The sequence below is a fragment of the Cibotium barometz genome, chromosome 43 (genome assembly GCF_041138505.1).
Source record: "Cibotium barometz isolate CiBa-2024 chromosome 43, ASM4113850v1, whole genome shotgun sequence".
Lineage (NCBI taxonomy): Eukaryota > Viridiplantae > Streptophyta > Polypodiopsida > Cyatheales > Cibotiaceae > Cibotium > Cibotium barometz.
In genome coordinates this window covers 15,429,112-15,573,290 of record NC_141088.1, presented here as the reverse complement: position 1 = coordinate 15,573,290, position 144,179 = coordinate 15,429,112, and the positions used below count along the sequence as shown (strand labels likewise).

The following is a 144,179-nucleotide window of genomic DNA, read 5'->3' as shown; positions in this document are numbered from 1 at the left end:
CATGTCAGTAAACTGAAGAAATCAGTTCACGGGTTAGAGAACGCAGTTTCTTCAGAGATTTTGGTGGACTTGATAGAGCCACCAAAGATACCACATGAACCTGAAAGGATTCTACAGTATCGTGATAGAGAGACCCGACATAAAGTGTACCAGGAGGTACTTGTTAAATGGACAGATAGGGATGAGGAGGTAGCTACCTGGGAACGCCGTAGTGCAATTTCCAAAAGGTTTCCCCAGTTTGTTTTCGAGGATGAAAACTCTTCTTAAGGGGGGGTAATGTCACGTAGGCTGTAATGCCTGTGGTGACCGACGACAGACCGGATGGCCATGTCCGGGGTTCAGTGGGAGAGGACGCCCATGCGGAGTCATGGGCGGCCAGGCTAGTGTGGACGGCAGGCCACACACTATATAGCCTGGGGGATGAGGGACAATCCTCATTCTTCCTCTATGGCTGGGTGGTGAGCCAGAGGCCGTCCCCTCTCGTGGTAACGCCCGTAGTGGCGTTACGGATATCTAACACATATGAACCACATTCTTGTTTGGACATTCAACGATTCGATGCGGTCCACCATAGCCAAAACATTGTAGTGGTCCTCTCCTCATATTTGCGTTTATGTCCTTTCCCTTCCACTGCACCATGGTTTGAAACACATGTACTGGCGTGTTATTATGTAATACATAGAATTCTGGTGCAATCTCCACAGCTTCCTCATAATACTCACTAGTGATTCCTACTTCATGCACCATATCCATATCTTCTGATGGCTCTTCAATTAATACTTGGTTGATTCTAGCCTGTGGTGGTAGAACAGATGGAGGCAGAGTTGAAGTGTCTTACCCAAAACATCCCCCTAGGTAAGTAGGAAGGGAGTGGCTATCCTATAGCTGCAGTGATTTGCACAGGTGGTTCTGGTAAGGCCAATGGAGCTCTAGGTGCCGGCAATTGTGCTACGGTTTAGAACCTTAGATATCTGCACATGGAGGTGTCATGCATGATTCCCTAATTTTACATAGTGCGCACAATAGAGTAATGGCCTTGCTCTTAACTGTGGGCATTCGGGTGGTAGTGTGATTCAATCTTCACTACGGGGATAAATATGGGTATGCCCTTGCCCAAATGCTTCTCTTCCATCCTTTACCTTTCAATTTTTCCAATATTGCATTACTGAGTTCATCCACAGTCATGTTCCCGACTTGCTAGCTCCGAGTTCCAATCTCTTGGTGACTTGAAACTCGCAAAGTCATTGCTATCAAAGATATTTTGACATCTTCTGGTTGTGGCAATCCTAGCATATTGTCTTCATATTCAATTGCTAGTTTTCAACATGCATCCAAAGTAGCCGGTCGGGGCTAATACTAGATAATCATGCATCTTGTGGTCTCGGACTCCTCTCTGGAAGCAAGGTAATAACTGATCATCGTTTAGCCTCTCTCGTAGTTTGCACCTTGAATTCAAATGCTTTAGCCAGAGACACATAGTCTCGCATCGACTGCATTTCTTTTGTTTGATGTTGTGCTGCTATGCCACCACAGGACTCCATCTGTCCACTTTTGGCGAAGCTTAGCACAAACACATTCTTGAGCCGCGTGAAATTAATTTTTTCTTTGGGTTTGAGGGTTCAGAACCATTGATGCACTTTTCCTTCGAGGGTCAATGAGAAAGCATAAATCATGGTTACATCACGCAGGTTTTGCATGTGGACTCAAAGATCTCTACATGTTGAATTATAGGATCTCCATCCCCAAAGAATTTTTGTATGAGCTTTGAAATGATGTGTGGCTTCATTTGGGAGGGTCTGGATTCTAGGGCAATGCCTAGTTCCTTAACCCTCGGCCCATTTCCATAGCCATATTCAACAAATCCATCCTTGTGGCCGTATTAAGATCTATGGTTAGATCCACCCTTGGTCTTTGAGAAGCTACTCCCCCCTACCTAGACCTCATCCTCTTCCAACATTGGCCTTTCTAGGAATTTCCGATCTATAGGATGGTCCGACCACTTCATTTTAGAATGGCTCATCATTAGTCGCCTCCATACGCCTTTATAGAATTAAGAGCTCCATGTCTTGTAAGAATGTGGGATGATTGATCATCTGCTTGATGTCCTTCTTGGTGTACAAGCGGTCTTCCACTTCACCCGTTTCCCTTAGTAGATTATCCCCTTCATCTAGGGTTACAAACCCTTCCTCCGCTCTTGGCTCTTCTCTAAGTTTGGAATTTCTCCCTCACTCCTACCCATGACTATTTTCGGCTCTTTGCCACGTGATTGAAGTAAGTTCACACTTTCCATCTCTTTTTATTCAGCCCTAGCCCTTCCAGTATCGAGCTCTTATTTCTTTAAGCTCAATTCTCGTAAGCTGCCATTCTTCTTCAATCCTTTTCAGACCTAATTCTACTTCCTTTGAGGTTGGGAAGAGTACTTGACATGTCCCGGTTGCACTTTCCATGTCTCTTCTCATTCGAGGGGTGCCAGTGTTTGACAACCTAGAATTTGAAGGTTGGACATGTAATTCTTGCATTATTGGACCAAGTCCAATGCTAGTTGCTAGTTGATGGACCCCTGCCCGGAGATTGCGCCTCTTCATTGTTGCTAGTTTGGAGACCAAAAATCCTCGAGCTATATCAATGATACCGTTGGATATGGTAGGGGAGAGTGGTTTCTCCTCTCAAACCCAAAGTATTGCAGCCCTTTCTCCATGGATTCTTTACTACTAGTCTCGATGGTGGTTAGATTCCTTAAGACACTCAATTGAGTGCTTTGTACTAAGTGGCCTGAACCAACACTCTTTTAATATACGAAGATCCTGGGTGATTTGATGCACTATCATCACATGAGTGAGGTCGTCTCCGATGAGCTTTCCAGACCTCAAGTGCATGTGAATATGATTTGATAAGCTATTTTGCTACCCCAATTAAATTCTGGTAAGATACTATCCACTTGTTCTCCGAGGCCATGAGATTGCAGAGAACAATTCACGACGTGAAAAGTCAGAAAACCGTTCACGTCATGAACAATTTTTTGCACTTTCACATCTTCAAAATTTTTTCTTCGGACTCTGAAATTCACATTACCTTGTTATAATTTTTACTGGTCTCAAGAACTTCCTTAACCTTAATTTGACAATACCAAGTTTGTAAGCTAGCTCTAGTTAAGGCATGAAACTACAGAAATAGTTCACATCATGAAGTGGAAATAGTTCACGCCGTGAAATGCAATCGGTTCACATCGTGAAATGTAATCGATTCACGTCATAAAATGCAATCGGTTCACATCATAAAATGCAATTGGTTCACATCGTGTAAGGCTCTAAATCTGTTCACATCGTGAAGTGTAAATCGTTCACGTCGTGAAACGTTTTCTGCTAGTTCACGGTTCTTAATTTTGTCATACCCATGGTATCAGAGGTGCCAGGATAAGGCTACCTATTCTTAGCAAGGTAATCCCGTGAATTGCAGCGCTGATTGCAATGATGATGTCGAGAGCATTTCACGGCGTGAGATTGTAGAGAGTAGTTCACATTAGGAACTGGTCTCCTACAGTTTCACATGGAAAATTCCCGCATTTCAAACTGAGATGAGTTTGGGTGCATGAGTTTGGGTGCAAAATACATATCCAGATGCTTCCAAATTGATTGTGCCACGCATAAAGAATGTAATACGAGTTCAAGACACAATCAATGGCTCCTTATTTTTACAAATTTTCTAAATTTTTACGATTTTTATAAATTTTTGCAAGGAAAGAAAAATAGAATATCACCCTGCTCATTCACGTTAACGATTTTGGTGATACAAACATCAAAATTGACTAGAAAAAACACTAGAGCTTTCTTCCAAAGCCACTCCACTACACAAGCATACCACAAAAACAACCGATTTAACACAATTTTTCACTTCCACTCAAATCTTATCCATTCATTCCATACATAATGCACTACTAGAATGCAAAGGCAATGATGAAACTTATGTAATGGGAGCTAAAACTCAAAGAGGATGGAAGAAACAAAGCTGTTTCCCCAACAGTGGTGCCAAAAATGTTATGGGCTACCACACCTCCATCACCGTAGGAAAGAGCAATAGAACACAACTATCGAGGGCACTTACCAATGCTTCGAACTTGTGTCCCTTGAGGTCTCCAAGTTATAAGCTCCAATCCTCCAAGCTCCACCTCCATGCTGTCACCGTAGAGTCGATCACACCACCACACAAGGTAATCACTCTCTCTCACTCCTCAATACAATCATACAACATACAAGTATAGAGTAGGCACAAGTGCTAGAATGATCTCTCTCAAGTCAAAAGCAAGAACTCTCATAGCACAAAGGGAGATTGTGCCCATTCATTATAAGAAAATTCCTTATATACAATTGGCCCTTATTCACACTTGGGTGCCCAAAACTTACTTAATTAAGGCCTTGGGTGGCCAATATCTCATAATGTACAACTTTTATAGTGCCTTTGCATGACTTTTATTAATGTCCTCAAATGGAAGAGCATATTTGTTATTCTAAAATGGGATTAACACTGGAAGGGACTCCTCCTTCTCTTCAGCAATGTACCCGTAACTATGCCAAGTGCTGATAGCGTTTCCAATCTTCATATTCTAGACATATAAATCTCCGGGATCGATAGGTTCATATGTTAACATCTTGCGCCAAAGACTATGGCCTTTGTCTCATGATTCTCATATGTTCTTTTGCATCTCCACCTGACTTCGTGCACAAATCTTTGCAAACCCTATCAAGGGTATCCTTGAGAGTATAGTTGCTACCATTAGAAGAAGACATAATGAGTTCAACAAAGATTAGTGCATGATGGTGAGGGTTGTTAAGGTAGAGAATCATGGTAAGAGAGAGAAATACAATAAGAGGAAGAGAAAGGCAATAAGATTTGGAAGTGAGGATTAGAGTAAGAGCCAAGGATTATATTTATAGATATATCATACTAAAAGCAAAAAAAAAAGATTTTACACGGATATTCCCTAAATTTAGAAAAGTAAATGCATGGATAAGTGCTTTGTGTTAAAAAAAGGTAATTGCATGGAAAATCAATATAGACATCAACATTGAGAAGACCTTAAAATAATAAATGAAGATATTCCAGCCATATTGACATACAACCATATTGATTGTCCTCCTCAAACATTAAAAAAACGAAAAGTAAATAGACCTTAGACAGTTGATAGAACCATGATACAAAAGACATTTTACTATCGTAAAATGAAGGATCTTTTCAAAACTACAATACAATGTCATCAACAGTACAAAGTTCTTTTCAGATTGTTCTCCTGATGGCTACTAAACATTCTCATTAGGTTCTCCCTTTTTAGAGTGGGTTGATGTATAAACATATTATGCTTCGCATCTAACCCAAAAATACATAAATATACAAAATAAAGGTGCTTGCATGCACAATATGGTCTACCAGTCTGTACTCTGATTTAAAAATTGGGATGTGTGCATGATGGATTCTTTCCCATAGTCACTCGATATTTTTTTTTGTGTAGTAGGGATTCCTCGGTCTCAATTACAAACACTTCCATCTATCCAGCCTTAATGACCAAATGCTCAAAGACCATAGTTGTGTTTGAAATTTCCAAATCTATTCTCTTGGCTGCCATATCCAATATGCCACTTCTGTACTTTTTTGAACGATGGGCTACGTCATTTGCTTCTTAGCGTAGTCTGTTTTGCAACACAAATCTACCAGCCTCCAATGCTCGAACTTCATCCAACGTAAGGTTCGTACCTCGTCCAACTGGCCATACAACTAGGGGTCTGGTATTATATGCTCTCTAAGTATGATCCACGCTGTTGTTGCAAAACCACATGAACTAACGCCTCTGCCTCTTTGACCACTCTCTCAAATCTATTCTCTTGGCTACCATATCGGGAATTGAAAAAGAAGGCGAGAATTAAGACTACTTTATGGTGGTGACACATGCAACCCGTTTGCAACTAGAACTCCTTTAGGATAGTCTAAACAGAGTAAAGGTAATTGTTATCCACTTTTTACCAAATCTTGCATAAGGTATTTTTATGACTACCAAACACAACCTATGTGTGTACATTGCAAGTGAAGAAATCCACTCCTTTGCCACCTATTCCCTTGTGCAGACATGTGCCTAACCCCTCTATATGCAGAGTGAAGTTTAGATACAAGAAGCTGGCAAGGGAATTCTATACAAATAGCTATGTTGTCGATTGATGCAAGTTCATTTGCTCTATCTCCTCATCCCATAATCCTAGTAAAGAAGTAATGCAAGATGATGTTGGTGCATGGGATTATATATGGAAAATGAAAAACAAGGAATTCGAGAATGTGATCAAAGTCACGAAATGGGAATTTATGACCAATAAGATGTTTTATGTGTGGGACGGCAATCATCGCATTGTGGCATGGATGGAGAAGATTAGTAAATATGAGTCATCTTAAATTGCTATTTTTTTTAATGTGGTGTTAAGTTTTTTAAAATAGTTTTAGGACTAATCAGATTTTCACTAATTGTAGCATTCAAGAATATGGTATCAAGACATCCATGTTTTTCCTTATATTGAATTCAATGATGATAGTGAGGGGGAGGTCCTCACAGTCATAGCTCATTTAAACTGACAAGGGAATGTACACATTATGAGAATATATATCTTAAGTCTCTTTGACATGGGAAGGTCCAAGTGCAGTATGTTTTATCTTTCCTCATAACTCATAATTTATTTGCCATAGGATGAATGAAGTGGGCTAAGTTTCTTCGTCTCTTGTGGACAAAGTGTGTCTCATTAGGGCTCTCGGACTAGCAAATAAAGAAACAATCAATTATGAAGCACATAAGAGCGATGAACAAGGCATGGATGGAGAGAGGAAGAGAGGGAGGGGGTGGCCGTGGGAAACTCATGCCTAAGGTCTGTATTAATTAAATGCCACTTCAGACAATACAAATATTTGTCTGATACACATATATAAATATTTATATATATATATATATTTATCTGAATATATATTTAGATAAATATATTAATATATATATATATTTGTCTAAATATACATATACAATATATATTTGCTCCTATTCGAGGAAGCAATTTTCTTAAGAATTAGTAAAGTTTAACCTTAGTATCCATACATGTGATTGTTTTTTATCCTTTTTTCATCAAAACTATGTAATTTTTTTATTTTTTTTATAATGAGAGATTTTTATTTGTACCAAGCACTGTCCTTACGGATGAGAGCTGCTTCACCAATTACTCTACTGCACTGCCCAAATATATTTATTCAGTTGTAGCGGTACGCTGCTTCTGGAAAGAGACTCTTCGCTTCAGACGTCGTTCTGTTTTGACACTCGGAAACCCTAACCCTAACCCTGATCGAGGCACGCGTTTCAGGGCCTGAAGGCATCGCTTATCACCCTAATTGTTGCAGAAATTCTACCCTCACCCCCTCATCGTTGCAGAAGAAACCATAATTTTAATCCAACCTGCAACCATGATATATCAGCAGCAGAACCCGATTCCTGGGCGTTCTATTCCTGCATCTATAATAAATTCGCAGCGAAATGCTTCTGCCAGACCTTCCATGCCTGTGTTTATGATGCATCGGCAAAACATGGCTGCCAGACCTTCTATGCCGGTGTTTATGATGCATCGGCAAAACATGGCTGCCAGACCATCTATGCCTGTGTCAATGATGCCACAGCAGCAAAACATGGTTGCCGGTCCTTCTATGCCTATATCTGCTGGCTCTCTGCAGGACGGAAACAATCCCTTGCAGAATCCTGTATGTACAAGCATTGATCTCGAAGGCACCAACACAGTTGATCTTGAGAACAATCCCTTGATGTGTACAAACATGGATCTCGAAGGCACCCACACCGTAGATCTTGAGAAGCATCCTTCCGGGATCGTACCAACCATCCAGTAAGTTGATTCTACACTATGCCTTGTATGTGGGCAAATAGTGTGGATGATAATATGATATATAGGGATGGTTAACCATAGGCTTAACCTTTCATATATAGAAGGGATCAACAATATGCTCAATGGTTGGACATATGAAGACTTTGATTAGCATGAAAGATTAGGGTATGGCAACCCCCAGAAACCTAGCATGGATGTCTTGCCGTTTACATGAAAAGAAGATTGATTAGAGGTCAGAAGTAAAGAGGGCAATAAGGTTTTGCTAATAAGGTTTGTTAGATGAAAGGGAAGATTATCAAACAGAGGATAATAGAATCCTGTTAATGCTTGTGCAACTCTAACAGCAGCCAGGGAGGAGGATGGCCATCCAGGTACAGATAAGGCTCTCCTACGACCATCACCTTCAAAGCTTTTGCTAGAACTGCTGATATCCAGTTCTTGCTGCTGCAAAAGCACTCTTCTCAACAAACCTTTGTGGAGGTTTCCTTCCGAATCCAATAATACTTTGACACTGGTCAACAATCTAGGCATCAGGTAAATCAAGACCCTCAAAACCAGTGTTAGATACATGTCATCATGCAACCACTTCTCTGGAGACTTTGCCCAGGGATAAGGATAATTGACCTTGCTTTGGACCACCCCTTTGTGGAAAGCTTAAATTTCACACTATGGCCTAAACAGCTAACAAAACAGTTACAGAAACACAAGATGAAGAGAAAAAAAAACTGAAGTTACAGAAAGTGATCTTTATAAACAGACCTGTGATGTCCTTGTAAAATCCACCAATTACTTCTGCTGTAACAGGACCATGGTTATCATACTTCCACGGTATCGTTGTTTGTAAATAGGACAGGAAAACTTTGAACACCATATTGAGAAGGGCACTCTGCTATTATAGACACCAGGGCTTTGCTCAACATGACGTGGTGGTTATGGTAGTGGGTTGTGGGGGAGGATGGGGGGAGGTCATATTATACCTAGCACCTACAAATTACAATTACTGCATGTCAAGGGGCTTGAATTTCCACAAGAAAGGGGTAATTAGGGGTCTAATCTGCATTGACCCCTGCCTTGTATCCAATTAACACAAGGATCAAGGGGTTGGTCACCAAGGAGACCCCATTAGCCTCTGTAAACGTCCTTCCAATAAGTCTCTCCTAAAAAAGGTCCTTAAAAGATTTATTCGTCTTGTTTTCACAAGGTAGCAGTCTTAACATATTCAGGTGCCCTAAGCAGCATCCTCTTTATTAGTGCAAGGTTGGCTGTACCTCGATTAATCATGTAAGATTGCTAAGATTTGTTTGTCCAAGTCAAATCTAGACTTTCAGCTAAAGTTATGCATTAATTTGAGAGCTACTTGACCCAATCAAAGTTCCAAACTGAGTTGTATAATTGCGTTAGAAAGGTTCCCTCCAAAGGCTAGAATCTATTAGTGGAATGACATCTCCTTGTCTGTCTGCTATCATGGCATGGGGCCTTTAAAGATTGGTCAAGGTAGCAGCAAGGTGGAAGGTTAAGCTCCAAATTTGTTGCATCTCATGGGGGATTGGATGTAGATCAAGCAAATAAATAGATATATGCTAACCATTTGCTTGGCGTTCCAGGAATATCGTTTCCACCGTCAATATGGGTTGCAAGCTAGAGTTGAAGAAAATCGCTTTGCATGCAAGGAACGCTGAGTACAACCCAAAGGTGGGTTTGCAGTTGATATCTTTTGGAAAAATTGCCATTGGCCAATCATTCCAAATGTATTTGCAAATTGTATGTTGATGTTACACTGATGGCCTCCTGTATTTGACGCAGCGTTTTGCAGCTGTTATCATGAGAATCAGACAACCAAAGACCACAGCTCTGATATTTGGAACTGGGAAAATGGTATTGTAAGCTCTACACTGAGTGTTTGATAAGCTCTTAGGTTTGCTATAAATCTACAATAGGATTTCTTCAGGTTTCCTTTTACAACCAATCTCTCTCTCTCTCTCTCTCTCTCTCTCTCTCTCTCTCCATATATATAATGTTTTCTATTTCAATAGGTGTGCACAGGAGCTAAGAGTGAAGAGCAATCAAAGACTGCAGCAAGAAAGGTATATAACATAATGGTTGACTACAGAGGATTGCATTAATTGTGCACATTAATTGAGAGAGAAAGAGAGAAACTAATCTTGCTTCTTACCTGCAGTTTGCACGCATAGTGCAGAAGCTTGGTTTTCCAGCTGAGTTTAAAGTAAGCAAGAGGGCAGCGTATGTGATTATGTACAGAGTCTGCAGACACTCTTCTGTAAGGTAACCAGTGTCAACCTTTTTGCAGGACTTCAAAATCCAGAACATTGTGGCATCATGTGATGTGAAGTTCATCCTCGCACTGGAACTTATTGCTCATGCGCATGGTGTCTTCATAAATGTAAGGGAATATATTATTCAGTACCACAGAGAGCACTGCTTTCTACATTTGCATTTGTGCACTGTAACTGAGCTTTTGCTTTGCAGTTTGAGCCAGAGTTATTTCCTGGACTGATATACAGGATGAAGCAACCCAAAATTGTGCTGCTTGTATTCGTTTCCGGGAAGGTTGTTCTCACTGGTGCAAAGGTACAAGCTGCACCTCAATTATTGTTAATCATCATCAGTGGAACTAATTGTTAATAATCATCATCATTGCTTTGTGTTTTGCAGGTCAGAGATGAGATCTATGAGGCATTTGAGAACATATACCCTGTCTTGAACTGTTTTAGGAAAAAAGTTTAATGCACATTAGCATTAAAGCCCCATGTGCAAGTTGCAACCCAGCAATTTTTTATCATGTGAATGGCAGAGCGATCTAATCATGATGCAATGGACGGATAATCACCTTGTAGCTAAGAACATTGATGGAGCAGATTTTGCCAAGTCTTAGATTGCATTTTGCAAGAGTGCTAATGACATATGGACCACATATGTCATTACGCTTGATACACACGTCTGCTTGTCTGTGTATCTCAACAGAGGTTTAATCTCAAAACTGGGTTTTTCAATGTACTAGTGGGTAACCTGTGCTTCACACATTTTTTGAGACTCCAAATTCAAATTCTACCCAAACCTCCTCCAGAACATGCAAATTATTGGCACGTGACAGCTTTGTGAAACTCTTCCTCAAGATCACATATAAAGATATAGAGATGATTCAGCTGTTAAAAGGTTATGTAACTATTGAACCTGAAAACAAGTTTTTGTAATGTTTCTGAACAAGACTACTTTAAAAGCCTTGCTTTGAGCCCAACATTTAGTGCAGAACATGTGTTTGTTTTCCCCTTTGAGTAGATCCCTTTGTAGTCAAAATTCAATACTGAACCGATAGGCAGCTTCATTTAGGACACATGAGTGCTAGATCTTAAGTTAAAAGGGCAGCATGAGACACTACAAGATCCATTGGCAAGGAACCCACAGGAACAATTATACATGAAATAACTAAACTATGGAAGACAGACCTTGGAATAATGGAGTGGACTGCTATGAAATAAGGTCAATTAGTGAAGCAGCAATTAAAAGAGCTTCATAGAGTGTTGGAAAACAGACCTTGGAATAACAAAAGGATGGATGGACTTATAGTAGGTGGACACTAAGGAACGTTAAGGTTATCATTGTGAGGAAACTTCATCATTTTAGAGTAGTCAGGGTGGTGTACAAGGCAATGAAAATTGGTGAAAATGGGACTAGAGAGCAAGGACAGAAAATGTAATTTCATTTTATGGACATGTGTTTGGGCAAAGGTTAATTCCACCAAGGGTTGCCAACTAGGGAGCTTGTAGATAGTATCAGGCGGGCTGTAACCACGCGTATTGAGTTAAGATATTACAATTTTAAAAGTTGAACCTTATGTCGAGTCATCAAGAAGCTTCATTTTCTAATCATAATCTTTAGTAGAATGAAGATTGCTTTTGAGTTGAAGCACATTAAAGCGGACCTAAAAGCATAACGATGTCCAGGACGTGTGTTCTGTATAGCACAAAAAGCAAAGTTTTTTTTTTTTAATTACAAGGGGATAATGTAGTTTAAGCTAATTTGTAACTAACGCTACCACCAAATAGTTTTAAGCGGTAACTCTATAAAATTAACTGAGAGTACTAGGTAGTGTGGCCAGTTGGATTTTAATTACTCCTCTGCTACGGCCATGACAGCCGAAAATACTTTTGTTTATCCTTTTCTAAGGCCTCTTTTGATCTATTCTCGTGTCTCAAGCCTTTGTCTCCTCTTTGTGCTCGGTACTTCTTTGCTAAGCAACCATTATTGTGTTACTTCTAGCAGCAATTTGGCCTATCTTGCTACTTACTAAAGTGAGATGTCATTAATTGCCCATAGACATCCAAAGGGAGATAATTAAAAGGCCTTGTTGTTACATTTGGACTGAGCAAACTTGTGTGCCATTTACAAGAAAGATATGTATCATCAAAGAAAGGGAAGGAAGTAGTACCTAGCACACCCTCAGCATTTTGTACTACTTATTGTGAAAGAAATGGAAGAAAGAGTACTTAGCACACCCTCGGCATTTATTATGAAAGAAATGGAAGGAAGTAGTACTTAGCACACCATCGGCATTTTGTAATACTTTCTTCCATTTATTATGAAATAAATGTAAGGAAGTAGTACTTAGCAGTGTGTACTACTTCCTTTCATTTATAGTGAAAGAAATGGAAGGAAGTACTAGTACTTAGCACACCCTCAAAATTTTGTACTGCTTCCTTGAAATGGAAGGAAGTGGTACTTAGAACACTATCTCAGACTGTTATATAGCAGACTAGTATAAAGCAGACATAGCCAACTTGTGGTGGTTTCTTGCCAAGCCAACTGGTTGGTTTTATGTCCCAACTAATAAGCATGTTGAATGATTCTTCTCGTCCAATATCCTAGCCAACATCTTCCCATGCGTAATGTCCTAGCCAACAACTTCTGTGTAAGAAAACCAGCCCGGTGGCATCTTAAATTAGCCCTGTGTGACAGTCTTAAAAAAGTCCCAAACAGCGTGTGCTTTTAAAAAATGTCAGCTTTGTGTATTTTTTCAACTAAAAATATGAAAAGACGATTAAGATTTTTTTGTAGTCCTTATAGTTTAGTTAATAATGGAACTATCGAAACAAAAAAAAAAACCGGTAGATTGAGGAGTTGTCCTTAGTTTGATTGGCTAAAATAAATGACTATTTTTTTTCTATAAGCACTGTCACGGAGCGGTGATCTTGGGTCGCGTTCTGGGCGCGAGTTCCCACTCGGGACTAGAAAATCCAGTACAAAAGTGAAAACAGAGAGTACTTGCTGAATGTTTCACCCCAAGACCTATAGCTCGTCTCGAAGAGGACGATGAGCCGATCGTTTTGAGTACTGGGACTCTGAAAACGGAGTTTGTATGAAGGAGTTATGACCAAAAATGTACAACCGACAATGGAAAACGGTGTCACCCAAATGCGGGCTTCCAACCCAAAACTTATATTGATAAAATGCTGACACGCGACGAGATTACAATGGGATCACAAGAGTGATGAGAGAAAATAACTTGCGGGTATCCGAGGCACGGGATCCCTTTCCTACAAGCCGTCTTGTATCTAAACGAAGGTAGGAGAGGTCGGGCTAGGCCACATTACTCCACCTCAAGGTACTCCCATATAGATGCAAAGAATTCGGGGCGTCCAAGCATGTTGGAATTAGGGTTGCAGGAAAGCACACAAAGCTTGGAGAAGAAAAAGCAAGAATGCACACAACACAAAGTGTATTAGATTGTGTCAATGTACAAAAGATAAGTTAGCCCTAGAATGATGGGCGTATATACAAGCCGGGGGAAAAAACCTCCTAAAGAGGGAAAAAGTGCCCTGGCGGTCCTAAGTGTGTTCACACACATCACTGCCTATATATATGGCAACAAATCTCCCCTGGGAGTGATGGTGTGAACGAGAGCTGGCACTTATGTATAGGGAAGTGCCATGCCCGAAGTAGATCAGTCCACAAAGGGGAGCAAGCCCAAAGCTTTGCGGAAAGCTTCGAACTTCTCACGAGGAAGTGCCTTTGTGAAAAGATCGGCGAGGTTGTCCTGTGTTGGCACATAGGCCAAGTTGATCTCTCCTGCTGAGAGTCTCTCCGTGACATAGTGATAATGCACCTCAATGTGCTTTGTACGAGCATGAAAAACTGGGTTTCTCGCAACTGCCAATGCGCTCTGACTGTCAGTGTAGATAGAGGTGGCAGACCAACACCCAAGTCAGCCACCATAAGCCGTCTGAGCCACACACACTCAACTGTAGCTGTGAAAGCTGCCCTGTACTCAGCTTCACAACTAGAAGTGGCCACAGTAGGTTGCTTCTTGCTCAACCAAGATATGCATGAGCTACCGAGCATGAAACAAAAACCACTTGTGGACACTCTTGTGTCATAGCAACCAGCCCAATCTGAGTCCGAAAAAGCATGTAAACTGGCGGCAACGATCCCCCCTTGGGATAAAACAACCCAAGATGTATGGTGCCACTCAAGTAGCAAAAGATGCGTTTAACTGCCTTCTAATGTTGAGACCCTGGGCTATGCATAAACCTGCTCACCTGTGAGACTGCAAACTGAATGTCTGGCCTCGTAATGCATACATAAATGAGGCAACCAACAGCTGTCTGATAGAGTGTGACATCAAAGTGATCTCCAGCATCATGAAGACTCAACTTCAAACCTGTCTCCATTGGAGTAGCAATAGGCTTGCAGTCTTCAAGGCCAAATCTCTACAACAATGTCTCAATATACTTTGTCTGACACAAAGCAATACCTCCATCACACTGCTTAAATTGTATCTCCAAATAATGATGCAAATGTCCCAAATCTGACATCTCAAAAGAGGCATTCAAATCAGCCTTAAAATCAGCAATATGACTCTCATTTGGTCCTGTGAGCAGCATGTCATCGACATAGAGAGTAATGATTAGATGTACATCATCCACACGTTTAACATACAAAGTGCTTTCTGTTGGACTATTCTGAAAACCATGTGCAATCAAATATGCATGTATCTTTTCATACCAAGCTCGTGGAGCTTGCTTTAAACCATATAAAGCCTTTTTCAACCTCCACACTTTGTTTTCCTGCCCTCTTTGAACAAAACCACAAGGTTGCGATACATACACCTCCTCATGCAAATCTCCATTCAAGAATGCAGTCTTTATGTCCAACTGATGTACATTCCAACCATTATGAGCTGCCAATGCACAAATGCTACGAATGGTAGTCATACGACAAGTGGGAGCAAAGGTCTCATCAAAATCAATGCCCTTTTCTTGAGCATAATCCTTTGCAACAAGTCTAGCCTTATAGCGACCAACACTGCCATCTGGCTTTTGTTTCAACTTAAAAACCCACTTACATCCAATGACCTTTTTACCAATAGGCAAATCACACAAAGACCATGTACCATTCTTCATTATAGCATCATATTCACTTTGCATTGCAGCCAATTAATTTTTTTATTTTTGTGCCTCATCAAATGAAAGAGGTTCTTTCTCTTCACACATACTAGACACAGCCAAAGCATAACAATCTGCTGAAAACCTGAACGACTACGACTAGACATAGGTGCATCAATTTTACTATCACGCAAGGTTTGCACCAGCCATTTAGGCATACCTCTAGCCTGCTCATTTTCAGCCCTATCCTCATAAATTACATCCTGTAAATCTGCATCAGAAATAGGCTAATCTATGATGTCATTTAAAATCTGCATAGGCTGAATATTTGCCTCATTAGGACTTACATTTGAATTCCCACCTGTAAACAGAGGCAAAAACGTATCAAATACATCCCGTGAGCTCACACCTGTCTCTTTGGTACATGATAACAAAGGCTGCACAGCATCTTCCACAAAAATAACATCTCGACTAATCAAGATACGCTTTGACTGTGGATGATACAATCTGTAACCCTTGCTCTCAGCACTGTAACCAACAAAAATGCATTTGACAGCCTTATCATCCAATTTTCTACGTTGTTACACAGGCACTAAAGCATAGGCCAAGCAACCAAAGACACGCAAGTGACCAATAGAAGGCTTCCTGCCATGCCAAGCTTCGTATGGAGTAATAGACTGCAAGGCCTTAGTGGGACACCTGTTGAGTACATATGCATCACACATGACAGCCTCAAGCCAAAACGCATGTGGCAAAGCTTGGCTCTTGACCATACATTGTGCCATCTCCATAAGTGACATGTTTTTCCTCTCAGCATCGTGTTTTTCCTCTCAGCAACACCATTTTGCTGAGGGGTATATGGCACTGTACATTGGTGTTTTATCCCACGACTAGCCAGAAATGCATCAAACTCTTTAGACATGTACTCCCCCCCTCGATCAGAACGGAGGGTGCCCACAGGACAATTGGATACATTTCCAATCATAAGCAAAAATTGTTTGAAGCACAAAAACACTTCGAACTTTGCCTTCAGTGGATATACCTATGCATGCCTTGAGTAATCATCAATGAAAGTCACGAAGTACAAGTGTTTACCAAATGACGGAGTTTGCATAGGCCCACATACATCACTATGTACAAGTTGCAATTTGCGAGTGGCCCGCACAAAACCATCCTTTGGAAACGCAGAACGCTGCATTTTGCCCAAAATACAGCCTTCACAAATATGTTTCAATGGTTCCTCAAGAGGGGGCAATAAAGCAACCATATCAAATTTCTGCAAACGCAGCAAACTAGCAAAGTTCAGATGACCAAAACGAGCATGCCATAGTTTTACATCTGAAACTGCCTTTTCATCAAAAACTGCATTTGTTGAATCTTCCACACACTTGTCATAAGAATTGAGCCTATACAGCCCACGAAACAAGGTGCCAGATACAATAATCGTATCACCAGAAGTCAAATCATGAACAGTACATCTGTCATCCACAAATTTGACTACAAGTCCAAGTCTAGCAAGCGCAGAGACAGACAATAGATTCTTCTTTATCCCTGGCACATACAAAGCATCTGAAAGTATGAAAACGATGCCATTTGCAGCAGTAAGCATAATTTTACCAACGCCCTTCACTGGGTAAGAAGCATTATTGGCACATGTGACAGTATTCCCATTAGCGACAGCCTCAAGACAAGTGAATATATCACGATGCGAGGTAATGTGCTTTGTAGCACCACTGTCAAAATACCATACATCAGAGTCAACAGAAACTGCCAAACATGCATCATGTACAGATGGGTCATACTGGCAATACACGCTAAATGCCCATTCTGTATCCTGCACAACATTTGCAGAATCTGCATTTGTAGAAGCATCCGCTATTGTGGCTGCATTTGACTCTTTCTTCTTTACCTCTTTAGTCTTTAGCTTAGGGCAATTCTTAATGACATGATCAGTTGCTTTACAATAGTTGCCATCTTTTTCTTGCCTTTATCAAGAGCCTTCTCAGACCTATTGTTGCTACCTGTGGAAGGAGAAGAAGTTGCAGACCGGAGAAGAAACAGTGGAAGGGGCTGCCTTACCACTTCTTCTCTGCTGGGGCAGCAACAAATGCCTAATCAATTGCACGCTGCCTAGCCCTGTTTTGCCTGGACTGCGCTTCTTATAAGAGCATGTTGACTAAAGTATCGTACTTGACAACATCAGGTCTGTCCTCAGTAAAACAAGTCTCCACTTGGAAGCAAAAGTCTAATATGACTCAGGTAAAGCATCAAGAACAGTCTGCACAAGAGAATGATCAGGAATAATCTCACTTGCAGAAATCAATTGTTCCTTGAGATCTTTAATCTCAGCAAGAAAAACATTCATGTCATCATCTTCCTACATAATCTTTGATTCTGGCTCTTTGCGTAGGTAAGAGATTTTGCCTCGTTACGACCTGCATACAAACCAGCTAGAATATCCCAAGCCTGTTTTGCTGTTTTACTAAACGAATATGTGGAGTGATGTTACGTTTGACATAAAGTGCAATCAAGGCATGAGCCTGCGCATCTTTACAATCCCATCGAGCTTGTTCAGCAGTGGGTAAAATAGCAGCAACAGTAGAGCTGCTAGAACCTGCAACATCCTCAACAGATCCTACATCCACAGAACCTGGACATACATCCATACCCTGCACAATGTTCCACACTCCTTTTGCAACCAAAACATGATGCATTATGTATGCCCAAAGTGGGTAGTTGCTGTCTCTATCCAGTTTGTCATCAGCAGTCAACATGCGAAATACATCATTGTTGTTATCAGCCATGGCCACTGACTGAAACTGATGCAAAAGCTACCTATAATGAAGCAAAAACTGAACAGAAAACAACTCGTGCTATGTAGCATGGTCCACATTAGAATACATATGCCTGTTTTACAGAAAACTGCACTGTTGAAATTTCTGCAGCAGCAGCAGAAAATGACGAAAACACCTGTGCAGAACTTGAAATGCAAAAACGAAGCCTGAAACGGCCTCAGATGCAATTTCTGAGAACGCAAAGCCCTATGGGATTATTTGCAGAGTATAGGGACCTCCACAAGCACTCGTGAAAGCTCACCTCAATTGGAGAACATGAGTCAGAGGGTGCTGGCGGCATAGCCCTGGGAGCCGAAACCTGCTCTGATACCAATTGTTGAAATTAGGGTTGCAGGAAAGCACACAAAGCTTGGAGAAGAAGAAGCAAGAATGCACACAACACAAAGTGTATTAGATTGTGTCAATGCACAAAAGATAAGTTAGCCCTAGAATGATGGGCGTATATACAAGCCGTGGGAAAAAACCTCCTAAAGAGGGAAAAAGTGCCCCGACGGTCCTAAGTGTGTTCACACACATCACTGCCTATATATATAGCAACAAAGCATACCTCAAGAGCAGCATGTGAGGCCGGATAGAAATCCCAAAAATCCCATGCCACATACGCCCCCCTTTTGAAGAGCTTGAAGTCCCTTTCAAGCCATTATTCTGGCGGTACATTATCCTCCACGGGCACTATGTTGTAAAACTGCAGAACCCACGGACGTGCCATTTCAATCATTTTTCCTTGTGGTACCCATGTGCAATTTGTCATGGGTCGATATTTCCATTTCACATAGAATTCTGGCGTTCCCCACCGGAATCGTGATTTCAATATCAGTTCTGGTTCAAAAGGCGTAACGGCGGATGTGGCACCATCTGCTAGCATCGGTACATGGCGACCAAAATGGGTATCGGGGACAAACCTTTTGAGAAGGCTTATATGAAATGCATTATGTATGTGTATTGTTGTTGGCAAATCTATTTTGTAGGTGACTCCATTGTAAGATTTGAGCACTTTGTATGGGCCATAGAAGCGGTGAATGGCCACGGACTTGCACAATGGTACCTCAGCCGTGGGTTTATTTGAATTCAAAGATGGAATATTCTACGCCCACCAAAAGGTGTATGTGCCCAATGACCCGGACCTCAAAGCCATGCTACTTTGGGAAACCCACGACTGTAAGCTAGCCGGGCATAGTGGGCAGAAGCGCTCGCTCGAGCAGCTTTGACGTCATTTCGTCTGGCCATGCATGACTGAGGATGTCATCGAATATGTTTGTACATGCCCAACTTGTCAACTCGTGAAGGCACAGCGAGTCAAACCAGCTGGTTTACTGAAAACCATGCCCGTCCCGTCAAGGCCATGGGACATTGTAAGTATGGATTTTATTGTGGATCTCCCGGAGTCCCACGGATTCAACACCATATTTGTGGTAGTGGATTATTTTTCGAAGCAAGCACACTTCATTCCATCAAAACCACCTCTCACAGCATATTAGACTGCAACGCTATATTTTGTTAATGGACACACAATTACGCATGTCTTCAGCATATCACCCACAAACAGATGGTCAAATGGAGCGAATCAATCAAGGCATAGAAGACTACATTCACAATTATGTTTGTGCCGATCAGAAGGATTGGGCGAATTATCTAGAAATTTTAGAGTTCCATTATAACAACTCCGTGCACACAGTGCTACCAGGTACACGCCGTTTGAATTGGCCACCGCGGTAAGGAAGTCATTACACCTCTCGCCATTGCCACCGGTGATGTACATGCCGAAGATGCAGATGCAGAGGAGTTTTTGCAGCAGCGGGGTAGAAATGAATGCGAGTTCACAGCAGCATCTAGAACATAGCAAAGTCAGATATGTAAAACATGCCAACAAGAAAAGGCGTGATGATGAGTTTCATGAGGGAGACTTGGTCCTGGTTAGTGCACAAAACATTGCACTAATGATTGCTGCATCTAATTTCTGAGCATCTCTAATTTTGTCTAATAGTGCCCCATTTGCCACACTCACTGCATTCAATTACGGCATACGACTCAGAGTATCTGGCATCAAGTTCTGCTTTCTCGGCTTGTGAATAATGTCAATGTCAAATTTTGCGATGAAATCCTACCATATGCCTTGTTTTGGTAATAACTTGGGTTGCATCTGAAAGTACTTGAGGGATATGTTATCTGTAAGAACTTTTGTGTGTTTGTCTTGCACATAATGACGCCATTTCCTAAGGCAATGAACCACTGCTTGCATTTCCTTTCATGTGTGGTCCATCGGCGTTCTACATCGCTGAACTTGCGAGATTCATATGCGACAGGGTGCCCGTCTTGTAATAAAACTCCTCCAAGGGCCCCATCCGCCGATGCGTCTGTGTGGATCTCAAACTCTTTGTTGATGAACTCTGGTTGAACTCTCGAAGCTTAAGCACTGGGGTACTGCACATGGCGACTTTCATTTGTTCGAAAGCATCCTTTTCTATATCCGTCCATTCGAAAGGCTTGATGGCTTTAGTTATATCAGTGAGTGGGGTGGCGATTTTGCTAAAATCTTTGATAAACTTTCTACAGAATTGTGTGAAGCCTACGAACTCGCAAACTTCAGGCATAGTTCGGGGTGCATTCCATGTCACCACGGCCTCGATCTTCTTGGGGTCTACCTGCACCCCTTTTTGATTGACTACGAAGCCCAGAAATTCCACTTCGGTGACTGCAAATTCACATTTTTTGGGCTTAGCATACAGTTTGTGATGCCGTAATATTTGAAAAACCTTGCTTAGGTGTTCTTTATGCTCACTCAAAGTCTTTCTGTATATGAGTAGATCATCTATATAAATGATCAAAAATTCATCTAGATACTCTTTGAAAATATCATTCATCATCATGCAAAAGGTGGCCGAGGCGTTGGTTAGCCCAAACGGCAATATCAGCCATTCGTAGCTTTCATACCTTATGCGAAATGCCGTTTTTTCAATGTCATCTTCGGCGATTCGTATCTGATGATATCCGGATCGTAGGTCGATCCGACTGAAGTACTTTGCTCCCACCATACTTTGCTCCCACCACCAGTTGATCTAAGAGTTCCTCCATTACGGGGTAACGATTCTTGATGGAGAGCTCTGTAATCGGTGCATAACCTGGCTAACCCATCCTTCTTTGTGTGACAAACAGCACAGGTGCACCATACGGTGACTTGCTGGAGCGCACCATTCCATTTTCGGCCAGTTCGTTTAACTGTACCTTGAGCTCCTTGAGCTTAGTAGCATCCATCCTATAAGGAGCTTTAGCTGGAGGACTATGTCCTGGCAAGAGGTCTATTTTGTGATCCACTGATCGTAACCTGGTTGGTAATTTTTCGGGCAAGACATCTTGGAACTCCCTTTTAGCACTTCTTGTATCTCTGCTTCGCCAATTTTGCATCTTGTCTGATGTGCATCCTTTACCTTCATTATGCATAAGTGTATTTGGCACCCTTGCTTGGCTGCCCTCTTTGCCTGCTTGGCACTGCACCATTCCGGCACCTTGCCACGGCAATTTGTTTACTGTGCGAGCATGACTTGCCCCCTGCTGCATACATTGGAGTGCTTTGGATTTTGCTTCCAATGTTCTTGTTGACTGTTTTATCCCCCGAGTGAGGACGGATACATGGCACACTGACTCCTGCACCCTGCATATCCAGTATCATGTTATTTACACCTTTTCCCATAAAGGCGATGTGATATTTGTCGACCCAGGTGAGCCCGACAATCACTTCGATAGTATCCATTGGCACAACTATAAAATCTAGCCGCGCTTTCCATGCGCCTGCCTGCACCTGCACATTGTATGCCATCTTTACATTGTCATCATGTCCCTGTGCAAACGACACTGACATCTTAGTGGAGTCGCACACCTTCACTCCCAGCTTCCTAGCGCATGTTGGGGTGATGAAATTATGGGTGGCTCCCATATCCAACATGATGTTTTGCTCCAGGCCATTCACAGTGGCCTCAAAATAAACATTTTGCACTGACGCTAACTGTGCTACCATGCATTTTGGTACTGCCTGCACTGCGCCTACCCTTGGTGGGCTATCGCCTCATCGAGATGAGGTTTCTGCATCCTCAATCTCTCAGTGATCCTTAGTCGATCAGTCCGTTCATAATTATCTTCTTGCCCTTGGGCCTGAACGGTGGTAACCCGACTTTGTGCGGGTCATCGAGGGCATTCACTGTCATAATGATTGCCTCTGCAACTTCTGCATGGGCGTGTTGGGGGAGATAGAGGACGCCTTGCGGTATTGGTAAATCCCCTGTATTGGTCGATTGGGATGTCCCCCTCCCCGGCACAAAGTTTCTATTCCCAGAGTTGCTCCCATAGGTTCGGGGTACAACAGATCCACTCGACCTAGTCCCGCTTGTACTTGTCCCAGAGTTTTCTCCCCGGGTTTCATTAGAGGAGTTATCATTCCTGTTTTGAGGTTTGGCACCATTCCATCCCCCTATGCCCGTTGCATTGCTTTTACTTTGCCACTTTCTGCTCTCAATGTGTCGGACAGTCGTTCCGCCATTGTGAGTGCCGCCTCATAATTTTCAGGCTCCTGCTTTTCAATCTCTCCGCGGGTCCAGTCACGCAGCCCAAACAGGAACCCATGTAGTCTATCTGTAGCATGCATATCCATAATCTACAGCATAAGTTGTCTATATTTGTTGATATAATCTCGCAGTTTTCCATCTGCGTGTTTGAGATTACGCCATTCATCCCGTACGCTGAAGACTTCATTTCGTGGTATGAAATACTCGGCCATGTCCTTGGTAAAGTCATCCCACCTTGTCCACAGCCTCTTTGCCTCACCTGCCAGAAACCAAGTGTATGCATCCCCTGATAGCAGTCGCGATGCCACACGGATCCAGTGTTTATGAGATACTTTGTTCATGGTGAGATAATCCTCCGTTTCACGGATCTAAACGGTTTGTACTTCCCGTATCCCTCATCCGCCGATGACTCTGAGTCCCTCCTGTCATTCCATCTTCTGTGTTGACGTCTGGGGGGAGACCTCGACCTCATCTGTCTTGGCGACGAAGGTCAGCTGCCACCCTTCTTGTGTAGTTAATCGACTAAGGAGGCCAACATGCCTTCTAGCCTGTCCAGTCTATCATTTTGGTGATCCTGCCAGCTCGGCCCTAGATCCCTTGGGTCATCCATTTGGTGTTCTCGAGTATCTATTGCCCTTGCCTCGAGACGTCTTATGTGCCTCTCATGTCGAATCCAAGCTATTACTTCGGCGTCAAGTTCTGCCTGTCTTTCTTGCCTTGCTTCCTCCTTAATCCTCGCGGCTTCTTCCGCGTCCAGATATCCACCTTCTGTGGTCTTCCCCTTTGGCATAAGTCGACCAAACTCACCGCGACGCGACGTTTCCTGCTTTGATACCAAGTGTCACAGAGCGGTGATCTCAGGTCGCATTCTGGGTGCGAGTTCTAGCCAACATCTTCCCATGCGCAATGTCCTAGCCAACAACTACTCTATTGGACACAGAGCGGTGATCTCGGGTCGCATTCGGGTCAGCATTTTGTACTGCTTATTGTGAAAGAAATGGAAGAAAGTAGTACTTAGCACACCCTCGGCATTTATTATGAAAGAAATGGAAGGAAGTAGTACTTAGCACACCGTCGGCATTTTGTAATACTTTCTTCCATTTATTATGAAATAAATGTAAGGAAGTAGTACTTAGCAGTGTGTACTACTTCCTTTCATTTATAGTGAAAGAAATGGAAGGAAGTGGTACTAGTACTTTCTTCCATTTATTATGAAATAAATGTAAGGAAGTAGTACTTAGCAGTGTGTACTACTTCCTTTCATTTATAGTGAAAGAAATGGAAGGAAGTACTAGTACTTAGCACACCCTCAAAATTTTGTACTGCTTCCTTGAAATGGAAGGAAGTGGTACTTAGAACACCCTCGACATTTTGTAGATGAGCTCGTGTATATACTTATCTACCAAGCATTCTTCATTATCGTGGCTTTAGTCTTTACCTTATACCAATGTAATATATGGCACTCCGAGGTAGTGCTATGTTGAATTGCCTATGCTTCTTATCACTTATATAGCATTATGATAGAGCATTACATAGCACTGTCTCTACCTTATACCAATGTACCATCTGAGGCAGACTTGCTATGTTATATTGCCTATGCTTCATATCAATTATATAGCATTATGATGGAGCATTACAAAGAACTATCTCAGACTGTTATAAAGCAGACTAGTATAAAGCAGACATAGCCAACTTGTGGTGGTTTCTTGCCAAGCCAACTGGTTGGTTTTATGTCCCAACTAATAAGCATGTTGAATGATTCTTCTTGTCCAATATCCTAGCCAACATCTTCCCATGCCCAATGTCCTAGCCAACAACTTTTGTGTAAGTAAACCAACCCGGTGGCATCTTAAATTAGCCCTGTGTGACAGTCTTAAAAAAGTCCCAAACAGCGTGTGCTTTAAAAAAATGTCAGCTTTGTGTATTTTTTCAACTAAAAATATGAAAAGATGATTAAGATTTTTTTGTAGTCCTTATAGTTTAGTTAATAATGAAACTATCGAAACAAAAAAAAACATGTAGATTGAGGAGTTGTCCTTAGTTTGATTGGCTAAAATAAATGACTATTTTTTTTCTATAAGCAACGGTGATCTCGGGTCGCGTTCTGGGCACGAGTTCCTGCTTGGGACTAAAAAATCCAGTACAAAAGTGAAAACAAAGAGTACTTGCTGAATCTTTCACCCCAAGACCTATAGCTCGTCTCGAAGAGGACGACGAGCCGGTCGTTTTGAGTACTAGAACTCTGAAAACGGAGTTTGTATGAAGGAGTTATGACCAAAAACGTACAACCGGCAATGGAACATGGTGTCACCCAAATGCGGGCTTCCAACCCAAAACTTATATTGAGATAAAATGCCGACAAGCGACAAGATTACAATGGGATCACAAGAGTGATGAGAGAAAATAACTTGCGGGTATCCGCCGAGGCACGGGATCTCTTGCCCACAAGCCGTCTTGTATCTAAACGAAGGTAGGAGAGGTCGGGCTAGGCCACATTACTCCACCTCAAGGTACTCCTATATAGATGCAAAGAATTCAGGGCATCCAAGCATACCTCGAGAGAACCATGTGAGGCTGGATAGAAATCCTAAAAATCCCACGCCTCACAAGCACCACCGATGGTGGAAATTCAAACAACACCATTTCGACTCTAACCAATCCCTTAGCCTTGTTTACATATGATTACTTTTTAGTATGATAACTTTCCACGTAGGGCCCCAATGTCCGACTAGCACAATGGATACACGTAGTGGTTTTGTCAGTCCTAACCTAGGCTGATAGAGTTGGACTAGATCACCTTTCATAAACTCCCTTTATTTCATAGCCATTGCTCAAATAAGGAGAGGAGAATTGCAGAGAAAATAAATTTAGAGAGAACCCACAAGGCAATGCACAACAATGGACAGCAGCTTAACGTAAATTGGTTTGTGATGTGCCCCTCACATTACATTTTAGGTGAAGCCACTTTCGTGCAAAATTTATAAATACTATTACATTTTTTCGATTCCCTTTTTCATCTTAAGCATAGAATTGTTTTAGATGATGCATTTATTTTCTAGATGCACAAGCTAAGCGCTCACCAACAAAAGAAGAATATAGTTATCATCAATATAATGATAAAGAAACATAGCAATGGCTTCTTAAAAAGGGGGCAATAGTTCAAGATCCTATTAGCTCCTATTGAGGTGAATTTAATATTCTTTCATATTGTCTTCTATAGTTTCTAAATAACATTATAGTTCTCTATGTAATTTCTTTCTTTTCTATTTTGTATAGGATGATGATGAGCTTGAGGATGAGCTTGAGGATGAAGATGAATGTCACTTTAGCACAAGGCACTTTTGTTCATTCTCTATATAGTAAAAAAAAACCATTCACTATATAATTTCCTAGATATAAATGAGCATATCTAGGAAAAGTGCAAACTAGAGAAAATGAAACACTTTCCTAGATAGCTAACCTAGGAAATACAATGCATGGATTTTTCTATACAGGAAAATTTATCTATATAGTAAAAATTTTCTATATAACAAATTTTCCTACAAAGGAAAAAATCTCCTATGTAGTAAGATTTTCTCTATATAGAAAAATTTGCTTACATAGGAAAATTTTTCCTATATATGTAAATTTATCTATTTAGAGAAATCCATGCATTGTATTTTCTAGGTAGCCTATCTAGGAAACTGTTACATTTTCCCTAGTTTGCACTTTTCCTAGATATCCTTATTTGTATCTAGAAAATTATATAGTGAATCCATTGTATCTCTATATAGAGAATGCTTAGTAGCTTATCCTCTAGATAGGTTATGCGAGTGAATGAAAGAAGGGGTGCCCAATTAAGTGAGGTTTTCTTAATGAAGGTGGAAGCAACCATGCTAACATGATTTAAATGTTCATTCATAGCTGCTACTACATGTTAAACTTTGTAAGACATCAATGGTAATGAGCTTTCATGACTGTGGTCATGTTGTGCCGAATGTGAAGAAAGTTATCAACACTCTTGTCATACTGGAGGCTAAGGGCATTTAGCATCCATCATGCCACATAGCTTGATTAAGTTATCCACACAATGGCTTATAGTCTATAGGTAGACAAAAATGTATCCAAAACAATGTAGGGGACAGACTCCATCTTTCAATGTGTCAAAAAACAAGGCAGAAAAGATGGCAGGTGTAAGCTTAGAAAAAGACAAGGTAGAAAAGATGGCAGCTGTAAGCTTAGAAAAAGACAAGATAGAAAAGATGGCAGCTGTAAGCTTAGAAAAATGAAATAACATACCTTTCCCCATCCTGTTAAGAATTTTGTCTGCATGTGCAAAGCACGAAAAAACACCACATGAAATTTAGAGGTCAGAAAAAACTCATCAATTAGAGAGGAATTAATAAAAGCATAAGCGAGAATATAACTCAACTTCAATGTCAAGCCAACATGAAAAACCCTTTACTGAATGAGCGAAATGCATGGCAAATCAAACCACATACGAGCTTATGTAGAAGTGAATCAAGTTGCCAAGTTGTAAGCCAAGATGTTGTCTAGGATTAGCAAGTGTCATTATAGTGGGAAGTAATATTTTCTCCAAGCTCAAACATATAGTGCCCATCTTTGTCATCTTCATGACAAAGAGGGGATTGAGCCGCCCTAGACAGCTCTGTTCACATAGGCATTCAGAGGAGCAAGACTGGGCCTTGCTCGAGCAAAAGTGCCCCCTTCGTCATGCCTTTCATGCTCAGTATAATGATGCCCACTGTTGGCAATAGGCTTGGCCTACACAAAGCCATCCAGCATCCATGTTCCACCATCATAAACATACTCCTTTATAATGAGACCCTTAACCATGAACAAATAAATACCAGCATATTTAATGTTGATTAAAACAAGCCATCGAGGGACATGCCTACTATTGATCTACAACAACAAACCAAATCCCACCTTCTTCATCAACATGGGGCATTCAAAGATCTTACTTAAGACCAAAATGGTGCCCAAAAGTACTCATGTGATCAGTATAGCGCAGTCAAAATCCCTTGTCCGTAATTTGCCTCTTCGTTGGGCTTGGCCAATGCGGCTTGTGTTTGTTGGAATGTCAAATGCATTAACATGGCCTGAAGTTGGAGGTTCCCACCTACAATATATCCAATCTAATCAGGAAAATGAATCGTTGAGAATTTCACAAAAAACATTGAAGACTGAAAATTACAAGGTTCAAATACGCACAAAAAGAAGTCACAGTTGTTGGATGAACATCAATAAAAGCATCTCCCATAGTTGCTTTCTTTCTGTGCTATAAGCAAGGAGCATACTTGCTGACAGTGGCACATAACTGAGCCTTTACATACTAATGATTGCATCACAGTTAGACATACTATTAAAAAATTTCAAAGAGAAAAACATTTACTAGAAGCTATTTAAAGGTTGGGAGGGCTTGAAAAACATTTACTATAAGCTATTTAAAGGTTGGGAGGGCTTGAAAAATCTTCCATGATTTTACCTGTTGGATAAGGTGTTAACCTTCGATCTTGATGAGAGGTCCCTTTGTCATGTGCAAGAATTGCCATGGACATTCCCTGGAGCTAGTCCAGAAGGGGCAGCCAGAAAAGGAGAATTAGAACCAGGACTTTGAGCATAGCATGTTGATATGGCATTAGTGGACTAGGAGAAAGCACATGAAGAGGATAAGGATGGCCTATCGGTTGTACCAAAGGGGCTGTCGGCCAGGACGGGTGCTGTTGGCTGCACACAAGGGAGTCGGCTGTACCAGAGGTGTGTCGGTTGAACCAGGTTGGAGGCGGCTGCTCTGCAGGTGCATCATCATATAGGGCATTTATGACCAGCTGGCTCCTATAGGCACAAGTACTCCTTATTGTAACCATTCACTCCCACTTTGGGTGTGGGTCTAGACTAGGAGATTTTGGGTGTGTTCCACCTTTTATGTAAGGCAGCCTATGGATGTAGATTAGGGTACCTTTTTGTACCATATGAATATACTGAATTTCTAGCATATCTCTCTCTCTCTACTCTCTCTATATCTGCGTTTTGCATCAGCATGTTTCCAAGAGTGTTTAGGGCTGAAAGAAGATTCCCAGAGCTTCCGCATGTGACATTGGTATCAGAGCGCCAGCACTCAGCACGATTTCCAGTACTCCAAGAGCAGTCCCAAGAGAACTATTATAATTATTTGTGGTCCTATCTTGGCATCTCCTATGTCAGTGCCTAAGATTCCTAGTTTTTGACAGTGGGTTGGTGATTGGAGAGCATTTTCTATCTACTAAACGACAGGAATTTGTTGCTCTTATTTAAGCAAAATCCAGACCTAACTGTTGTGTCAGTTCCATTGGATGTATGTATCCAGGGCAAGTATGTATGGACATATGCATCTATCTACATGTATGAAAGGGCATATGCATGCATGTATGTATGACTTTGTATGTACTGGCATGTGCGTGCATGCATGCATATAGTATGTATGTTTGTCTATGTATTTACGTATGTGTGCACGCATGCATATCTGTATGTATGTATGCATGCATGCATGCTCTAAGAGCACACAACTGTAAACATTGGAAACAAGCACTTGCTTCACCTAAAGAAGTATCTTACCTGCACGAGAGTCTCGGAGACTGCCATGTGTCATGTACTCATAGACAAGCATTTGATCCCCTTCTAACCAAACTGAGGCAAGATTCTTGTGATGTACACGCGCGAGAGTGTGGTGAGAGTTGCACGTTTCCCATGCGAACTTGTATTACCCTCAGATTCTGGGGCAGTTTTCCAATAAGAAATTGATTGAATCGCACTCAGATCTTTAGCCCATTTCTGCGTGTTCTCTTCCCTAGCCATGCATCACTATGCTAATACCAACAAAAAACAACCATTATTATCAAATCCTGATCATATCTAAGATACATATTAAAAACAAAGTTTACCTTGGGGCATGGTTTGCAGCCTTTTGGTGCAAGGAAAGATGCCACAGAAGGGTAAGGGACAAATCCCAAAAAGGTAAACTTTAATTGATAACCATGCTTATATGTTGCTCTTGCCTACTAAGAACAGAGAAGAACAGTAGTAAAGGGGGCTGTTGTGCTATTCTCATAAACAAAACCACGAGCGAAGGTAATCGAAAGCTCATGATTGATGGGCTCTCGGTGGTACACCTTATAATGCAAGGTCACCATTTTTGAATAGAGGTGAGGATTTAAATCCCGAGAATACTGATAGCCAATCTTTGACTAGTATGTTTGCATCCATCAATTGCCAATCTGTCCTTCATCACATCCATGTTTTTGTGGGGTGCAATGCCCTTGTCGTAAAAATCTAACCGTTCTTCTACTTGCTCACGGAGCTTTTCTCCGAATATATTCGAGCTCACCTCTGCAAAACCCAACCAAAGAAAACTACTAGCATGCAGTTCAACACATACATTATACATTAAGCAGCATGAGCTTCTCTACACCCATTAAGATATGAATTGACCATATGGAAGTGTAGAAGATTCTTCTTAAGAGTTTAAAAAAATTTGAGAAACAATTGATTCAAGAGGCTAATGAGTTGCAAGGGTAACGGGAGATGCGGCATTGTTGCGAGCAGTTGAGTGGAAAATAAGACCATAATTATTTTTAAAAAATTCTTTAGACATTAGTTTTTTAGAGACAAAACCAGAACATATGGAAATATGTGATGAACCTACTCACATGATCTGTGCCTCCTAGCAATATGTAAAATATTGTTAAGACCTCAAAGTGACAACAGTTCAAGTGAAAATCATCAAAGTATCCGTGTAGCAAATTTGGAAGCATTCGGCCTTATTTGACAACACACATGCTCGAGAATAAGAGATATAAACACAGCACAATAGTCGCTAGGTCAAAATACCCCTTGAGAAGCTCTTGGACCCACCATTGTATATCAGGCACCACTCCAATGCCACCCTCACTTTTAACCATCTGATTTGCTTCCACGTGGACATTGTGAAGGAAACTTTACATAAATACGTCAGATACCTTCATTCTTTGATTTTCTCAATGAACACAGCCTTGCACAATCTATCATGACTTTAGTTGAGATAGGTCAATATTGATTGGCCTTATGCTCCAATATCATTAGCATAAGAGCCCCTAAAAAATGCCCGTGTGCCCAAGATCCCTACACAAGCATAATTGTTAAGAAAACCAAGTATCTCCAATCCATGATTGCAAACAACTCCACAATCACTATGAGGACAAAGGTGGGTTTGGCTAGCACTCGCCACCCAAACATAGTCCGCAAACCGGATACAACAGTAAGCTACCCCCAAGCTAGAGACAACAAAACCCTGACCAATCACATCCCAAAAGTATGCATGTCCCATACCATGCACTCCAAGTCACCTAGACTCTTGATGCAACTAGCGAATGGGCTATCCAATCGCTGGTTGGGAGGCCCCTCTCCCAAAGTCTCAGTCTCACGGAGAAACTCAGCCTCAACCCAACTATCTATAACCCAATAACCTGGTTCACACTAGGATTAACTGTTCAGCCTCAATGCTAGCCTTGTTATGACCAAACAATAAGGAGCCTTAACCATACCAGGGTTCTTATTTACGAGCAAGCTCTGATAGATTCTATTTGGACCCTATGATTGGAAGCTCATTTGATCAACCAAATTATCGTGTAGATCCAATAACTACACTTTACATCTACTCAAATGGGTCTTCTCGATTTGGTGAGTCTAATCTGGTGAATGATGAGATTCATGGTGCAAATTTTGATGGTATGAAAGAGCATTCTTTCAAGAAAATGCATTACTTGTAAAAATTGTGCAAAGAGGGGATGTACCTAGCACAACTCTGTTGTATTAACCTACACAAAAGGGGGGCATACCGGCCAACACCACAGAGATGCACAGGAGAGGCCACCACAACGCTCCTTGATGACACCCTTGCTTTGTGTCTTCTTATGCTTGGAGTTTTTGGCTACCTTGGCAGTGGCCGGGGACCCCACATATGAAGTAGTGGGACCCGTTTTGCGAGAGCTCGATGGTGGTCTTCATCATTGTAGCTTGCCAAAGGGCCTGTTCCGTTGCATCAAGCAGGAGTAATCGGCCTTGTAGTCCAAATTCGAGAGGGCAGATCGCTTCCACGCCCAAAAATCCTTTGCAGAGAGCAGGCCCTACCACCACGTCGCAGCCACCCCTACCCTGCTCCAATCCGAGGGCTGATGCCGTCAAGGATGCTATAGTAAGTTGTGCAAGTGATCTCTTCGTGCACACAAAGAGGCACTCGATGCCTTGCTAGCCATGACCCCATATTCATCAAGAACGCCCTTCAGTCCTTCTTCTGCTATGTCCTCTTCCATGGCTTCGAGGATCAATCATTTATGTGCGTTGGCCAGGCTATCCCCCCCTTTGAGAAACCCAAGCTTGCAGTACCTGTAGCTTGAGCATGTCACCAGCAACACTAGCTAGCGTTTCGACAGTGTGATTTTCCTTGGCAAAGTCAGGTATGGATTCACCATAATAGCGATGCTGCATAAATGTTGAAGCTTAATTGTAATTAGCACACATGCGCAAACAACAACAGGCCGAGATCGATGTTACAGCTTCCGCATGATGAAGATGTTCAGACCTTTATGGTCTTTGTATTTGGTTCTTTGGTCTCAAAGGGTCCTTTTTTTGTGTGTTGAATATATGGAAGATGAGTGAATTCGATGATGGCCTTACCTCTAGCCTATGCTAAGAGTGATATTGATACACCACCATATACGTTAGTGGAGGTGTAAAACAAAATAAAGGAGTAAAAAGTGTTGTAATTAAAGATACTAAAATTTAAATATAGCTCGTATTATATAATTCATATAGCTCACAAGATAGATTATCAAATTGATATTGGAGCATACTATTGATCTTTTTGGAAGCTATAAGTATGATAGCTCATAAGAGCTCTATATATAACTAATCTTATGTGAAATCTTCCAATCCCTAAATATTAGATCAAAAGAGGTAATGTTTTAGGTATGATCATACAATATCTTAATATTAATCATCTTAGGCCTTAAATCATGAGCCTAATAGATAATCTTACATTGATATGATTAGAATTCTAGAATATGAATATGTTGATTGTTTGAACCACTCAAATCAAACGACAAATTCAACTTGTGACCATGGCCATCAAAACACTTGGTGATATTTCATTCATGTGGAGTCTATTTAACATTTGCATCAACAGACTCTGCAAACTCAACCCATGCAACCCTATACTTTCCTATGTCAACAGTAGTAAAGGGGGCTGTTGTGCTATTCTCATAAACAAAACCACGAGCGAATGCAATCGAAAGCTCATGATTGATGGGCTCTTGGTGGTACACCTTATAATGCAAGGTCACCATTTTTTAATAGAGGTAAGGATTTAAATCCCGAGAATACTGATAGCCAATCTTTGACTAGTATGTTTGCATCCATCAATTGCCTCGGGTTGGCCCCTTCAAAGCTAAGTCCATGCTCGGTATGAAAATCGTGCTTTGTGTGACAATATCGCCTTAGCATGGGAACCTCAAGAAATGGAGGTACCCAAAATGAGACGAGCCTGTTTTAGATGCCATTGTTGTGATCACCCTCTCCGAGATGACAACCTAGAAGCGCATGAGGGCTCATGTTGCTCTGAAACAAGGCGAGCATGAATGGGTATAGAACATGTAGTGAATCAAACCCTTAGCTAGACCACTAGAAAGTGCCAAAGCCATAGAGAAATATTCACAAGTTCTATCCATATTTGGCAACCATGCCCTAAGTCTTGATTTAAATCAGATAAGGGAGATCCCAAGGAATCATAAGAACAAAGCTTTTAGAAAAAACAATGGAGTGTTTCCAATAGATTAGAAATCGTGAAAGACTATGATAGCAAGATATTAAAGAAGAAACCTAGTCATTTCTAGTGACCTTAGCATTTATCATCTCAAGATTCTATAAGTGAAAGGACCAAGATAAGTTCTATGAGCTCTTCTCAACCCTTATGTGATCTTATGTGCTCGTAGGAAGTCATATGGGTCTTATGATCTCATTCAATCTCGAACAAGATTTTTTGAAATTATATTAGCTCTTACATGAATTATATGAGCTCTTACATAAATTATGAGATCTTACATTAATTATGAGATCTTAAGAAATATTATGAGCTCGTGTATGGTCTTATGAGATCTTGAGAGCTTCTACCATACACTATGTGGTCATAAAAGCTAATCTTAGACATTAAAGGATGATCACATTGATCTAGGAAATTTCATGACCTCATATATGGTCTTATGAGATCTTGAGAGCTTCTACCATACACTATGTGGTCATAAAAGCTAATCTTAGACATTAAAGGATGATCACATTAATCTAGGAAATTTCATGACCTCATATATGGTCTTATGAGATCTTAAGAGCTTCTACCATACACTATGTGGTCATAAAATCCAAGCTTAGACATTATAAGGTGATCACATTAATCTAAATTGTATACATGCAAGCAAAATCATGTTAAAGATTACCACCTCAACATGGAAAGGGAGAAGCATAGTGGCAAATATATATTAAGTTTAAAGAACTCTTATGAGCATAAAGCAACTCTTTTGTTCACTTTTACTTCTCAAACGATTCCTAGTCATGCAAGAAAAATCATGTTTATGACTACTGCCTTAATATGGAAAGGAAGAAGCACAATGGCAAATGTATATTAAGTTTAAAGAACTCTAAGCAACTCTTGTGTCCACTTTTACGTCTAGCAACTATTGTGTCCACTTTTATTTTGAACTATTATAATTATTTATGGGCCAAGCACTCATGGCATGATATCTTTACTTTAAGACTCAAGTCTTTAAATATAATTCTATTTCCTAGCAAGTTCCTTGCTTCTCTAACTTGTCACTTGCATATGTGTTTTTGTAAGGTTTGACTTGGGTAGCATAATAACGTTTTTTTGAATGCTAAAAACTTCTTCTCATCTAAGTGACATGGAGTCACTTACAATTGGGGGCAAAAAAATATCACTATTAGAGCTATAGCTGCACTGGTTTTGGTGGATTAATTTATCATGGCTATAGTTACACTAGTGTAGCGCTAGTGTCTATCTCTTGCTCTCCTATCTTGGCATCTCCTATGTCAATGCCAAAGATTCTTAGTTTTGAGAGTGGGTTGGTGATTGGTTTAGATGACATAAGAAACATTGTATCTCCAACAAAGTAGCAATCTCACGAGTGGGACACTGGCATCACTCTCTCAATGTTGCTCTCACAGCTAGTATACCTAAGACTAGGAGAAAATCTGTTGTGTGGGTACATTCCTAGGGAACTTAGATTTGATCATCTCAAAATGTTATAATCACTAGGACCCCAGGCTAAGTTCGATGAGCCCTTCTCAACCCTTATGTGATCCTATGGACTCATAGAGGAAGTCTTACGGATCTTATGATCTCATTAGATCTCTAAAAAGATTTTATGAAATTATATGAGATCTTAAGAAAGATCATGAACTCATGTATATGGTATTATGAGATCTTAAGAGGTTTTACAGCTACCCTTTGAAAGCTATGTAGGTAAATTTTATCAAAACACTCACTCTTTCTCACCATTCCCATGCAAAATGTTCTTTCCCATTGTTTCGCAATATCAACACAAATCTTTTGTCCTATTTATATATATTTTAACTTAGTGCAAGCTTAATATGGTTTCCCAATTTTGTTTTTAACAATTAATTAATTTGAAGTGGGGAGAGGTAACCTTAGAGATCCTTAGAGATGAAATCTTGACGTGTGGATGACTGGAGGTTCGAAGCTCTAGAGGTTTTTGTATTCTGGAGAGTTCGGAGAGAGGCTTTAAATACGCTATGTGTAGTATTTTCTCGTTGGGCAATGACCTAGTGAAAGAGAGAGAAAGGCTATTGTATACGTTGTTTTTTTTTTAAATTTACATTCTAAGAGACGTTTAACACAGAGTGAGAAAAAGAGATGGACATGAACACACTAAGAGGGGGAGAGAGGGAGATGTTTTAGCTAAGGTGTAAAACCTTACTATAATCATTTATTAGTGCTGTGACACATTAGAGAGAGATAATAATCTATGATTTTGGATTACGTATGAGAGGGAGAGAGAAAGAGAATATCTATCTGTTTGATGAGGAGAGAGAAAACCTTAGTTTCTAAGGTAGATGGCCATTTAGCTTGAATATGGGCATGCTAGTATTGGTAAAATCATTCTCTTACTTTTTGATATAAGATGAGAGGACATACCTACATTTTCACGTATGTTACATTGAGTTTTGTGTGTGTGTGTGTGTGTGTGTGTGTGTGTGAGAGAGAGAGAGAGAGAGAGAGAGAGAGAGAGAGAGAGAGAAAGAGAGGAGAATTTAAGTATGTAATAATATTGATGCTTGAATATTAAGTATAAAAGTTTCAAAGTAACCAATTTTTTCAAAATAACCAAATTTTTTAAATAACCATTTACTCATTTGTGGTTCAATTCTCCACATAGGCAATCCATTCTCTATATAGGAAATTGTATTATCTAGATAATACCCTATATTTCTTATTCATTCTCTATATAGGAAATTGAATTACCTGGATATTGGCCCATATTGTGTATATAGTACATTGAATTACCTAGATATTGGCTCATACTCTCTATATAGGAAATTTAATTACCTAGATATTGGCCCATATTTCCTATATAAGAAATTGAATTACCTAGATATAAGCCCATATTTCCTACATATAGAGGATTGAGTGAATGGGGAATACGATTGTCTAGATATATATAGGAAATTCCCATCAACATAACTAAGAAATCTCTCAAATTTTCCTATATATGGTGAAGTTCACTATATAGGGAACCACCAAAAGTTCCTTGTGTAGGATAGTTTTTTTTTTTGTTCAGTACACATGGTTAAGGATTCGACTCTCTTTTTTTGTATATATCATCAATGTACTTTTGGTAGTTTGGATTCTAAAGGTAATATCCTTCTATGATCTTAAGTTTTATGAGATCTTTATCTATTTAATATGTTCTTGCTCTTAATGATGTGTACTTAAATTTAATTTAGAAAATTTGGGGGGGAGATTAATCTCCCCCATTCTGCCCCAATTTTTGGTTTTTTTTCCATTTTGCAGTTATATAAATGTGGTTATAATGCGGTTATAAATGCGGCTATATAATGTGGCCCACAGTCATGAACCCATAATCTTGTTGTCAATCATCGTGAAAACATGATTTTTTCACTCTCTATATCCTTTAAGGGAAACATGATCCCCATTTCTAACCATCAAGGGAGGGAGAGAGGGAACAATCCCTATATCGAAAAAGAAGAGATAACTTTGTGTTCACCTTGGGAATGGGAGAGATAGATGTGAATATAATGATTGGCTTGCACATAATCAAGGTGGCCATGCACAAAGTTGAGTACCCATAAGGAATGAGGAAATCGGTGATGTTCGGAAAGGTTAGGGATAGGGAAGTTGGCGGGGCAATCATCTCGCTTTTTTTCAATGAAAGGGCTCAAAGAGAAAAGGGTCAATTTGGTCATGATAAGAATGAGAGCTAGTATAGTCGAGGAGATCATCTTGCTTTTTTTCAATGAAAGGGCTCAAAGAGAAAAGGGTCAATTTGGTCATGATAAGAATGAGAGCTAGTATAGTTGAGGAGATCGACAATGGGGAAGTTGGTAGTTGGGAAAGGGTGGGGGACCCATCCACCTATCTATAGTTTGAATCACCCAAATACTGCTAGCGAGCGACTTGTGGTGGTATGATGCCTTCCTATGGGAATGGCTACCATCAAGACGAATGTAGTTATTGGCCACCCCTTTAAAAGTGGCTAACAATTTCTATACTACTTGCATTATGGGGATGGCCTCTTAGCTCCTAAGATGTGTGGTGGTATATCATTAGGCCACCACCTTGGTGATGAGAAAAGTATGTGTAAATCCCTATAAAGAAGCATGCCCCACTTGCAATCGCATCATCCTTTTGACACAATTGAAATCAGCTAATTGAAATAAAATATGATTCTCTCTTGTTAAATTAGCAAAGCATACTACCTATGATTAATGTGTTGAGGTAAGTTGATATTTGATGAGTATTATGCTAAATATTCTTCTAACTAGTCCTAGACCACACTTTATTGGTGGCCATTGTAATTTACCCTTTTTGTTTTTTCCTCCTTTTGAAATTTTGAAATGGGTGCTACAAATGGAAACCCCTTGACTTCCAAAAACTTTACTTTTAATTTGTAGCACAAAATGGTGACATTGACCATGAAAGCACAACTATCATAGAACAATTAAAAAGTTGTCCAAGAGCACCTAGCAAAGTATTTTCATCTACCCTAGGAAAAATTAATAACCGATCTTGATAATGTAGAGCTCAAGGTATTGTTTCCAAGAGGAGCTTTGAAAGCTAGGAACCAAGGGGAAAATGTAATAGATCATCAATGCTATGACATTAGAGTAGTTCCTATTGTTCATTACCACCAGATTTATTTTGAGGAAGGATGTTGCAACCATAGGAGAAACTTCTTTCAAGAGGATGCATCACTAATGCATCCTCTTAAAAGTAGTTTCCAAGAGAACTTTGCCAATGTTATGTTAAACAAATGAAACCAAGAGGGTTCCAAGGGGAAACTTTGATGTAAGAGACATACAAAGATGTGTATAACAACTTAACACATGAGCATTGTCCTGGTGTAAGAAGCATTCTAGCACCATTGGGCATAGCATGCACCATATCTATTTCCAAACTAGATTGTTAATTTCAGTGATGTCTAGTGGGATGAAGCCATCACCAAATAAAAAATGATAACACTAAACACCATGGCGGCAAGAAACTTGGTATACTTAGTACCAACCAATACTTATGTGAAAGAGACTTGGAAGCTCCAATTAGAATGCCAAAATGCATAAGTAGCCAAAGACAGCGCCAAGCACCAAGAAGCTATCTTGGAAACTACAAGAGGTGGTGGAGTTCAAAAGGAAAAGGTAGACTAGGAAAGACCAATTCTGTAAGAGAAAGTGGACCTCATGATAAATTCAAAGATCAACCTAACAAGATGGTGGAAACATTTACAAAAGAATTTATCCATTGATTCTTGCCATTAACATCAAGGAGATCATTATCAAAGACAAGATGGGGTCTTTATGGACAAGCAGTCCTTCATAAAGCTTAAGAGAGAGAGATGAAATATTATCTATTTGAATACCTTTTAGACCCTTTAGAATATATAAAAGGAGGACAAGGTGGGACCTCAAGTAGAGGAGAGGAGGAGGGGATAAAAAGAGAGTCTTACAAGTTCTCTATTTGAATACCCTTTAGACTCTCCAAAATATATAAAAGGAGGACAAGGTAGGACCTCAAGAAAAGGAGAGGGGGAGGGGATAAAAAGAGAGTCTTACAAGTTCTATACTCAAAGACAAGGAGGATGCTAGGATAAAATAGGATGGAGTCTATAGATACCATAAAAAAGCATGAAGGAGAATGAAGCACTTCATATAAGGATATGGAAGACTATGTAGGAGATGGCCTTGGGTGTTCTTGAGTATCATGAAAGGGTAATGGGGTGGAGGCAAAAATGATGATGATGATGAACCTCTAGCAAGCACATATCCAATAGTGAACATAAAATAAGAGGAGAACCCAAAAGCCTATGGGGCAAGAGAAGTAGCAAAGCAAGATGCTAGAGGACAAGAGAAGTTGATAGACATAAAAAGACTAGGACTACTTGGGTCTTTTAACAAGAGGATATCTAGACATCACTAATATAATAAGATATATTAAACCCACTTACTCTAGGATAAGATTCTGGGAGTAGAGAACGTCTAGTAGATTTTGGGAGCAGAGAAAGGAGAAACCAATAAACTCTAAGGGCCAATCTCAACAACAAGGAAGGGAGGGTTCATAGCTAGCCATATTTTTCCTAGATTAAAGTGAGGTGGCTAGTTCACAAAATTTTCCTAGATGCAATAATTGGATTGCCCAGTGATCCACATGTCAGCAAACGAATATACATGCCATACACATTAGGAGCTATGTATAACCATGGGCCTATAGTCATTACCCAAGGCCAAAATCACCTTAGGAGATACACATAAACATAGGTCTACATCACTAGTCAAGGTCAACATACACCAACTCCTACGTACGATGGTGGCAAAGATTTAAATGAAAGTCTCCAAAGTTCAAGAAGTAGTCCAAATCGAGATTCTCTAGCACCAATAAGGGCTTACACAACTCCAAGCATTCCAAGTGGAGATTCTCCAGCACTAACAAGAGCTTACACAACTCTAAGAGCCCACACTAGCTAACACAATTGAGAGGTCTTAACTTATAGCTGTAGCTTAGTGCAAAGCTACTGGAAGAGAAAAATATACTTTACATAGAAGTAATCAATAACCTACTACCATTATATGTATTACAAGTTTTGAATAAAGCAATGCTCCAACTTAACCCAATAATCTACCAAATCAAGAAAGAACAGGTAGATGTGGACAATGAGAGAGTAAGCGCTTGGTATACATCCCAGGCAAGCACTTATACTTCTTGTACTTATAGGTTCTCGGATTAGATTCATTGGCTCATGAGTTCATGCACCATGCAACACTCATCACCACGATGGAATGTTTTTTCAAGTCCTCGGTGAGGTAGAAGATGCAATGTACCTACATAAGGAGATGTTTTTTCGGTGTCACTTTTTGAAATATAGCACCTTGGCCTAGTGAGAAGTTAGAGGCTACAATTAGCTTCAATAACGCTCCAGTAGAGTAGTGCTCAAGTGGGAGTGGGCAAGCAAGGCAAACTATCCCTACCATTGCCAATCCTTACCAAGAAAGTTTGTTGACAAATACTCTAAAAGTTTTACCTATAGCCAATTATAATATGTTTACCCATTGTGAATTAAGAGCCTATTGCATTGGAGAATGTGTACAAAAATAGGACCTAAGAGATGGAGAAACACAAGTAAAAGGAAAATGCCCTTTTCATAGTAAGGGTGAAGCCGTAAGACAACCCAAGGCAGAAGGTTGCCGACTCACCAACGGTGCTAAAAAGCACCATATGCTTGAGTGGCCTTAGGTCATAGAGAGATCAAGAACTTGATTTTGAGAAATGTTATAAAGTTACCTAAATAAAAAAGGCTAGAAAGTTTAATTTGTATATTTCAAGTTCTATTTTGGGCATGAGTCTAGAGATAGACTTTTGCCAAAAGTCTAGAGATAGATGATAGCTATTATGAAAGTCTCATCATCGTCGTAATCCTTGAAGACTTTTTTGCTCCTTCAAAAAGCCCTGTCTTTTTCTATTTCTATATGTAGCTTATGGAATATAATATTGCAGCTATTATAAAAGGCTCATCATCATAATCCTTGAAAAGTTTTGTACTCCTCCAAAAAGCCCTCTCTTTTTGTACTTCTTTATATGGCTTGTGGAATATAATATTGTAGCTATTATAAAAGGCTCATCAACACAATCCTTGAAAACTTTTTTGCTCCTTGAGAAAGCCCTCTCTTTCTGTACCTCTTTATGTAGCTCGTGAAATATAATATTGTGCTCTTTTCTTTCACAAATCTTATAGTTTTCTCATTTTATCGTTATAGATTTATCATGTCTTTTCTTTCTCATTTTGACCAGCTTTTCAGTAGTCACTTGCTCAAACCCTCAAACCATGCAAGTCAAGCACTAATTGGTAGCTGCTTGAGTAAGTATTGTATTCTCCTGGCATTGTAAACGACTTTATGTCCCCAATTTGATTCTAATCACATGACAATGGCATTGTAAATGACTTTATGGCCCCAATTTGATTTTAGTCACATGACAATGGCACAATTTCTTTTCCCCTTTTCCCTTTACAAGTCTAGGACTAACCATTCTTGTTTTGGTAACTTCAAGCTACATGTTGAAATGTTGAGGTCATGAGATTTAGATACATTAGAAATCGGGGCCGGGGGGGGGCATTTTTTTGTGAGCATTTTCTAACAAGCGCTTTTTTTGGAATCGAGCGAGCATATTCCAAAAAGATTCCCTTCATCAAGAAAGAGAGAGAGAGAGAGAGAGAGAGAGAGAGAGAGAGAGAGAGAGACATGTCACCTTTAAGTGAGAGGGAGAGGGAGAGGGAGTGAGAGAGAGAAAAACATGTCAACATTACATCCTCTAAATTGAGGTTATTGCTACCAAGTGGCGACTGAGACCTGGGTCCTGCACACTAGCGATGACGGCTAGGCGAGCGGACGTAGCCGAGAAGCAGCACGGCGCGGCGGTGGCGCTCGCGGGGAAGAAAATGCATTTGATGATGTAGTCGGGCGAGGTTTTAGGTGAAAACGTAGATGGTGTTGAAGATGGTGATGGTTGTAGCAAGGAAAAAGCAAGATGATACTGATAATGGCAATCCAAGCTCTCATACGATGTTGGTATCACAGGATCACACTTGTTAGTCTATAGTATTGAAATAGTATTCAAATGTTTTTGTATTAGTTGGTGGGTTGTTTCTCCATGGCTGGATTTTTTTTCCCTTCTTTGCTCTTGCATCCAATCCATATCAACTATAAACTCCCTATACTCACTTCAAAGTTCATTCAAACATGCTACCATACTTACTTTGAAACTACTCAGCCTCGCTAGGCGGAAACTCTCTCAAGAAGGTAGTCTATCCATCATGGGCAAGATGTCTCCTTGCCTCGTAGCTTGTCAATCCAATCCTCAAGGACTTGAAATATTTGGATGAGAGCAAAAGTGGGAGGATAAGGATGAGGTAAACGTGGAGAGAGAAAGAGACAAAGTGTAGCAAAAAACTTATGAGTATACTAGTGTAGCAAAAAACTTATGAATATACTTTAGCTAAAAGCAAGGCTTACAAGATAACAAAGAACTTATATCATGGTCAACTGAAGTATGACAAGTGAGGAGGTGAGGTAGCTTGCTGATCATCCACGTTTCAAGGTGGATGACAATGTCTTCATAGAGCCTAAACTGCAAGACGAAACCCACCCATACATGTTGGATACGGACGGGAATCCCATTCAATATGTTGCTAAACGTAGTGAGGCCTTTGCAAGCTAAGACTAGAGCTTCGTCTATGGCACTCACTTCATTGCAATTTGTTTCAAGTATTGTAATCGTTCTATATTCATTATCTTTTGTATTGTTGTTCATTCATATACATATGTAAAGAAGCGTGTATGGCAGGTAGTTACTCAGGACGTTCACCGGTCAAGGCGATGTAGTTCTAGATTACTTTGTCGAATATAGGCCCCTCGCTAGAGCATATAAAGGGACTACATCAGCATGGAATCGGCGTGGAGTGGGACAAGGTGTGCTTTAGTTCTTGTATGCGACCTCTTTTGCACATTCTGGAGGATTTAACCTTAATTCAAGGGAGACATTAGTGATTATGCTCAATGGGAGTAGTAGAGGGACGTGGGGACCTCATCCCCCACACATTCAACACCACCCTCCTCCATCCAACCCATGACCCATGAGCCCAATAAGGTCAAGTGCCTCGTCATGGGGCCACCCGCCGATGTTCCATTGGAGGCTCCATATCGGCCTGTTATGCCACATATGTCCCCCATGGTTCCTCTTATGATGTTCTCTTTATGGGCACAACATCCCGAACTTGCGACATTGCTATTCTCACCTGCACTTTTTGGTAGATCTCCCCATATGTAGCCACCTTCCTTCCATCATTAGTTGCCGCCGCGCCCTCTTTTATGTAATCCATCTCTTGTAATGACAATAAATTATTGATTTTCACATTATTTTGATGCGATTTTGTACACTTAAATTGGTGCTATAACATTGTTTGTTGTTGCTGTAACATTTTAGATAATTGACTTAACATTGTTTGTTGTTGCTGTAACATTTTAGATAATTGACTTAACAATAGATAGAGACGGAGCAAGATGGAGAGAGAGAGAGAGAGATTGAGTGAAAGAGAGAAAGTTTGAGTGAGAGGGAGATTGCATTGTTGTCTTTGTATACTGTAACTCACATGCATAGACATTCAATATTTTTATATACTTTCAAAAGTTATTTTTATAATATATTTCTAAGGCCTTATAAATAGAATAGAGATTGTCATGTTCCACTGCTGTTATTTGAGAGATACATTCCACCCCACCCACCCCTTATTTCTTCATATTGTCATAGGTTGGATATAAACTCTATTTTCATGGGTTTATTCACCAATCCCTCTGATAATACAACGTTTATAAGCATCTTAATTAAAGCTCTTGCATCTTTTATGCACCTCAAAGAAAAGGAACCAAGATCGGATGCCATTTTGGAGGCATGGACAACAACGTCCGAAGTGCAGGAGCTCTACAAAAAGCTCACAACAGAGAAGGTGGTAGACTTTGCAAACAAGAACATGCTAGAGGTAAAAGCGACAACAACCATTGGGATGTGGAGAGCCTTTGGCATCATTGAAGAGGCAAAGAGGCTCCTCTTAGAGGAGAAGTTGCGACCTTCATTGAAAATTCAAGGAAGTCAAGGTAGTCCAAGATGATAGTTGAGGTCCCACATAATTTCATTTTGCTCGCAATAGTGCTACAAAATAAACACTGCTATGCTCCCGATGTGTTGTATAAGTGTCTCATCCAAGTCATGGGACCACTTCCACAATGTGGAGAAGCTCTTAAAGAAAATTGATTTATTGTTAACTAGTAAGCTTGCCTCATCAGTGCACACATCCTATGCGAAGACACAAGATAACCTACAGTACGTTTAATACACTTTGTTGACTCGTAATCTTGACTCGTCGCACACATCCTATCCAAAGACATGATATAACCTATAGTCCCTTCAATACACTTTGGGAAAGCATTGCTCTACTATTCTTTATACATTCTTAAGCTGTGAAGTGCTCCATATGAAAACATCGAAGTAGTTCAAGCTGAATTCTAAGAATCTATTAGCATTCAGATAAGCACAACACACCCATTTAACATGTCCATTTGGCTCCTTGCAAGTCTTCATTAGATGTCCATATTTAGGTTTCTATTCTCCATGATAAAATTCCACTATCTTCACGAGCACGTCATTTAGATATAAAATAATGACCACTTTTGCTCACTTAGAAGTAGACTTGGTATATCTTGGTGAAAGTGGCGCAATCTTGTGTTCAACATCTTGTAGGTGTTTGTCATAATATACTGTAGTCTTGTAATTTTGCTTTGGCATATAATGGAAATTTCATCTATCTATGGTGTCTTTGTAATAAAAATGTAGCAATGATATTGTAGTACATTGAGAGAAAATAGAGAGAGAAAGATGATAGCTGAGTCCCAATAGTATTACAAGGTCTCAAATGCTTTCTTGTATTGTTGCTTCTTGTGATTAATATCTCATAGGTGGTGATCATATAATATAAAAGTCTTGGAATATATTGGAAGTTTCATCTTTGTATGGTGTTAAAAAAAAACATGCTATGAAATCGGAGTAAAGAGAGAGAGAGAGAGAGAGAGAGAGAGAGAGAGAGAGAGAGAGAGAGAGAGAGAGAGAGAGAGAGAGAGAGAGAGAGAGAGAGCAAAAGATTAGAGAGAGAAAAAGAGTAAAGAGAATAGAGAGAGAAACTGCTTGGTCGCTAAAAAATGCTCACCAACAAAATACGCCCCAAAAATCACTAGCATAATCAAGGTAGATCTTCTTAAGAAGAGCTCATCTAAATATATTGATACTTCACAAGGCTTAGTGTATTACGGAGCTTGGAGACAAGTTTTGTTTTTGAACATTGGCTTCATTTGTATCTTGCACAAGGATAGTTGAAGAAGGGACTAGTTGAATATATATGTTAGTTATTGTGTACATTGTCTACTAACTAAAATATATAGCCACTTCATCAAATCTAACACCTCATGTGATCATCGACATTTGTTGCAATTGTGACCTTATCATTATGGCTTTACTACATTGTTCCCTTTACACATGCACATGAAAAAACTTTATTTTATAAAATCTCTGCTTTTAAGTGAAGAAGATGGACTACCATTATCAACATGCAAAAAACAATGCCTTACTAACAAAAACTCATGTATCCCTCAATAAGAAAGATAGGGCAAAAATTAATTCATAAGACATCCTATAAACCTTCTTAATGAGCCCTAGGTTTCATATTCCTATTGGAATAAGCACATAGAAATTTCACAAAGCATGGGATGGTTCACCCTTTCTTGTGTCACTCAAGAAGATGACTCAAACCTAAATCTTACAAAAAGGAAGTCATAATCAAAGATGAATCACCCACATTCACATAGATGCCCTAACTCAACTAGTAAATTTCCATGGAAGGGAGCTCAGATACCATATATATGTTGTATGTATATATGCACATATGTGTGTATATACATACACATGTGTGTGTATATATATTATAAATATATACATATGTACATATATATGTGTGTGTACATACATGTGTGTGTATGTGTGTATACACATATATATACAAACACACATAAACACATACACATATATACACACACACACACATATACATACATACATATGTGTGTGTATATACGTATGTATATGTATATGTATGTATGTATATGTATATGTATCTATGTATATATGCATATATGTATGTATGCATGCATATAAATATGTATGTATGTATGTGTGTGTATACATATATGTATGTATGTATGTATGTATGTATAAATGTATATATGTGTGTGTTAGAAAGTAGCAAACGATCCCCATAAGAGAGGAGAACAAAGGCCTCAACAAATGGTTCATTGCTAAACCAAAACCAAAAATAAAAACAAAAAATAAAAGAGTGGAGGACAACAAAGTTTGTGTTCTTTTTTTGTTTTGTAATCAGAGCGGAGAGGTGTCCGGACATACAGCCTTCCATCGAGGGCGGACATATGACCACGCCCGGCCGCTTTTCAGACGTGCGAGGCGCCACATATCACCACCTTCATACTGCATTGGCAGCAGACTGTTTATACACAGCTCCGACTGAGCTTCACTATGGCCATGGCAAACCAGAAAGGGCGTAGCAGGAAGTTGCTGTACAAGGTAAAGTCTTCCACGGCCAGCGATGGAACTGTGGTCTACTCCATCTTCTCCTGCATCGATGACGTTGAGCACCACAGGCATCGCCGGAATCCCTTCGACCCGAAATACATCCAAGCAGCTCTCTCGTCCTTCGAAGAGGTAAGACTGCTTCCGAAATCTATGCCTTTCCTTTCCTTTCTGGGGAAAAAAGCACAAAAATCTTTCACTCATTTGGAAAAGTGGTATGGTACCAAAACCTGTCATTCAGATTAAAAAACCAGGCATTTGTTTTTTCATTCCACAAAGATGAAGGCTAGCAGATCCAGTTATATTTGAGCTTTATTTGCCTGATTGGCCCTCAAGGCCATGGCATCAGCTGTGTGCTTTTGGTTGTTTTTGTTAACTACATTTTCCTTTGCTCACTTCACATGCAAAATTTTCAAGGACTTTTGGTCGGGGGATAATGAAAAACAATAGCAAGCAAAAAAAAAAAAAAAAACAAGAAAGGAATAAAGAAAAAAGGAAGTGCAGTAACAAGCTCTCAGTATGAGAGTTTTCATTGGCGTTGTCTGCATGCATTCTAGATAGTTTCATAAGCTGATTCATGACAGAAAAGTACAGCCTTTTACACCAGTTTCTATAAAGATAAGCATCAGGCACGTTCCAAGGATGTATGCAAGCTTCCACATAAAAGTTCCGACAATTCTAAGAATAGCTGCATGTATGATAGACATGAGTATTCTATAAGCCAATCTTTTGAAAATCTATGTTTAAGTGCTTTTTTTAAAAAAGAAAACACATTGTTCCTTTCAATCGCCATGTTTGAGATCACGTCTGTAATGCCTAGTTGATAAAATGATTAAAATTGATCATTAATCTTGGCTTTTGCAGTTGGGAAGGGATGATTGTGAAACTGTTGCCACACGGGATGAGGTAGAGGCAGCTTCAACCAGTGTACATGTTCGCATGGAGGCAAGTTTGGGTCATTAAGCTTGGTCTTTCTGAACTTTCTATTATGGAAGCCAATGTTTTGACATTAAAAAGAAAGGCAGTTGTACGCCAATGAGATCGAAACCAAGATTTTAGGTTAAAAATTATTTTTGCTTAACAGTCTTTAATGCAACACTACTGTAAGAGAGCTTATCATGTAGTTTTTAAACCCACGATACTTAAGATAAGAAGGGAGTACGGGTAACAGCAAGGAGTTTCTGACATCCTCAAACAGCCCTTCATACAAACTCGGAGGTATGTGAGGAGACATCTTCCACTAAATGGAACGATTTGAAAGATACACCTCTTCAAGTATCCTTAGCTTCTCTTGATCTATCAAAGACTATTTGATTTTGGGATGACTTGGTTTTAGTAGATATATGGGGACCAAATGAAGGTGTATTTAAAAGTATTCTTCCTAGAACTACCTACCAAGTCATATACATGAGATGCACAGAGTAAACTTCATCTAGCACAAGTCAGACTGCCTCCAGCTTTGTTAGAAACCTTTGTGGTGGAGGATTCTTATTTAGGTAGACGCACAAGGCTGGATTACATTTGGAGGCATGTCAAGGATGATGTGACATAATATGACAAAGTGCTTGGATCTTTTGCAACGAGGAGAAAACTTGTTAGTCATTATTTCATGAAAAGATGATTTCTAACAAGTATGAAGAATGTTACCGTAATACGAGTTCGTGTCTCAGTACAGGAGAAGACTCTTGCAAATAATTCACTCATGGCTAAGCCAATCTGGCATGTGGTACTCAAAGCAAACAGGCCATGTGGTGGCAAGAATACAATCGCTAGAGACCAAAGAGAGCTCTATGCTTCTCTATAAAACATTAGTTGTTTCAAATGACTTGAATAAATTATCTGAAGTCTGGGCAAGGTATTTTTTGAGGCAAGTATATATACTTGTAATGGGTAACGCTAAACACGTAGAAAATGCTCATTTTTCTAAGTTTTTTTAATGTTTGGGGTGTAATTAAGTCCATCCACAGCACATGTCATAAGGAAGTGTTTTAAGAATGTCTGTATTGCTGGTAAGATGCTCGTCTGAATGTCTCTTTCCAGTAGGGATTCAAGAGGAGGCAGAAAAACTTTCACCATTTAGTGAAAAATGGTGCGATTTGTGTGTCTCATTTCATTCATATCGAGCCACTATAGGTCTATCGTGCATCAACATTTAGAGTATTCGGTGGAACTGGTGAACCACACATTTACCCGCTGCTGGTTAAATGCGTGGGGCAGAGTGCCCACAGTACCCTCCTCTTTGATCGACCAAAACCCCATGAGCGAGGCCTGGACAAGTTGCTGATAGGCTTTGATGGGGCATCCTCCATATATACAAAACCTCCGCATCACCTATCATGTTTGAAAAGATTTCCAGATCCGTTGCTTCCTGTCTACCTTTTGATGTGAGATTTTATCACACCAATGGGAAGGTTGAAGGTGGGGGCGCACAGGAAGAAGGGGGGTGGGCAGGAGGTGGAAGAAACATGCAGGAAGGGCAGCGTGCAGGAGAAGACGCGGGCGGAAACGAACGTCTATCTCTTCTTCTTTATTGTGTCTTGCTCAGTTTTGGTTAGCGTTAATCTCTCATGTGGTTAGCATTAATCATATGTTTAGTCTTTCCGCTCAGTCATGTGACACTTCAGTATCAATGCCACGTGGGTCGGAAGTTAAGTGGATGAGTATGACAAATGCTTGATAGAGGAGCAGCTGATCCAGCAAGATGCAATCAGTTTTAACAATGGAAGAGGTGTTACAATAAACCTTCAGCTAAGTAGGAAAAAAAGAGATCTTGTGTGGTCCGGAGAAATTATTAACAACCTGAGAATTTAGAGGCTGGAATGCACACTGATGACATAAAACACACCATCAAACACACGTACTGTCAAAAAATGGAATGAGGTCCTCTTTTGAGACTTTCAGGGTCAACCTTTACAACTTGGTGAGCATGTACTCCAGGAATTCCTTTGTGGTGTTGTGTTACAGTGTTAGAAGTTGAGATACTGTCTTTGTTCAAGGAGTCACATCCCTGTAAAAAATAATAATAATCATAAGGCAAGGTTTTCTTAAGGGGAGGATAGGCCAATTAGAATTTAGTAATTTGTGGTCTTTTCAGTTTTTCGTTTGTATGAGAGTGATTTGTAGTTTCGGTTTGGTTCTTTAAAACCCAAACTCATCACTTAATTCTGTGTGACAAATTGCAGCTCATCAAGTCTATGAAAGGTCAGAAGCTATGTCCCTTCAATTCTGTCTTTTTGCCTGATTCATATTTTAAAACTCACTCTCATTTTAACCTCTAGTTATGTGACTTTGCCTCTCTTGTTACCTTCTCTTGTTACACCTGCCCATCGCTACCTGCTATATACACAATCATAATTGTGCATGCGTAAACCTCTCTCTTTGCACCCACGCACACACACGTGTTGTCTTGTCTTCCTTCCATCCTCGAAGATGAGCCTTTATGTTCATATTTTTGGTACTCCCAAATATCACAGCAATATTTACTAGTGTGCTTGCAAGTTTCAACTGACCATTACTGGTGGTTGAAATTTCAGATGGTCTTGTGAAACTCACTGCAGAAGCTGTAAAACATTGCAAAGGGGCAGCAAAGAAAACTCACAAAAAGAAACTGTTTGTGGAGGAAAACCGAGTGCATGTCTTGCAGAAAGGCATGGTTCAAGTATTCCCCTATGAAAATTTTCAGTCCAACTCAAATCTTTCACAACACTCTACTCAGCTTGTTTGCAGCATTTTCTAACCACTTCCAACCTGAGTTCTAAAAGGTTCACCTGGTTTGCAGCCAGTGAGCAACAGGAAGGAAGAAAGCCTGATGCATTTTCTAGTGAAGATGATTATAGAAGGTACCAGAAAAAGTTTGGTCAGAATTTTGAAGCTCTTCAAGTCAAGAAAGGAAGGTCTGGTTTACTTGCACAAAACCAAGACAACTCTGCAGCAGTCAGTAGCATTGACCTTGGTTTAGCTCAAGTGATGAAAGAGCTGGTGTGTACCTTTGTTTAGGTTACAGATTGTATATTCTGCTTTGTGATTTCTGGAAGCTTTTGAAGTTAAAAGAGTACAGTTTCTTGTGCAGAGTTGAGTTTGTGCAATCTCACGCTTTTGTTTATTTTTTCTGAAACAGGAGCTTTGTTTGAATGAAAACACAAATTTCGTATCAGAGGATGAACTCTGTTTCAACCTCAACAAGGAAACAACGGAGACTCTACAAAATGTGCTGCAAAGGTGGGAACTATCCTGTGAGTTTAGACTGTGAGGTTTGAATCATTTCATTGAGTCTGACAGTCAAGACCAAGTATCTTGCGCTACACAATTTCTTTTCTTATAACTACAAATGGATCTGCAAAGTATATTGTTCTTTGATTGATGCACTCAAGGTCTCCTATGGAACCACAGCCCATTTGGATGCTTTTCAATCTCCCTCTTTAGGGCAGCAATCTTCATTTTTTTTTCCAGAAAAGACTTCTATTAATCATACAAGGGAGATCTCAAGCCTAAAGGTAGGGAGATCTTAACCAATCGGGGGCACTACACTCCCATAAAAGCCTCGTAGTTGTTTGATAGATACTTTTAAGTTGTATAGTAGATTCGGGATGCCTAAAATACCATTGCACCATGCTAGTAGTTGGTATCATGGGTGATTCCATTATTAAATACTAACAGGCTAGTGTTATTGGTGTATGCACATTTGGGGGCATGCTAGTGTTATTGGTATTGCGGGTGATTTCGTGTTATATACTGAGCTAGTGTTATTGGTGTTTATGTTTGTGCCTATCATACGGTGTCATGTTGGGATTGATTATGAGGAGTCCAATTACAAATATTCATCCTTTGGGGCGTGGCTACTACCAAGTTGAGTTTGACTCACCAACGGCGTCTGATCTTGTCATGCACTTGAGCCCCATTGCACTGCGTACAACCCAAGCCTTCTTTGCACGGTGGCAGCACGGCTTCGACCCAGCATCCGACCCTCTAGCTGGAGTTTCAGGCTTTCCCGTGACAGTCTACTAAAGTAACTCTACATGATACCGCAAATGATAAATATGTGCTATGCACAAATGTACATCGTCAAATGTAGTGCTCCTCTGTCTTTGCCTCCTGGTAGCATAGCTGACAAATGCGGTCATCCGAGATCTGATGCACATATCGCCCTGTCTCAATCCGCAGCTAGTGTGATGAGGTCTAGATCTGTCCAATGGCACAACGTATCCCATGTGATAGGTGTACATCCATGTACGCCGGGCGGGTGATAAAACCATCTTGTGAGAGGTGCAGAAAATGGCTCTTGTAATGAGCCATTTTCGTGCCTAAGGGCTCAAGGGGACTAGTCCATGTCCTCTCTGTGTCCACTCTGATGATATCCATCGTAATCACGCGATTCTGCTCTAAGCGGGTGAGATCCAAAAACGGACAATCCAAGCTGTACTGAAAGGGTGGGAGTGCCTCTATCCTCAAACCATGTAGGTCAAACCGTGATCTCATCTGAGCATACCAGCAATGAGTATCTCCATCCTCTGCCAATTGTATGGATGAGGTCAATGCCAATCGGGAGTACCTCTGTTGAGGGAGCTCCCATAGACGTAAAAAGGTAACTGCCTGGAATAGGCCCTCGGTCACTACTCTAGTGCGGCACCCAACTGAGCCCGAACAATCTCATGTGGCACCGATGATTTGCTCCGAATCATGCGGGCAATCATCATGGTCTCTCCATATGCCTCCATTCCTCATCCGTCCGTCTCTGAGATCTATGATGTATGCTGGGCCCCCAAATTGGAGCTCCGTATAGGAGGGTTGGTGTGACAAGTGTATCAAATAGCCACAATTTGGTGTGCACACTGCCTCTCAAGTACCCCGAAGGTTGCATGCCCTCGAGCTAATCTAGCTGTTGCTGCCTCCTTTGAATTTTCAAGGCATCACTTTAAATGTACAATACGTGGCGCAAACACCAAACAGGCGCTAATAAGTACACCGACAAAGTTCAAACCAATATACAAGCATGGAATGATGATCACTATCAAATAACAAAAGACTAGTGTCTACAATGCACATAAAGTGCTGAGTCAAGACTCAAAAGTAAAAACAATGAAACATACCTAAATGATAAATCATAGAGCCTGCAATGCTCAATCAGAGGCTGGAGCATGAGAAGTACTGATGTCATGATCATGGCTGCCTACATGACCAATCTGAAAGGTAGTGGCATCATCCTCTGGACTCTGTTGTGTCTCCACCTCCTCATTTCCCTCCTCCTGCTCCATCTCCCACTGAGTAAAGGGATCTGCCTTTGCAGTCGCACCCTTGCAAAGCATTCGCAAGGGTGTGCTTACAAAGACAAGATCATTGGCCTTTTCTACACCAAGGCGGTTCCTCTTCTTTGATGCAATATGGTTGTAAGAACTCCAAAGCTGCTCCAAACAAGAGGAGCTTACAGCTTGGCTGAGAATGCGGATAGCCAAGTGTTGCAACTCAGGCCCATCTGAACCATAGTCTTCCCACCACAAAGCAGCCCCAACCTTCAACCTATCCTCTTGTGCATCCGCACAACCAAAAGCACCACGAAAGGACCTGTATGCAGCAAGCTGGTCTTTGATTTTGCGCCTAATGCCTCCATCTGGCACTAGACGATCCAAGATGCACCTCCAACCATCATTGATCTCTCTGTCACTCTCCTGTCCATTACCCTGAAACTCAAGGTCCACCATATATGCAGCTGCATGCATAGGAGAGGCATAGGAGTTCCATCTCGTCACACATAAGGAACGAATCTCCTCGTATCTGTCCTCATCGGGCTAACTCTTGCAACTTCTCTATCATTCTATCCATTGCCTCATACACCTTCCCGATGCATGGCTGCATAGCATCTACAAGCCTCAACAAGTGGACAATAGGCCTCACCATAGCATCAATGCATTTCACATCCTCCCAAAAGGAAGTGCTCTCTACATGCTCCTTGCATAATATGCCTATGGCTGTCGAAGCCGATGTAGAAGTGGTGAACTCGTCGCTGATGAAGAGCTGCCTCAATGCACCAATGTACTCCCTCAAGCGGGCCAGCATCAAGAAGTTGAAGGCAAATCAGGTGTCTGAGTATTTGAGAAGTGAGAGCCTTGATTTCTTGGAGAACTCGTGGCGGAGGAACTGGTGGTTCAAGACAAATGTGACCATTTGATTGGCCTCCTGAATGATTGACTCAATCCATGACATCTTTCCAATATCCTTTAAACGATTGTTCAAACAATGTGCCATACAATATGACACAGTCATGTGTGGATACATGCCCTGTTTGCACTCTTCCTTGTCCCTGAGGCATCATGTGAAGAAATAAAGTACATCTCGCCACGGGAATATGCAACGAGACCATGGAGGGACCGCTTTCGTGTGTCACTCCATCCATCTCCAATGAGTGACACTCCATTCTTTGCCCATAGCCGCTTTGTGTTCTTTGCAGCTTGCTCGGCAAGGCGCTTCTCCTTGTCGAGCAATGTGGTGCACAGAGACTCCAATGATGGGGGGGTGTAGTTTGGACCATACTTCTCAATCCTTGTCACCATAGCCTTGAAGTACTCTGATCTGATTACAAAAAGAAACAAGTGAACTTTCAAGAATGAAACTTAGAAAAATCATGTCAAGAGGGAAGAGTCAAGGCTTACCTAGAAGTATGGAAAGCAATATGGTCATGGAAGAAGAAACGAAGCACAGCTCTATCAACCTCTTCCTTCTTCTTAGGATCCCAACTTCCCACAAGTGTACTCTGTCGCCGCGCAGGTGTGGGCACCTATAGGGGCAAAGCTTGCAAGACCACGGGCGTGAACCTACTCCACTTCTAGGGCGGTTGGCATTAACCTCTTCCCACCATGACCAACCATTGGTTCTTCTAGCACCACCACGACATGTGGAGCCGAAGGTTGCTTGTGAAGAAGATGCCATCAGAGAGGGTGAAAGTTGAGAGAGAGAGAGAGAGAGAGAGAGAGAGAGAGAGAGCTCTTAAGGCTTGAGGCTTAAAAGTTAAGAGGCTAGAGCCTAGAGAAAGCTTGCGGCTTGAGACTTGAGAGAGAGAGAGAGAGAGAGAGAGAAATGAAATGATATATTAACGTCTTCAAAAGGCCAAAATGACCTATGAGACCAAAAAGGTTACAACAATTGGTGGATCTGATACAATGTCTGTGTAAGGAAAGCTAAAAACAACTAAACAACTAACTGAAACTGAAACAACTATGAGGAAAAATACGGTACCAGGAGCTCCTAATGGATAACATCTGGGAGGAAAACTCCAGCAACAAAGAGAGAGAGAGAGAGAGAGAGAGAGAGAGAGAGAGAGATTTTATTAACGTCTTCCAAAAGACCGAACTCGGCCTATGAGACAAATCGGTGTACCTGTATGGGGTATCCTCTGTCATCCCAACAAAATGAAAAAGTACTGAACTAAAAAGCTGAATCTAGGTGTGCAATAAGTACAATGAGTGGGGGAGGGGATGGAGCTCTACTACTAGGAGAATGCAAAGCTATATGCATGGAGTATACAATCATGATATGCAACCTAGCTAGCTCCATCCTGTACCATACTGGAGAGAGAGAGAGAGAGAGAGAGAGAGAGAGAGAGAGAGGCATGTGGGAGAGAGAGAGAGAGAGAGAGAGAGAGAGAGAGAGAGAGAGAGGCATGTGGGAGAGAGAGAGAGAGAGAGAGAGAGAGAGAGAGAGAGAGAGAGGGAGTGGGAGAGAGGAGAGAGAGAGCGCTTGCTGCTTAAGCTCAAGAGTGGGGAGAGGGAGTGGGGCAGCTGGCCAAGAGTGAGAGAGTGGGAGAGAGAGAGAGAGAGAGAGGAGAGCTCAAGCCTTATAGGCGGCTGAGGGCTCCAAGTCACGGGTGACGGTAGGCCACAGTGCCAACTGGAGGAAACGGGCGTAGTTGCCAGCCACCAACGGGCAAAAGCGGTAGAAAAAACGGCCAAAAAATGGCGGGAAAAAAGTGAAAAAAACGGCGCAAAAAACCAGCGAAAAAAAAAGCATCCCGCCTTCCCGTTCTAGACCCGTCCCCGACAGCGCACGCTCGTTCCGCTGTTCCCGAGACGCCATCTCCTTGTGATGCAAGCGCCCGAGGCATCCCGCCCGTCCCTAGACCGTGTCGGAGCGCCATGCCGTTTCGGGACGGCGTTTCCGCGTCCCGTCCCCTCTGTCCCCTCCGTCCCCTGTTACTATGATCCAAATGTCTCTGTAATCCCTCCGAAGAGTCTGAGATTAGAACAGTATCATCTACATATAACAAGATGGGTATCAAGACCCCTGCCAGGCATGCCCCTAGGCCTCCCAATCTGTCTACATAATTGGAGACCACATCCATGTACAGTCCAAAGAGGGTGGGTGATAGCGGGCATCCCTACTTCACCTCTATCGTGTTGGTCACCATATCGGATAGTCCGCTTGGAGCTTGGACTATGCCTGTCATAGACTCATACAAAGCATATATCCCCCACTGCATATCCTCAGGTACCTCAATGTCCTGCAATCTGTGCATAAGCTTGGCACGTGGTACGGTATCGAAGGCTATGTCCTGCAATCCGTGCATAAGCCTGGCACGTGGTACGGTATCGAAGGCTTTGTGTAAGTCCACAAAGCAGCAGCATATCCTTCTCTTTTGTGCCCTGCCCTCTTCAATAAGTGCCCGAAGTGTAAGTATGTGATCCAAGGTAGTAAATCCTCTCCTGAAGCCGGCATGTCCCTGTGCTCGGTGACCATGCCTCTCTGCCCATCGGCTCAGCTCTGACTCCAATATAGAGCCATATAGTTTGGCCAAGTAATGACCAATCATGATCGTCTTGTAGTTGCTTGGTACCATGGGGTCCCCACTCTTAAAGAGTGGTACAATGGTATGTTCTGTCCAGCTTGCCGGGAAACCCTCACAAATGGCACGATTAAACACATGTACAATCAGTGGAGCCAAAGTGTCACGTGCATATGAGAAGTGCTCTCCAACTAGCCCATCATGATCCCGGGCCTTTTCATTCTATAGCCTGTCCATCGCATCTAGCACCATCCGCATAGTAAAAAGGTGCTGCTAGCCGGTATAGCTCCCAGTGGAGGGGGGTGGGGGGCTGTCCTGGTGCATCATACAGCTCTCTAGCATAAGCATGCCATGCCTCAGGTGCAGTAATCGGAGTACCAGGCTGTCTCTCCTGAAATATCTTCCATGCCCTCTTGATGTCCTTCCCCAAGAAGAGTTGGTTGATCTCCTCCTCTAACTTAGCCAGGTAGGCTCGTTTCTTCCTTCTCACAAGGCGCCTAAAGATCATCTTGGCCTATCTGTGTGTGTGAGTCCCAATGGCAATCTCACGCTGTAGCTGTGCTCGTGTCTCATGCTGTGTGTGTGTGTGTGTGTGTGTGTGTGTGTGTGTGTGTGTGTGTGTATATATATATATATATATATATATATATATAGAGAGAGAGAGAGAGAGAGAGAGAGAGAGAGAGAGAGAGAGAGATGACTGTAGAACCGTGGTGATCTTCTCGACTGCTCGCCTGCGACCTGCTCGACTCTGTTCGCCTACGCTCAAGACCTACACATTGCGACCTGCACGTCTTCTTCTTCAGACCTGCGACTTCTGTCCTGCACGTCTTCCCTGTACATCTCCTTCTGAGTGTGTGAGTGTGTGTGTGTGTGTGTGTGTGTGAGAGAGAGAGAGAGAGAGAGAGAGAGAGAGAGAGAGAGAGAGAGAGACTGTACATCCCCTTCTGAGTGTGTGAGTGTGTGTGTTTGTGTGTGAGAGAGAGAGAGAGAGAGAGAGAGAGAGAGAGAGAGAGAGAGGGTCTGTGAGAGAGAGAGAGAGTGTGTGAGTGAAAGAGAGAAAGATAGTGTCGAGAGAGACAGAGAGAGCAAGAGGGAGAGGCTTCTTGGCAACCAACTGCTACTTCACCGAGAGAAGGAGCCAAAGCGAGACAGAGGAAGGAGGGAGAGGGAGGCTGTCGCTCCTCGAGGCTTGGTGGTCAGTTGCAGCAGACTGCTGAATTAGGGTTTGCAGGTGCTGAATTAGGGTTTTCAGGTGCTGAATTAGGGTTTGAGAGAACGGGTTTTCTTTGCTTTTGTACATGGATTTGGATGACCCAGCTGCTGCTGTTGGTGGCATGGCTGCCAATAGCCTTAACATGGATCTTATTGAGGAGATGATCGAGAAGGATGTGGGTTATGCTTCAGATGCCTCGGAGCAACAAAAACGTCAAAGGCTTGATGTTGATGCAAGCTACACTCCGGTGAATGTTGGAGAGAATGCAGAGGAAAGTTCTCAGGTACCTTCTCCGGAGTTTGCACGTTTGCTGCAGATCACTGGTGAGTGTGACATGATCTTAGGAATTCAGTGGTTCCGTCAGTATGAGCCTATTCTCGATTGGGGCCAAGACACTTTTACTATATGTAAAGGTTTTCTTGAGCCTGTCATGATTCGTGGGGATAGAAGCATTCTTGGTATCCCATTGATTTCGCATCTCCAGGCCAGACGAGCTATCTGCAAGGGAGCAAAAGGAGCACTACTTTATGTTCGTGCTCAAACAGCCTTTACCTCATCGGTAGCATCCATCTCATCCTAAGTCCCTTAGTTAGCAGACCTCTTGTCTAGACATCAGGACATTATGCTTAGGGACGATCTCCCACCCAGTCTCCCACCCTCTCGCCTCGAGGACCATCATGTTGATTTGGTCCCTGGATCAGATCCTCCTAACAGGTTTCCCTATCGTCTTTCCAAGACTTTAGAGGGCGAGTTAGAAAAACAGTTATCTGAGCTTCTTCGAGTCGGATTCATTCGGCCTTCTTCCTCACTATTTACTGCACCTATCATATTTGTCCAAAAGAAGGACAAGTCTGCACATCTTTGTGTAGACTACAGGGCATTAAATAAACTCACCATCAAGAATAAGTTTCCTATGCCAACGATAGAGTACATTTTGGAGCGTTTAGACGGTGCTAAATTTTTCACTAAGATCGACCTCAAGAGTGGTTACCATTAGGTCCGCATTTTCAAAGCTGACATTCCAAAAACAGCTTTCCGGACAGAGCGTGGTCACTACGAGTTCGTAGTCATGCCTTTTGGGATTACAAATGCACCCGCAACCTTCAATAATGTATATGACAAAGAGCTTTTGGGTGTGATCACAACACTCAAACATTGGAAGCCTTTTCTTTATGGACAGGTTTTCACAGTCAAAACAGACCACCAAGCACTTAAGTGGCTTCAAACCATGCCCAGTTCCCAATGGAGTGATTGACAGGCCAAGTGGAGTCAACTCTTCCAACAGTTTGGAGGAATACATCCCTAGTAAGCATAACCCAGTAGCAGATGCTCTTAGTCGAAAGGCCAGCATCCAGGCAGTCCAAGAATCTACCATTCTCGAAATCACGAGGAGGACTTAGATAGCATGAAAGACCAATATGTCGACCCCCCCGAGTTTGGTACTCAGTACAGTTTGGCCCTCAATTCGGAGCCAGGCCATTATTCAGTACAAAACGGTTGGTTGTTCTTCAAGAACCGCCTCTGTGTCATTCGCGAAAAGCGTTCCGCTCTTCTTCTGTCCATCACTCCTTAGTTGGAGGACATAGGGATATCAACAGTACCCTCCAAAAATTAGAACGGTCCTTTTATTGGCCAAAGATGAGGCGTGATGTATATTCACATGTTCAAGCCTGTAAGATTTGTCAAAAAGTAAAGGTTCCACATACAAAGAAGGCTGGTTTACTTCAACCTTTGCCTATCCCCGACGAACCTTTCATCGACATATCTATGCACTTTGTAGGGCCTTTACCAGCATCCACCGGATCTCGTAACACTCAATGTTTCACCATTGTGGATCGCTTTAGTAAATTTTGCATACTCATCCCATGCAAGCATACGGCCATAGCCGAGGACGTAGCCCATCTGTTTCTTAAGCATTGGTACCCAATTTGTGGTTTGCCTAGCACCATAACATCATATAGAGATTCCAAGTTTACCTCGCATTTTTGGAGGGCATTATTTGACAACTAAGTTGCAGTTGTCTAGTGCATTCCATCCACAGACAGATGGCCAAAGAGAAATTTATATCCAGTTGGCCTTTGATGTTCTCAAGTCATATTGTCATGATCAGCAGTCCAAATGGGAACATTATCTTCCATTGGTCCAAGCTATCTTGAACGACACTCATTCATCCAGTGTCGGATGGACTCCATATGAAGCAGCCTTTGGTCGGTTGGCCTTTGATGTTCTCAAGTCATATTGTCATGACCAGTAGTCCAAATGGGAACACTATCTTCCATTGGTCCAAGCTATCTTGAACGACACTCATTCATCTAGTGTCGGATGGACTCCATATGAAGCAGCCTTTGGTTGGTTAGCCTTTGATGTTCTCAAGTCATATTGTCATGACCAACAGTCCAAATGGGAACATTATCTTCCATTGGTCCAAGCTATCTTGAATTTCATCCAGTGTCGGATGGACTCCATATGAAGCAGCCTTTGGTCTTTTGACGAGATTAGTGTCTCGATCTCTAGAGGCTAATAAAACCACAGAAGCATTTTCCGAGATTATTGAGTCAGTCAAGGACCGCTTGACCAAAGCACAGGAAGCATATAGCAGACATGCGAATAAGTCTTGACGAGATGTCCACTTCAAGGAAGGGGATTGGGTCTATTTGCGGATCATGAAACAAAGATTTGAAACAAGTGGGCAAACGTTGTCCCAAGCTTTCATTTTGTAGTTTTGGCCCTTTTTTCCAATAGTTAAGAAGATAAGTGATGTCTCCATGAAGTTAAAGTTGCCTAGCAGCTAGACAATGCATGATGTTTTCCATGTTTCTTGGCTAAAACCATATGTTGGACCAAAAGTGTTTGATGTTTCAAATGAACAGCAACCAGACGTGGTAGACAAAGCAGAAGTCATCGAGCCCGAGTAGATTCTTCTTCATCGTTGGAAGCATGGTTCCGGTTGACGGATATGTCAGTTCTATATGAAATTCCGAGATCGAGGCACCCACGAAGCCGTATGGCTAGACGAGGAGTTCTTTCAAGAGTACCCCCGGTTGTTGGCGGACTACTTGGAAGCCATGAACCTGCCGCCAAGCTAAGCAGGAGGGAATGTCATCATCATCAATGCAACATTGTAACAATATTAGAACCCAGTAGGATGATATTTGTCTTATGCCGTGACCCCATTGTAATCCTTAGTCCAGGATAAGTCAAGCACGAGCTACATACGTCATTCTCAGCCATAGTAAGTAAGTCAGTCAGTCTAAGTCCCTTAACCCACTTAGAGAGACACATTCATGCATATATAGTCAGTAGACACCTTAGGGTTTGCATCAGAAAGCATCCTGCATATTGCACATCATTCATGCATAGCATCTAGACCATTGCAGGAACCCATATATCATCTAGTATTTATCAAGATATTTACTATGATTTTTTTGGTACTTTTTTCATCATTTTCATCATTTTATACATATTCTATGCATTATTATGGACATGAGCAGAGGAGGGATGCAATTTGCATCTATGCACGCTTAGATCGCTTCTATGTTGATGATTGGGTTCTTGATAGGGGAGGACGTACACTCATAGCACCTGCCACCTCCAAATCTGATCATTGCCCATGGGTTTATGTATTAGAGATCCAGGATACCATGGTTCTACTCCTTGTGTGCATATTCCTAAGCATTTCTACTCAGATGTAGAGCTTTCACGATAGGTGATAGATGTATGGAGATCTCATGACTTTTTTGATGGCAAGGGAGTGTGGCTTCCACATTGCAGCATGTCAGTGATTTTTACCGAAAGAAAACGGGAGAGTATCTATTGCCTCTATAGTATATTCCTCCTCACACACCTTGAGATGTATACACACACCCAGACAGAAAAAACTTATGATTACCCCCTTGGAACATCCAACAAAAGTCCTCCTAGATGACAACCACATCGCAATCATCCCAAGCCGACACCTTCCTTGCGAAGCTCATCTCGAGTAGATGTCCGTAGAACTCTCATATGCATAAAACGGAGTTCGATGGGGGAAGATACCCGCCGTTGAAGGTAGGTAGGTTCACTAAAATGCCCAAAAACACGCTCTCTGGAAAGTTTTTGTTTTTTAGTCTAAAAGAGCCATTATTTGTTAGCGCAACCCTCTTGTACATCAATATTGCCAAGCTTGTAACTTGAGTGTCTAGGCTTCAATTCCAGAGCAAGAAAGTACACCGGTAAGCTCATAGTACCCACTTTACAACTGAATGGTCCCACACTTTATCGGACTCTCCATCCCATAGTGGCACTTAGAATAAAAGTTGCAGCCTCATGGCATACTTTGCCACCTTCAACTGGTCAAATGGAGTGCTGTAAAGCACAACACGTACACCATATACACCTCCATCAAGCAGGTGGTCTTACATAGCATCCATCTACCTGCATACCCTCCAAATGAGCTAAAACCAATGGAATTTAGGCTGCAATCACATAGCCTCAAACTTCAAACAGCCATATCTCACAGCCATGGACTTCAAAGGATAAGTTGTAAAGCACAATAGGAGGACACCATCATATGAGCCTACTGACCACCACTTTGGACACATGTTCACCTCCTGAATACATAAGCTCTCGGACATCATATAGCCCCCTTATGAACATAGGTAACCACAAACGTATGTACATAGGCAAACCATAAACCATATGTACAAGGCCACAAAACTGGTGCTTATTCCAGCCACAACAACACCCATATGTACAGTGGCAAAAACAGCATCTAGTAAAAACAAAGACCTGTTGGGGGTGGCTAGTTGCACCATATAAAAATCCACACAGCGTCTCTTGTCAATTCAGCAAATTACTTCTTGTATTGAGCATGTTGTCCATTAAATGTTGGTGTCTTTAAGTGTATTGATTAGCATTGTGTTCAACCAAGTTACACCTCACACATATGTTTATGTTCCTTTCAAATTGCTTTGGAGGAGTTTTGCTTGGTTGCAGGGGCTCTCATTAATTGGCATAAGTCAGTTGGCTTTTGGATTAGTGACTCCCAAAGAGTCAATTGGGGTGTAGAGCTCAAGTTTACTTGGATTGACAAAGATTGTACTGCTTGATATTTTGGGTTTCAAGTTGGGGTTGAAATTTCGCGTGCACAATAGTCTGCACCAATACTTATGAGCATTAGGAAGAAACCTCTTCATTGGAGTTCTAGGATATTGGATCTAGCCTCCGGAGCTTTGGTGGTTAACCAAGTATTGCTTGCCTTGCCTCTTGTCGGTGGTTCTCTCATGAATGCATTGGCCCACTGCAAAGATTGGTCTGGAACTTTCTTTGGTCAAATTTGGATGGTTCACTAGACACTCGGGCCAGAGTGGCTTGGGAGACTATTATACACTCCATACATGAAGGGGGCTTGAATATTGTAGATCCGGATATACAATGCAAGGCATTGCCTTGCAAGCTATTTCTCAGAGCATTCCTCCAAGATACCGAGTCTTGGAAGTTTTTTTTTATGTTCCACATTTCTGGTTGTACACCTCGTGGTGGTGGAGATTGGATGCTCAGTTCACACTTTAGTTTCACTAAGGTAGAGTATGTAATAGCCTATAGGCCACCTCTTCTCCACTTATAGCTACCATTATCAGAGCGTGGAGTAGCATGAGACCTTTTTGGAGACAGAGGCTTCCTACATTAGTGGATGAGGGTGATAGACAGCCCATTATGTGGAATAACCTCATTAGAAATGAGGTTGGATGACCTATGGGTGCGTTTGGATATATGCAGTGGCTTGGCTGGGAGAGATGTGCATCAATAGTTATTTCCTTGGAAAGCTTTTAAACGTCTCCTTATGGATCGGAGACTTGTATCTACCCAGCACCTTAGAGGGAGTCTTAGACGAATCGATCAAAATGATGAAGCTATACCTCATGAGTGGATTATTGGCACATTTCACGATCAACATCATTCTAGGTGGCTGGGAGTTTTCTCCAAGACAAGAGTGCCATTATAGGTGTTAGCCTTGCTAGATCAGGATGAGGAGGGAGATCATGTTTTTGTTGAAATGTAACACGTTGGAGATTATTCCGGGCATTACCCTAAGGAAAGCAGTGGCATGTTGACCTTCCACCTAATATTGTGACGCATGGGTCTTAGTGGTTATGGATGTATGGTAGATGTCGTATCAAATATCTTCATTGGGATTCTGGTGAGTGGGAGTGGATTGATGCAATCACTTTTACTAAGAGTAAGCGTTTTTTCAACTACAGTGTCCGTAATGCTAGGCTCCTTCTACTTGGGCAGATTCAAAGGACTCCTACTCTCAGGCCACATTGGGAAAGCTATAACATCACCCCATTGATTCAAAAGAGATTTTGCCACAGACTTTCAAACTCATACAAGAGGAGCCAAATCTCTCACTTCTTTGGTTATTCTTACATGGTAGCCTTCCCACTAATTAGTGGAGAACGATTTTTGGAGTAGACCCCACCTGCCCCATATGCCAAGTAGCTTTTGAGACACTCTTATGGCGACATGGGCTCATATACAGGGACCTTCCAAATCTGCGCATGCAAAGCGCATTGTTTTCATGAGGGAGCGGGATCAAGGGATCTTTTTCTCAACGACCCCCACAAGACTCTCTTGGCATCTTTGTGCCCCATATTGGTTGAGATCAACCTACATTTTGGCATGAGGTTTTGTTTTGCACTGTCTTCCAGCCATGATTTTGTAAGGTTTATTCATGCTTAATATAAGTCTCCTTTTTGCAACCGAAAATAAATGATAGGCAGAAAACTAGTATAGTTTGGAGGATGAGAATCATACACCAAATGAGAGGGGTTTTGAGAAATGATGCAAATCAGAGTTAGAAAAACTCATAAGCTTGTGATCTGAAGCTTGAAACCCCCCAAAAAACCGAATATGATTAGTGCTAATCACCTGCGTAAGGACGGTGGGCTAAAACTGATGAAATGCTTGGTTCTCCGCAACCAGTGGATACTTTGCTTCAAGTTTTGATGCGCCTACTCCTTGTACACTCAATTATCAATGGCTAAAAGGAATTTGATGAATTCGAATTGTAGGCAACGATTTTGAATTTTTACTACTACATTTTTGCAGCGTCTTTTGAAGCCGTTTTTGCTTGAATAGGCTGAGCCCTTTGAGTTGTCTTGAAGGCCCTATGCTTAGTTTTCAAAGAAAAGCTCACAGGACTGAGAAAAAAGTAGATTAGTGAAAGCTAGATGAGGGAAGAGAGATGGTTATGGCTAGTAGGGTTATAATTATAGCTTAATGATGATAGCTAGAGATAAAGGATCAACAGGCACGCCGAGTGGGTAAGCATTGACATGTGTGGAGGAGCACCAAGAAACAGGCAGGGTTGACTGTTCCACGAAGCACCGGGCAACAGTCTAGATGGCAGAGGAGGCTCGAAACGGCGAGGCGCACGAAGGAGAGGAAGTGCAGCCATCAAGAGGAGGGGGGGTGAGGAAGGCAAAGAAGGCAGGAGAAAGCAATGGTGGCTGGCATGTTGGGGATGGGGGGGGAGCAGCAACTAGCATGGAACACTTTCAAGTGTTCCACGCATGCACTGTAGTATCACATAATCCTCGTGACATAAGGCTTGAGTCTAATACCATTGACTCGAGCCTTATGTAACTTTCCATCAAGATCCATCAACTGATAACTGCCATTGTCAAACACCTCTTGAATAACATACGGACCCTCCCATCTCACTTTAAACTTGGTTTGAAAAGTTGAATCCAAAGCACTGTTATACCTCATAACCAACATACCTTTCTGCAGCCCTTTCTCCTTAATCTTTTCATTAAACATGTCAGCTCTTCTCTGACCCAACCGCTCATAGAAGCCACTTTCTCTATCCAATAACAAGGTGTGCATAGAAATGAATCTTTCCTTGACACGTTTATCCTCGGCCATACCATGCTTTAAAACAAATTCCAAAGATGGTAGCATTACATTGACTGGGAGCACACACTCTTCACCATATACCAAATGGAAAGGAGTATAACCTGTAGCAGATTTTTGGGTCACCCTGCATGCCCATAATGCCCTGTCCAAATACGTATCCCAGTCTTTGGGACGCTCTTCCACAAGCTTGAATAACATTTTCTGTAACACCCCATTAAAAGCTTCCACTAGGCCATTACATTGGGGGTGGTAGGGAGTAGAGAACTTGTGTTTGATCTCCAATTTTTTGACCAGATCTTTCATGAGATCATTTCTGAATTCCCTGCCCTGATCACTTACAAGCTCTAGAGGCACTCCAAACCTGCAACATAAGTGATTAAATACAAAATCCCCAATATCCTTTGAAGAAGCACCCCGACTAGCTTTTGCTTCTGGCCACCTGGTCATATAATCAACCGCACTAAGTATGTAATGTTTCCCATTCCTTGTACCTGGTAGGGGTCCTATCACATCTAAACCCCACTTTTCAAAGGGTCCATAGCTCACTATGTGCCTCATTGGTTCTGGCATCAATGTTTTTTTCTGAAACAATTAACACTCATGGCAGCTTCTACACCAATGCACAATATCTCTATTCATGCTGGGCCACATAAGCTGCGCATTTAAAACAAATGAAGAACTCTCCGAATAACGCCATCCACCCCTTTGTGAAACAAATGCTCACCGATCAACACATACCGCAAAGCCCTCTTAGTGATTTCATGCCTTTGCCTGGAATTCAACTCCCTTCTTGCAAAGCCAGTTTGCAATACATGTTCCTCCTCATGAAGGGATTCCCTCCCAAGATACTTCGGCTCTAGCACTTGCAAAGCATGCAAATCCCTCATAAAAACACCCTCTGCTAGTTCATGGGCTCTCACATTTTTGTCTCTAGGTACATGCCAAATCTGAAAGGCTATAAACGACTTCAATAGCTTCCGCACCTTGAAGAACCAACCTTTCATACCTTCTTTGTTTACCTTCCATGTACCCTGCACCTGCCTTATGATCAACATTGCATCACCTTTAATCAATACCTTCTTAACTTGTCTTCTCACACATTCTTCCAAGCCCAAATATAAACTAGCATATTCCGCCTCATTATTAGACTTTACATTCACTTCTTGGCTGCCAAACCAAGTTTCCACACCTTCTTTGTTCACAAAAACAAAACCAATTGCTGCTTTACCAATGCTTCTCTTAAAAGCCCCATCAAAGTACAAAGTGCCTTCCACATCCTGTAATTCCTCATGCATAGCAGAAGTAGGCACAATCTTCTTTTCCAACTCTTTCTTTGTGCTATTTTTGACATTGATTTCTTTAAAAGTAAGCATGTCAGCCATGTTGGCACGCACATTCTCTTCCTTAACAAAATTAATGTCAAACTGTTGCAACTCAAGTATCCACTTCTGAAGCTTGGGGCTATCACCTGGATATTTTAGAGCATGAGGCAATAAAGAACATGATGTTAAGACCACAAAAGGTTTACTAATAAGGTAGGACTTCAGTCTCTTTGTTGCATAGACCAAGGTCCATACTAACTGTTCTACTTCATGCCAAGTCTGTTGACATTGTCTTACTTACATAGTAAACCGGTCTCATATAAGATTGCTTCTTGCTCTTTTGCATCAATACTGCCCCAATAGCCTGCTTTCCAACACTCAAACTCAAATAGAAGGTTTCATCCCAGCATGGAGGCATCATTGTGGGCAAAATAGAGAGTTTTTCCTTTACATTTTCAAAAGCTTCCTGTTCTTTTTCTGTCCACACCAAAGGGTCTCTTTGCATTGCCTTTTGTAAAGGGTGCACATACTCTGCCAGCATACAAAAAGACCTTGATAAGTACCTGAGCTTTTGCACAAAACTCATAAGTTCCTTGGTGTTCTTGGGACTCTCCATCATGAGAAGGCATTCAACTTTAGCTGGATCTGGAGAAATTCCATTTTCACTGATTTCATGCCCCAAGAGGACCACTCTAGCCCTTGCAATCTTACATTTTGCCGGATTTAGTTGACCCCCATCTTCATCAATCTTTTTAAAAACCTTGTCAAGCTTTTCTACATGTAACAACCTGTCACTATGCACACAGAAGTCGTCCATGAAAACCTTTACAAAGCTTCCTAGATAAGGTCCCAAGGTTGTATCCATCCAGCCTTCAAAGCTTGCATAAGCATTCACTAAGCCAAAGGGCATGACCCTGAAGCAATATATATCCCATGGGGTAATGAAGGCAGTCTTCTTTTGATCCTGTTCAGCTATCATAATTTGGTAATAACCACTGAAACCGTCACAAACTGAAAATCTTTCATCACCTGCAACCTTATCTAGAATCTCATCCTGGAATGGAAGAGGGTAATGGTGTCTCTTAGTGGCAGCATTCAAAGGTTTATAATCAACGCACACCCTCCATTTATTACCCTTTTTGGGCACAATAACCACTGGCGATATCCATTCCGCATCATCGACCCGATATATAAAACCTGCTTTTAAGAGCTTATTGACTTCTGTTTCCAACACCTGTTTTTGAATCACGCTAAGTCTCCTCATCTTTTGAACCACTGGTTTGGCACCTTCCTTGAGTTTTATTTCATGAATGACCCTGTTTGTCCCTCTCATCTGAGTGTAGTCTTTGGCAAACAATTTTGGATACCTGTTAAACAAGGCTTCATAAGCATCTCTTTCCTGATCAGTTAAATCACTAGCCAACATTGCCATCAACTCTTCTTTAGGCACATTTGGCACATCATCAACCATATAAGGGTCACCTGTCTCACTTTTACTTGCTTTTTCTTCATCATCCAAAGATATTTGCATAGCACACACATCCACATCAAGGTCAAGAAGACTTTGATCGTAAATGTTATCATCATCATAGGAAGAAGAACTACTGGAATCATCATCATAGGTATCCTGTGAAGAAGATGGCAATTTAAGTTCCATGTCTGGTTTCTCATCGATCTCGAGTACCTTACCTTTCCTCATATCATACCTGATCCGTTTATTCTTGGGCCTATCCACAAAAAGATCGATACATCCCCTGTACCAATCCTGTCGAGATCTCATGGCAATCAACCAAGGCCTCCCCAAAATGATAGGATATGCTCCAAGCTTCGCAGGCATAATATGAATATCCATAGTGGCTCGCTGCCCCAACACATTTAACTCCAAATCATGTATAACACCCAGACATTTAACCCGACTACTATTTGCCATCCTCACACTGAAAAGAGACCTGCCAGTGAGTTCTAGCCCCAACAAATGCATAGTCTCCTCAGTCATCACACACACCTGTGCTCCACCATCCATATAGGCCTTGCCTACTCTTCTTCCATGCACCCAAGCATCTATAACAGGTAACACATCAGTGACTTTGTGAAGCTGCACTACATGTGCTTCTGGCTTCTTCACCTTGACTCGCTTCAGGCTAGCAAGTTTGTGCCAATGTCTTCTCACACTTGGACTCAAGTTTAAAAGCTGGCCATAGGTAATATCTGCTTTCTTCTTCTTTAGGTCTTCTAAAAGGCTATAAGCAGGTTGCCCTTCTCCTAGCTGGAAGTCGTCCATGGTGACCTTCCTTCTTCTCCTCTTTGCTTTAGCTTCGCCTTGTTTACTCGACTCTCCTATTTCCATCGGTGCTTTCCCTTTATCCAAGTCTTTTCTAGTCTTCATTCTTAACTTTTCTTCCCTACGGGCCTCTTCAGTTTTTGACTTTTGTGCTCTTTTCCTTTTGTATGCCAACACATCGGCCTCATCCTCCTCATCACCTTCTTCAACAGCTTCCAATATCCCAACAGCAAACTGTGGTGGTGCCTGGGCTTGATTTTGGCCCTGCTTTCTGCTGCTGCTGCTGCGCTTGCCTTGAGGTACTTGTACATTGACATTGCCCTCTCTCACATTATTTCTTTGCCTCGGGGCTATGGGATATATACCACCTGGCTCTCTTCTTGGTAAGGGACATTGGGGAGAATAATGACCCCTCTCTCCACAATTGTAACATTGGACATTTTCATTGCGAGGTCTTGGGGCTCGCTCTCCTTGAGGACGCCTCACCTGCTGCTGTTGAATTGCTTGCATAGCAATATTAAGGCTTCCAATTTGGTCTGTTAACTTCTGTATTTCCTGTTGAAGGGTCTCTTGACCTTGAGTAGGATCAGCTACTTTTGGAGCTTCCACATGAAGCTCTCTTTCGCGATGCACATCCATAGGTAGAGGCTTTACTAATTCTCCAAAGGGCACAAGAGATCCGCCATAATGGAAAGGAACATCCCTTTCTTTACTCAACATTTCCTGCTTCCTTATCTTCTTTCTCCACTGCTCCTTGGCTATCCTCACAGCCTCTTCATACGTTCCTGGATCCTTGAGCTCTACCTTGTCTTTAATGCTCTTATGTAAAAGACACACAAACCTGTCCTTCTTCAAGAAACTAGGAGGTACTTGATTCTCTTCCAGGCCTCTTAAGATTCTCCTCCAGCAAGCTTCAAACCTGTTTACCTGTTCATTGATATCTTGGTCTTCTCCTTGCTGCAATCTACTCAATTCCTTCCATAGTTCCTCGGGAGCATCAGCTTTTTCAAATCTTCCTCTTAATGCTTCGCGGAGTTGAGCCCAATTACCTTTTTGCGCCTCGGTGAGCGTATCTTCGTACCATACTCGAGCCTCACCCTCCATTAGCAAGCTCACAAGACGTAATTTGAATCCCTCATCATCTCTATTACTCTTCAGAGCGGTCAACTCGACATGTCGTATGAATTTGTCCACATCTTCGCCTTTTCCGCCCTTGAAAACCTCAAACGCCTCGCCAACCATAGGCCTTGAGTTGATCTACAAGCGATTATCACCTTGTAGACCTCTTAGTTGAAGCTGCCTTCCAATCCTCAGTGGGGGCACCAAAAAGGATGAGAGAAAGAAAACGGGAGAGTATCTACTGCCTCTATAGTATATTCCTCCTCACACACCTTGAGATGTATACACACCCCCAGACAGAAAAAATTATGATTACCCCCTTGGAACATCCAACAAAAGTCCTCCTAGATGACAACCACATCGCAATCATCCCAAGCCGACACCTTCCTTGCGAAGCTCATCTCGAGTAGATATCCGTAGAACTCTCATATGCATAAAACGGAGTTCGGTGGGGGAAGATACCCGCCGTTGAAGGTAGGTAGGTTCACTAAAATGCCCAAAAACACGCTCTCTGGAAAGTTTTTGTTTTTTAGTCTAAAAGAGCCATGTACTTGTTAGCGCAACCCTCTTGTACATCAATACTGCCAAGCTTGTAACTTGAGTGTCCAGGCTTCAACTCCAGAGCAAGAAAGTACACCGGTAAGCTCATAGTACCCACTTTACAACTGAATGGTCCCACACTTTATCGGACTCTCCATCCCATAGTGGCACTTAGAATAAAAGTTGCAGCCTCATGGCATACTTTGCCACCTTCAACTGGTCATATTTCTCTGCAAACTCAACCAAATGGAGTGCTATAAAGCACAACACGTACACCATATACACCTCCATCAAGCAGGTGGTCTTACATAGCATCCATCTACCTGCATACCCTCCAAATGAGCTAAAACCAATGGAATTTAGGCTGCAATCACATAGCCTCAAACTTCAAACAGCCATATCTCACAGCCATGGACTTCAAAGGATAAGTTGTAAAGCACAATAGGAGGAGTACATCAAACACCATCATATGAGCCTACTGACCACCACTTTGGACACATGTTCACCTCCTGAATACATAAGCTCTCGGACATCATATAGCCCCCTTATGAACATAGGTAACCACAAACGTATGTACATAGGCAAACCATAAACCATATGTACAAGGCCACAAAACTGGCGCTTATTCCAGCCACAACAACACCCATATGTACAGTGGCAAAAACAGCATCTAGTAAAAACAAAGACCTGTTGGGGGTGGCTAGCTGCACCATATAAAAATCCACACAGCGTCTCTTGTCAATTCAGCAAATTACTTCTTGTATTGAGCATGTTGTCCATTAAATGTTGGTGTCTTTAAGTGTATTGATTAGCATTGTGTTCAACCAAGTTACACCTCACACATATGTTTATGTTCCTTTCAAATTGCTTTGGAGGAGTTTTGCTTGGTTGCAGGGGCTCTCATTAATTGGCATAAGTCAGTTGGCTTTTGGATTAGTGACTCCCAAAGAGTCAATTGGGGTGTAGAGCTCGAGTTTACCTGGATTGACAAAGATTGTACTGCCAGATATTTTGGGTTTCAAGTTGGGGTTGAAATTTCGCGTGCAGAATAGTCTGCACCAATACTTATGAGCATTAGGAAGAAACCTCTTCATTGGAGTTCTAGGATATTGGATCTAGCCTCCGGAGCTTTGGTGGTTAACCAAGTATTGCTTGCCTTGCCTCTTGTCGGTGGTTCTCTCATGAATGCATTGGCCCACTGCAAAGATTGGTCTGGAACTTTCTTTGGTCAAATTTGGATGGTTCACTAGACACTCGGGCCAGAGTGGCTTGGGAGACTATTATACACTCCATACATGAAGGGGGCTTGAATATTGTAGATCCGGATATACAATGCAAGGCATTGCCTTGCAAGCTATTTCTCAGAGCATTCCTCCAAGATACCGAGTCTTGGAAGTTTTTTTTTATGTTCCACATTTCTGGTTGTACACCTCGTGGTGGTGGAGATTGGATGCTCAGTTCACACTTTAGTTTCACTAAGGTAGAGTATGTAATAGCCTATAGGCCACCTCTTCTCCACTTATAGCTACCATTATCAGAGCGTGGAGTAGCATGAGACCTTTTTGGAGACAGAGGCTTCCTACATTAGTGGATGAGGGTGATAGACAGCCCATTATGTGGAATAACCTCATTAGAAATGAGGTTGGATGACCTATGGGTGCGTTTGGATATATGCAGTGGCTTGGCTGGGAGAGATGTGCATCAATAGTTATTTCCTTGGAAAGCTTTTAAACGTCTCCTTATGGATCGGAGACTTGTATCTACCCAGCACCTTAGAGGGAGTCTTAGACGAATCGATCAAAATGATGAAGCTATACCTCATGAGTGGATTATTGGCACATTTCACGATCAACATCATTCTAGGTGGCTGGGAGTTTTCTCCAAGACAAGAGTGCCATTATAGGTGTTAGCCTTGCTAGATCAGGATGAGGAGGGAGATCATGTTTTTGTTGAAATGTAACACGTTGGAGATTATTCCGGGCATTACCCTAAGGAAAGCAGTGGCATGTTGACCTTCCACCTAATATTGTGACGCATGGGTCTTAGTGGTTATGGATGTATGGTAGATGTCGTATCAAATATCTTCATTGGGATTCTGGTGAGTGGGAGTGGATTGATGCAATCACTTTTACTAAGAGTAAGCGTTTTTTCAACTACAGTGTCCGTAATGCTAGGCTCCTTCTACTTGGGCAGATTCAAAGGACTCCTACTCTCAGGCCACATTGGGAAAGCTATAACATCACCCCATTGATTCAAAAGAGATTTTGCCACAGACTTTCAAACTCATACAAGAGGAGCCAAATCTCTCACTTCTTTGGTTATTCTTACATGGTAGCCTTCCCACTAATTAGTGGAGAACGATTTTTGGAGTAGACCCCACCTGCCCCATATGCCAAGTAGCTTTTGAGACACTCTTATGGCGACATGGGCTCATATACAGGGACCTTCCAAATCTGCGCATGCAAAGCGCATTGTTTTCATGAGGGATTGGGATCAAGGGATCTTTTTCTCAACGACCCCCACAAGACTCTCTTGGCATCTTTGTGCCCCATATTGGTTGAGATCAACCTACATTTTGGCATGAGGTTTTGTTTTGCACTGGCTTCCAGCCATGATTTTGTAAGGTTTATTCATGCTTAATATAAGTCTCCTTTTTGCAACCGAAAATAAATGATAGGCAGAAAACTAGTATAGTTTGGAGGATGAGAATCATACACCAAATGAGAGGGGTTTTGAGAAATGATGCAAATCAGAGTTAGAAAAACTCATAAGCTTGTGATCTGAAGCTTGAAACCCCCCAAAAAACCGAATATGATTAGTGCTAATCACCTGCGTAACGACGGTGGGCTAAAACTGATGAAATGCTTGGTTCTCCGCAACCAGTGGATACTTTGCTTCAAGTTTTGATGCACCTACTCCTTGTACACTCAATTATCAATGGCTAAAAGGAATTTGATGAATTCGAATTGTAGGCAACGATTTTGAATTTTTACTACTACATTTTTGCAGCGTCTTTTGAAGCCGTTTTTGCTTGAATAGGCTGAGCCCTTTGAGTTGTCTTGAAGGCCCTATGCTTAGTTTTCAAAGAAAAGCTCACAGGACTGAGAAAAAAGTAGATTAGTGAAAGCTAGATGAGGGAAGAGATATGGTTATGGCTAGTAGGGTTATAATTATAGCTTAATGATGATAGCTAGAGATAAAGGATCAACAGGCACGCCGAGTGGGTAAGCATTGACATGTGTGGAGGAGCACCAAGAAACAGGCAGGGTTGACTGTTCCACGAAGCACCGGGCAACAGTCTAGATGGCAGAGGAGGCTCGAAACGGCGAGGCGCACGAAGGAGAGGAAGTGCAGCCATCAAGAGGAGGGGGGGTGAGGAAGGCAAAGAAGGCAGGAGAAAGCAATGGTGGCTGGCATGTTGGGGATGGGGGGGGGAGCAGCAACAAGGTGAGGGGAGGGGAGGGTGCTGGCGTCCAAGGGGCAGGGGAGACGGGAGAGTGTGGCAGAGGTCAGCGTCCTGAAACAGGGCGAAGGGGCAAACATGGACGACTGCAAGGTGGCGCAGAAAAACGGGGTGAAGCAGCGGGGCAGTGCGAATCGCCCCGCAAGGGGGGGAGGGGGGGGGGACGGGCGCACAAGGGGGAGCTCCAGCTCAGGCTTCCCAGTGTGAGGTGTTGCAATTCTTTTGGATATGTTGTAAATCCTTTACCACCAATTTCTTCCTCTTAAAGAAAGCCTGTAGTTATCCACTGAAAAGCGTCAACTGGATGCACCTATCCTGGATGAAACCTGTCTGAGTGCCATGGATGAGATCAGGGAGGTGGTGCTGAAGGTAGAGGTTAATTGCCTTAGCAAGGATTTTGTAGGAGGATTTTGTAGGCCGTGCTGAGGAGGGTGATGGGGCACCACTAATGCACCTCAATCCTGTGGCCCCCCTCTTTGGGGATCAAATGAATGAGACCCTCTGCCAGTCTCTCCATCTCGGTACACATTCCATGTCCATCAGACACCTTGTTGCACAGATCACATGCTTCGTGTTTGTCTTGTCTTGTACAGAACTTTTAGCAAAAATTTACACATGACTTAAGCTATCTAATAACAGGACCTGTTTACAATCATTTATTTTTTTTCCGGGAAAAAGATCCTTCAATTAGTTAAAGAAAAAATAGCCACAAAGGGCTAAGTACAACCACGAAGGGCTAAATACAAACACGCCTCATATAAGGGCGGGAAACAAGTGATCATAAGGGGAAGAGATGCTTCTCCTCCGGCTGGCCGCTGTATGAGGAGAAGGCTATCCATACAGGGGGAGGGGGGGAAACAACCACACACGTGGTTTGTAATGCCAAATGGGGTCACTACCTCTATCTGTGAGGAAAGGGCCAGGCCTCCAAAGTCACAAGAAGGCTTCCCGCCGCTTCCGCATGCAGTCAGAATCTCCCTGCAGCTTCCCCCACTGATCGCGGAGGGTGTGAATGATGTTGAGCCATATGCTCCTAATGGTCTCAACCGGCAGAGAGGGGGTACCCTCGATGGCCTTGCTACATCTAGCACGCCAGATGTGCCAAGCTGCTATACTACTGCAAATCTCCGATTGCTGGCATGAGCTTGGTCGCCAAACACCTACAAGTGGGGCTGTGACGGGGTACTACTGCAATACGATGGTGGGAAACCTGGAGAGCAAGGCCTCCCTCATCCTCCTCGTAAGTACTGACCACTCTAGCCTTGGTGGCCCAAGTGACAGTACCCCAAGTGATGATTTGGGTCGATGCCATGTCCATAGTGAAGATGCGGAGAGTCCGCTACCAAATCTGCTGAGCCTTGAGGCAATCCCAAAGGCAATGTCGTTGAGACTCCTGGGGGTGGCCGCACCTCGGGTTGTTGACCGCCCTCCGATTGCCAGCCAAGTACCCACTGCCAGACTCCTGTGTGCCGTCAACCAAAGGAAGAGAGTGATCTTGCTTGGCCGAAAGCTGTTCCAAAGCCTCTTCCAAAAATCTGAAAGGAAGCGCTGTAAAAGGCCTTGAGACTGCTAGTGTGCTGTTGCTGTTGGTGTGCCATCTATCTCCGGCATCTGAATCCTGCAGCCGAGCCGCGTTGTATATGTAAAGAAAGGGGCATCTAGAGTCTCCACCCGATCTGTGGGATCATGCCAAGTCCACTCTCCAAGGTCCCACTGCAACCGCATGAGAGGTCGGCACTCCCAAATCCATAACTGCCAAAATCTCTCCTTCGCCACCTTGGCCACCTTGGCCGATGTTGGATCTCTATGCCATGCACGTGCCCAAAAACCAATCACTCTCAACCTCTGCAAGGTGTAGCCTCTGAAATCCTCCAAGGGGTGCTCTGATCTCTCTAATTTGCCATGTAATCCAATAGAAAAAGTGAGGAGACCACTCTCCTCATCAGCTCCATGGACTGCCACGAGGATATCGTGTCTAGTGAACATGCCTAGCCACACAGGGGGTATCAGGTCCAGAATAGGAGTCAGCCACTCCGAAAGAATAGCTAAGTCAATGTCGATGCTGAGCTTGTCTCTTCCCCGGATCCCTGTCAGGCCTCTCTCCTGCTCCTCCTTAGGTAAACTGCCTGTGTGCAACCCAATCTCCAAGAGACCTGGATGGTCCCATCCTCAAGGTGCCCCAGGATATGTGCGGTTGGGTCCCTAGCATGTGGCCACTCTGTAAACAGATCAAGGGGTTCCACATCAAAGGCTGCCAAAGCTGCTCCTTTGAGGCCACTGGAGCAATCTGTCTGAGGGTTGGCGTGAGATGATCCCGAGCACGAAGTAGACTGGATGTGAATTTGTCCTCAAAGGCAGGATTAAAACCACGGGCTCATATCTCTGTGAAGATCCATCTAGCACTCTGCGGCCACGGCCCTCCAAGGCTCGGAGTGCGGGCTGAAATCCAGGCCAAGAGGAAATCCTTCCAAGACTCACCACCAGGTAGGAGTCCTTTGACAATCAACTTGCCGAGCAAGGCACGACTTTGTATAGCTGGATCAATGAGGCCGAGCCCCCCTCTGCTATGTGGCTGAATGATCACTCTCCATGCCACCTTGGCCCTGGCTAGCCTCCCATCACTTCCAGCCCACAAGAAGTTCCGGATCAAACACTATACCTAGCCAATACAAGCCCGAGAAAAGGCCCAGCACGAGGTGATGTACCACATGGTGGCAAGCAGTACCTGGTTCGCCGCCACCACTCTGCCTGCTAGGGATAGCCTCATTGAGCTCCAGTATAGAAGCTTCTTCCAAATACTCAGAAGAAGGGGAGCGAGTTTCTGCTCGAGAGAGATATCAATGCCAACCTGGCAGCCAAGGTATCGGACTAGAGTGCCTCTCGGGATCCCCTGGAAAGCCTCAACTAGTTGCCAAGTCGGGGTGGGTGCTGAGCCTACCCAAAAACCACATGACTTGTGCCAATCGATCTGTGCTTTTGATGCACGGTAGAAAATATCTATCGCCTCCACGAATCTCTGGAGATTCCCAACATCTCAAGCAAGGTAGGTTGTTATGTCATCTGCAAACTCTGAGTCCAGCAGCTCCTCCTGTGTGCGGAGGGGAAGGTGCAATCCTTGAAGTCCGTTCTCTTGGGCGGAGAGAAAACTACTCATGGCCTCGGCGACAAATAGAAAGAGGTACGGTGCCAAAGGATAGCCTTGTCGAACCAAGCGGGAAAGGGGGAATCTGTCGCCTTGGGCTTCTTGAATGGGAACTTGGCTGTGAGATGCTGAATAAAGTCCCGAGACTCCGCGAATCCACTCCATGGGGAATCCCATCCGGCTCATAGTGCCATCCAGAAAGCTCCAATCCACCCTATCATAAGCTTTCTCAAAGTCTAGGAGTAGCACAATGAGGTCCTGCTGTCACATTCTAGCCGAAGCTGTCACCTCCCAAAAGCTAAAGATGTTGTCCAGAATACTCCAATCCTAAACAAAACCAGTCTAAGTGTCATGGATCAAGTCTGGGAGGGAAGGCTGAAGTCGCCTGCTGGCCTTGGCCAAAATCTTGTAGGTGGTCCCTAGAAGGGTGATGGGTCTCCATTGCCTAATCTCCAATCTATCACCACCCTCCTTGGGAATCAAATGTATGTGAGCCTCTCTGGCATGGCACTTGTGAGCATAATCTCATTGAAGGCAGCGCAAAGGCCACCTTCCATGAGGTCCCCCAATGGCGAAGAAAGAAAGAAATAGGAAGCCCATCCGCCCCCGGGCATTTGCCCTTGGGTAATGCCTTCACCACCTCTGCCAGCTCCTCTGCAGTGAAAGGGGTCAATAAGAAAGACCGAAGGGAGGGGGAACCACCTCTCTCGTGTGCCTCCAGACTCTCTCGTGAGAATAATGGGGCACCAATGAGAAGAGACCGGAAGAAATCCGTAGCGGTGGCTCTCACCTGTGGGGGATCATAAACAATAGCTCCATCCTGGCCACGTAGCTTGCAAATACCGTCTCTCCTCCTATGTGGGCCGTCTATCTCAAAGAAGTCTCCAGCATCTCTGTCACACCAGCGTGAGTCCAAAATGAAGCCCTGACATGGTATCTATACTCCACCCTCCTCTGCTCGATGGACCAAATCTCCGTGCAGGTGACAACGATCTGACTCTCGATCCACGAGCTGTTTGGGGAACTCTCCTGAAGACATTGTAAAGAGGCTAGGCAAAGCTCTCTCCTGCTCCTGAAATCCCTCTAATCTACTCTAGGCTGCCTCCTATAAGAAAATATTGACCTCCCCAAGGCCATCATCCAAAATGCACACTGCAAATCTTGAGGAAAAGTCCAGGCCCGCCCATATCTGCTCAATCCGGCTACAAATCTCAAGGTCCTGAATGAGGCTGTTTGGAATCCAAGAGCTCGCATGTCTGTCATGCCTCCATGGGTCCTCTAGGGACAGAATAACTAGGATATGATCTGAAAATGTAGTGCCTGCCAAAATACCAACCCTGCCTCCACGGTTGCAAGCCCACTCGTCAACATAAAACCTGTCAGCCAAGAGAGGTTGGGGCTAGTGCTCCACCTATCCGATTGAGAGAAGCTAAGACTCCCAGGGCTACGCCCAAACTCTGGAAGATGCCAAGGGTCCTGTCCCTAAGAATCAGTATCATCTCCTCCCATGTAGAGTACTCCACTCCTGAGATTGTGGCCGTGCCACCTCCAAGTCTGTCCTCTGCTGCCTCTATCATGTTGAAGTCACCGCCCATGCACCAAAAATCAGCCTAGGACAGGGCCTGTCAGACAGTGCTTGAAAAGATAGCTTTACCTGCAGCCACATTCGGGGCATAAATGTTGAGAAAGCCAACGCTATCCTCTTCAATCAGAATGGTAACCCACTGAGCACGTCCTGGAACTATGACTCCCGATCCTATCACAGATGGCAGAAGCTTCTCACTCACAGAGAGAGACACTCCTCCTTGCGTCCCTGAAGGGCCGAAGGATGGAGACCAAAAAGTATGACTCTTGCCTAGTAGAATCTTCCTGCAGAGCGGCGGGCATGCCCCTCAGTAAGATGGTGCTCCTAAAGGAAAAGAATGTCGATAGATCCCCCCAACATAGCTCGATGCAGCTCTCCTCTAAGGACGCCTCGTCTCTGAAAGCACTAAGCCCCCCCTAAGCCTTGAATGTTCCATAAGACAATCCTCATATCAATCTCTGTGTGAGGCGGAACAACCGGAATTGCCCTCCACTCGAAGAGTCTTGGGCACGGGCTTAGATGGGGAATAGTCACAATCTATCCTGGTGTGGAGTCGCGCCAAGTGGGTGTGGATCATGTCCTCCATGTACTGCCACTGTGCCCGAGCGCAAGAGTATGCATACTCCGTGCTCCATCAATCACAAAGGAGGTATCTCTAAGAAGGGGGGAGAGATACTGCGAGAGAGGTATGCATGAACACAAAAAGCAGCACCTCCAGGCTGGAGGTCACCATCTCCCCTCCTTGGTCTCTGTGGGCTGATCCACCAAGCTCCATACTAGCCAAAGGCCATAGATGAGTAAGAACATCGGTGATCCGGAGATCTTGCAGATGATGCGATAGCTTAACTGCCTAATCCTGTGTGGTAGCGGCCACCGACTTTGGATCCCACTCTGTCTCAGGGGCTACACTCAAGGGGAAAGAGAAGATCATCGTGCCATTCTCTGGCGTAGAGGGTCTGGAGTGCTGGAAGACCGCACATTCCCGAATAGGGGCTACAGTTTCCTCGAACCTGTCTGTCCCTTCCATTTGGAAGACACTGGAAGAAACTATAATCCACAGGCTGCCCCAAAATCTTGGAGGGCCCGCCTGGAGACTCAGGTGGGAGAGCCCTCACTGGTGAGGCCACAATGGTCATCTCCACCGGCTCTGAGAAACGATGAATCAGGCAGCGAACGATACTCGCTAGCTGTCTCCTCTCCGGGTCAAGGGCTATAGGGGCCGACAGGAATGCTCTGGAGAGGCCGCCGGGGGGGGGGGGGGGGGGGGTGGTAGGCACGAAGGAAGAGGACGGGGCAAATGGAGCGACTGTGGGTAGAGTCAGAGGCGGGGGTGGGGGATGGGGGGGAGGAGGTGAGGGGGAGCGGGAAGGCGGAGAGGGATGCTGTTGAGAGGTATCCATCGGAGAGGAAGGCTGTTGGGGACGGCTCGATGAAGCAAGGGTGGGGTCAACCTGCCCAACTGGGCATTGAGGGCTAGAGGAGAAGTCACGATGAGGAATCGTCTGCCACCTCAGAGGGGGTGGGGGGACCCTCTTTGTGATTGGAGAGGGCCCGCCGTCTGCGGGTGGGTGCTGTGATAAGTGCTCGAAACGGTTCTCTGACAGAACCGAATCCTCCTGCATGCTGCCAGCCTGGCGCGCACGGTGGCGATGCTGAGCTCTGGTGCTCGGTCGGCGACCGGGGCAGAGGCCAACCGTCCACCACTCTATGGCTGATGGGTCATCCATGGTCGGAACCTGGTGCTTTGCGGTCTGGGAACTTGCTCCTCCCTTGGCCCCCTGATGAGGATCTGAGTGGGAAGTAGGAGGGGGAACAACTGGTTGGGGCAGTCTGACGCCGAGGGCAAACTCTGGCCAGATGACCCATCTGTTTGCAAATAAAGCATTCGCCTAATCTGTTTGCAAATAAAGCATTGGCCTAGAAGGCGAGAATACTCCAGTCGCTGCATAATGGGGTTGCCCCGAAGACTGGGAATAGATATCATGTGAGGCACAGAATCCGGTGAGGCAATACAAATGTGGAGAGATGGAATTCCAGTTGCTAGTGCGAGGTGCCTCGCCGAGGCCCGGGGGGGGGGGCGGGGGGGGGGGGGGGGGGATTCCATCACTCTCCCGATGGCACCACCAATCATCGAGAGAAGAGGAAGGTATTCCTTCCTGAGGCCTGGAAAGTAGACTGTCACAGGAAAGCCTGAAACTCTAGCTAGAGGGTCGGATGCCGGGTCAAAGCTGTGCTGCCACCGTGCAAAGAAGGCCTGGGTTGTATGCAGTGCAACAGGGCTATGCTGCATGACAAGATCAGACGCTGCTGGCGAGTTGAACTCAACTTGGTAGTAGCCGCGCCCCAAAGGATGAATATCTGTGCTCTTTGCTGGTGCACCTAGGAGACCAACCTGAAGAAGATCTGTGAGTTGGCCACGCTCGGGGCAGCTACCGACAATCTTGCATACTAGAGTGGAGGCCTCTAGGGATGCAACAGTCGTAGCGAGAAGCTGCAGGTCCGCTTCGAAAAACGAAAGGCAGGTAACGGTGGCCTCGGTCGAGGGAGACGTGCCATGGAGTCCTCCTGGGGGCGAAGACCAGAAGAGGCCGAAACTTGCCGAGAAAATGAAGAAATGCCCACAACCTGAGGGCGTTGCCGAAGGAACAAGGATGGGCTAGAGAGTCGGAAGGAAGGGGTGGAGGGCGTAGAAAGGAAAAGAAAAGAAAAAAGAAAGAAAGACAAAAGAAAAAAAAAAAGAAAAAGAAAAGAAGAAAGAAAGAAAAGAAAAAAAGAAAAGAAAAGAAAAGAAAAGAAAAAGAAGAAAGAAAGAAAGAAAATGTCGGGATGAGAATGGGGGCAGGGGGCAGATGTGCAGTCAAGAGGAAAGAGAGGGGGGCAGCGCACAAGCAAGAGAGATGGAGAGGGCAAAAGGGCAGGCGACGTGAGAGGGCGAAGGCGGGCAGGGTGCAGGTCGGGGCCGGGGCCGGGGCCGGGGCCGGGGCGGGGGGGGAGGGGGGTGGGGAGCGTTCACAGCTCTCGCTACGCTATTCCCTTGTGTTTACAATCATTTTTTGTGGGAAGATGTTTATAAAATTGTCCCCATCAACGTGTTGTTCTGCAGAATGCAATTACACATTAGAGCGGCATTTTTAAGGAAGATGATTATGCAGATTATGATCTTTTAGAGGGGGAGAGGGGGTGGGGGGGGTGGGCTTTGTTACTGGTTATGGCCAACCCGCTGGCCAGGTAGGCTGCAGTATCTTCCACAAACCCCACATCCAAGAGCTCCTCCAAAAGTGCAGATAGGGAGTCAAATGAATGAGACCCTCTGCTAGTCTCTCGTTCTTGGTACACATTCCATGTCCATCGGACACCTTGTTGCACAGATAACATGCTTCGTGTTTGTCTTGTCTTGTACTGAAGTTTTAACAAAAATTTACGACTTAAGCTATTTAATCTATTAATGGGACAATTTTATTGCTGATTTTCTGAAAAATTATGAGAAGAGCTACATTCCATGCACTGGTGATTTAAGAGTACCTGTTTACAATCATTTTTTGTGGGAAGATGTTTATAAAATCAACGTGTTGTTCTGCAGAATGCAATTACACAATAGAGCGGCATCGTTTAAGGAAGATGATTATGCAGACTTAAGTCCCTACAAAGAGTTTATTTCTCCCATTACAAAGGACTTGATATTAGATTTTGAAGATTCTCAAACATTTTGTCAGTCAGTAGAAAACATGGAGTCGTCCACTTCCCAAGTACATGAAGCAGAGACAAAAAATGGCTCGAATCTCCAGAAAGAATGTATAGAGAGAGATCTGTTGATCTGTGATGAGGCGATTTCTCAACCAATAAACCATACTTTGACTCTTTTTATATTACTTGCTTAAGTTTCTACTTGAATGGTACAAAGCCTCTGTAGTTGTATTGGTGAATAGGTATATCTGACCAAATTCTTCTATCGAAAAAGAGATCCACTGATGCAAATTTTTTGGTCAAACGATGCTTGCATTGAGTTCTAAAGGATCTGTGTTGAGCATAGAACAGGATGATTGATGGTGTTGATTGTACTGTACAGGTTGGCACAGATGATCACATTACAAATTCCACTGGACTGGAAGGTTCTGCTGCTCCTGTGATGTGTCCTGTGGTTTCAAGCTTGATCACAAATGATCCTCTTGTTGTACACAACACCAAGGATGGGTTTGACAGAGTGAGTTCAGTGGGTGTCAGCCCTCCAAGGCTGGAACCAGAAGACATATCATCAAGTCCAATCGTATGTGACCAAGGTAACCATCTATAAACGGTGGTTTTTATGATTGAGCAAAGACAATAACTGTATAAAAGTTTCCATATTAATCAGTGTCATATTTCCATAGCTCTGTTTTTGTCATGCCATTATCTACAAACCGTTATTCTCCTTCTGTATTTTGCAAGGAAGCTGAACTTTGAACCCCTGATTGCTTTTAGTAAAAACATACTCTAAACAGAAAGGTTATAGTAGCACAGATTCAATGGAAATTTCCTCTGAGGATGAAGTGATGGAAGAAAGCATTACTCGTGAAGAAATCCAAGATGATATTGAAGATGGAGAAGTATCAAATGCATCCTTTTTTAAGGTTTTGGATCTAGTGCTTCACATAGAATGGCTACACTTCTACAAAATGGAAAATTTTATTATTGAGTGAACTTTGACAAGCAATTCTTCAGATGGAAACTGGCACCTGTGTACACTTCTGCCTTCAAGATCAGGACATAGACAAATTTCTACAGCTCAGAAGACAGTCCAAAAAAAGCAAGAACCTTTGGTAAGTTCTACAAGCTCCATTCACTTTACTGTTCCAAGCACCGATTTTCAATTTCATGTCGATAAAAATCACCTAAATATCCAAGAAAGCCCATGATCTTATCAAACTCTATGGGTGATATTCTGATTATTAATGCCATATTCCAAGCTATTGACAGCAATAATTTATCACTTATACTAGCTGACCTTTTATGCGTCAATCAAGTTTTGCTTAAAAATACACGTTTGTTCTCATTCTGTTCACTATCATTTACAGGCTTGTGCACAATCCGGAGAAGTTATTACTCCCAGACATTGATGACTCTAACCAGGAGCCAAAGATCAATGACTTTGAGAGTCGCTTGCAAACTTCTATTATGGTTGGGAAAAAGATATTTCGGGAAGCACTTTCAAGATGTGGGTTTTTAATTACCTTTAAAAGTGAAACTAAGTTTGTGGAGAGTAATTCCTTCAATTTTTTGGGGTGCATGGGAAGTGATCCTATTTTCAGTTTCTGGAATGCTTGTGTTTTTCAGCTGGTATTGATCTTATTGAGCGGTACAACATGATGCGAGAAGATCCCTCGAAGGTAAAGAGCTTTGTGTGTGTGAGAAGAAAGAAAAGAAAGAAAGATATATTAACGTCTCCTAAAGGCCGAAATGGCCCATGAGACCAAAACAAGGTACAATCGATGATGATGATGTCTCATCATAACAAATCTGAAAGAAAGAATGAAAATAGTAACATCCTAAGAGAGCTAAGAGCTGAAAGCTGAACCGTTGAATCGTTGCGGTAAACTCCTCCGGTGGCAGGCAATGATGGCTCGAATCTGCCGATGGTGAGGGAGTCGTGGACGTGATCCTTATGGTCGTGGGTGTCTCGCTCTACAGATGGCAATGGCTCGGTCTAGGGTGACACCTCTGGAGGGTGGTCTGCCAAGTAGGCCTGTAGATGGGGGAGTAGAGGCTGGTGGGGTTACAGTGCTGGCTCCGAAAAAATCTGTGAGGGCTCTCTGTCTAGGCGGCTCTGGTCCCACTGCCCTCCTGTCCCTCAATAGGCTCTCTCTATGGCGTCTAAGCTCAAGCATGAAGAGCCCTAAGCACCTTTGGTCCTCAAAGTCCATGATCCGACGCAAAGGTCCAAAGCCTTTACGGAACAGGCAGTGGTACCTCCCTTGGATCTCATAGTAGACAGTACAACGACATATATAGTGTTCCTCCGACTCCACCTCCTGATGGCAAAGCTGGCATATGCGGTCCTCTAGTGATATATCCTCATATCGACCTGTCTCTATCCTCAGCCGGTGTGAAGAGGTGCGAATCTATCCAATAGCACTCCGAATACCATGTGAGAGGTGTGTGTCCATGTAAGCATGGCGTATAATAAACCCGTCCGAAGAGAGGTGTAGAAAATGACTATGGTAATGTGCCATTTTCGTGCCCAACGGCTGCGGGGGCCTGACCCATGTCCTCTCTGTATCTAGTCTCACGATGTCCATCTTGATCACCCGATTCAGCTCTGAACGGCTGAGATCTAAGAATGGGCAGTCCAGGCGGTAAGCAAAAGGCGGTAGTGCATCAATACTCATGCCATGCAAGGCCAGCCATGTGTGCATCTGGGCATACCAACACTGGGTGTCTCCCTCATCTGCAAGCTGTTTGGAGGAAGTGAGTGCTAGGCGAGGGTATTTCTGCTGAGGGAGCTCCCATATTCTATGGAGAAAAGTAACTGCACGGAACAAAGCCTCAGTAACCACTGGGCAGCCCCATCTCTGCCCTGATGATCTCATGTGGTACAGATGACTTGCTCGGAATTATGCATGCAATCATCATCACTAATGGCCGCTCCATATGTTGCCATCCATCGTAATAGTCTCTCTCTGGTCCGTCCTGTCCTGCCAATGGTTCCCTCCTCTTATGGAAAAGACTAGGCCCCCATATCTCAGCTCCATAGAGAGAAGTGTCAATGTAACCAGAGTGTCAAATAGCCATAGTTTCGTGCGTGGCTCCTGAAACTGTATGTCTGCGCACTGTCTCTCAAGTGCCCCCAAAGCTGCAAATCCTCATGCTAGTCTAGCCTCTGCTACCTCCCTCATAGAAAACCGCGGCCCTCTGAAGGTCACCCCCAGGTACACATAGGATCTGACATACTCAACTGGCTCTCCTCTAAACATAAACTGCATGTGTGTTCTAGTCACCCATGCTTGTATGGTATTAAATGTCATAACCTTGGTTTTACCAAGGTTCACTATGAGATCTTTGTCCACACAAAAAGATTGCAATGCATCCAAGTGTCTATGTAGTCCCTCAGGAGTGTCTGAGATAAGCACAATGTCATCTGCATATAGTAGGATGGGTATCAACACCCCAGCTAGGCTCGCCCTTGGGCCGGGCACCCCACCCAATCTATCCACATAGTCTAAGACCTCATCAATGTATAGCCCAAAGAGCGTGGGTGAAAGCGGACAGCCCTGCTTCACCCCAATAGTACTGTTCACTGCATCCGACAAGCCCCCTGGGGCACGTCCTATGCCTATCATTGACTCATACAAAGTGTATACTCCCCACTGCATCTCCTCGGGGACACCAATATCCTGTAGTCTCCTCATAAGCCTGGCACGTGGTACTGTATCAAATGCTTTGCGGAAGTCCACAAAACAACAATATATCCTCCGTCCTCGTGCTTGTCCCTCCTCAATAAGAGCTCTGAGGGTGAGTATATGATACAGTGTGGTGTATCCCCTCCTAAAACCAGCCTGTCCAGTTGCTCTATGTCCTTGCCTCTCTACCCACCGGCTCATCTCATGCTCCAAGATGGATCCGTATATCTTAGCCAGATGATGGCCAATCATGATCGTACGATAGTTATTGGGCATCGTGGGATCCCCGCTCTTAAGCAACTGCACAATAGTGTTATCTGTCCAACTAGCTGGGAAACCTTCACACGTAGATCTATTAAGCATGTGTACAAGGATCGGTGCCAGAGTATCCCGTGCATATGAGAAATGTTCAGCTGATAGACCTTCATGATCTTGCGCCCTCCCTGTGTGTAGTCTATCAATCGCATCTAGCACCATCCGCAAAGTGAAGAAAACTCAATGATCCGGTCGAGGTGACGGCGGGCGCGGAATGGGAGGCTGTCCAGGTACATCGTATAGGGACATCGCATACTCGTGCCAAGTGTCAGGTGCTGTGATCGGGGTAGGTGGCTGCCTCTCCTGGAACATTTTCCAAGCCCTCTTACTGTCCTGACTCAAGAATACTTAGTACAACTCTGCCTCGAGCTTTGCCAGGTAATCCCGCTTCTTCTTTCGCACAAAGCGTCAGAAGGGCGTCCTGGCTTGTCTATGTGTACGTGCCCCAAGGGCGACATCTCTTTGTAGCTGAGCTCGGGTCTCTCGGCATTCGTCATCATACCAGCTATTCTGTGGAATAGTACTGCTCAAGGGCTTAGAGGCAACTATAGTATATGGGAAAGCATATGCTGCCGAGGTATGTAGTACCTCTGTAAAGCCTCTCGTAAGCTCCTCTAAAGGGCTATCTGGGTCAAGAGTGAAAAGGCCATCGTAGACTGCACTGCAATAAACTCCAGCAGTTTCTCGTGTAAAATGGTATCTAGGGTGGCGAGAGAGAGGTAATGGCGATAACCGTCTTTGGTTCCTGCATACCACTATGAAGCATAAGTATGCATGATCTGCCGCCATCCCAATCGGCCTGTCAGAAATATAGAAACTCTGGATATGTGGCATCAAAGTAGGGGATCCCATCAATTAGTCCACTGTACTAGCACCCTTCTTGTTATTCTAGCATGTAAAAGCACCTGAACCGGGCCATCGTGACAAACCATTATAAATAAGCAACCCATGAGCACTCCCTAAGGCCAAGAGATGTGTCCCATACTCTGTGATCTCACCCATATCTTGTGATGTCCTTTGTATGCCCACTTCATCTGCTTCAAGCTCTCTATATAAAGGCTCCTCTGTGTCATAAAGTGTTAATTGCTCATCGCCCGTACGAGCATTGAAGTCCCCCACCAAAAGAATGTCTCCCAAGTTAGCAAAGCGTATGATGTCCTCATACAATGGCAAATAAGGTGACTCACCCTGCTGGGCATATCTCAAGTAGGCAGGAGGAAAATAGCATACGGCAATGTATATGTCATGTAGCCTCTTTGTGCGAACTCTAATCCACATATATCGTGCATCGTGCATGTGCGTCTCTATGTACTACATGAACCATATCCCGAAGCTCCTCTCTAAATAACACAGCCACTCTGCTTGATCCTCTAGTACTACCTGGTGTACGTGGGTGGGGGGGATAAACTGACTCCCATGTAAATCCGCGCACTGTCAGGAGGCGACTCCCTGCACACTGATGGGTCTTCGTATAGAAGACAATGTCTCTATCTCTGAATGTGTCTTCAAAGTATCTTGCATCTAGATAGAGACATTGTCTTCGTATAGAAGACAATGTCTCTATCTCTGAATGTGTCTTCAAAGTATCTTGCATCTAGACGTAGAGATCCATTACAATTCCATACTGTCATCTTTAGGGTCCCATGGGCTGCGCACCGTCATGTGGATCGGCGCTCTGTAATAATCACCCTACCGTCCATGTACACTGCCCACTTCCCTTCCTTCCGTGCTTCATATACCCAAGGCATATGCTCTTTTCTGTGTGCTACTTGTGTTGGTGTTAGATCCTCATCCAGATAAATCTTCTCTCCCTTGAGAGCCATCCTTTTTGATAAGAAGGCCCTCTTCGATCCCATGTCTGGGAACTTCAAGATCAATGCCCGTGCCTTTGTAGCATCCTTGCCCACTCTCCAAGCATCCACTATGGGGAGCTCAGATACTCCCATTTTAGTGCCAAGATCTTTTGCATCCTCTTTGGGGGAGCTTTTCTCATTCCATCCAATAACTCGCACATGTAAGGCCCTGGCACGTCTCTTAGCATTTGGTATTCTCTTCAACATCTGCTTTTGTTTGCTTTGTCACCTCAGCAAAGGATCTGATCTCTTTCTCAACGTGTGTTTTCAACTCCTTAATTTCATCAGCAAGTTGGGGTGTTACCGACCCCTTTTGCCCTTCTAGCTATTTTTTGCATGCCAAAAGTTCTCCTTGGAGTTCCTTGATCAAGACATCTTTATTTGTTATGCATTTCTTCATCTTAGTTTTCCACGATTGGACCTCAGCTATTGCATCACTAACTTTTTTATACACCGCAATTTCCATTACATTCACCTCTGTTCTCAAGAGGGCCTGCATTTCCCCTTTCAGTGCCATATACATCTCAGCCGGCAATTCCGTTAGTATTTCCTTATGCAACTCCTTCCTCATGCATGCATACATGTCGTTCTTCCGGGCTTCCATAGCCTCATACATGTCCTTTTCCAAATCTAGTCGCATGTCGTTCAATTCCACCTTGATCATAATCTGCACTTTCTCATACATAGAATCGTCTTTGGTTCTAGACATTTTCCCCACCCTAGATGAGCCCGGGGAAGGCGTACTTTCCCTCATTCTTCTACGAAAAATGAGCCATGCTTTAGGCGGTGTTTGGCAGACCCCTTGGTCATCAACATTGCACGAAGTATCCATTTCTCAGAAGCCCACATGATGCATACATGCATTCAGCTGGAATCACTGGAATAGAACCTCTGAAATGCTGCAATAGTTTGCTCTCGGGACCAAAACCCAGACTATGTATACATAAAAGCTCACGGCTTGAGCCTGCACACTTTCAGCTTTCAGTTTTGCACGCCTGCACACTTTGTACCTGCGCACACAGCACTACCTAAGAAGAGAAGGAAAACAGGAGGGTGGGCTCCCTTTCCGGTTGGTCGCTCTTGCAGAGGGGGGGGCGGGGGGGGGGGGTACGTCGGGGGCCTATAGTGCCAAAATGGTCCGTCTTCCTCTCTAGCGAGGAAAGGGCCTGTGTACGAAGGCGGCCTGGATCTGAGTCGCCCGTGAGGCACTCTCAACGTCCTCACAAGAGAGAGAGAGAGAGAGAGAGAGAGAGAGAGAGCGAGAGGTTTTTTACGTCGTAGGAGACCACATTGATCTAGTAGCACAAAATCTTGGCAAGTTGAGCAGATTGTTGTTGGCACAGGGCATTGAGCATAAAATCTTCGGTGCAAGAGAGAGGGAGAAAGAAAGAAAGAAAAGAAAGAAAGATATATTAACGTCTCCTAAAGGCCAAAATGGCCCATGAGACCAAAACAAGGTACAACTGATGATGATGATGTCTTATCATAACAAATCTGAAATAAAGAATGAAAATAGTAACATCCTAAGAGAGCTAAGAGCTGAAAGCTGAACCACCGAATCGTCGCGGTAAACTCCTCCGGTGGCGGGCAATGATGGCTCGAATCTATCGATGGTGAGGGAGTCGTGGACGCGATCCTCGTGGTCATGGGCGTCTCGCTCTACAGATGGCAATGGCTTTGTCTCCAGAGTGACTCCTCTGGAGGGTGGTCTGCCAGCATAGTTGCAAAAAAAACGCGTCCTTTTGAAAAAATGAAAAACGTGTACTTTTCAAAACGTCCTAGTTTTTGGGACGCGTTTTTTTAAGATATTTTTTTTATTAAAAAATATTTTTTTTTTGGGTCGTGTTTTTTTGGTACATGTATGGTTAATGTTGAATGGTCATTGGTAAATCAATATTAAAGTTAATGTTGAATGGCATTGCCGTCACCAGACCCATGGGAGCCTGGGACCATGTGAATGAATTATCATTATGATTTAATGAATTATGATAGCTATAGGCTTCAAATTGTTCACTCTTGAGTTTTTATACACAACTTTTATAAATAAAATTTGTGGTTCTTAGGCTTAAAAACTATATATACAGGCCTTAATTATAGCTTTAAAAAATTAATGAATAAAAAAATTATTTTAAAAACTTCCTCAAAAATAAAAAACGTTTTTAAAAGTAAAAACTCGTATAATACTTCCCGTTTTAAAAACGTCTGGCAACTATGTCTGCTAGGTAGGCTTGTAGATGGGGGAGTAGAGGCTAGTGGGGTTACAGTGCTAGCTCTGAAAACATCTGTGAGGGCTCTCTGTCTAGGCGGCTCTGGTCCCATTGCCCTCTTGTCCCTCAATAGGCTCTCTCTGTGCCGTCTTAGCTCAAGTATAAAGAGCCCTAAGCACCTTTGGTCCTCAAAGTTTGTGGAGAGAGAAAGAAAGAAAGAAAGAAAGTTATATTCAATGTCTTCAAAAGACCCAATGGGTCTATGAGACCAAAAGTGATACAATAGTGTCTATGTAATCTCATCATCGTACAAAAGAAGACAAGGGCTAGAACTATGAGCTGGGAATGTCAAATCCAAACCATATGATACAAAATGGAACCATCATCATCATACAGCCTATGCAGCTAACCCCCGGTAGGAGGAGGGGGCATCAAGGATATCAAGCATGGAGGTAACCTGTATAAAGAAATAAAGAAACCAAGTTATATTAAACGTCTCCTAAGACACAATGTGTCTATGAGACCAAAGTGATATAGTGCTATCCATGGTATGTCTCATCATGGAAAAGAAAGAAAAAAATGAGTACACAAATAACGTAGCTTTCTAAAAGTAGAGGCTGATACAATGATCATCATGGGGAATTATATGGGGTATAAGCACCACTACAAGAGAGCTGTTGTGGTCATGGTAAAGCAGGGGCCACTAAAAGTAGCTCCGAGGTACACACATGACGGGACAATCTCCACCGGGGCTTCCCTGTATGTGAAGCTCAATCTGGATGTGTATGGGCAGGAGGTGTTGAAAACCATGACCTTGGTTTTACCAAGGTTAACAACAAGATCTTGCCGTACAGAAAACATGTAGAGCATCCACATGTCTATGAAGCCCCTCAGCTGAATCTGATATTAGCACAATGTCATCTGCGTAGAGGAGGGAAATGAATATGCCTGCAAGTGGAGCGTGTGGCCTGCCTAATCTGTCAATGAAGCTCAAGATCTCATCAATGTCAAGGCCAAAGAGAGTGGGTGATAAAGGGCAGCTCTGTTTCACCCCAATAGTACTAGAGATCTCATGTGGCATCCCTTCTAGGGTTCTCACCCATCTCTAGGGCTCTCACCCATCTTGTGACTGACTCATAAAGAGTGACGATGCTCCAAATCATGTCGAATGGAACCCCGATGTCATGTAGGCACTAGAATAGTCAGGCCCGGGAAACGGTATCAAAAGCTTTGTGGAAGTCCACAAAGCAGCAATAGATCCTATGATGGCCTGCTCCGCCCTCCTTGATGATGGCTCGAAGGGTGAAGATGTGATCAAGGGTAGAGTAGTTTCTCCAGAAGCCTACTTGTCCTGGGGTCCTAAATCCATGTCTCTCTACAAAGGAACTAAGCTCTCTGTAGCACCGATCCATATAGCTTGGCAATGTGTGGCCAATCATGATTGTCCTGTGGTTATTGGGGTCAAGCGGATCTCCACCTTTGAGGATGGGGGTGATGGTGTTAGTGGACCAGGAAGGTGGGAATCCCTCACACATGACTATTGAACATGTAGGCTAGTAAGGGCGCAAGTGTGTCATCGGCATGGGAGGTGTACTTGGTGGTGAGTCCCTCACGATCCGGTGCTCACCCATTATTACGTAGTCTACAAATGGCCGTGAGTACCATGCCCGGTGTGAAGAAAGTGGTGGTGGCAGCGGGGTTGGGGGGGTAGAGGTGGCTGGTCGAGGATGTGATAGAGAGAGTGTGCATATGAGTACCAAGTGTCTGGGCATGTGATGGGCGTGGGGGAGCAGTGCTCACGGAGTTCTCTCTAAGCATCCTTGCAGTTGGGCCGTAGGAAGAGTCGATACAAATGGCCGTGAGTACCATGCCCGGTGTGAAGAAAGTGGTGGTGGCAGCGGGGTTGGGGGGGTAGAGGTGGCTGGTCGAGGATGTGATAGAGAGAGTGTGCATATGAGTACCAAGTGTCTGGGCATGTGATGGGCGTGGGGGAGCAGTGCTCACGGAGTTCTCTCTAAGCATCCTTGCAGTTGGGCCGTAGGAAGAGTCGATATAATTCATCCTCTTTTCGAGTGTAAAACTCTCATTTCTTGCATTTCGTAATGCATCAAGAGTACCATGCCCGGTGTGAAGAAAGTGGAGGTGGCGGTGGGGGGTTAGAGGTGGCTGGATAGAGAGAGTGTGCATATGAGTACCAAGTGTGTGGGCATGTGATGGCAGTAGGGTTTGGGGGTAGAGGTGGCTGGTTGGGGTTGTGATAGAGGGAAAGTGTTTGGGCATGTGATAGAGAGAGAGTGCATATGAGTAGTAAGTGTATGGGCATGTGATGGGTGTGGGGGGGTGCTCACGGAGTTCTCTAAGCATCCTTACAGTTAGGCCGTAGAAGGCGCCTTAAGGGCAAAGTTAGAGGTTGTATATAGGCAGTTTGGTGCCAATTTGGTGGCCCTATAGGTGTCCGGAGGTGCCCAGGACATGCACCAATGGTTGGGACATATTATGGACACAATATGAACACATTTTATGACATTTTTATGGCCTGAAAAGTGAAAACCGACCTGATTACGACTTGCTATCACTTTACTATATAAAGGCAGGTCATGGGTCATTCATAATCATTCAAAGGCAGAGATTGTAAAGCCAAAGTTCAAGGGCATGCAGTCTAATAGTTTGGATCAGCCAAGTACATCTCTAAATCAATGTTTTCCATTAACGCACAGTGGAGGACAGTAAGCATAACTTCATTCATAGAATTCATAGTCTAGATCTACATTGGATCTATGACAATCATTGTAATTACTCCTTCATTCAGTAATATATAATAGGAGTAGGTTAGGTAAAGAGTCTCTCTCTCCTCCTTCTCTCTACTTCTCTATGTCATGAGCATGTGATTAGCATTAATCTTTATTTCTTTGCGTTAATCATCATTAAGCACGTTTCCACATAGCAGTCATGTTACAGTCGAGGATGATGGAGCGACTCCCATGGAGTCCTCCTGGGGGATGAAGACCAGAAGAGGCCGAAGCTTGCTTAAAGATAAAGATGCCCAAGAATTGAAAACCTGCCTTTTGGTTACGGAAGAGAAGAGGCAAGAAGGGAAGAGGGAGCGGGAGGAGGTGAAGCCAAAAGAGACCAGGGAGAGGCAGACGGGCAGCGGAAGGGGGACGGAGTGGCCGAGGGTAAGAGGTGGAGGGAGAAGGGGCAGGGGGCGCAAGCGAGGGGTGAGGGCAGGGGTGGGGGCGGGGGGGTGTTGGGCAAGCTCAGGGGAGGAGGGGGGCAGTGGCTAGCGGGAGGGGAAGACACAAGGGGCAAGGTGACAAGGGGGAGGGTGGAAACAAGGGTGAAGGGGGGGGGGGGATAAAGGTAGAGGATGGCGGGCACAGAGGGGGAACATGGGCAGAGGATGGCAAAGCAGGCAAAGCGAGGGCGAGCAGGGAAGGGGTTGTGTAGGCAGACAGGGAGGACGAGGGTGAATGCACGAAGGGGAGGGGTGGTGGCGATGTCCAACAGGGGGAGGATGGCGATGGCGGGCAGGTACAGGTCGGAGGGGAGGGGGGGGGTGCTCACAACTCACTCATTTGTATAGACCCTTTGGGATTTTTGAAGACGTTAATATAATTTTCTTTCCTTCTCTCTCTCTCTCTCTCTCTCTCTCTCTCTCTCTCTCTCTCGCCACACACACACACACACAGACAGGGGTCTCACTGAAACATTCACTTCAACTTGTGTTGGCAAACAACAGATTCCTGGGGCATTGCACTTTGATTTATCAACAGGAGAGGATGAATCAAATGACTTCCCAGCTGCTGTCTCTAGCGACATTGATGTGCAAGGTAACCTATATGTGAACTTTCTTACACCAAATTGTACTTTTTTCTATCTCCAAAATAAGATACTGCATCACACAGTGCAAGAAAATGTGAGTATATTTCTATTGTTTTAGCACTGAAATGGAAGACCTAAGACATTTTACTTTCTTCTTGTGCATTAGCTATAGATCATGTTTACAAGCATATTATTTTACCCTACAAGGGGAATGATTTAAAAAACGTTCAAACTTCAGATCTCACAAAGGTCTTATGAACGTTCCAAAGAAACTTTAGAGTAGAAAACATGACCAGTAATCACAAGTATGTCAGTGCCTTCTCTCCTACTAGTTTGGTGATTGATGAGTTCACTCTTCTTTGGTAGTGAAACTCCTTTCAAACGACAGTTATTTAGCTGTAAGTAAATGGCTGGTAACAAGAAACTGTTAGCATATATTATGCGACGTTCACATGGCACAATTCCCTATCCTTACATGGATAGATGTTTTTCCAAGTTCAAATGCATTGTTGTTTATGAGTTCTGCATTATGAAGTATAAAGCATTGATATTTCCTTCTGCCTTTAATGTTTATGTCAAACCATCACATCAGCATCGGTGCCTACTGGTCACTGGGAGCCTTTGCCTATAGCATGTCTGTTGCTGCTTGCTACATGTCAACATGTCAACTTTCTTGTCCCCGAAAATTCAATATTTAAACTTGATGACATGTTTAACGACTACTTGTTAATAAATTAGACTGAAGCATGTATCATAACAGGAGTTTGATTGGTGGGCCCTAATATTTCAAGTCCCGTGTAGAGTATCCTTGTGGCGACATAGCTCCGGTAGATAGAGGCCTACCTTTGGTCTTGATAATCCATGAATTGTGTTAGTGGACGGCAACCCTCTTGGAGGAGGCAATGAAATTAGCCTCATTATCTCATAATATACTGGACATCTGAAATAGATAGTAGTTGAAACCGGCCTTCAAAAAGAGAAAGGGCAGTGGAAACTCTGTCACACCAGAGAACAACAGAAAAATAAAAGGATATGCACGATGGGAGCTAGAGTGCTCCTGCTCTCTACACGAAGATGATTGGCCCCAAATCCACTGGCACCCCTTACGGTATTTCTTTAATATTCCGACGTATTCAAAAGTACAAGAGTAGCCCGTCCTCCACTTTACCCGGCGCACTCAGAAAATCCCGCATGCACACTCGTGTGCAAGGCCCAGGCCAGAGAGCGGGAATCCGTTGCCCACTCTTCCAAGGTACCCTCGCACTCTGACTTCTTGCAGGGAGACTCTGAGAGTTCTGAATGCCTGAAGTGAGAGACTTGGGCTCAATTTATAGTTTTTACAAGGCTTAGCGTTTTAAAAGCCAAAAATGTTAAAACGCAAAAAGCACAGGAACAAAAGCTAAAAACTCAAAAGAGCTTCTGTTTTTTTACAAACACACACACACACACACACACACACATATTTTTTTGGTAATATTCAGTGTAGTATATTTATATGCTCATAAATTTACATGATGGGAGGTCTCCGAAATGGAGAGTATCCCAAAGATCAGAAACATAAAAAGAAAAGCTCTATGCAAGAAGCATCCATATCACCCTCATGGCAGGCATCATATAAGGATTGCCGCAATGAGGCTCGGAAAGATTCATATGACTTGTGAATCTGCCGACCCAAGTATGCCAAATTATGCTCACTCCAGATTGTCCAAAGAGCCCAATATCTCACCCAAGAGAAAAATAGTGAGTATTGAGACAAAGACCTCATAAATCTGCCAAAGAGCCAGAAATGTTTCCCAAATCTGTGACTCGGGAAACGGAGCCGAAGATAATCTGAAATTCTCCTGAGGAGGATCCTAGAACACGGGCAGTGCCAAAGCAAATGAAGAACAGTCTCTAAAGGAGCCTGACATCTTAAACATGTGGATGGTGCAATGTGACGTTTAGCAAGTGTGATCCCCACTGACAATGTGCCTGTCATACATCTCCAAAGAAAAAGTCTTTGTTTCAATGGCATTTTACACTTCCATAAAATCTCGAGATTCTTCCGCCACCATGAGAGGGGCTTCCTTATATGCCACAGAGAATTAGCATGTTGCTGAATCCATGGAGCAGGCTGAAGAAGCCTGTAAGCTGCTTTGATGGAGGTTAAGGCGGGAAGAGGAACAGGATGAGTGCATGTAGCAGAGGGTTGCAATTGCCAATCCGTAAGCCTGTCTGTGTCAGTCACAGGAGGAACAGGTAGAAAAGGATGTAATAAATCAGCAATTTTCTTCCATATAGACCTATGATGCATTCCCAATGCATAGGAACCAGTGGCCCGAAGGAAAGATAAGACATAGCCCTGATCATCTACCACATCATGTATGTATTTAATTCCCAATTTCATGAGATTGTATGCCCGAACAGGTTCCTGTAAAGCGAGTGGAATGTCAAAGATGGCACTCCAATGAATACTTTCTTTCCTCATTGAGTTTGTCCCCGAGCAATTATCAGGAGTCCATTTGACCTTAGAAAGTACTTGTTTCCAGTCAAGTATCAGAGCAGTAGAGAAAGGACAGCCAGGTATCTTCCCTACAAATCTCCCAATGACAACCTCCCAATGATCAGTAATCCAATGACCATAAGCACAAGTCCTCATGTTGACACACATGGATGCTAGCATACAAGTCCATGGTTGTTGTTGGCGGAAAAAAGTATGCAGCATAGTCGCCTTCCTTGCAAGTACATGATATCTTATATTGAGGACATTAAGTCCACCATGCATCCTAGGAGAGCACACCATTTCCATCTTCATCAGTCTCAACGCTTTCACATCAGTTTTTGTCCTCCATAACATCTCCATAGCTTGAGACATAAAGGCTGAAATATCCCTGGAGGACCAATGCAGCAAAGGCAAATAGAACTGGACATAGGACATTACGATGGACTGTACTATTCTGAGCCTGACATGAAGAGGCCAAGTAGAAATCTTCCAGTATTCCAGTTTATGTTGAAGTCTTTGGAAGATCCATTTTAGTTGCTGCTTCCTGGTGATATGCCATCCTATGGGATATCCCAAATGCCTAACTACATCTTTGGAATGCACCACCTGACCCGGCCAAAGAATAGAATGCCAGTCACATTGTTTCAGGGGAAGTAATTTAGATTTGTCAAAATTGACATGCAATCCCGCTGCCAAGCCATACAATGAAAGAGTGGTCATAAGCATTTGAACTTCCCGGGAAGAATTCTGTGGCATAAAGAAGGAATCATCAGCATATGCTTGTCCCAAAAAAGATGCAGCCCCAGGGATTTTAAGACCAGTCATCTGTCCTGTGTTTGTAAGATGATCAAGATACATTAAAAGGGGATGGGTCGCAATGGCATAGACGAGAGCACTAAGAGGATAGCCTTGTCTAACTGATCGACCCAATGTCCATGACCGAGACAGATAACCCCCAAGAATGCACTGAGAAGTAGAGTCAGAATAAAGCCAGTAAACTGCATTTGCCATCTTGGGACCAAAGCCCAACTTGGTCATGATTTGAGAGATAAAATCCCATTGAACAGTGTCAAATGCCTTAGCAATATCCACCTGCAATATAAGCACATCTTGATGCGAATACTTAGCATATTCAATTGTAGTCAAGGCATTGGATATATTGTCATGGATTTGTCTTCGCGGCACAAACCCATACTGATGAGGATGAAGTACCGCATCGAGTATCCTGTGAAGCCTATGCACAATCATTTTGGTAATGAGTTTGTAAACTACAGGCATCAAAGTAATAGGCCTCCAATCTGACATATGGTCACACAGATGTTTTTTGGGCACAAGTTTGACTATGCCATGCTTCCAAGAGTTCGGCAACTGATTTTCTTGCCAGGCAACATTGATCATTTGTAAGAGGACTTCTTTCAAATCATCCCAAAAAGAAATATAAAATTCCACCGTAAGGCCATCCCAGCCAGGGGACTTGTATTTGCTGAGGTGAAACAATGCATTATCAAGTTCTGTGTCAGTAAAAGGTCTCTCCAAGGTAAGAGCATCATTCATTTCCACTATTCCAGAAACATATTGGAGAAATTCAGTCCTAGCCTCGGTCATTCAATTCGATGGGGAACTAGGAGCGGAGAATAATTTCTGGAAATAATTTTGGCATTCATCTTGGAGATCAGAGAAAGAGTGCGTCCAAGAGCCATCTAGCTTCCTTACCCTTAGGCATGAGTTTTTCTTTCGAGTAGCATGCAAGCCCTGAAAAAAGGCTTTTGATGAGCAGCCCTTATCCATGAGGGGCTTCATTCTTGCCCTAATCTGCCATTTGTGCAATTTCCTCTGATCATTAATAGTCAATTTAGACTGACCATGTGAAAGGGAATCCTTTTCTGAATCAGAGAGAGGCCTTAACTGAGAAAATTCAGTCAATTGTTGTGCTGTCCTTTTTGCCCATTTAACCTCATTCCTCCATTCAGTCATATGCCAGTTGCCATACTCCCTAATGACATTCTGCATACGAGAGACAAAGCTGTCCCAAGCATAATTCATGTCCTCCTGGGCATGCAAAGGCAAGGGATGAATTGCAAGTCTGATCATTTGCTGGAAATAATGATGTCGAAAATAAGCCTGATTAACATGCAATAATCTACTGGAGAGGGGTGGCAAATCATCCAGAGACATGCCAAGCTGCAAATTCATCCACAATGGAGCATGATCTGACAAGCCCAATGAGAAATCTATAAGGAGATGAGGGCTAAAATCTGCAAATTGTTGAGGGTAAAACAAATACCATCTGTCAAGCCTTGCCCAGTATGTAGTAAGTGCATTATGATAAAAAGTATATCCAGGCACTGACCCTTGGAGAAGCACCCATAAATCTTCAGCCTGCACAGAAAGAAGCATGCTGTCCCATTTCTTCCTTTCCAATGATAGCATATGAGATCTTGAAGTGGTGTTATCTCTTGGCAGAGGGGAATTATTAAAATCTCCACAGATGAATGCATTGGATCTCCATGGATATCTGCATAAAGAATCCCATAATGAAGCCATCATGGCAGAGGTCTGGGAAGCATAGACTGATGCAAACTCAAGAATATCACCATTGACATTACATTGTATGACCATCCATCTGCCACTGCTGTCATTGAAGGCTAACTGAGGCTCCAGCTCATGTCTAACCAGTATGCATACACCTGAGTAGGTTGTGGTACCAGCATAATATATATCATAACCGCCAAAATAAACATGATAACCAACCATGGAGTGTTGATTATGCTCTTGCAAACAAACAATATCTGGCTGCATTTTATGTACATAATTCCATAAAAGCCTCCACTTTGAGACATTGCAGAGGCTCTGTACATTGTAGGTAAAGCACTTAAGTGTTTGAGGCATGAAAGAGGTATATACAACAAAGTATCAGATATAAAAAACAAGACATCAGAGAGGCAAAGCCTCTGCCTGCATGGGCTGCATTCTTTTATGACCCATGAAAGACATAGCATTCTCCCCTTCTGAATCACATATGGGGATGCCCTTCTTCAAAACCCCCACCCAATTTTGAAGGACAGGAGCTGAAGTAGAAGCCTGTCCTGGTGAGGGAGAAGAAGCATCCCATTGAGACGAGATTGAAGGGGGCGTTGCTTCGATACAACCACTTTCTTAGGTTGTTGAAAACCATCTTGATCAATCCCTGCAGATTCCTTCATCTTCTCTTTTCCTTTATCTTTTCCTTTTCTAGCAAGTAACTGCACCTGATTGATTGGTTTGGCATTCTTTGCTCCATTTCTATTTGTTGTCTTACCTTGCAAATTCTCATTCTTTTCCCGTGTCTGGGGTGGCAAGGCATTGGGAGGGGGCTGATGCAGAACCATTGGGCATTCAAAGGCTAGATGCCCAAACTTGTGGCAGGCAAAACAAGCTCCTGCCACTTTAATTCAAAATAATTTTTTCCCAATTGCACTCCCTCAACTTCCACTGCAATAGAAGGAGGGGTAGGTGTATCAGTGTCCCAGAGAATGCAGAACCTGTTACGGTTTCCCATGGGGCGTGGAGGACAAATGACCTGTCCCAAAGAAGCAGCCAGGCCAGGCAACTCTTCATGCATATAGTCCGGCAAGTTAACAACCTCAACCCATACAGGACAATGATGTCGTATAAGACTTTGATAGTCCTTGTTTGGGGACCAGGGCATAGCATGTACCATCTGCTTTCCGTAAAACAGGGGAGAGAACTCAAGAAGCCTCTGCTTGCACGAAGCATCTGATAAATGCACCTCATAAAAGCCTCTGGAAGCAAAATACACTCCCTCTACAAAGCATCCTCCAAGGATGGAGTTAATCCACTGCGCGACATCACTGGCCGTTGGGATTCTTCCTGGAAAGAAAATTATAACTGCAGTTTGAGACAACTTCCTGAGAGGATTCACGAGGGACGGCAATTTCAATTTGTACGTGACCTCTGGAACCGGTTTGCCCCATTCCTGTCGTGAATGCTGAAAGTCATCCTTAAGGGTGTCAAAGACGTACTGAGCTTCCATAGTAAGTTCATCATCTTGTGATGCAGGCTCTGATAGGCGGCGCTTAGCATATGCAGGTCTTTCTTTTCGAGCATATGTACAAAAATCCAAACCTGAAGCCATGATTGAAATACGACAAGACAAGAAGGAAAAAAAGAGCAGCAGTACCAAAGTGTAGAAGAGCCAGGAGAGAGGCAAAGGTAGCGGGTAAAGGAAGGCAATAGGCGGGGCAGTAAGTGCAGTAGACAGGCTAGAAAAAGGCCGGCGAGGGAAAAAGATCAGAGGGCAAATGAAGGCGGGGAACGTGGAGCAGAGCGCAATTAGATACAACAAAAGTGAAGGTGGCGGCTGATGACGGGGCAACCAGGGAAGCAAGTCGCGCTTCACAGGCAGCAGGCAGGGCGCACAGGTCTGCGGGGCAGCTAGCACAGGCAGGAGCAGGGAGGGCGCACAGGTCTGCGGCACAGGCAGCAGCAGCAGCACACACACACACACACACACTGACACACACACACACACTGTGTATACATACATACACGCACGCACGCACACACACACACACACACACACACACACACACACATTCACTCCTAGTGGGATCATGCCCCTTGCACGTGGAAAAGCAGGACCACCACCCCCTCTAAGCAATGCGACAGGGCCTGGGACCCCCTTCTGGGCAGCGAGGCGGCAGCAAGGCCCCTCCTGGACAGCACACGGCACCTGGGGACCAGTTCAGGGAAACCCCTCCCCCCGGCCCGATGCTGCACAGCAGCTAGGGGTCCCCCCATAAGGGTCTCGATGAAGCTTAGGCCTCCCCTATTAGCTGCGCAGCTGAGCCTGGGGGGCCCACAGCCCACAAGCAAGGCTGTTCACAGCCCTGTCACACACAGGGTTGTGACATACCCCCCTCAAGCATACCCGATGGCACCATCAATGAAGAGCCGTGCATAGTACAATAGAAGATCCAAGAGAGAATATCCATAACTGAAGAACTTATATGGCAAAGACCAGCGTCCCAATCCTTTTCAACCATATACCTAAGTCCTGCAGAATTAATTCTTTAACCCACATTGCTGCAGCCTGTGAGCAAAATAGTAGCCAATCCAAATGGTACTGTTGCGCAACTGATACCATCTATCCATATCATGTGACTAGTACACATATCATAGAAGTCCTACTAGCAGATATATTGGCAGCATCTGGTACCTCGGGTGAGTCATCAGGAAATCACCGAGCGACTCCTAGATTTCTTCAATGTGCATTTGTTGACAAGGGAGTGGAGGTACTACCCCCCTCTTGAGTATCAGGCAATACTCCAGACCCACAGTCTGCTGAACCTGAATGAGCCTGTTCTAAAGTCAGCTCCAACTGAAAAGCTTCAAGATAAAGCTGCAAAATCATAGGTGAATCATTTTGAAACTTCACCAAATAACGACGTGTAACTTTGCCTCGAACTTTTCTTTCCTTGTGTGCCAGTATTTGTTCCGGTACAAGAACTTCATCAAGCTCTTCCACTCCCGGTTGCTACTCATCAGATACATCCTTAGGCACCTCTCCTTTGAAAGGTCCAAGTAGACTCACATGAAAAGCATTGTGAATCCTCCAGTGATCTAGTAACTTCAAACGATAAGCCACCTAATCGATCTTTTCCAAAACCTAAAAAGGCCCATAATATCTCATGCTCAACTTAGGGTGCTATGCATTTATCTTTTTCCACACTGGGATGAAATGTGCCTGCTTACTAAACCTATCAATAATAGTCCTATCCTAGTCCGAGGAAGATCAAAGATAAAGTCCATAGCAGTACTTTCCCACGGTCTATTTGGAATTGGTAAAGGATGAAGTAGTCCTAGAGCCTTTTGATGATCATACTTCACCTTCTAACAAATGATGCAGTCTCGTACAAAAGCATCTACATTCTTCCTCAAGGTAGGTCAATAAAAGAAAGCCTCCAATGCCTTAACTGTAGCCTCAATACCTCCGTGGCCTGCATAAGGCGGCGCATGACTTTCTGACATCTGTTATGACCTTCAATCTCAGCTGCTTGGTGACACACAGTCGACCATGCATCAAAAGAAAACCATATCTAAGAGTAACATGATCATGGCGACTACCACTAGACACCTGATCATAAACTCTGCTAAAATCCTCATCCTGAGCATACTACTCCTACATCTCATCTAGCTCATGATAAAACACCAAAGTGACAGCCGATACCTGGGGCTTCTGAGATAGAGCATCTGCAACAACATTCTTGTTTCCATCCACATGCACAATTTGAAAATGGAACATGGACAAGAAGTTGGCCCATCTCATGTGCTTCTCCGAGAGCTTAGCCTGAGTGAGGAAATACCGAAGAGTCTGATGATCTGTCTAGACGGTAAAATCAATTCCAAGAAGATAATGCTTCCACATAGAAAAAGCATGTATAACTGCTAACATCTCTTTCTCATAAACTTGCATATTCTTCTTAGCTCCATGAAGGATTCTACTCTCATAGGCAATCACATGCCCATCCTGCATTAGAACAGCTCCAATGCTATTCCCACATGCATCACATTGAACCACAAAAGCTCGACGCACGTCCGGTAATACCAACACAAGACCAGTAGTCAGCTTCTCCTTCAATTGAGCAAAAGCTGCTTGCTCTTTGTTAGCCCACTCAAACTTAACTCCTTTCTTAGTCAAAGCATGCAGCAGTGAAGCAATCTTTGTGAAATGTCGAATAAACTGCTTGTAGTATGAACAGAGTCCCAAGGGCCATAATGACCTATGAGACCAAAAGTTACATCATGGTGGATCTGATACAATGTCTGGATAAAAAACCCCAGAAAATGAAAAATAAAGATGATACTACTGGCACCTAGAAAATGAAACTGGAACTGGAAGGTAGCGGGGAGAGAGAGAGGTGGGAGGGGATGCGCAGGTGGGAGAGAGAGAGAGAGAGAGAGGGCAGGGGGGCTGGCGGGAGAGAGGGCGGGGGGGAGGGCTGGCACAGAGGGGGTTGCTGGCGGGAGGGGGGGCTGGCGTAGAGGGGGGCGAGGGGCTGGCGGGAGGGGGCGCAGAGGGGGGGTGGGGGGGGGGGGGGGGGGAGAGGGCGCAGAGGGGGTGCAGAGGGGGTTGCTGGCAGGAGGGGGGGCAGAGGGGGCTGGCGCAGAGGGGGGCGAGGGGCCAGCGGGAGGGGGCGCAGAGGAGAGAGAGGAGGGGGCGCAAAGGAGAGAGATTTTTTGTTCTACCTATGTTTTAGAGCCTGAAGCACAGAATCTGGATATGGCTTCAATGCGTCAATATATATCTAGTGAAAATGACTGTGGAAAATGTGGTATTGAAGAGAGAGATTTTTTTGTTCTACCTATGTTTTAGAGCCTGAAGCACAGAATCTGGATATGGCTTCAATGCGTCAATATATATCTAGTGAAAATGACAGTGGAAACTGTGGTATTGAAGAGATTCCGAGATGTAAGAAGGATTTGTCTCCTTCACATGAGACAAGTGCCACATTCTCACCTCAGAGGAGCCCTGTCTCTTATGTACGCCAGGAAGAATCTTTACTGACAGATGAGGTCTGCTGGGACAATTTATCATGGTCAACTAGGTTGGGACAAAAAGACCATGAAATGGAATCAATGCAATCAACAAAATGCAAGAATGAAAAGCATGATAGTTACGTGAACCACTGCACTGATGGTTTAGTTAGCAATACCGTGTCAACTTTCAGGAAGACTAACGAGGGAAGTCCACTGAGCAGCGATATGGAAGTTTGTGGTTCTGGCTTGAATACTTCTGGATTCTCTTTGATGCCATCGGTTGAGCCATATGATACATCTAGAACTGCGGAAGTGCCTAGAATGCTTTCAAATTCTCCTCCACCAGATAGCTTACTGTCATCTGAAGCAGGCCAAGATTTTCCTACTGCGGAAATAACAAACCAAGAGCATGCTGCCATTGAGATGTCAAGACAGGGAACGAAGTGCAGAAATATCAGCACAGCTACAGAAAACTCCACCTTTTCTTATTTGTCATCTGAAAGAGTTCAGTATCAGCACACCTTTCTATCTGGAATTGAGGGCACGATGAAACATGGTGAAGTTCAAACATGCAAAGATCAGAAGAAAAGGTTTGTTCTAGATGAACTAATTACAGGGGCAGTGAAGGCTGAATGCCAATTACGTCAAAAAACATTTAGCCATTATGGTCTTGAACCCTTGTCTCAGTTGCTGTCAGCACAAATCACTTCAGTGTACCAGAAACAGAAGACCAAGATTATCGTCTTCAAAGACCTTGTGGATGCATGTAACCATGGTAAGAGGAAAGACAAGCTCAGAGTTCTTGTCATTTCATTGTACACTTCATATATTTGAATGTGCTTTTTTTTCCCCACTTTATTTTACAGGTCAGAACATTGATCTTGACAGGAGTATTACATTGCAAAGATACTTTATTGCAGTTCTGAGCCTGGCACACCAACAAAATATGGGAAATATAAAGGTATGAAAGGGTTTATCTTTTCTATTAAGGATATCATTTACTATGAAATCAAGACTAGTACTTCGCAATAAAGTATCTACTGCAAGGAACAAGCCTCTTGCATTGGAGAGGGGATGTTACCAACATTGACTAGTACATTTATCAATCCACATCCCTTCTCCATTTTAAGAGTATTGTCCTCCTTTTAGACCCATAGGATTGATGAGGAAGATTGTGCAAGAAAACCAAGAGACCACTCCACGCCAGTGTATGCAAGCTCCATTGAACCTGTAAACTATCTGCAGAATACTGGCCTGTGTCTCTTCTTGGAGGTCTCGGGACTCCAAAGAAACTCTATATGTTTCTGCAATCATCTTTTCTTCAAACTGTTTCATCATCATCTGCTTCAAACTGTTTCAAATTTATACACTAAACTTACATTGGTTGAAATGCTTTTCACCCACATCGTGTGTTTACTAGTTTGACCACAGGGAGAGGAGGGGGGGCATTGCAACTTGTAGTCTCTCCCTTGAGAATTCTCTGCATTGACATCTGAAGTGCCTCGCAGGACACTAGAATTAAAGATTTTCAGATTTTTCTCAAAGAAGGATCCTCAGGGAGGCTTTCTGATATAACTTTAAGCCTTTTGCCTCCTGGTCAAAGTGTGACTACACCTTGAAACAAGGTAAAACCAAGAGGACTAAACCTACCTGATATATTTTTTCAATATGAACCTTTTCTCAATGCACATGAATGATCTTTACAAGATACTTACTATTTAATCTGATAATTTTACTCAGCAACATCGAGCCCTTGGAGGGCAGGTTTTGGCCAACCATGAGTAGAGAATTCAAAAATGATATCGTCCACTACAGATGATGGTTCTCCTGAAAGTATGAGGGTGTTCCAAATGTTGGGTTTTGGTCCTGCAAGCAGGTTATGTATTGATGGCTGTCGTTTTTTTTCGATTTACATTTTACACCTCAGTATTTGAGTTACATGTGATAGAGTATTTCCACATGCCATTTCAAAATGCTGTCCTTCCAAATGATGTATGTGAGTGCAAGATCTTAAATCTCCTTCCCTCCTGTGTAAACAGTGCTTCGATTGTAACTAAGATTGTTTTTAGTATGTTTAAGATTCTTTTGGCATTACTTCAATTTGATTCTAAAACATTTAACTTTAGTGGATGCCACATATTTCATCCATTCTTCCATGTGCCTCTGCCACCCATTTTGCACGTCATTCCCTCGTAGATGTCTTTCCATCTCAACCGAAATGCCACTAAGCTAGATCTTTAGTTTGTGTAATGGTGTGAAGTGAAGTTTCTCTTGAATAGGTTGCAAACGAGTAAAGGATCTTGATCTGAAGTATCATTCAGTGCTCTGTGGTGTGGAGTGTCTACTAACCAGTGTCATTTACACAATCTCTAGAGGACCTTCTTATTTGCTAGTTCTCCATCTATCATCACTTATTATTATTATTACTTTTAATTAGTTGGTACTGACATCACATGCCTCTCGGGTAGGAATGGGCGGATACTAGTGGGCCCACTAGGAGCCTACCATTACTTCAGACATTTTACAATACTTGTAAGAATTCTTTTGAGCCATGTGTAGGTACTAAACCTTTTTGAGGCACTCCAACAACGGGTGGTATAGTATGGTTGTTTTGCAGGTCCTCGTACTCAGCATCGGTGTTGTGTGATTCATCTCATTTGGGTTGGTCTTCACTTGGGCTTTCAAAAGATATGCCCCTCGGAAATGGAATCACAGTCTGACATCCTCGCGAAATTTATTATTTAACTTACTTATCATGAGCATTATCATTGTCAAGTTGAACTACAGCAAGTTTGATCAGAATATCAGACAAGGTTGTGAACGTAGACTATATTGACCAGAGTTATTGTAGGGATTTTCAACCCGGAATAAACTGGTTTTCTAGGGTTCCACACTTGTAGGTGTTCGTTATGCCCCTCAATTAGTCAGTTAAGACGCCCTTGTTTTTTATTTACTGTGAAAGCTTTAGTACACTTGATCTCAAATTTTCCAAGCTACTTTTGGACCTTTTCTTTGAGCTTTTTATTTCAACACGTAGATGGAATGATTAAATAGGTATGTTGTTAGAGCCAAAAATTTGATTATATATGATATATTCGCTTGTGCTTCACGAGCTATATGGATGAGTTATCATGCTTCTCATTAAAACATGCCCATAAGGAAAAAATAAATATAGAGTAAAGCTTTGATTGTCATCCAGTACTAGAAAAAAACAGTCCCTTAGTGTATTTTGCACCAATTAAAATGCAACAAAACTCTTATCTTTACGAAAACCAATAAAATTTACAAGTTTTTTGGTATATAAATTGATTAATAATGAGATTTTGAATAGGGGAACTGATTGTACTCAAACTTGTCTTTTTTCTCATTGGTTGAGTAGAGTTTTTCTCAAGCACTACTGTCATTTCCAACTTATGATAAAATTAATGCCACCTATGGGTGGTATTGAAGGATGGGCATAGATTCCTTCATGAGCATATATGGCTGCATGTTGAGTCACCATCGCATCAAAGATTACATTTACTAAAACAACTAAATATCACACAAGAGCCTCTACTAGAATTGCAATTGTAAAGCACTTGTCAAATGGGCAATCCTCATGTACGAATGAGGTATCTATTGGCTTGAAGCCATAGTTGAGAAAAGTATTGTAGAGAAGGAAGTTGTGTTGTACTCAAGTCCATAGCTTTTTTTAAAGTATGCCTAGCAATGCTTGTTCTTGAGGCATGTTTGTAGCTATACCACTTGATACATCACTAGAATATTTAGTTCAAAGTGTTCATATACAAGGGGATAAAAGCACACATATGATAAAAGAAGAGAAACAAGGAAATAAAAGCACACATAAAACTAGGTGTAGCTTAACCTTGACAACTCTTGGATTGCCAACTCTTGCTTGCTAATGAGCTTCATATAACTACTTGTTGTCATATGACAGCAAAAAGGGAAGTTCTTAGGCCTATGACCAACCTACAACTTACAACCTAAAATATTGCTAATGGCGAGCCTTGGGCTACCTTACTAACTACCCAAAGTGGTTAAGGGGTACAACCTACAAATATTGCTATAATCGGCCAAGTTTGGGTTGCCTAACTACTAACCAAAGTAGTCAAATCCGGCCAAAAGGCCTTCAATTTGAAGGCCATAAATTAAGTGAATATATATGTTTGTGTAAAATTTAGAAAAATTTACAAATAGTGGCCTTCTTGCAACCCTATTTTTTAAGAGGCCTTCTCTAGAAGGTTTGAAGAGCTTTTATGCCCTTTGAAGGCTTCAAATTTTTACATTGTTAGCCACATCCATAGCTATCAGATGGTTGCCCGACCAAATGTCCAAGCTTCCTAGCCCCACACCGACTTGAACGTTACGTGTGGAAATAGCAACAAAGTGTGAGAGAGAGTGACTTGATTTTAACCTTGTAATATCTACAAGAAAACAAAAAAGTCCATCCAACACTCATTATTTTCATGTATCTTATAATAAGAGAAAGTAATAAAGGCTTTTTCATAAAGAAAAAAATACACAGAATAACATACATCATTGGTCATGCTTACTTTGCAATCTCTCCATAAATGTGCATCTCGTTTTTGGGCCTTTAGTAATGATGCTATTGCCTTTAAATAGTCAATTTCATTCACACTTGGTCCCTCAATCCATATTCTCATTAGTACATTAACGTCAATTGTACATAAATAGTTTCTTAAATTGTCTTTATAATTTTATCTCCTTTCAAAACATTGTAGCAAGGACATCCTTGCTATACTTAATAGCATGGGGTATTTCTATCTCATTGTGTCTTTCTTTTAATGGCACCTTAAGTGTCCCTTAAACTTCATCCTTTCCACTCATGAGGTATTTCTCTCATCGTGTCATTTCTTTCAATGGCACCCTAAGTGTCAAGACCTTTATGACACTTGAAGAAGAATTCTTTTTCTCAAACACAAAAATTAGAGCAAACCATAGACTTGAAGCAAATTTATAGCATGAATCTTACGTAAACAAATTTCTACCAAAGTAAATAAACATGAAAGCTTGAAAATAAGAGAGAGGTCACCATCGACACAAGATAGGATTCAATCTTTCCTTGAATGAGTGTGGCCCATCGTACTATCCATCCATATTTAATATATTATTGCTTGCTTTTTCAAAAAGACTTCCAAAAATAAAGCTAAAGAGCTTTTTGAGTTCTTAAGCGTACAAGCTCTTCCAAAAATATAGCAAGCTAAAAATACCAAGTCTTGGGCCTACCAAAACCAATAATACTAAGTGGAAGGCTAAGGCTAAGACTTCGCATGTCTTTTTACAAGCAATGAAATAAGCATGTTTGCTAAGGTGATAAAGAAGAGCTTTTTCCAATGGTACAAAACCCCTTTGCTTCTGTCTAAAAGTCCCTAAATTCATGAAATTTGAACTTTCCAATTCACATGTACTTTTGATAGTGCCTTACAGCCTTTTGCCTCTTCCCGTGCAATCTCTTGATTTGTTGAAGCTTAAAAAGTTTCCAAAGATGATTTCCATGGCCTCATTTGCTCCAAAAGCTTCCATAAAATTTTGTTTTAATTTTTTTTCAAAATTCTTCTCCTTGACCAGTCCCCAAAGCTCTGTTTCCATTAAGATCTTTATGACACTTGGAGAAAAACCCTTTTTCTTAAACACAAAAATTAGAGCAAACCATAGACTTGAAACAAATTAAATGCATGAACCTTACGTAAACAAATTTCTACCAAAGTAAATAAATATGAAAGCTTGAAAATAAGAGAGAGGTCACGATCGACACAAGATTGGGTTCAATATCTCCCTATATGAGTGTGGCCAATAGTACCACACGTCCATATTTAATATATCATTGATTGCTTTTCCTAAAAAACTATTCCAAAAATAAAGCTAAAGAGCTTTTTAAGTTCTTAAGCGTACAAGCTCTTCCAAAAATATAGCAAGCTAAAAGTACTAAGTCTTGGGCCTACCAAAAGCAATAATACTAATTGGTATGTACAAAGGTTTGAGGCCTTAGCCTCCAAAAATACTAATTGGTATGTATAAAGGTTTGAGGCCTTAGCCTCCAAAAATATAAATGCCAAAATATGTAACCATAATAGGTGTTCACGTGTCTTCCAAAGTATCTCTTTGTGGTCCAATACATGTTTCCCCCATGGCTAGCAAATAATCCTCTCATCATGCCGATTAAACACATTAATCTTGACTATATCATACCAGCGCACATAACTGATTAAACACATTAATCTTGAAAAACTATAAAAATAGAAGACATATCCCACACATAAAATATCCCTGATAAACATACGTCACATATGGAATTAAATAATGGCATCACCCACATTCCCATATGTAAGTAATGATTGCATACGCATCCCTACTTGACCATAGAGGTCATAACTAACTTGACCATAGAGATTATAAACACTAAGTGTTCTTTAAACTCCATCCCTTCCACTCATGGAGACTTAATAGCATGGGGTATTTCTCTCTTATTACGTCATTTCTTTCAATGGCACCCTACGTGCTCTGCAAAGCTTGGAGTTTCAAATATTTGATGTTTTTTCATCGCTTGTTTTTGTATCATCATTGCAAACTTATAAACACTTTTTAGAACTATATTCTCTCCATAAAAATGATGTTAATGTCTCAATGTCAATCTTTTGAAACTTTTGAGTTCTAGCCCTAATGGTGGAAAAAAGCTATAAGGTGCTAAGGCCTTAAAGCTACTTAATATACTTCCATTATCACAAAACCTCCTCCTTCAATTTAAATGATAGGGTTTGCGAAAGCTCTTTAAAAATGTATACATCTATCTAAATCAATACCAACTGTCTGTACAAATTACAATGCTTTCTACATATATTACATCGCAACAATGCTTTTTATTTAGAGCAAATAAATAATCTTCAAGTCAGCCAAAGCTTGGGATTATTAGATAACCCATGGCATCATGTGTTGATACACTTATATCAACCTCGATATCCTCAATGGAATATATCTTGATGCTTGGATCTCCACCTCAAAGATTCCTACAACTTTATTTAAAAGAGCTTTGAAAGACTTTATTCAAGGTTGAGAGTATTTCTAAGGTGTTAAACATAAATTATTAAATCATGAATAAACTCAAAAATTGATATCTTTTAAAAATTGATATCTTTTCAAAGAGAGTTGCATTTTCTCTTCTGGTCATAACTCATAGAGGCTCTTAAACATAAAAAAATTTTGAGAAGATTCAAGCATAAGAGAAGAACAAGAAAACCAAATACACTTTCTTTAACATGTTCCCTTTCTTTCATGCACATCCATGCATAAAAACATTAGAATTGTATACCGATTTATGTGCAAAGAAAGAGAGAGCTACCTCGGAACATGTCCTTGTAAGTTTCTTTATTCAAAGAGCGACATGAGCCACAAGCACAAGGTAGAGGCTTCTTCTATGTCCCCTTGCAAACTAAAGGGGTAAGCCACCGTATTCATCTCTCTCTCTCTCTCTCTCTCTCTCTCTCTCTCACACACACACACACCATACTTAATCTTTTTTAAGTTTGAATTAATAACACACTTCACACATAACAAACATAAAGCATGTTCATATGTACAACCAGAGCAATAATTCAATTGGTTTTCTTTCCCAGAAGTTCAATTCATAAGCTTAATTTTCTTTGTTGTATATGTAATGTTGTCATTACCAAAGAACAAGAGATATCAAAGAAATATAATGTTAGTGCATTGTCACCCACTACACGTCTTTAATAATTTATTACCAGTGCACTTCTAATAGCATCGTTATTTTAATGTTGTTAATGAGCAAACAAATATTTTATTTTTACTATTTTCTTATTTCATAAGTTATCTATGTTTCTTTGTAGCGACAAAGAAAGTGAATCATCAATATCTATTAGTGTGTGCATGCTTTGATTTTCAACAATCCCATGTCATTTCAAAAGTCAGCTTTCTTTCTTTATAGAAACATTGAGAATTATCATGAACCAATTATTAAGTATTCAGCATAAATGACAATCAAGAATGAGAAGGAATAATTCTCTAGGTACAACCATATCATGCATCAATTAACACATTAAGTTAATTCTCTAAAATCTTGTATCTCTCATACTAAACAAAACTAAGGTCTAAGGTTTTCTTTTAAGGTTTTAGCCCACTTCCTGGCCTCCATCTTAAGACATATCAAATAGCAAGGCTTAGCCAAAGATTTTTTTGGAAGAAGGCCATGCGAAGGACATAAGATAGCTCAAAACCATGGGAAAGGCATTAAGAGGCAAGGAGCTGATATGCTCAAAACACAGCTTAAGATGTTGACAAAAGCAACAAGAAACATGGACAACAGCCAAGGCTTGATATCTTGGAGGAGGTGACAAGCAACCAAGGAGGAAATTTTTGCTGCATTTTAGGAGTGTATTTTAATTGATACCATCCAGTATGTATTGGAGAGCCCACTAACAAATTCTAAAGCCTACTCTACTGTGTGTGTTTGAGAGGAGGAGGAAAGGAGATATATCATTCATATTGGATGCAAGTTATGCACTCGAACTATGTGCTTATTGACAAAGAGAACCAAGACCGTACATGCTTCACAAGGTGAAGCAAGCCAACTTAGCAAGTTTCATATACACATCCTTATCCATTCTTTCATACTCATTCACATCCATTCTTCACATACACATTCACTCACATCTCATATCATTCATCTCATCTCATGTCATGTGATTCACATGACACATCTCATCCATTCATTCACATTTATCTGATTCACACCTCATCACATCTATTCACCTCACATCTCATCACCTCTATTCACAACACATCCATCTATCCATTCATTCCCATCTATCTGATTCACATCTCATCACATCTATTCACCTCACATTCTCATCATCTCTATTCACATCACATCCATCCGTTCATTCATTTAGACTAGCAAGTGAGATGCAATCCGAGACTAACCCTAATTGTAACAATCTAAAACTTCTAAGATGCAATTAAGGTTAGTCAACCTAATTGAGCAATCTGAAAGTAAGTAAAATCATTAGCTAACTCTAATTGTAACAAACATTAAACAGTTAGCTGTAACTGCTAAGGGTATGACACTCAGTATAATTAGATGTAGCTGCTGAGAGTATGGCACTCTGTTTTTTACGTTTATGATGCTCATTTTCCTAAAGCTTTTAGATCCCTTAAATATTTTGTACCGTACCTAGTAACTTGAAAATCAATGATTTAAGAAACAGAAACTTGCTTGTGTTTTAAAAAAGGAGTTTTTGCACTATAGATACCTTCAGGGGCTTTCACAGATTGAGTGAATAAGCTTAGTTAAAAGTCCAACCAGCTGAAAATGTACACTGAACTATGCATGCCCCAAAAATATATATATACAAGCTTGCTGACAAGCATAGCCACAAAATTAGGAAGTATTTTTTTATGGCATGAGACTCCAATACTTCACAAACCATTCAATTACACAAAGCAACCTTCAAAGGTAGTTTCCAAGTTTTTTGACAACAGCAAAATCCATGCAACTCCATTCTTGCAATAATGCTAGAAAAAGGGTAACAATGGCACACAATCCTAATGTTCCATTGTATATCATTCCTCCAGGTGGTGTCATTGGGGCACCTTCAACTGGCTTTAGTGCTTCAACAGCTTCGAGGCACTGCATGTAAGCAGCTCCCCATGCCAGTGCGCAGTCTTACCACCCCAAAAATAGCAAACAACAAGGTAAATAAGCTGTCCTCCAATTTGGGCACGCCAATATTATGGAAAAGAATTAAGGTGGTGTACCATTGCTGCAATTTCCTGAACTCAGTCAAGACGGGGTAAATATTCTCAAATGCATCATAAATTTCATCCCTGATCTGGATCACATTCCCAACCAGTAACTCTGTTAAGGGAACTAAGAACTCAAATATAACTACACATGCGGACTTACACCGCACTTTTAAAGGTGCATCTCAATACCTTTGCACCTGTAAGGACAATCTTTCCTGAGACAAAAATAAGCAACACAATTTTGGGTTGCTTCATCCGATAAATAAGTCCAGGAAAAATTTCTGGCTCATACTGCAACAAATCTGGAAATCATCAATAACATAGCTCAATGTTGCATTGAATAAAGTGATAAAAAAAAGATCAGGATGAACGCCATATTACTTACACTTGAGAAATGCCCATGGGCATAAGCCAGGCCTTCTAATCTTATGGGAAACTTCACATCGCATGACCCCACAATATTCTGAATTTTGAAGTCCTGTACATGAACACTCTTAATCCAAGTCAGCTCTAGAACCTTTAAACGAAAAAAAGGGCTAGTATAAGTGCTCGATATGCTGTTTTACCTTAAACTGAGCAGGAAAGCCAAGCTTCTGAATTATGCGTGCATACTGCATGCCATAAGAGTGTTAGTCTCTCTCTCTCTCTCTCTCTCTCTCTCTCTCTCTCTCTATATATATATATATATATATATATATATAGGTGCTACAAAAGTGCTGACAGATTTACATATACCTAGATGAATCCAAGAACATGCCCAAATTCACCTTATAAGAAAGTGCAATTTGTAACCTCATGGTAGTCATCCACAAGAAAATAAACCATCAACTCCATCATGCATAGTATAGACTAGATACTACGACATCCCCACTAACATCATCAGTGCCCAATAGTGGGTGTAGAACTTGGTATTAATATATGCTCCCACACACGCACTCCATGTGCGCACACGCACACACACATACAAGATATACATTCTACACTCGGTATTAATATATGCTCCCACACACACTCCACGTGCGCACACGCACACGCACACGCACACACATACAAGATCATACATTTATACAAAGGTTTGTGTACTGAGTTTCTATCAAAGCTCCACAGATACAGGGCATACTCAGCCATAATGAAGCCTAGCACTAAGGATCAGAACAAATAGAAAGAACTATTACAACAAAAAGGTAGTTGATAGGACATATGCACCACTAAAGATAGAAAGAATTAACACAATATCACAATATCAACTAGCTGCAACTTGGACAAAAACTTCACAATGTGAAATTTGCATGTCCACTAATACAACATAAACATATACCTAGATGAATCCAGGAACATGCCCAAATTCACCTTATAAGAAAGTGCAATTTATAACCTCATGGTAGTCATCCACAAGAAAATAAACCATCAACTCCATCATGCATAGTATACACTAGATACTACGACATCCCCACTAACGTCATCAGTGCCCAATAGTGGGTGTAGAACTTGGTATTAATATATGCTACCACACACTGAAGTACATATAAGATAGCAGAAACACAACCATGCACATAATCTAGAAAGGAAGGAAGCTTCCAGGGTTCAGCCTGCTTGTCCACTCCCACGACTGCGCTGCATGACATGCACCCGACCTGCCCAACCTTCATTCAACCCGCACATACAGCTGTACAGCTGGCCCATACAGCAGCCGCCTGTTCACCTTGCCCAGCTGTCTGTCCGCTTTGTCTGGCCTGGCTGCCAGCACCCAGTCTCCAAATAGTATGTGTCATAATTCTCCCCCACTAGAAACACAGCTGTTCTTAGTTGTATGGTTTCCACATGGGTGCCACTCACAAGATCTGAAATACTCGAATCATGTCTCACCCAGGGTACCAAATGTCATGAGCACTGTGAGGGCACTTTCCAGCCTATTTTGAAAGCTAGCATTGCACCCTCCTTTTGTCATCACAAGAACCTGCAAATGTATCTCCAACAACAATTGCAATCAAGCACCTCATGATGAAGTATCTACCACTGGTCTAGCAGCTCTTGATGAAATACCAGCCAAATGGATCACCTCTTTGCTAATCAAAAGCACTCCTATGGTTAAAGAGCCAAAAGAAGAGAGACCACTCCTTAGAGCTGTTCGCTCCAACCTATATCCACCTGACCTTCCTTGGTCATGTATACTCATACCAACTCCTCGGTAACAAGTAATCCATGTAAGAGCCCCCCTCCTCCAAGCAAGAGTATTTGCTTTATTGCTTTGAAGACTTTACAATGCAGAAAACGTATTGAGACGGTTGACTAAGGATTGCCAAACACAAGGACGAGGTAGACCAAACGTCGGCTGAACCATCGAGCGGACTGACAATTGTGAAGCCACTCCGGAAACCTTTATGCACACCCCTTGACTAAAGCATACTGAAGTGCTTTGGTGAAAATTATGTATGCACAAGTCAAGCGACTTAGGCACACATAATTCTGCTCTTGATCACTGCTGAATTGTGTGAGAATGAGATGATTTATGCAAGGGACTGAAGGGGCCTAATGTTGGGTCCTCTACTTGGTTTATCCTTATACCTATCAGCCTGTATTTATATGCCCACGGCTGTGAAAAATCACTATTAATCCCACGTGTGAGGCGGCTGGGTCTAATGCTGGCCGACTGGCCCCTATGGGCTTCTGTGGCTGGCCTTCTATGGCTGACCGACAGACCCATGGGCTGGCCATTCAGCCAATGCCTACATGTTGGCCCCCTTGCGTGGGCCATGGGCTGCCCATGTGCTTAACCCTTAGACTGGCCATCTATGCAACCTATGCTTTACTAAATGCATGTCCTATGTACCTATACTAGGCGACCTACAAGGACCGACTGTTCTCCAAGTGGGTTAAGTGACTTACTCTGACACCTAAGGCTTGGAAAGACCTATGTAGCTTGTGCCTCACATGTCCATGGACTAGGGCTCACAATGGGGTCACGACGTATGACAAATAATCCTTAAAAGGTACTAAATCTGTACAAGGATAGCACCGATGATAAGCCAATGTGTCACATGGCACCTCAGTGTGTGACACACCTACAAGTATGCAGGGCAAAGCCAGACATATAATCGCAAGCGACAAGCAGAGTCACACATCGCAAGTGACATGTGGCAAGGATGACATGACATTGATGATACGGCAGAGTCTGATATAGCTGGCTGATAGCTTTATAACTGGCCGACTAGGACCATTGGTGCATATATATACATGGGTAGCCAAAGCATCATATTCATCTTCTTTCCTCAACGTTGTACTTCATAGAGCGTTTCTCTGCAAGCGAAGTGCCATGAGTAAACAGTAGGTCTCATGGCAATGATTTGAAGCCTTCATTCTCACCCACATCTTATACTTGAATTTCAATTGTATTACTTCTTTCTTGTACATAATACAAAGCAGTAGTTAAGGCGAAAGTGTTTTACGACGGTTGGTATCTGAGCCTAGGAAACCTGTAAATTTTTCTTTTCACGCACCCATGTGCGCTACCTGCTTGGATAGGGCAGAGCACCTAGATTCCGAGAGTGCACAAGTTCAGGTTAGAGAAAAGTTTAGGTTCTCTTCATTGCACTTGGATTAACTGGGTATATTGCGCTTTCTTGTCCTACCAAACCCTTCTCTCATCGCACATTGAAATCCCTCACCCCTTGGTCACTAGATATTTGTCAAGGATTCACAACTCATTGATTTGCTTCTCAACATGAAGGCATCCATGGACGCGCACGCGGCTAAAATGGAGGCTATTATATCTGCTGTCTCAACAAGAGAGAGTGAACACCTAAAGCACCTAGTATTACAAAACTGGAATATAAAGGAGCTCATGCTTCCGAGCAAGTGTTAAACGTTTTCGAGGACAAAGTGGCAAAACTTTTTGGAGGATTTTTCACTCCTTTGGATGAAGGCAAGAATGTACTAGATGAGCTTCACTCCCAATCTAGCAGTCATCGTTCTACACATGCGCGTAGTGGGCAAGAGAGAGAACATTCGCGTCACCAATAGTCTCCTTTGAGAGTCCGCCTTCGCCGGATTCTCCAAGTAGTTCCCGCTTGCCTTCACTGGCTCGATGTCGCGGGACTACTGGTTTGCTAAGTTCTTCCTCCATGCCTCATGAGGAACAAGCTGAATTAATGAAGCTTCTGAAGCCTCCCAAGTTCAATGGGAAGATGGTCCTAATCAACTAGACCCGCGAGATGGCTGCTACGTTGGCAACAACAATGGTTCAAAAAAAATTCAGCTCCATTTGATACGTACAGCTTTGATGGGTGCCGCTGCCTTGTGGTGGGAAGATCATTTTAGGCACTACTCCATGACTTGCTGGGATGATTGCCACAAGGAGGCCTTGCAGCAATTTATTCTCATAGATGAAGAGTGTGAATTGAAGACCCAATGGGAGCATTTTATGCAAAAACATGGTGAAATAATAACTGACTATCTCGCTCGTTTCTCGAAGCTTTTGAGCATGTTGAGTGATTTGTGGATGATTTGAGATTATCTTTGCACGCAAATGTTAGTGCACATTGGCCACATGATCTTTCAGATGCGGTCGTCTTACTACAACCCTTGAGATGGGAGAGTTCCATGTCTAGGACTCAACAACATGGGCAATAGAAAGGCAAACACAAGGGTAGCCAATCCAAGGCCAAGGATGGTTAGAACAAGGCAAGTAAGGAAGCCTCGATGACTCACCTCACCCCTGAAGAGCGTCGCGCCAAGATGGCTGCTTTTATTGTGACTCCAACATTGAGCACATTGCAAAGGATTGTCCGCAGACCTTGGAGGAGCAATCCGAGGAGGCTTCTTCAGAACAAGATGAGCACTCCGCTTTTTTCATTTCTCGGGTTGTGGCTTTGAGCACTCCCCCAAGGTCTTTCATTGCATCGATCCACAAGTACGAACAAAGGAAGTTTTCAGCCACGACTCTCAGGGAGAATCTTCATAGTTGCCGTTTGCACTCAATGGAGAATCTTTGGCTTCAATGGAAGTCGCTTCAATTTTTCAGGTCGTTCATGAAGACTCAACTCTTCTCAGCTATCATTTGCCTTGGGTGGAGTATCTTTAGTGTCTGATCTCATGGAGACACCACAAGAGGACATATTATCATATTTGTCTTTGCCATTGCAGAATAGGCCAGTTGGCGTAACAAATTTCTTGGAGACTGCACCAACGACAAGAACCGGGGTTTGACTTCGATGTAGTAAGGGATGTATTATTTGGAGTATGTTCCACATGACATGGGTGGTCTAGACATACAAGTGCTGAGCAGTACTAATGGCTACACATTTGGTGCAGCGTTCTAAGGAGTGTGGTTCTTCGTTATGCTTTCTTCATTTAGAGTCCATTGGAGACAGTGCAAGCAATTTGGATAGTAGACTTTTGCTCCACCATTTTCTAGATTGTTCTTCTTGTGGGCTACCAAAGGATACTCAAAAGTTTGTAGTGTTTTTACATGGACGATTGGACAAACCAAATGTGCTTGATCGGGTTGACATTGGTCATCCACTAGTTTCTCTGCATGTCTTCATGCTAACACAACGAAAACAAAATGTGAGCCTTCGCAGTGGACCCAAAGTGATCTCACAATGTTCACAATCTTGGGTCTCTTGGATGAGCTTTGCTTGGATCTTTTCCTTTTATGAAAGGGCGGCACTTTATATGGGCATCGTGCAACTGCAATGCAAGGGGGAATGTGACACCTAAGAGTCTGCAAGGGGAAGCCAAACATCAGATAACGGACAACTGGTACAGTCCGACAACACAAGTGACACATGACACTGCCACGTGGTATGGATGATATGGCATTGATGGCGTGGCAATAGGTATACCTGACTAACAGCTCTATAAATGGCCGACTAGGAGCATTGGTGCATATATATACGTGGGTAGCCAAATCATCATATATTCAGCACTGTACTTCACAGAGCCTTTTTATGTAGGCAAAGTGCTAGCCATGAGTGAACAGTAGGTCACAAGGCTGTGATTTAACATCTTCATTCTTAGACACATCTTGTACTTGAATTTCAGTTGTATTACTTCTTTCTGTCAGAATATGCAGCGGAAATGATAACCAAACTTGGGTAGACAAGAGCAAGTACACTGCAGAAAATAAACAGCACAAGAAGTGTGTAAACTCTTCTCTATACACAAGATCCCGAGAAAACTGAATGAGGAAGTGGTGGGGGCAAGGGGCCTATATATACATCCCTGGGAGAGCAGTCGGCCAGCATAAAAGGTGCCCACGACTACTGAAAATGGTCCCACGACTGCATAAATGCAGTCGGCCAGCAGATGAATGCCCACGACTGAGAAACTCCAATCGGCCAGCAGCCCAGTAGCCCACGACTGATAAACATGCAGTCGGCCAGCACTGGAGTGCTCCTGGCATCCTCTGGCAACCCTCCCACCACTAGGAAAAATGAAAAAAATAGGGAAAAATACGGGGAGTGTGGAAAAATGATAAAACACCTTATACAAGGCGGGCACACCCACAACAGAGGCCCTGGTGTATGAATATAGACAGGAGATGACTTCTAACACCCCCTCTCAGCTCCTGGCTGTGAAACCAACCCAAGGGAGCTAGAGTGCCGCCTGAGCGTAGCTTGAGGTAGAGACTTCGTGAAGAGGTCCGACGCATTGTCCTCCGTCGAACAATAAAGTAGCAAGATGTCACCAGCCCTCTGCCTCTGTCGAAGAAAGGGCAATAGTTGGCTGCCACTTGCTGCTCCAAGAAACTGCTCCTGAGCCGAGGGTAAAACTGTATCCTGAAGTAGATCTCCTCGTGTCTGGATCTCCTCCCCAATCTGAGTCACTCCAACCTTGGAGCTTGACTCCATTCCCTCCTGTGTAAAAGAGTCCCAGATCCTTCGTACTCTGCAGATACCGCAAGATCCGCAATCTTGCGTCCCAATGAGACTTCAATGGCGTCTGCATAAAAGAGCTCAACAGCCCCACGAAGAAGCTCAAGTCCAATCTGGTGTTCAACAACCAGATCAATGAACCAACCAACTTCCTGTACTGCGAGGCATCAACTGGCTCACAAGGATCTGTAACGGTTAACTTTGTGTTCGGGTCCATCGGCGAAGTAATAGGCTTGCAGTTCTCCATCCCAAAGGCCTCAAGCAACTCATGAACATACCGCTGCTGAGAGACAAAAAACCCCCTCTGGGTCTGCCAGATCTCCAATCCCAAGAAGAAGTGGAGTAAGCCTAAGTCGGTCATCTCAAACTCCTTTGACAAGGCAGCCTTCGTCACTCCAATGTTATCCACATGACCGCCGGTGAGAATGAGATCATCCACATAAAGGATGATAAGTGTGACCATGCCGCGTTTCCGAAAGAGATACATGTTCGGATCTGCAACCAATCTCTGAAATCCAGTCCGAATAAAGAAGGAATCAATCTTCTGATTCCAAGCCCTGGGAGCCTGCTTAAGACCATACAAGGCCTTACGTAACCTGTAAACCATCCCTTCCGATCCTGGAACAATAAAGCCTGGAGGCTGCTCAACGTACACCTCCTCATGCAAGTCACCATTAAGAAACGCAGATTTTGTCACCATTTGGCCACTCGAATGGTTCACTCTTGCTTTCACACTATGTACATATTGGATTAGTGTCCATGGCTTATGGAATATGCCTATGCAAGTGATTGACACGTGTCATGCTGTATAGTTGGATATGATATTCCGCTGGGACTTGATGTTATCATGCCCGCAATATCTGGAGGACTTGGCTTTCCGCTGGGACTTGTGCCTTTGTGTACATGCCCGGAAACGCCTGGAGGATTGGCTTTCCACTGGGTCTGGTATTGCGTATACTTGCCTGGAAACGCCTGGTCTTATATGGTTTCATGAACGGAAATTGCTCATGCCAATGCTGCATTACATAGCATCTTTATGTGCTTGCCTGCAAATGAAATTGCATGCTGTTTTCATGCATGCATGACCTATGTGTAGTTCCGGGTAAGGGGACGCCCGCCCGTGAACCGTGCGTGTGAAACTGTCTGCTGACATGGTTGTGTGGCATGTGAACAGGTGGTAAGTATTACCCAATCTAGGCTCAAATAGCCCTTAGGACTTAGCCAATATTTATAAGTGAGTGCGTTCCCACTTCATTAAAGTTTGGGCGTCCAAAAGTCACTTATAAATTATGACCTCTTCCAAGTTCACACTCACTGAAGTCCCGAGGCGGACAAGACTCAATGTCCAGGACCTGATCCTCCCCTTTTACTCATAAATGGGCATCTCCCCATGTCCCTTCACCTGATTGGACCCCAATTCACTTACTTATTAAGAGAAATTCGTGTTTTCTCTTCATGAGGATTTTTGGAGGCTGAAAACTCTGTTTTTCCACCATTTCTCTCCATTTCCAAGCTCTCCATAGCCATACCCAACTTGCTAGGGTGTTTTCCAAGCTTCCAAGAGTGTTTCCAAGTGCTAATCACTCTCCTACTCACTCCTAATGACTGAAATTCAGCAAAACAGCTCTCATTTTTGCTGTAATTTCTGGTCTTTTTGCTGAAAACCCTAATTTCAGCCTTCCTTTCTCAAGTTGAACCATAGGGGAAGCTTTCCCAGGGTTCCCTTCATCCTCTTGAAGACTTTTGTCGCGAAGGATTGCGGCAAATCGAAGATATCAACACTTCTAAAGCTTCCAACGCGAAGGCTTCCGCTTGCAACAACTTCTATGAAGACTGGTAAGGTAATTGGACAATGTATTGTCATTACTTACTCAGTAGAAGGGCAGGACTCCTTGTTTAGCCGCCCTGTGTAGTATTTCTCTTGTCCTATGTGCTCTTGAAGATGTTGCTACCTTGCTTGGTAGAACATAGAGCCAATGGTAGAGAATATGGGCACTGAAGTCGGGCCGAGCATCAAGGCAGCTCCTTGCTACATCGACATACCATTGTTTTCTAAATGCTGAATTTCATATGCATTGGCATGGAGGATTTGGCAATGGATGCCCGTGAAGCTATGTATTGAATTTCTCCAATAGTAATACAATTTACTCAAGGGAGGGGTCGGCCGTTCCGGCTCATTGTGTGCCTCTTGTCAATTCAACAATTTACTTCTTGTATTTGAGCAAGTGTCCTTCAAATCTTAGTGTATTTAAGTGTATTGATTAGCATTGTGTTCAACCAAGTTACATTGGTATCAGAGCATACGGTTCTCTTTCACTTCTATCGTGAGAGACGATCACCGTGAATACTAGCTATCGCTACACTTAGAACATTATGAACAGCCATACAATGAATGTTGGAGATGCTAATACAAGTGGCAGGGACAATGAAATGCATGCCTCCAATGCTTTACAGGATGAGCAAACTCATGTGGTGTACAATAGGGAACATGAATATGTGGGACAGCCGTCTCGTGGCAAAGAGAAGATGCAAGAAGAAGAGTCCATAGTCTTGAGAGCTGAACTTACTCGTATGCAGGCTCTTCTCCAAGCACAACAAGAAGAATTAAATCTCTATCGCCGTGAGGATCCATTGGTACATGATCGTTTGAAGGCCAAGAAAGCTGAATCTTATATGGATCATGCAATGGCAATGATTGCTCAAGAGTTGCACATGCAACCGAGGGATGCAGCACGTGCATACTTGGCTCGTACAGAGGATGCCTATGCAGAAAAGGCAACCATCCCACATGTCTTGGAATCCCCACAAGTGCCCGAACAAGAAGTTATGTCTAAGAGGATGAATCTCCATGCTATGGGAGAGGAACAATCAGTGACTTCATGCCATGCAGGAATATCTCATGTAGCCCGTGAAGGATACAATGTTTATGGCAGTGGTCAAAATGTATGTCAAATGCCATTGCCGGCTGAAAATGTACATGCACAACACATGTAACATGGGCTGCAATTTTCTGTTGGTGCAGGTATTCCGCGTATCTCTCATGCCACTCATGCCTTCGAGTGTGCTCGTGAGGGAGAAGCTATGGCTGAAAATGTATCAATGCATGTTGAGAGGCCAGCCATGCCTCATGCTTACAGGGCACATGTATCTATGCCTTATGCATCACCTTTTGGTCCAAAAATGATGCCAGTCACAGGAGTTGTCCCAATGGACAAACATGGGGAAAAACATGTTGAGATGCACACACATGCATCAAAGTCTCGTGACTTCAAAGCCGGAGACAAATCTGTGAAGTTTGACACATATCATGGAGAGTATGATGCATCAAAGGCACTTGCTTTTATTGCCCAGTTTGATATTGCTTTCAGTGATGAGGATTTCACTCAAAAATCCATGATCCGGCATGTAAGCATGTTCATGAAAGGCACTGCTGCCCATTGGTGGCTCACGGAGAAGCTCTCACCGAATCCCGTTAGATCATGGGAAGAGTTCAAGGAGAGGTTTTATGCTCAATTCTTGCCTCCCAATGCATTGAATGAGATAACAATGAAGTGGGATTGGGTAAAGCAAAATGAGGGGGAATCGGTAAATGCATATGTACAAAAGTTTTGGAAAGTGCTTTTGGAGGTGTCTCCATTTATGCATGTCACCGAGGCGGAAAGGAAGAGAAGGTTTCAATCAGGATTGCAACCCGTGTACAAAGCGGGATTACAAATGTATCCTGGTCATACCTTACACCAATTAATCGCAGCCGCCACCGCCACCGAGCAATTGAAACTCAAATTGAGTCGATCCAATAAGGCTAAACCCTCATTTCAAGGGTCCTCAAATTGAAGCAGGGGCTGCCTTTGTTGGTAGAGAAGTGCAGGTCATGCCTATTTTTGGCAAGTTGCGCATACACATTCAAGGCTATGTGGATCATGAGGATTTTCTTGTGGCGCCTTTAAATGGCTGTGATGTATTGCTTGGAAAGCCTTGGCATACACGTATTGATCCGTGCAAGGCTTACAAGACTAACAGGATCACCTTCATGCATAAAGGCCGAGAACATGTAATTGATGCTGGTGAAGAGGGTGATACCATTCCCCTTGTATCTCATGTACAAATTAAGAAAGTAATGAAAAAGAGTGTTTTTGCGTACTTGATTTTTGTACGAGATCATGTTGAGAAAAATAATGTACATGTAAACACTCTTAGTAATGATAGGCTGAAATTTTTGCAAGAGCACAATGATTGTTTTGCTGATGAGTTACCAAATGAGTTACCACCTGTACGACCGGAAGATCATCGCATTGATCTTGTGCCGGGTAGCTCACCGCCTAATAGGTCAGCCTATCGTGTAAGTGCATCCCAAAAAGAGGAGATCATGAAGCAAGTAAATGAGCTTCTTGAGAAAGGTTTGGTTCAGCCAAGCTCTTCCCCATATTGTTCACCCGTCCTCTTAGTTCAAAAGAAGGATGGATCCTTTCGTATGTGTGTGGATTATAGAGCTTTGAATAAGCTTACCATCAAGAATAGGTTTCCGATTCCACGCATAGACGACATCCTTGACAAGTTGGATGGATCGGCATGTTTTAGCCGAATTGATCTCAAGAGTGGATATCATCAAGTGCGTGTAGTGCCTGAGGATGTACACAAAACTGCTTTCAGGACAGCATTTGGGCTTTATGAGTATCTTGTTATGCCTTTTGGTCTTACAAATGCCCCGGCTACATTCAATAGAATGATGGATCGCATATTCCATGGGTACAGAAAATTTACAGGTGTCTTCTTTGATGACATACTAGTCTTCTCGAAGACCGAAGAAGAGCATAAAGCTCATTTGGCTATTGTTTTTGAAGAGCTCCATAAGCATAAACTCTTCATAAATGCAAAGAAGAGTGAGTTCTTCTTGTCAGAGATACATTATCTTGGGCATATTGTGTCCAAAGATGGAGTGCGGATGGATCCTGCAAAGATTGATGCGATTCGGAATTGGCCCGAATTGAGTTCAGTGCATGAGATCCGTAGTTTTCTTGGATTATGCTCTTACTACCGCAGGTTCATTCGGCACTTTGCATGGATTGCTTCTCCTTTGCATGATTTGACAAAGAAGAAGGCCGTGTTCAAATGGACTAATGTAGAGAGATGCATTCCTCACATTGAAAGATGCAACTACTCATGGTCCAGTGTTGATCGTTCCGGATTTGCAAAAGCCTTTTTGTGTGGAATGTGATGCATCTGGAAATTGCATAGGGGCTGTCCTTAATCAAGAGGGACATGCCGTGGCTTATGAGAGTCGTAGATTGCATGATGCAGAGCTATCCCTTGGCATTTATGAGAAAGAGCTCTTAGCTGTAATTCATGCACTTACTATATGGAAACATTACCTTCTTGGGGCTGATTTCACTGTGAAGACAGATCACCAAAGTTTGAGGTATTTTCTTACTCAAACTAAGTTGTCAGAGAAGCATATGAGGATGGCCAATTTCCTCTCTATGTTTCATTTTCAGATCTTGCACACCCCAGGAAAGAAGAATGTAGTGGCCGATGCATTGTCACGAAAGCCGTATGTAGCAGCTATCTCGGTTGCTTCTCATGGGGACTTGTCTACCATGCGTGATTTGTACCAGGTACAGAAGTCGTCAGAGAGCGGTTAATGGTATGGACAGCCGTTGCCACAGCCTCACCCCAAAGTGGACGAGGAAGATCACGATGCTCCACCATGGTCCTCGCCATCTCCACCACAGTCCTGTTCTTTCGTTCAACAACTCCATTCTCCGAAGGCGATCCGGTATTGGCCAATTCCCTTTTGATGCCATGATCTGCACAAAACCTGAAAAATACAGTCGAGGAGAATTCACCTCCTTTATCAACCCTGAGAGTCTTAACCTGATATCCAGACTCTTTCTCCACCATCACGTGCCAATCCTTGAACCGAGCAAAAGCCTAGTCCTTCTGGAAAAGAAAGTAGACCCACGTGAATCTGGTACAATCATCAACAAGCAGCATGAAGTAAAGAGATCCTCCCAAGGATGGTATCTGCTGTGGTCCACACAAGTCAGTGAGAATCAACTCCAATGGTTTCGAAGCCCGCCTGGAAGCTTGCTTCGGAAAGGATTCCCTGTGCTGCTTACCACGTATGCAAGAGCTGCAGCGTCCTTGCCTACTACCAACATCTGGCAAGCCAACCACCATCTTGTCCCGGAAGGCGCGCCTCAAAGCATCCACATTTAAGTGGCCAAAACGAAAGTGCCACAAATCTCCAACCTGAGAACCTGTCAATGAGGAGAGTGCAGAGAGCTTGTAGATGCCATTCTCCACACCGCCTTCCCACACAACTTGGCCAGTCTCACGGTCCCTTAGAGTAATTGAATGCTCCTCAAATTCCACCCGAAAGCCAGTCTTGCATACCTCATGCACTGACAGAAGATGAAAACCCAGAGCAGGGACATAAAGAACACGGGAAGCATGCTTGCCCTCCTTGCCGTCGAGAATAATCTCCATCCGGCCCTCACTATGTATCGAAATAGTGGAGTTATCGCCAATAAAGATACGACCTGACTGTCGTTTCAGATCCAGAAAGAAGTCACGGGATGGAGTCATGTGCCTGGAAGCACCACTGTCGAGAATCCATTCCCAGGTATCCTTCGCGTGAAGCCAACTGCCTCCTCGCTCGAAGATGATGAAGCATCGAAGTCCACCATCTCTAAGTGGACAAATGCCAGCTGAGGCTGAGGAATCAGCACTCTTCCCTGTCCGCTTAGGGCACTTCCTCCAGTAGTGGCCTTTCTCGCCACAATCATTACAAGATCTTTCGGCCTTCAGCTTCTCTCGTTCTAGATCACGCTTCTTCTCAGAAGACTTCTCCGGTGAAGCCTTCCCTTTGTCCTTGTGGGTATTCCGGCCTTTCGACCGTTGGCCAGTTAAGGCTCCGAACCTCCGCCGTGAGGAGGGTTCGTGAAACGTTCCTCTTGGTCCAAGACCATTGGCACAAGCTCCTACCAAGTAATGGTGCTGAGCCTGCCACTCGTGATCAACGAGGAATAGAAAGCAGAATACTGACCAAGCAAGTGGGCCATATCTTCAGATGATATCTCTTTCCCAGCTTGTAGGACTTCCTGCTAAAGGGCCTGCAGCTTGTTAATGTGTTCCCACATCGTCGAAGACTTTGCAGGGTTCATAACCCGTATCTACACTTCCAAGGAGATCCGTTTCATGGGTGACACCCTGTTATACAAAGAAGCCAAGTGCTCCCATATGCCTCTCACCAGCGTCATGTGCTTCACATGATTGATCACTAGTGGTGTGCAACTGAGGAAAATAAACGACCGGACCCTGGCGTTGACACGATCCCACATGTGTGCCTGTGCCTCTCGGTCCTTCCTCGTCGATAATAACTCCCCTTCCTCAGCTTCCGACCGTGGCACCCCGATGATAATAAAATCAGCAAGGTCATATGACTCTAGAACCGACTCCATCATGACCTTCCAGATACCGTAATTGGACCCATCCAACTGACGATCCACTAGGAACGTGGGGAGAGTCGGAATCTTCACGTGCTTCTCAACCGTCTCTAGTAAATCTGCCATCACGGAGAGTAACCTGAAAAGGGTGGGTGGGTGGCAAAAAAAAATCTGAAAACCTGCAAGTGGCTGTCCAGCACCTTTGCCCGCCTTCCTCTTGCACCTTCTCTTCCCGTTCAGCCCAAAACAGTCCACCAATCAGCAGCCTAACGCTCCCCCTCTTGCTCAGAAAAACGCCCAAGATCTGTCTAGAGCCTATGGCTCTGATACCATGTCAGAATATGCAACGAAAATGATAACCAAACTTGGGTAGACAAGAGCAAGTAGACTGCAGAAAATAAACAGCACAAGAAACACAGAGAGATAGGTGTGTAAACTCTTCTCTATATACAAGATCCCGAGAAAACTGAATGAGGAAGTGGTGGGGGCAAGGGGCCTATATATACATCCCTGGGAGAGCAGTCGGCCAGCATAAAAGGTGCCCACGACTGCTGAAAATGGTCCCACGACTGCATAAATACAGTCGGCCAACAGATGAATGCCCACGACTGAGAAACTCCAGTCGGCCAGCAACCCAGTAGCCTACGACTGATAAATATGCAGTGGGCCAGCACTGGAGTGCTCCTGGCATCCTCTGGCAACCCTCCCACCACTAGGAAAAATGAAAAAAAATAAGGAAAAAATACAAGGAGTGTGGAAAAATGATAAAACACCTTATACGGGGCGGGCACACCCACAACAGAGACCCTGGTGTATGAATATAGACAGGAGATGACTTCTAACACTTTCTTGTACATAATACAAAGCAATAGTTTAGGACTCGTGTGCGCCAAATGTGTGATTCTGTCGCACTCTTCTTTTTATCTCTAAAATACCCTAGCACATAGACATAGACGCAAGTGTTCTACACAATACATGGGTGCATGTGGCAGCTATCACCCAATTTGTCCACACACTCTCTCTCCCTCAAGCCATCACTTTAAATATTCAAATTTGTTTGATTCGATCAATTGTTCAAAGGAGCAGCAAGGCACTGGGAAAGCCAAGAAACAGTGCCTCGGTAGGTTAGGTGGCACGATGGAACCTTACAAATAGGGAGACTAGCAACACACAATAATTCACAAATAATCATACGCTAACTTCCATCAATGCAAATAATATGTACAAATAAATGTTTTGAAGTACAAATGGTGATCAAGGTTGGCGGCCCGTATGCGCCCACCGAGCATGCTGCTGGCTTTGCTGTCTGCCTTGTTGCCACTTGATTGTGCTGAGCAGCCCATCTTTGATGGATGTTGACGGACCTTATGCAGCTCGGCCACCCATGAGGCATCAGAATTTTGGAGAGCTGTCAGTCTTTCTCCTCCCTCTAGTTGGCTACACGCTAATTGCATCTCCCCTACCTTTTTTCCACTTAGGCACGGATGAACCAGAAAGCCTGTGGATGGCTGAAGTAGTTTTCGTGGCTTTGGGGATGATGTATACAAGAGTATTGAGGGTACTTACAATCTTCAATGTTCAAACTCTTGTTTTCATAGCTGATCCCCTTTTCAAGTTGCTCTAACTTTTGCTCTCTGCTTAGTTTGAAGAGAAGCGAGCTTTCCCATCTATTTACAACTTGTTTTTGTTGATGGTTGAGTGCGATCCTCGTCTCTTGGGGGTAAAGTGATGAATGCCCAACCAATCAAGTGGGTCACATTCTCCCCCACTAGATATACAACCATCCTTAGTTGCATGGCTTTTTGATAAGCTCTCGACAAGATAATATTATTATCTTTTACGCAAACTAGAATAAACTATGGTTAGCAGTGTAGTTCTTACTTTTCAGTGTGAACTTTTTAAGATATTGATACAACAACAAGTCAGCTTACTAAGGACATAAACAAACAGATAGCACGAAGCACCTTGAGATGCATCATCTATATTTTGGGTATGCATTATACCTTTCTTGCCGCAAGCTTTGATTGCTGTTCACTCTTAGCTCCAGTGCACACCTGCCAAAAGAAGAACTATATGTATACAATTGCAAAAGTGAAACTGAAAAATGTAAATGAGACGAGGTGGTTAGAAACGTTGGGTATACAGGACGATATGAGCACAGAAAGTACACATAAGGTAAGGTACTGAAGTACACCAGTCTTCTCCTAGTTTGAATAGTATTTAGTAAAAAATATGGTATACTAAAAACAATTGTGTACATGCAGTATGGGAAAGCATACACGGGGTGCATGGATGAGGAATAGAGGCCGCATAATAAGGTCTAGGACAAACATGAACTTCAAAATTAATATAGAAGCTTGTGCATTTGGTACAGCGTACAGAATGCCCGCACGCACGTGCAGAACGCAAAAGTACTATACACATCATGAGGTTGAGTGTGAATGCAACTATGAAGTAAGGTGTCTTATAATGTCATAGCCAACCATGCAGGCCACAAGTGACCCATATGACGGCATTGAAGTGCAGCAAAGGAACCTTGAACCCGGGATCTCTTAGCTTGGAGCCTGACACGATGCTGCTATGCAAGCACTCTGTTCTTTCTTCTTCTTCCTTTTTTGGGGAGAGAGAGAGAGAGAGGATGGAAGATAAAAACATTTGAAAATACAGAAATCAATGCTGGCTGTGTGTGTGTGTGTGTGTGTGAGCGAGAGCGAGAGAGGAAGAGAGAGAGAGAGAGAGAGAGAGAGAGAGAAGAATTCCTTTTTAAAAAAATGTGAGCGAGAGAGAGAGAGAGATTTGAGACTTGACTTTACTCTACATTAAAAGAAAAGTCACTGTTCTATCCATAATGTGTTAATGTGTTTCTGCAAGCGACAGACCATTCCATAAGACACGACAAATAACTTGCACCTCTCCTCTTCTATGGCCTCATGGTGGCCCTTAAAAAACTCTGATCTCCATTTTTTGCAATTTCACATTTTAAGCACCTACTAAACAGGCAAATTCGTCAGTCACACTACAAAAACAATTCATACCATATTTGAAACGGTTTTAGGTACCAGTGACACAGCTCTCAATGCCCCTCTCTATTTTCACCCTAAATTTGGCCATCATTTTGTGTTCAATTTCAAATACTGTTTTAGTAACACCGTATGTGAGATGACCCTTTCATGTTAAAAGGCCCCCTAGTAAACATGGGTCCAAAATAGAGAGTAGTCTCCATAACATGGTCGATTGTTTCTCTGAGAATGTGCAGACAAATCCCCTTTGTCTTGTAAAAAAAAGCAGCTAATGATCTGTCAAACTCCAAGGTCTACATCAAGCTTCAAGCAAGCTTGCACTTGTTTAACAAATAGATTACCATTTTGCCCGATGCAAATATCAAAGCTGTGGTCTTTGGCTCCCGTATTCGCATAATTACAGCAGCAAAACGCTACATCAAGAGGTCAATGCAACAGGATAAGAGCAATCATTAAACAACAAAGCGTTTCAAAAAAAAAAAAACTAACCTTTGGGTTGTATTCAGCATTCCTTGCATGCAAAGCTATTGTCTTCAAATCCAATCTGCAATCCATGTTAATTGTGGAGACAATATTCCTGTGACACCAAAAGGATTGTCAGCAAATAGCCTAGACATCAGTGACAGGTCATAAATGAACAGCATGTAACTCCATTGATGGACTAACCATGCTCTACATATTGCAAAAATCAATACACCAAACAAAATGGACTCATTCAATAATGTAGGCCGATGATAGACTACAGTGGTGTCACTCACATTAGGGAGAAAAACCATATCGTATTATGCACGGATCTAGATACTCTTTGATAACAACCAATTTCTTGTACCAACAAGGTAGCTCAAAAAACCTCTGCTAGAGCATATTATGCTGGCAGCCACCTAGTAATAGCTACCCATGGCAGAGGATCTGCATCGTGTAATGTCTTACGTCTAAATGAACCCGTAAACTCTGGAGTATTTATTTCCAGCTTTTCAGTGGCTTTCAGTTCCTCGTAGCTCTGCATGTTGATCGATCATGTGTATCATGACACTTGGTTTGGACATCACTAAATGGGTTAAGCTAAGCATAAATATGCTAAAAATCTGGTAAGGTCTGTCATGCAGATCATACAACATCTACTAGGTTTCTCCCTCTCAAAAACATAAACATCATCCACATTCGAAAACATTTAATCTATTGAGCTTCCTGTCTTTGACATCGAGCCTATCGCAAATGTCATCAGCATTAGACTTCTTGATCACACGGCGTATCACCAATGTCAAATCAATCCAATGTTGGGGCTGATCTCAACAACAATGACCTAGATGCCATCCTATGTCAAGTTTCACGGTGGAACCTATCAGAGACTGAACCTCGTGTTGCCATGTTTACACTTATTAAACCTAATCTCATCAATATTACACGTGTGACCCAATGTCTCGATATTAGAAATATTAAACCTGATGTTAATTAATCATATGTTAAGCCCTAAATCTTCCAAGTCAGTGAACGCACCATTTGCCCACATACAAAGGCCAATAAACTTACTGGAGTGTTGGCACGATCCCGGAAGGATGCTTCGCAAGATCGACTGGCTGGCTGCCTTCGAGAGCCATCTCGGGATGCAAATGCGTATATCACACTGTACAGAGAGCGGCAACTGCAGATGAGTGGGGTTAGTGTTTGCAATCAACCAAATTAGGGTTAGCGTTGGGGATTCAAGCAGCAGTAATGAATAAGGATTAGGGTTTCTGATAAAGTGAAGATGCCTTCAGCCCTTCTACTGTGTTATCTGCAGAGCTTTCTCTGATTAGGGTTACGGATAAGAAGGTGGGTTCTCTTTGTTTGCAGGGTGGGGAGGTGGAGATGAAGAGTCCACGGCTCCCGGCATGCGGTTTGTATGGTGGCTTTATATGGGGCTCTAGGTTGAGATGGAAAGCAGCCTGCTCTTGTATAAATAGCCCTTATCAATACATTTAGTGAATATTATATATATATGTATGTATGTATGTTAATAATCAATCCAAAATATTCCTTGGGTTTTCAACTTTACAGACATGATGCCTCACTCGTGTTGCGTTTCTAAAAAATTAAATAATGAATCCACAATATTCCTTGGGTTTTTGACTTTGTTGTATGTTAATCCAAAGAATGCAAACTTTTACATAATTAGCAAAAGTATATGCTCTCTCTAGTAAGTTTCTATGCTTGCAAACTTTGTCCGTGTCTCTCTCTTTCCTACGTGGCTTGAAGGATTATGTCTCTCCTCTCGATCGTGTCTATCTCTCTCCATTCGCGTATTGTGAGACAATATGGGAGATTCTCTTTCGCTTTCCCTCTCTCCTACACAGCCACCATCCCATTGTGTGGGAAAATGGGCAAGTAGCCTATGGAGCAACGGGTGCATAGGAGTGAGCGAGCAGATTGGGTTATTGACAACTTAGTCGTGTGTGAACAAGCAAGAGTTGTAGCCATTTATATGGTAGTGATATGTAGACATAGGCTAATAATGGATTGAGCCACTTTTTTCCCTCTTTAGGAGGTTTTCTCCCTTGAGTGTATGTACACACTCTTATGAGTGTGTGTAAGTGCCTTTATCATGTCATTTCACGTGTACTTCACTCATTCTCATCAATCTACTTTGTGTGTTGTGCCTCTCTGTATCTCTCCTTGCTTGTTGCATCGGTGTGTGTGTGTTACTACCTTGATCTCCACTCCAACAATTAGTATTAGAGTAGGTTATCTCGCCCCTTTATCATCTTCTCCTTGAGCTGCTCTTTTTATTGTCTCAGATTAAGCTATCCTCTTAGGTGGAGAAGGTATACTCTACAGTGTGAGGTTAACTATGTGAACAAAGTTTTATGCATTTTGAGCTCGTTCGCATGTTGTAAGGTTTCCACAATCATCCCTAAGGAAGTGTTAGTTGGAATTGTCATTGCTCGATTTTGGGTTTTCTATGCTACAGCAGTCCTTGTTGTGCAGACAAGGCTATCGTCATCTTTGACCTTGTATCTTCGAGCTCATCATCAACAACTTCAACAGCATAGTCAACATTATCATCGATTTCTACATTCATATTATGTAGCATTTCCACACTCTACACTTTGCAATTTTTTATACACTTTACAGGCTTCCTTCATCATCATCAGTGATCTACTGATGGGACAGGTCATCTCGGTTGCATTTAATAGGCATTGAAAAGTACCTACATGTAATTGGGATATTTGCATTTTGTGCCAAAGATTAGTTATTTGTAGGCTAAAATGGGAGGTAGTGATGTGTTTGGGATGCTTTCCACTGAGGATAAGCTTGATGGGACCAACTACCCATTGTTGTGGTCATATGTTAGTTACCAAAGGGCATTGGAATGTCATCATTGGCATTGAGACCCACCCTATCTCTCCATCATAGAATAGTACAAGTACTTTGGATGGTCACACTAGTTCAAATGTAATTGTAATGTCTACCTTTGCACCTCCCACAGTGGAACAAGCTAGGTGGGATGGCAGGGATGCACATGCACTTGGTAGCACATTCTATGAAAAGAAGTATTATTCTTCATATTCGCTCATGTAAAATAGTCAAGCAAGCTTGGGATGCACTTGTTGTGCTTTACTTGGTGCATAATGAGGCACAAGTGGCCTACTTACATAAGCAGGCATATGAATGAGGGGGATTTAACCTCACAAGGATTAAAAATCTCAAGAAATAGTTGCATGTATTGACGAGGCCTATCCAAACAATTCTGGTGTGCATTGTTCTTACACCTTTACCAAGGTTCATTGGTGTCTACTATTCCCATAGCTTTACTAGATCCAATACTAGGGTTTCGCATCCACACTTCGGCTTATGAAGGGTAACCTCAAATGCCCTTAAATTTGATGAGTTGGTTGTAGTGCTTTTGCAAGAAGAGTAATCTCAACAAAACCGAACTAATATGCATGTAGGAGATCAAGCGTTGTTGTTAGCCAAAAAGGTAAAGGTAAAGCCTTTTCTCAAAGTGGCTATAAGCCAAAAACAAAATCAACCAAATCTTATGAAAAGGATGTTGAGACAAGCAGGGTGATAAGCCTAAGAAGAAAGGTAAAGCCTTTTCTCAAAGTGGCTATAAGCCAAAAACAAAATCAACCCAATCTTATGAAAAGGATGTTGAGACAAGCAGGGTGATAAGCCTAAGAAGAAAGGCAAATGCAACTATGTATCGATGTAATATAAGGCCCAGTTAAGTAGGTTTATGCATAGTCCTTGAAGTAAGCATTGGCAGGCTGCCAAGCGAGTATTCAGAGACTTACAGGGCACTCAATCTATTAGTCTATTAAGTATTTATCTACATGCTTTCAATGATTCTGATTGGGCTAGATGTCATGACACGCGAGTGTCTAGTGGCTTTTGCTTTTACCTTGGTAATTTATGTATATCATGGCTTAACAAGAAAGTGGCTACTTGAAGCTGTGAAGTTGAATATAAGGTAGCTTTTATAGCCATTGTGGAGTGTGTATGGTCGGATGCTTTTTGGCAAATATTGGGGTTAAGGCATCCCATCTTCATTAAACAAAAACATACATTAGTCTTGCGAGGAACCTAATGTTTTCAAACTTGCACAAAGCACATTGAGATGAATTATCATTATGTCAGGGAGAAGCTCATTTTACAAGAGAGATTAGCCTAGCTTATGTCTCTACACATGACAATGTGACAAATATGTTCATAAAGGCTCTCCACATTGAGATGCATTATCATTCTGTTAGGGAGAGGCTCATTACAGGAGAGATTAGCCTAGCTTATGTCTCTACACATAACAATGTGGCAGATATGTTCATAAAGACTCTCCAAAAGAGAAATTTGAAGCTTTTCGAAAAGCTTTAAGCTTATTGCCATTTGGAGATTGATCAGCCACATATTCCCTAGAAATGTTTACATCATCACTACAGGGGGTTTTGTAGCCATTTATATGGTAGTGATGTGTATGTAGGCAGATAATGTGTACGTAGCTATTTATAATGGTAGTGATGTGTATGTAGGCTGATAATGGGCCGACACTTTTTTCCTTTATAGGAGGTTTTTTTCCTCGAGTGTATGTACACACTGTGTGTGTACATACAACCTTATGATGCCACTTTACTCACACTCTCATAAGAGTGTGTACATAAGAGTATGTACATAAAGTGACCTTATCATTCCACGCAACTTTTACTCTACTCATTCTCATCAATCTACTTTGAGTGGTGTGCTTCACTCTAGCTTACTTGTTGCATCTGTGTGTGTTACTACCTTGATCTCCACTCCAACAAGCTTATTTATGGATATGTGTGGGTCGTGTGTGGATAAGGTTCTAGCAGAGTAGTGGAATATGTGGTAAAATGAGAATTTTGTGTTGGTTTTATAAAGGGAGTGTGGTTTGAGTACTTGGGTAACTTGGGGGAAGACATACCCATTATCTTGATTTTACACATAGCTTTTTCACGTTAAAAAATAGGGTGTGAACTTTTGTTCTTTATTTTAAAATCATTAAAAAATAAAAAATATTATTGTTTAAGTTATTCCAAGAGCTTGATTGTCTTAGCCATATTGGGAATGCCCAAACTACACCTTTTGAGCAGGAAAATTTGAGATTTGGACCATCAAAATCAGAAATCTCAATAATTTTTTGGTTTTCATGCTAGTAAATTTTTCATGGCCGTGAAAAACCACAAATTTTCATGTAGACAAAAGGTTCCAAAAATCACGTCGTAAATAGATTTGTTTGAAAATAGAAAAACTAGCAAATCTTATCTTCTTATCCCTAAAAGATGACATGTAAACCTAGCTTTTCACGACCGTGGAAATTTGAGTTTTTTTGCACATGGAAAAACACCCCAAAAAAAAACCATGCCTTGAATTTCTTAAGAAATTCACATTGAAGTGTTTTCATTAACCCAAAGAACGGTTGTATAGTAAAGAAGATAACCAATCCTAAACATTCACGATGATGGGAGGAACATTTGCCTATTAGTTATTCTCGGCTAATTTGAAGTTTTTCATTCATGACTTGTGTGCTCACTCCAAGTGGAAGGACCACCTAGCTTACTTGAGAAAAGTATTTCAAAAGTGTCGGTTGTATTGAATATCTTTGAACCCATTGAAATGCTAATTTTTAGTCGAGCATGATATTATACTGGGACACATTGTGTCTAAAAATGGTATTTCCATAGATGAAATGATTTTGGAACTTCCACCACCCACAAATTTTAAGGGAGTACAAATACACATTAAGTCCAAACTCTCGAATTGGATTCAAATCCCATCAAGCCTAGTGATCTAGCTAGATTGTTAGGGCAAGGTTAGAAGATTAGAAGCTAAAACCTTGATGAAGGATATGAGCAAGATTAAGATAGCCACAAGCAATGGGGGCAAGTGGTCCTCAAAGTGGTGAAAGTTAAGTTGAAGATGACAATGATTCATAGAATTTGGAATTAATGAAGGAGATTAAACAATTGGTTAGTTATATATGGGCCTTAGCCTCATAATCTCATGCAATGTGCACTAAGGTGACCAAGGTGAAAGAAGGAACATGAAGAATATAAAAAGGGGAGGTGGAACTCATCCTTGACAATAATTCTTTATTATGGGGTCTCCCAAGTGTTTCGCAAGAGCAACTTCTTAATAATGAGGCCATCTTTAAGGTTAAAGAGAAAGCCTTGGAGTCTTCATTTGTTTATGAAGAGGAGCAAATAGCTTATTCAAGGTTAAAGAGAAAGCCTTGGAGTTCATTTGTGTATGGAGAGGAGAAAATAACATGAGGCTAACCTTGGTGGAGTCTTGAAGGCAAGTACAAAAGAAATTAAGGAGATTAAGATGTACATTGTAGGAAGAGAAAGATTAAGGCTAGGAACCCCTTAAGGAAATTAAGGAGGTTAAGATGTACTTTGCGGGGCGGGAAGAGAAAGATTAAGGCCAAGAACCCTCAAGATGTTAAGATGTACTTTGCGGCTAGGAACCCCTTAAGGAAATTAAGGAGGTTAAGATGTACTTTGCAGCGGCGGCGGGAAGAGAAAGATTAAGGCCAAGAACCCTCAAGTTTGAAGCCCATGTGCTAGCCATCATGGCCAGTGTGTACGCAAAGCGGTGACGTTAACTCCACCTAACACCACTAGAGGCCACCATGCAAGCCTCACCTATGATCACCCTTGCACCATCCTCTACCCACTTTCACATGGTAATAACAACCAAACTCCGCCTCCCTTCAACTCCCACTTGGTGCCCACCCACAGCGCATGCTGCCCTCCTAGCCCCGCCCCTAGTGCCCTCCTCCTCACAGCAAACCATGGCGAGGCCCCTTTCCTTCATCGCCTCCAACGGCCTTCATCACCAACACTCCTGCCGCCATCGATGCCTACCGCCGACACCAAGCACCACCTCCCACCTCCCTTTGGCTGACTCACCCCCTCATGCCAATCACCCACCTCTTCTTAACACAAGCCTTCCACGTCCTCCTCGCGCAATTGCCATGGCTTGGGAATACCCACAGTTGTATGCCGATGGGAGCCACCTCCACTCGAGTAAAGTTTCCCCTTGGGTTGCAAGCCACTTGTTAGCACACATGTAGACATGTCTGCTCTAAAAGCGCAATATGCAAACACGTGGGAATCATGTAGAGACACATTAGAAGCAGCACCCTTGTAAACACATAGGTTGCTGCTGCTGTGGGTAAACATGTAGGCAAGTGCTAAAAGGGTGCACCGACATGTGGATAGCTGTTGCATACATTGACAATAGGCAACGGTGTACAGACATGTTGACAAGTTGTAATAGATAGTGACATGTAGGCAAACTAGGGCATGGGGACAAGTAGGCACATCACGGATTGTAGACATACACAAGCCATAGCCAGAAGCTCCCATGAGCCCTCATTGGTCTCTTGGTTCTCGCATCCCCATATGAAAAATGTCATCTTTCTCCTCTTTTCAACCAACTCCAACCATGGGACTTGTGAGTATTCTAGCTAGCATGTGAACTCTTATCTTCTGTGTTTTACTTAAGTTTTTAGGTTTGCTTAAGGTTTAAGGTGTGTGAGAGAAGGAAAAATCTCACAGTGACTTTTCTCTTATTGAAAGGGCAAGTTTTGGGCTAAAATTTGGCTCGGTTGTCGACCTTTTCCAGATTATATATCAATACATCAAGCACATCATGTGAATAAGGGAGAAATCAAAGGTTGCCACAATAACGATGATGTTAACAAAGATGACTTCTTTGACTATTTCAAGGATGACCAAAAGAAAGAAGATCCATCCAAGGAGCAAGAAGATCTCGCTCAAAGTCTTCCTCTTTGATTGCACCACGTGAGTGGGAACCACTCCTCCTTATCTTCTTCTACACCTCTCAAAGCCCCTAAGGACCTGCCCCCTCTCAACCCACTAATGTACCTCCATCTGACTATTTTGGTTTCCCATCATATGAACCATTTGTTCTGTTCATAGCTTCCATCCTCCACCACCCCCAATGAGTAGCAAGATGCCATGGGCTTTAAGTCAAGATTTCTTGGATTCCTACATGAAATGAATAGGCTCACGTATGGTGCGAGAAGAGGAGCTAACCAATGCTCCTGCATTCAAAAAAGAATTTCCAACAAGGGTTGAAGAGGATCCCAACACACCAAGGCCTCTCTCTCTCTCTCTCTCTCTCTCTCTCTCTCTCTCTCTCTCTCTCTCTCTCTCTCTCTCTCTCTCTCTCTCTCTCTCTCTCTATGCAGTGCGACTAACCTACGCACTACATCCACGGGATCTATGGGACTTTATTTCATAAGGTAAGTATCTGGAGGCATTAGATATTTCTTATGATACAACTCAGATCCACATTCTCAATTAGTATATGCAAAATCTCTGCATCAAGTGGAAGACTGACCATCCGGAGACAAATGGAAAGAGTTTGACTCCTGGGTCTATATGTCTACAAATGGAAAGAGTTTGACTCCTGGGTCTATATGTCTACAAATGCACGCATGGGTTGCAATGAGAATGGTAGATACAGTACTTGAAGGACTTGAAACTTTGGAAGGAATACTCTAGAGCGCCATGAGAGATCCAAACAGATTGGATGTTTATGCAACTCCATAGAAGGTGGTCTGCAAGCTCTAAAATTCAAGATCGTGAGCCCCTTCTACAACTTTCCATATTTGAAGAGCCTTTGATTTTTTAGAATCGGGTGAGCGGATTCCAAATAGATTTCCTCCCCCCTCCATCAAGAGAGAGAGGGGCGAAGAGAGTGCGAGAGAGAGTCATGACATAATTATTTGAGAGGAAGAGGGTGAGAGAGCGAGAGGGAGTGAGAGAGAAAAACATCACAATATTATATCCTTAAGATCGAGGTTATTGCTTCCAAGTGAAAATAAAACCAAGCTCATTCACATACAACTTCCAAATACAACTCTTCTATCATAAACTGTTGTACAATCTTTACTTCTATGGACTTTGCTTGTCCTTCGGGGGGTGAAGGCATAAAGTAAGCGCACGGCGTTCATTCCCTTTCTCACTTCCTCAAGCAAGAGATGCTCAAACACATCATGGACTCGCCATATCGCAATTAATCCCACCACTTTGGTCTTCACTTAAGAAATATCATCATCACTACCAGGAAGTGGTAAGGATGTGAGACCTTTCCATGCTTGTGCACCATCTACGGTCTTTTGCTTGGCCTTCACATTGGTGGCATCCCTCACGATACGCGCAACAACTTCAATGCTAATATTTGATGAGGCCATTATGAAACCTCTACAATGAGGTTGCTTCCGCTAAGGTTACAAAAGTCCCAAAATACGACAAGACATGTGAAATTTCATGCATTCAATGGTCTAAATTAGGGTAGGTTCTCTTATGAGATAAGGCATTGTAGATCTCCAAGTCCGATAGGATAGGTTGGTGGATGAACATATTCTCATCCTCATTCTCGCTCAAGCCCCAAGAACATGCAAATAAATGTACATGTGCTTGTATACAAGATATGGCTTCTTCTTGGATTCTCTATCTACAAAATCTACACACGTATAACACGATTCAAGTTTTACATGCACATCATATTTTCCGTGTGCATCCTCACCGTGTGATTCGATCTTAAAAACTTCATGCTTGTGATCTAGCCTCTACACTTCTTCTACCACTGTAGCTTTCATTTTCAAAGGGGCCTTTATTTATTTGTCACTTCCTCTTATATCAACTTGCGGTACTTGACTCTTATGCCATTTTGCATGCCTAAGCCACGTGCCTTTGTGTTAGTAGTGGATCCATATGGTGGCTCTTTGGAACTTCCTGTTGTAAAGGACCTTATACCCCATCGCTTCTACTAGTAGGTGGGGTCGACATAACACCTTTTGCATTCTTTCTCTCCACTTGGTATCCACCTTCCCCTTTGCAGATCCTTACGTTTCCCACACTTCTTACCCCCAGGAGGCGTTCTGCTGCATGTGACCTTGTTGGCCAATGCATGTCCTTCGAATTGCCTACATTGCTTCATTCACCTTGCGCTCAATCACACTGAACTCTATGACTTTCGCTATTCTTTCAAGAGTACTGGTTGTACCTGCTCCTTAAATATGATCTTCCGAGGCCTCCCTGCATACTTACGGTCTCGTAGATGCGCATTATACCACGGACGATGCATGGCCTCATCATCAATATCAATGACCACAGTGGCGATGGTGGTTGGTCTCTTGTGACGTGCACTTTCTTATCACCGATGAGAGGGGGTAGGTGCCTTATACATGGGTGTTCCTTCAGTTGCCTAATTAACTATTCGGACCACTTGGGCTAGGCTTGTAGATAGCCGTTCTTTTAGTTTCTCCAAGCTTGGTCCTCTCCCTATGTGCTTGCCTTGAGAGAAAGAGATTTCCTTAATGCTTTGCAAAATTACATTTGCCATATCGATAGTACATGCATCATAAAGAGAAATGTTGCATCTATATTCTTCCCCTACAAGCCAACTCCCATGCTTGCTTTTTGTTAGGTTTGTTCTTGGGGTATTTGGACCATCATTACTTCTCTATGTGCTATGCGCACCTCCCACTAGCTCAAGCAAGAGCTGAAATATTCCTATCCATCACATGATCATTGCAGCACAATTGATGTATTAATCGAGCCTCTACTGATGTAGCCTCAATGGTAGGAGCCATGCACCACCTCTCACACATTACTTTGTGCTCACCTTGAGATGTGGCGCATACATACTTTGTTGTGTGGGCAATAAATGCTCTTCTCCCAATGAAATAGGCAAGACCTCTCCCTATCTGTCAAGACATTATTTTTCCCACCATTGAACACATGCTAACTGCATTCCAGTTAGCATGAGCCTCGTTTGCCATGAAACCAAAGAAATCTGCCCTTTCACAACCATGGTTTGCCACATCATCTCATTAATGTACTCCTAAAATAGACATTCGGTCTCCACATCCTCCTCTTTTATTTCACGATGCAATTGTTAGAAGATCTTGCATGCTGTGTGAAAACTCAAGTCATTTAAGATGTAACACACTTGACCACCACTGACTACATTTATATTGACATTTGTGCTACCTTGGATCATAAACATGACAAGCCATGGTCACCTAATCTAATGTTTGTCTAGTGTGGTCAAACTATATCCATGCATGTCGTACGTCCTTGAGCCGGTTCGTCACATTTGATTCACCATATCCAACTAGGAAGCGGCTCCAATGGTGGACATCTTGAAAACAAAGAACTCCCACCTATGGACCCTTGTCTCGGGAACCTACTTTTGTGGAAAAAGTTGTAAGTGCACTCTTGTTTCAGCTTCAGAAGTGCATCCAAGCCAAAGCTCTCCTTAGAAGGCCCGTGTTGGGCTGCAGTAACTCACCTTTGAAATCTAATAATCAAATTGTTCACATTTCACACTTTACTTATCTAGATTATTGTAATTCATTTACAAAAACATAACTGTCCAACCAATTTAATTTACTAGCTGTCTTCCCCCCCAGTGGTCCCATCTCCTCTGCAATGTTGATGAACTCTTGTTTCCTAATAAAATGTGAGGAACCGCCTTCTTGTAGTAACACTGCCATCATGATTTCTTTTGCCACACACATTTATACCTTTCTTGCCGTGGCATTGCGATCTACTCCGAACACCCTGGACACCATTTGCTTTGTCCTATTAGTTAGTGCCTTTGATGTGCCTCCCTATACATTATGTTGATGGACACCAATCTGTAACATTAATCGGCTCATCATCTCGTCGGAGGGTATCACACAATAGATGTAGCAATTGCATGTAGCGATGCACATCATCGGCATTGAGCAGTAATTGCAAAGGAGCTTTTTAGATGCATTGCTGCACTCCTCTTCAGTGGTGGTCAGTACCTTTAGCATGCTTTCACTAAAATGTGATGTGTTTGAGACCCTATGGTTCTTTAAGTACGGCCAAAGCTCATTC

General features: G+C 42.7%; 4 protein-coding genes and 1 pseudogene across 15 annotated transcripts; 2 read left to right on the top strand and 3 right to left on the bottom strand.

Annotated features, from left to right (window-relative positions):
- The first annotated feature begins 7,239 nt into the window (after positions 1-7,239).
- LOC147613586 (TATA-box-binding protein 2-like) lies at positions 7,240-11,156 on the top strand. 2 transcript variants are annotated; one of them, XM_086781195.1, is made up of 8 exons: positions 7,240-7,907; positions 9,512-9,599; positions 9,711-9,782; positions 9,941-9,991; positions 10,087-10,131; positions 10,216-10,308; positions 10,430-10,496; positions 10,581-11,156. In XM_086781195.1, exons 1-8 carry the CDS (start codon positions 7,477-7,479, stop codon positions 10,589-10,591), a joined length of 858 nt encoding a protein of 285 aa, XP_086637321.1. In that variant the 5' UTR covers positions 7,240-7,476; the 3' UTR covers positions 10,592-11,156. The 2 variants fall into 2 exon arrangements, with proteins under 2 accessions (XP_086637321.1, XP_086637320.1); XM_086781194.1 differs by having other exon boundaries at positions 10,395-10,496.
- Positions 11,157-21,285: 10,129 nt separating this feature from the next.
- On the bottom strand, positions 21,286-22,174 carry LOC147613585 (DNA damage-inducible protein 1-like). The gene is made up of 2 exons (XM_086781286.1): positions 21,639-22,174; positions 21,286-21,484 (listed from the first exon to the last, which is right to left on the bottom strand). Exons 1-2 carry the CDS (start codon positions 22,172-22,174, stop codon positions 21,286-21,288), a joined length of 735 nt encoding a protein of 244 aa, XP_086637412.1.
- Positions 22,175-46,498: 24,324 nt separating this feature from the next.
- Positions 46,499-106,807, top strand: LOC147613583 (uncharacterized). Of its 6 annotated transcripts, none has more exons than XM_086781591.1 (17): positions 46,499-46,866; positions 47,599-47,679; positions 49,917-49,935; positions 50,268-50,381; positions 50,513-50,712; positions 50,852-50,952; positions 82,651-82,894; positions 83,137-83,347; positions 83,568-83,653; positions 83,769-83,866; positions 84,122-84,261; positions 84,381-84,433; positions 94,558-94,648; positions 104,498-105,436; positions 105,528-105,622; positions 106,170-106,286; positions 106,402-106,807. In XM_086781591.1, exons 1-16 carry the CDS (start codon positions 46,681-46,683, stop codon positions 106,278-106,280), a joined length of 2,769 nt encoding a protein of 922 aa, XP_086637717.1. In that variant the 5' UTR covers positions 46,499-46,680; the 3' UTR covers positions 106,281-106,286; positions 106,402-106,807. The 6 variants fall into 6 exon arrangements, with proteins under 6 accessions (XP_086637717.1, XP_086637716.1, XP_086637715.1 ...); XM_086781590.1 differs by having other exon boundaries at positions 83,568-83,662; XM_086781589.1 differs by having other exon boundaries at positions 83,529-83,653.
- On the bottom strand, positions 52,851-53,625 carry LOC147613584 (uncharacterized; annotated as a pseudogene).
- Positions 106,808-113,967: 7,160 nt separating the features above from the next.
- On the bottom strand, positions 113,968-133,715 carry LOC147613582 (TATA-binding protein 2). 6 transcript variants are annotated; one of them, XM_086781581.1, is made up of 9 exons: positions 133,312-133,713; positions 132,540-132,781; positions 132,271-132,358; positions 132,123-132,194; positions 130,765-130,815; positions 115,008-115,052; positions 114,827-114,919; positions 114,631-114,732; positions 113,968-114,527 (listed from the first exon to the last, which is right to left on the bottom strand). In XM_086781581.1, coding segments are annotated over exons 2-9 (672 nt in total). In that variant the 5' UTR covers positions 132,542-132,781; positions 133,312-133,713; the 3' UTR covers positions 113,968-114,308. The 6 variants fall into 6 exon arrangements, with proteins under 6 accessions (XP_086637707.1, XP_086637711.1, XP_086637710.1 ...); XM_086781585.1 differs by lacking the exon at positions 132,540-132,781 and having other exon boundaries at positions 113,968-114,360; positions 114,454-114,468; positions 133,312-133,711; XM_086781584.1 differs by lacking the exon at positions 132,540-132,781 and having other exon boundaries at positions 113,968-114,360; positions 114,454-114,527; positions 133,312-133,708.
- Between the last annotated feature and the right edge of the window lie 10,464 nt (positions 133,716-144,179).

Excerpts from the sequence above, each read along its gene's own strand:
- LOC147613585 (XM_086781286.1), bottom strand. The coding sequence starts at position 22,174 with ATGGTAGCACAGTTAGCGTCAGTGCAAAATGTTTATTTTGAGGCCACT. Across the intron at positions 21,485-21,638 it reads AATGGTGCAGTGCCAAGCAG|GTTACGATCAGTGGATCACA; the intron begins GCAAAGAGGGCA and ends ATTACCAACCAG.
- LOC147613583 (XM_086781586.1), top strand. The coding sequence starts at position 46,681 with ATGGCCATGGCAAACCAGAAAGGGCGTAGCAGGAAGTTGCTGTACAAG. Across the intron at positions 50,953-82,650 it reads CTACAAAATGTGCTGCAAAG|AATGCAATTACACAATAGAG; the intron begins GTGGGAACTATC and ends GTTGTTCTGCAG. Across the intron at positions 83,678-83,768 it reads CAAATGCATCCTTTTTTAAG|ATGGAAACTGGCACCTGTGT; the intron begins GTTTTGGATCTA and ends GCAATTCTTCAG.
- LOC147613586 (XM_086781194.1), top strand. The coding sequence starts at position 7,477 with ATGATATATCAGCAGCAGAACCCGATTCCTGGGCGTTCTATTCCTGCA. Across the intron at positions 10,309-10,394 it reads CGCATGGTGTCTTCATAAAT|TTTGAGCCAGAGTTATTTCC; the intron begins GTAAGGGAATAT and ends TTTGCTTTGCAG. Across the intron at positions 10,497-10,580 it reads TTGTTCTCACTGGTGCAAAG|GTCAGAGATGAGATCTATGA; the intron begins GTACAAGCTGCA and ends TGTGTTTTGCAG.
- LOC147613582 (XM_086781580.1), bottom strand. The coding sequence starts at position 133,379 with ATGGCTCTCGAAGGCAGCCAGCCAGTCGATCTTGCGAAGCATCCTTCC. Across the intron at positions 132,359-133,311 it reads GGGATCGTGCCAACACTCCA|GAATATTGTCTCCACAATTA; the intron begins GTAAGTTTATTG and ends TTGGTGTCACAG. Across the intron at positions 114,528-114,630 it reads TTGTCCTTACAGGTGCAAAG|ATCAGGGATGAAATTTATGA; the intron begins GTATTGAGATGC and ends AATGTGATCCAG.